The sequence below is a fragment of the Pinus tabuliformis genome, chromosome Q (genome assembly GCF_031772625.1).
Source record: "Pinus tabuliformis cultivar Carrire ecotype Pingquan chromosome Q, CPIR1, whole genome shotgun sequence".
Classification (NCBI taxonomy): Eukaryota; Viridiplantae; Streptophyta; class Pinopsida; order Pinales; family Pinaceae; genus Pinus; species Pinus tabuliformis.
In genome coordinates, this window is record NC_142296.1 from 477,214,439 (window position 1) to 477,358,617 (window position 144,179).

At 37.9% G+C, this 144,179-nt stretch overlaps 2 protein-coding genes across 11 annotated transcripts; both read left to right on the forward strand.

The window, feature by feature from the left end:
• The first annotated feature begins 22,766 nt into the window (after positions 1-22,766).
• On the forward strand, positions 22,767-24,323 carry LOC149220262 (uncharacterized). Its single transcript, XM_089382771.1, has 3 exons — positions 22,767-23,037; positions 24,020-24,102; positions 24,248-24,323. Exons 1-3 carry the CDS (start codon positions 22,802-22,804, stop codon positions 24,253-24,255), a joined length of 327 nt encoding a protein of 108 aa, XP_089238897.1. The 5' UTR covers positions 22,767-22,801; the 3' UTR covers positions 24,256-24,323.
• A 2,305-nt stretch (positions 24,324-26,628) lies between these two features.
• On the forward strand, positions 26,629-114,305 carry LOC149220263 (PH, RCC1 and FYVE domains-containing protein 1-like). 10 transcript variants are annotated; one of them, XR_016249273.1, is made up of 9 exons: positions 26,629-26,991; positions 27,470-27,769; positions 27,900-28,204; positions 40,103-40,166; positions 70,469-72,553; positions 72,685-72,831; positions 112,318-112,790; positions 113,006-113,234; positions 113,345-114,305. XR_016249273.1 is itself a non-coding variant. In XM_089384713.1 (8 exons), exons 5-8 carry the CDS (start codon positions 70,634-70,636, stop codon positions 113,169-113,171), a joined length of 2,706 nt encoding a protein of 901 aa, XP_089240839.1. In that variant the 5' UTR covers positions 26,629-26,991; positions 27,470-27,769; positions 27,900-28,204; positions 40,103-40,166; positions 70,469-70,633; the 3' UTR covers positions 113,172-114,305. The 10 variants fall into 10 exon arrangements, 7 of the variants coding, with proteins under 7 accessions (XP_089240839.1, XP_089240840.1, XP_089240841.1 ...); XR_016249274.1 differs by having other exon boundaries at positions 113,446-114,305; XR_016249275.1 differs by having other exon boundaries at positions 113,460-114,305.
• Positions 114,306-144,179: the final 29,874 nt, after the last annotated feature.

Consider the following 144,179-nt stretch of genomic DNA (forward strand, 5'->3'; position numbering starts at 1 on the left):
TGGGCCCTCTTCATCATTTCTTCTCAGATTTTATGGTGAATCATCAACTTCTGGATTTGGAGCTTGTTAAGCTCTCCCCCACATGGTCAAATGGGAACTATAGGGGCAGTGAAGTTTCTAAGAGACTAGATCACTTCCTAGTCTTTGAAGCTATATTAAATTGTGGGATTGCTTTTAGATCTTTAGCAGGGACCAGGGGTATCTTCAACCACTGGCCTGTTCTTCTACATTTTGTTATGCAAGATGGATCCAAGACGATCCCTTTAAAGTTCAACACTTATTAGCTTCATGAAGAAAAATACCACTCTCTGATAACGAGTCTTTAAAGACCACTTAGTTCCTCGAGTCATACATCTTATATGGATCACTTCACAATAAATCTGCTCCCCGTCAAGAGTGCATCAAGGGTATGGGCAAAGGAAAACTATGCCAAAAACAGGCTAGATTGTTGGAAGTGGAGACTCAGATTGAAGAATTATTTTCTCAGATGAATGTGAACTCTATCTCTCATGAATAAATGAGATATTTAAAATCCTTAGAATAAGAAAGACATGAAATGTTAGTGGAAGAGGAAGAGCGATGGAGATTGAAAACTTGGGCCTAATGGAGTTCACTTCTATCCTTGGTATGGAGCAGGGGCCAGTTACAGGCTATCAGATCCTCTTTTATAAGAGCTCAAAAGATTAAATATTGCTCATCTAGCTGATGTTAAAGTACATGAGCCTCAATCTAGAGAGAGTCGAGGTTGGAAGTCATCCAGGGACTTGGGGCTATTGAAAGATTTTACAGAGGAATGGGAAAGATATGTTGGACTATTAACAAAAAAATTGTGATGCTTAGGGACAACGTACCAGACGCCATCTACTGGGCCATGAACCCACATACAGGTACATTTACGGAAAAGCTTGGATACAATGCCTAGTTTGAAAATCACTTCACAGATTGTAGACTCTAGTGGTGGAAGTTTATATGCAAGATCAAAGCCCCACTGAAAGCCAAATTAACATCATGGTTGGCACTTAGTGACAAACTGCTCACTTGGAACAAGCTCACCAAGCAGGGTTGGATTGGGGTGAACTAGTGTCCATCATGCAAAAGGAAGGAAGAATATGACTCTCATTTATTCATGAGGTGCAATTACGTGAGACATGTATGTGTTATTTTATTGTGTGATTTGAAGCTAAATCGCAGTGGTTCGGGGCTTACCTCTATGATGCCTTCAGATTTTGGTGGTTTGATAAACAAGTTCCTCCTTATAAAGCCCCCGTGTGTATTTAACCGATTTCATTAGGCACTCTTGAAATGTATATTTTTTCAAAAACAAACTTACCACCCCAGAGGCATGTGCAACAAAGGTGGTTGCACTAATGCAAAAGTTCAGGTCTAGTGCACCTCCCAAGAAGCCAAGGATCCTGATCTTACCAGAAATTGACTTTAAATCTCCCTGGGGGTATTTAATGAGGATAGTTAGGGTCACCCCCCTCATTCTGGTGTTGGGGTGGTCCTTTATTTTAGCCACTTCCACTTCATATATTGTAGATACTCTCTAGGTAGGGGGTTAAATAATAAGGTTAAATTTGTAGACTTGTGGTTTCTATTGGAATTAAAAAGGAAGAAAGGCCTCTCAAGGTTATAGGTGATGAGAGATTCCAAATTGGTCATTGACAAAGCAAGCCGCATGGCAAAAGTCAACATGTTTGGGATGGATACACTTCTAGCAAGCATTCGGGATACTTTTGACTATATCATATATTGTCACATTCTTTGGGAACTCAATGTAGAAGTGGATGGCTTGTCAAAAGAGGCTCTTGCTCTTTCTATTGTGTCTATTAGGATGCATGAATGTGTGTGTGATGAGGAGATTGAATCAATGGTGACCAATCTCTCTTTCTAACTCTTTCCTTCTTTCAATTTTTGTAATTTTGTTGAAACATAGATACGGGGGTTTCCCTTTCCTATGAATTTTGGAAATAGTTGTTGGATAATACCTAGCACAGATGCTAAAAGATAAGATTTTTTTTATAGTTTTGATGTTGTAGTTGCAGCGTAACCTCTATTGAAAAATGATAGAGCTATGTATATATATATATATATTTTACAGAAACGGTTATGAGATTTTATTAGATACTTGGCATAAAGCCACGACTTAGTTTACAGATAATGGAGGTGATTTCTGAGCACCTCTCCAACAAGAGGATCAAGGAGCATACGCTTATGATTCGTCTCTTCTTACATTTTACAATGAGCTCTATTTCTGTTATTTGCCCGAGCTTGTGAATGCATACAAATTGCTTCAATAAAATGCAGTAAAACATGGAAGATTAAGGAATTGGGTCCCACGATGTTTCTTTGTCTCTGAGAATAGTCTCAGCAGGTAACTGGGCTGCCTTGTTTGCTTCAATATCTGCCTCTTTGTTATTTATTCTCAGCACATGGAAAAATTCCAATTTCAAGGGCTTTGCCATTGCTTTAGCTCTTATGATCATCCTTGCAAGGCGCAAATCTGCTGGAGTAGAGTTTGTCGCCATTGTTTTGATGATGACCTACGAATCACCAAAGACATTAACCTCACTGAGTCCCAACTCTTTAAGCTACTTGATCCCTTGGAAAAGAGCCAGCGCTTCAGCTTGCATGCTAGAGGAGTGACCCAGTCCCAAAGCATATCTATAGATAGGAGTTCCTTCTATATTTATTATGAGCCCTCCCACGCTAGTGATTCCTGGATTTCCCTTGGCTACCCCGTCAAAGAAGAGAGAGGGAATTGCTTGCTTGGAAATCTAGGACTGAAAGTCTTCTTCATTTTTTCTGATTTGCCATTCTTTGGGAGGAACGGGGATGGTAGTCGATTTTTGGAATTAGAGACTGAGTGCAGCACCCAACTCAATGTCTTGTTGGCATAGGTTTGAGTCATCCATTCTATCTCTCAGGCATTCATTTAGCTGACATTTTATTGTGGTTGCAACAAGACTGAAATCCTGCTCTTTGTTTCTAAATATCCTTCTATTCCTCTCTAACCAAATCTGCCAACTGATAATTTTAGGAAGAGCAGTCCAAGCTGCTATGATTAGATTGTTTTTTTGGGGTTGGACCTGGGTATCTGGCCAGCCATCCAGCAAACAGATCTAGGATAGTGCAGGGGACAATGAAGCTAGAATTCCGAGCTCCTAAGAGCTCTTGCTAGATTTGGACTGCAAATCTACACTCTAGCATGAGGTGAAGGGCGGATTCTGGCTTATCTTTACATAGCATGCATCTTGAAGGGCCAAATAATCCCCTCTTCTGCAACCTGTCATCCATTAAGATTTTTTTATGGCAGAGCAACCAACAGAAATGGTCAATTTTTGGGATGGAGGGGAATTTCCATATCCCAATCCAAGGAGCAGGGTATGGCTGAACGTATGGCCTTTCCAAGCTTTTAATGTACCCCTGTGCCACCGAGTAGCCTTCACACTACATACCCCAACCCCCGACATCTTTTCTCCGAGCGTGAATGGGAGCCAACCCGTGCAGAAGGTTGTAGAGCTCTGCGCAGTCACTTTGGAGAGCAGGAGGGACCGGGAGTTACTTCCAACCTGTCCAGTGATTACTGATCCAGCATGACATATCCCACAGCGAAATAATGTGAGCGTCCATCATCCACGTCCGCAGCGAATGCAAGGGGCGCGTTTCAGCCAGCGGGGGCCTGCTCATGATGCGATCTTCCCAAAGATTAATGTATTGGCCATTCCCAGGGATCCAATAAGCCTGTGCATTCACCAAAGGAGCTGCTCTGTTGCTAACAATGCTGAAGGGAGATCTGAGATGGGATTTGGGCTTATCCAAACAGTGAAGTCACCTTCCTTTGAAGTATTTTTTCCATAATGCTAAATGTGCCTAGCCTGGATTGGGAGCTATAATTCTCCAAATCAGTTTCGCTCCCATGGCTAAATTTTGAGCAGAGAGGTTTTTAAAGTCCAGTCCTCCTTCCTGAAGTGGCTTGGAAACAACTTCCCAGTTGACAAGTGGGATTTTATTTTCATTTTGCTTGCCTTCCTTCCAGAAAAACTTTCTAATAAGATCCTCCATCTTCTTAAGAATACCCACAGGTGCTAAGAGAACAAAAAATTGGAATAATGGAAGACTGCTGAGAACTGCTTTGATGAGCACTGCTTTGCCTGCAATGTTGAGCCAGGAGAAGCCCCAGGCCTGCATTTTTGTTTTTAATTTCTCTAGTTGAGGGTTCCAATCTTTGCTCAAGGCCCTCCTGAGGAAGATAGGAAGGATAAGGTATTTGAAAGAGGTCCAATTTGAAGAGGCTGCAAAGCCTAGACATCTAGCAATGGAGTTTAAGGAAGATGGAGATATATTACAGCAATAAATATGGCATTTCCCATTGTTTAATTTGCTGCCTGAGACTTCATAGAAATCGTCCAGCACTTCTTTAAATATGGCAGCTGAAAGCGAAGTTGCAGCCCCCAGCAACAAGGTGTCATCAGCAAAGAGGGCATGATTGATGTTTTTTACCCCTCTTGCTATGCTTCGCCTAGCTACCTCTTGGTCTTGTTGCTTCTTATCTAGATAAAAGCTGAGGACATAAGCTTGCAACACAAAGAGGAGGGGTGAGAGGGGGCACCCCTGCCTCAGCCCTCTAGAGGCTTTGAAGAAATCTGCAGCCCTACCATTTACCAAGGGAGCAATCCAGGGCTCCAAAATACAAGCCCGAATCCAGTTTATAAATCTTAGACCAAATCCCATCTTGTGTAGAACATCCATCAAAAAACTATGTCTAACTCGATCAAAAGCATTTGCTAGGTTGAGCTTGATCACCATACCTTTTTCTTTTCGATGAAAGCTGGAGTGGATCACCTCTTGAACCAAAATGAAATTATCCACTATTTGTCTGCCATGAATGAATCCTCCTTGGTTCTCCGGGATGATTTTGGGGAGAATGTTCCTCAATCTGTTCGCTATAACTTTGGTTATCACTTTGTATCCAATATTGCATAAGGAGATCGGACGGAATCTGTTGAAGGAGTTTGCTCCTTTTTCCTTGGGGATAAGGGCGAGGAATGCTGAATTTGTGTAGCCTCCAATTTTCTGGCAATCTTGGGATTTTAGGATCATTTTAAGGAATTCCTTCTCCACAATCTGCCAACAGGACTGTAGAAATCTGGCTGTGAATCCGTCCAGTCCCAGGGCTTTGTCGAGGTCCATATCAAAGAGGGCGTCCCTGACTTCATTTTTGTTGACTTTAGCTTCTAACAGATGGTTCATTCTAGCAGTGATAAGGTGGGGAACTACATCCAGGAGTTTAGAACTATGTCCAACCTCCATTCCCTCACTGTACAGATTCTTAAAATGGTCGGAAGCTACCTTTTTGATGTTGGTAATATCCTTTAGGGTGTAGTTCTCTTCTTTAATTTTAGAGATGGAGTTAGAGCATTTCCTGGCTTGGGCTTGCTTATGAAAAAAGGAGGAGTTTCTATCCCCTGCTTTGAGCCAAAGGCTCCTGGATTTAAGCCTACAAAATTCTTCCTCGGCCAAGCAAGCCTTGTGAAATTTCTGTTGAAGCTACATCTCCTTGTCCAAGTCTTCTTTTGTGATTTTAGTTTCTTCTAGATGAAGATGATGCAGTTCTAAGGAACTTTGGATTTTTTTCCTTTTAGTTGCAGGATTGGGCAAGGTCTTGGCCCAACTTTTCAGCATTGCTTTTACTCTTCTGAGTTTTTCTTCCCAAACAAAAAAGGGGGAACACTTGACTAGATCCTTCTAGCAATCCCTAACCTTTTGCATGAAATTTGCCTCTTTGATCCATAGGGGATTGAATCTGAAAGGGATAGGGCCCAGGTCCTTGGGAGCCAACAACTCAAGTCTAATGGGTTTGTGATCCGAAACACTGCTGTGGAGGATGTGCATTCTAGCCTCTAGACCGAGAAGAAGAAAGGAGCTTTGAACAAGAAATCTATCTAGTCTTGCAGCTATATGACCAGGACCGACTCTCTTATTTGACCAAGTGTACTTACCGGAAGAAGGTTTGATGTCTAGCAGGTCCTAGTCCTACATGAGATCCTCCGCCCATTCCCTTGCCGGATCCCTTACAATGCTGCCTCCTCTTTTTTCTGACGAGAGAAGGGTGAGATTGAGATCTCTAGCGATGATGATATTTTCCAAATTCTCTAGGTTTGCCAAATTTTTTATGGAGTCCCAGCAAACCTTTTTCTCCCCTACATTGTTAGGAACATACACAATGAATAGACATATGGTCTCTTTGGTAACAAGATGCTGCATCTTTAAGAAGATCCTGTGGGTGTTCAAAGTCTCAGAGATTATTGAGAACTTGTTGGCATTCCAGAGTGAGCCAAGCCCTCCCGAGGCTCCACGAGTAGAGATAGCTTGCGCTCTGCTTTTATTCCAAAATTTTTTACTTGCTTGGAGGAAAGTTGTATCCTCCATTTTGGTCTCCTGGATGAGGAGGATATCCGGGGCTTCCAATCTTGTTAAGCTTTTCATTGCTTCTTCCTTGGCTCTAGTGCCCATACCCCTACAGTTCCAAGAGATGATCTTCATCATTTATTTTTGTTATGGTGAGCTCCCTTGGAGCCCTGAGGTTGATTCCTCGTCGTCTTTGGGGTTTTTGCCAATAGCTTCTCAAGAGTTGGCTAGCTGCCCTGAAGCTTGTCTTTGTAGGTTTCTTGCTCTCTTTTTTCCCTGGCAAACTTACGTCCTCTTGTGGATCTTCTAGGAGAGGATTGAGAGTCTCCTATTTCTCCTTCTTCTTCTTATTCCTTAGATTCTTGGACTTCCTCCTCCTCTTCTGAGAGCTTTCCTTTGGATCTCTCTGCGGCACTTCCACCTTTGATCGAGACGGAGGGGGAAGCTTTGGTGGGAGAAATTTCCTTTGGGATCTCAACCTCTTGGGAGGTCACGGTTTCAAATCTTAGGATCTCGAATTTATTCCCTTGACCTTCTATGGTTGACTGCTGAGTAGGGCCCATCTGAGGGGCTTTAACATTTGCAGTTGCAGTCTTCTTGTGAGAGGTCTTGGTGCACTTGACCTGGTTCCAGCCTTCTTCTTTCCCTTTTTCTTCTGCTCCATTGGATGGACAACCTTTGGCAAAATGGCCGTAGACGTGGCATTTCTGGCATTTGAAGGGCAACTACTCATAGTCGAGTTTTTGCACATGAGTCCAGGGACCTACGATGATTTTGATGGCTTCCGAAAGCCCCACCTCTAGATCTACCTCCACGCAGATTCTGGCGCAGTCGTACTGGTCTTTATTATTAGCCCGATCTATAAATTTACCTAGGGTGTTGCCTATGTGCTTCAACGAATCCCAATTCCAACAATGCACTGGGAGGTTAGGGAGTCTCACCCACATCAGGACCGTTGTGGGAACATCCACTGCCGGATCGAAGTCTGGCATCCATTTATTCAGATACAATCCCTGAGGGCCCATGAAGTAAGGTCCATTTTGGAAAATCAGATCCTTGTCCTATTTTGCAGTGAACTCGAACAGAAAGAAGCCTCTCCCGAGAAAGTATGAGGTTACTCTATTTTTTATCAAGGGTGCCCAGTTCTTGGCGACCCAAATCTCTATGGATTTAGGGGAAGGCCAAAGCCTTGTGAATTAGCCGATGAGGGCACGATCTACTAGAGACAGAGCGACTTGGGTCGTTCCTTTTGGCGGGAGAGAAATATCGGGGATGTCATCCAGTTTCTTCACAAACTTTGCAGCTTCAACTTTCTTCTTCTTAGGCAAGGATGCAAGCAAAGAGCTGAATGCTTCAGAGGCAGAAGGCAGAGGAGGGGAGATGGGTGGCCCTTGAGGAGAACCCAACACCTCCATGGAGGCGGGTGACCTTGGGTAAGGCCCAGCTAAGGCGATCAACGACAGGCGGCCGCGACCTTCAGCGCAGACCAAACTCCTCAATGGAATGCACGCGCTGTTGCAGAGTCGAAAAAATAATAGAGCTATGTATATAGTACTCTCAATAATATACATGATTTTTTTTATTGAAAAAAAATATTCTTTTAACAAATAAATAAATATTAATAATTTAAAAAACAAAACCTTGTTCCATAGCAACTATTTCCTTTATTAATTTGAAAATAAACATAAAAATTTATTGAATATAAATATGGATGATTCTATTATAATAATAACTTTACTAGAATCACATCAAAAAGCTTAATGAAAATAATTATACGAATATCATAGTTATAATTTATTCATTAAGTTTAGAACTTTAATTACTTTTGTTTTATATATATAATGAGAATTCACTAAGAATTGGTAACTTCGATTAGATCAATCGTCATTATTACACCACAATTATTTCATAAATGTCACAAACGGACCAATTACAACATGTTTTCAAAAACTTGAATCCATGCAATTAGGGAAACAAATTGCTCAACAAATCATCTAAGCAAAAATCCTCTCACTAAAGTTATATAATTTTAATAATTAGTATTATTAAATAATATATATTATATTATATTATGATATGAAATAATAGTTTCTGAAATGTTAAGATTTTAAATTTAACATTATTATGAATAATATTAAAAATAAAATTGTCAATTGTTATTGGAGGTGTTCACCTTCTCACGTGAACCTTTTAAATGAAGATACTAACTTGGAATGTCAGAGGCCTTAATAATAGAGGTAAACAACTGTACTTGAAGGAGAGAATAACATGTATCCTCCTGAGATCTTAATGCTACAAGAAACAAAGATTTCAAGCGAAAATATCAGTGATATTGTTACTAAACAAGGAATCAAATATGATGTTATGGTGCAAACACCTTTCATGAAACTACTTTAGCTGAAGTTTGGAATGAATTGCACCACCTGGAGGAGATGGAAACTCAAGATAGACATTCCATGTCGGACTCAAAACTAGTGGAATAATCTAGACAGTTGGTGTTTGACCCTAGTCACACCAGGGGCTGAAGAAAGTAGTATAATCAAGCCCTTTTCTTATACTAGAAAATGAAATCTCTAATGGTGAGGATTCTGATGGAGAGGTAGGCTAATCAGTATAATATATTTGCCAGCCTGGTAGATGCAAAGAGGGAGCAATGGAATATGAGATTTTACATGGAACAAATGGATAGTTGGCTTGCCAAGATTGAGAGGCACATCTCTTGCATGGCATCTTCAGCACCTTCGGGGTCAAGTGCTTGAGGCCCAACACCTATGAACTCCTCTGATTCCTAGTTTTTACATATGCTTTATGTTGTAGACTCATGTTTGGTTTTAGATTCTTGGGTTGATGTCGATGTTATCTCTTTTGTGACACTTCATTTTTTGATGATGTTTAAATTCCATACTGGTTATTCAATGAACAAATGGCCAACATACTTGGTTTCCCACTGGATAGGTTGAGACCATATGTCATAAATGGGTTGGACATTGTAACATATTTTTGAAATAATGGAAGACACTGCCAATTAGCTTACAAAAAAATCTTATGAATCAATTTTAAATATAATATTGGTAAATTAAATATAAATTTGTGACTTTAAATTTATTTGATTTTAAAATATTTCTAAATCATGAAGTGATTTATTAAAAAGTTATTGCACTGAGAAGCACTTTCCAATCCAATATGGAAGAGATGTTGTAATGTCCTATCCTGTCATGTCTTGTTAAACATTTTGACTCAGTGAAATTACAAAAAAATAAAATAAAATAAAATAATAAAATTAATAATTATAGTTATAGTTATAATTATAATTAATAATTAAACTAACTTAGATCTATCTTAACTCCTCATCTACCAAGCATCGAGAAGGACCAAATTTCTTGAATAAAAACCTCTTTTAGAATAAAAAATGATTTGATCTTTCTTTGTACTTGGTAAATCCAAAATTAAAATAAATCTATACTAATTAATAATAATAATAATAAAACATTTTATGATTTTTTTTTTTATTATTAAAATTTAATTATACAAATTTATTGAAATTATAATTTTAAATTAATAATATTATTCTTTATAATATAAAATTAATTCAAAAACATTACTATTATTATAATGCAATGTTAATATATGATATCTAGTTATTTCATTAATTTAAAATAATTTTCACTTAATTTAAATTAAAAAAATGTTATTTTCCTCTCCCGTTATTTTAAGTGGTTGCACAAAGCTCATTTTGTAGCATATTCACACCATAATAATGAACTATTCCATCCATTCAAGGTAACTTTGAGTGGAATTAAAAAATGTTATTTTCCTCTCCCATTATTTTAAGTGGTTTCACAAAGCTCATTTTGTAGCATATTCACACCATAATAATTAACTATTCCATCCATTCAAGATAACTTTGAATGGATTTAGGGTAAAAAAATGTCAATTTTCTCTAGTTATTCCAAGAAGTGGCTCGAAAAAGATAATTTTGTCTAGTTTGAAATCATAATTTATTATCTAATTTAAAAGTAGAGTTTATTAAATGTTTTTTTATTTTTGGTAAGTGAGAAGTTTTCTGTTAAATTTAGGAAAGTTAGTTATATATTTAGTTTTGGTTTGTTATTTGGGAAAGCAATTTATTGGTAAAATATAAAAGCTTTTGTTTAAAATTCTAAAAAATAATCAACATGACCCTAGTGCATATATGATATAATTTAATTGGAAAAAGAAACAATTATATCTAAGGCATTGCTTACTATATATTGGAAAATACTAGAAAACCAAAAGTAAAAGTTATAATCAAACATTCATAAAATCAAAAAAATGATTAGACTTTAATGAGAACATCATTAGCAGGGTTATCAGGTAGTGATGGTCCATTCCCATGTAGAATGAGGCCTCAATTTGAGTCAACACTTATCCATCTCCTTGTGCTCAAGTTGTATTTCATCCAACTGCAACAAAATTTCATCCTTGGTGTCATTCCTTTCAAGGAGGACCTTGCCTAGAAGAGACTTTATTTGCCAATAAAGATCTATAGTATGTAAATATTGGTTTTGCCTCTTGCGTGTATGCCTCGTATCTGGCACCCAATCAATTATTGTGTCAAAGATTTATAAGTCAGAGTGACTTTCTTTGTTATTGACAATTTCATCCTCTGCATCTTTGACTTCCTCCTGAACCTTAAGAGGAGTCTATATGCGACAAAGACTTGTTGAGGATTGAGCTCTGGCTTCGGCATAGGAGCTTCCTTGCAAGCCTCTACCTCTACACCTTTGCGTGAACAAGCACGATGTCTACGCATTGGAATAAAATAAGAGAAGACCAAAACCCAAGACCAAACTTCCTTCCTAACCATATTAAATAAGACCGAGTAGCACCAATGAAAGTGTCAAACTTATGAATAGAAAGGGGACATAAGAACCAAAGATAGATTTAAAATCGAGAGAGAATACAAAACTAACATCCAACGCCAATATGCAAGGCCCATACTTTCTTTGAAGGCTATAGGCGAAACATCGAAACTGTGTAGGAATAACCAATAACAACCTTCCCTTAAATAATGACACCACCCGAAGATAAGCAATCCCCACAGGCAGAGTGACTAACTTAGAATAGAGGAAGGGGCGCGCAAAACCAGAAGTAGCAAAGACCACAAACCAAAATAGAGAAACAAACTCAAGGGCCTATGACATATATACCTCAAAAGAGTTAGAAGTTACAAGTGATCTTAGTTCGAGAGAACAACTTGAATGAAAATACCAGCCTGAAACTATAATTATAAGTGATACACCATGAACAGATCAATTCCTGAGAGTAGTTGTCAAACCTATCTTCACCGAAGACTCTCCATCGACCTCCCAAACAAAGAGAAAGGGAAGGATGCAAGCTGAGAGAAGGAAAAATCTACTGGAGAGAAAGGTGGGGGGAGACAAGCCAGGAGGAACTAGCCCTGCCCACCCAAGAAAATAGGATTTAACAAACCGACTGAAGAAAAATGCCAAAAGGTTAGAGGTGCAACTAGGCCAAAGATCACCAATCAAAAGTAGAGGAATAAAATCACACTAAGGAGGCAAATTCCATATTGAACAATACATCAATTGCACTCAATATCATCATAGCGCATCACCAGATTAAGTCGAGAACGTTCCTTACCACCAATCCCCATCACATTGAAGCCCTTGCAAGCTCAATCATTGTGAACTGTACTGAGGTTTACATCTCCCATGTCACTTTCATGAGAGAGGATGGTATCCACACCTCCCACATCTATTGCATGAGGGGGACGACAGGGTACCACCCCCACCTCCTAGTACATCCCTCCCCATCCCATTCAGGACATAATTATTTAAATGTGAAATTGATGTACAACACCTCTTTGTTCGTGGACCAAAGACTTCTTTTGTGTAACAATTTTATAGTTTAATTTATAAAAATATATATATTCAACCTCCGTTCAAATTCAAACAGATACAATATTAATTAAAAAATTCACATTTTTAAAAACCAATTATGAATTTATTATATAATTTGGATTCATTTTTTAATTAAATTTAAAAATAAATAATAATAATAAATAAATAAAATAAAATTATATATAAATCCAAATTATATAATAAGTGTAATATGCAACATCGTTGCTCAATAGCTGTCTTTATGCAAAAAAGTAGAGAACCCTTATAGGGTGAATGTGATCATATATCTTAGTTATATTAATTTAATTTTGTCCTTGAATTAAATTATAATTCCACATCTCATGACAACTTGTAATAGTTAACTAAGTTAATTTGACTTAGTTGGCTCAATTAATTCGAGTTGAAGGTCTAACTTGAGTCATGTGGAGTGTCTCCTACTTTTTAGGAGCCTGGTTGAGTTTATTTTGAGTTGCAATTATTTAATTTAGTTTAACTGAGTTAAATTCAGTTAAACTAGTTCCAACTAATGGAGGAATTAGTGGGAGATCCATTAGTGGGGTGTAACCTGCAGTAGTGGGGTGTAACCAATAGTGATCAACCACTAAAGTGAAGATTCACTCATAATTAACTCATGCATGTCAGATCAGAGAAAGACCTGGTTGAGATTGGAGTTCAAGGACAGTGTACTATCAGTTGTATAATCATCTGAATTGTACAGGTAGTGCATGCAATGAGAGGAAGGCCTATGAGGATTGCACAATTCATATTTGTGGAATTTCTCAATTAAATATGGGCTAATTTGCAAGGAAATAAGAGTTCGGCAGAGATCAAAATTGGTTAAGTATTGTCTTGAACTTGTCTGGGAAGTAGTGAGATAGATAAAGATAGTGCAGAGGTTGCTCGAGATTGAACAAAACATTGTAATCTTCTCATATTTTATTATTAATGCAATATATAGATAACATGGGTTTTTAGCTGTGGCTTTCCCCAAAAAATATTGTGTTATGTGTGATTGAATTCTTTCTCTTTTATGCATCATGATTTCATCGATTGTTTATTGTTTCCGCTGACAAGTAGAGTAGATTCAAGTCAATTGTTTTAGCATATTACAATCTACATTTTGAATCTACAAGGAATTTCTCCATGAAGTGCATGATTTAAGCACCATAACCTTGTTGGAGGGAGAATCAAATTGCTAATAATCTATTGGTACATGATAACATTGTTTTATAAAAATTGATGGACAACAATTAAATAATTAAACTATAAAAAGATATTATGTTTAATAAATATATTAATGGAAAAAAGTGACAAAAATATTTTTATTAGAAAAAAAATTTGTTATTAGAAAGAATACAACAATTAATAAAAATCAAGGAATGATTATAGGTTAATTAATATTTATGGTTAAAAATAATTATGATAATGAATTGAAAAAAATATTAATTATGGAAAAAATCATATATATAAAAATAACAAATATATTTTCACTCTGATATAAAAGTAATTTTTTTTAACAAGTAAGTAAAGAATAATAAAATCATGAATCATGCAGCGACTACTAACTAATGAGTTGGAGTTGGACGATGGACATTAAATTATGGAGTTGGTGTTGGACGATGTCGGATAGATATTAAAGTGGGTGACCAAGAAGGAGGCTCCTCTTTTAGCATAAAGCCTTAGGTCCCTAAAGTTCCCTTTTTAACTTCAAGCCTTAGGTTTCCCTATGGTGAGACAACTAAAGGCATATGCGAATAAGATATTCAAGATTACGTTGTTATCCATAATAAAATTAATAAATAATGATTCATGTTTTATAATTTATCAATTGTATATTAGATTTTAAAATCTATATATCTATCTATATATAAATACAAATAAATAAAGATGTTAAATGTAATAAGTTTATTTTTAAAATTTTTTAATTATAATATAAAAAGTTGAAATTTTAATTAAAAAATTTAAATATTATATTTATTTTTTTAAACTTATTTAAAAATTATAAGTATGGTATTTATTTTATTAAAGTCCTTTAAGATTGGTACAAATTGATTATGTGGTTTTAAATAAATGGTAATTAGGTGTATAACAAAAATACTCTTTAACACAATAAAATTAGTATTATTATTTTTAATTGGTGTATAATTAAAATATTTTAATATTTATTCAAATTCAAGTTTTGTGATCTATATTTTGATTATTTGAAAACATTTTCGAAAGAAATCATATTGGTAGATTTAGGCCGACGCGTTTCAAACTAACCTATATGGTTCATCATCATGATACTCTAATACTCTTTAATGTTACTATTATTGATTCAAAATTTATGGAGAAATTTGTATATATATCGAGAGATCACTAAAAACATAAGACAATAAGATCTTTAAAGTTTGATAGTATTGTCAATGATAAGTTCATGAATAATATTCCCAACTTATTGAATACATATATTTTTTTAATATGAAATATATATATATATATATATATATATAGTTTCTTTTTATTTTAATGTGGTAAGTACATTTTTCTTAAATCTTAGTTCGTTAGTTAGGTTTTTTTTTTTTTTTTTTGTTAATCTTTGCATCAAATTTTCAATTAATTACGTCATATTCACTAGATTCTCCTGGCTTGCCATTTGGAAAACCATACCAGAGGCAAAAGAGTATGGAGTCCAAAATAACATAAGTAAACTAAAAATGATGTGATATGTCTAGAGAGTTAGCAATGTATTTGTTGCCCCATAGTTGGGGAAACTAGCAACAAAATTCAAGCAAAAACATGACATTGTGACTCTGTAATGTCTAAGAACATGTGAAAAAAATTAAAATAATAACTAAGATATGGTGTGAACATTGCTAGAGAATAACATGATTAGAGGGGAACATGGGCCTTAGGAGGACAAGGAAGTGTCCAGATTGATGGGTTGTTCCTCGACCTTACATGTCAGAGGAATTGGAGACTCAAGTGGTGACCCAGCAACTTTGTCAATCTTCCTCCTACATCCAACATGAGGTTCTTCGGTTCGTCCAACTTGTGCATGAGATTAACTTAAGTCCACCGCCAATCTACTAGAACCTTGCCCAACAACAACTTGACATGCTAGTAGAAGTCCCTCGTATAGAGGTAGTGCTTCTGCCTTCCACGAGAATTGCATGTATTTAGAACCCATAGAGTGACTCCTGCCATGACATATGAATCCAATTTTTTCTGCCTTTCATGGAAAATTTCCTCCTCCACTAGTCAAATTTCTTCTTAGATGTCAGGAGGGGTGTGCTTATGGAAACTGTGTGTCGAGGACTCAACCGAAAACCTTACCCTGGAGCCACCCACTGTTCCTCTTCCCCCCTTTTCCCCTATGATACCCTACACACTAACGTGTCATAATAAGGAGAGGCGACAAGATGCAACTAATACTTAGCTGATGTAGGGTTGAGAGATATAAGAGACACTTGTGGAAGAAGGTAACTGAAAAATCATGCTAGGAGGGCCGGATTCCCATTGAAGGTTGAACAAGTCCCTCACCTTCGGAAAAATCCACCAAAGACAAAGGGAAGCTAGAGGAGATGAATAAGATCCCCACACCCAAGACATTGTGTTATGGCCAAAGGTCATGGTTGGTGATGGAAGCAGCATGAGGGCATAACAAAGGAGTAAGAGCAGAGCAAATAGGTTGCCGATGAGGAATAACATCACCAACTTCACAACTATGACTTAACTAAAAGCCTCTGCCACTTTCCTTGGGAGGTAGGGCCTCATTAACTTTGTTTACTTTGTGGTGCATGTGGGGGGTTGGGACAATGGGGATCCCTAACTTATCAATCCATGCCCCCATTAATGCCTCACTAACACCTTTATCTAGGTTAAATTGTATTAATTGCGCTGAGAGACACTCTCCAGCCCAATATGGTAGAGATGTTGTAACATAATTTTTAACATTTTAACTAAGTCAAATTACATAAAATAAATAAATAAAAAGATTAATGCAATTGTAATGTAAACCTTTTAAATCAACCAAAATAAAATATAAAAATAAAAATAAACATAATAATAATAATAATAATAATAATAAAATGAACCATGGTATTGAGAACCTATGGTATTCACATGGAATATAGTCTATTTAAAGGGGGAAATTAAACTTGCCTAGATCCATCTTAACTCCAAATCTACCCAGCATCAAAAGGGATCAAATATCTCGAGATGTAAACCTCTTTTAGAATAAAAAAAGGCTTGGTCTCTCTCGACACTTGATAAATTAAAATAAATTTAAACTAATTTTAATATAATAAATTTTTAATATTAAAATTAAAATTAAAAAATTATAAATATGACATTTTTTTCCAAATCATTTAAAAGTTTCAAACCAAAAACTTTTATGATTCATAATTTAAACAAAAATCTTCTTTAAAAATCACATTAATAACTTAAAATCGACACATTTCAAACCCATACTCTAATTCATCATAAAATTTCATCTACCATCATAATCACTACCACCACTTTTAATGAGTCTTCACACCATACACCTATTAATGAACATGATCATAGAAAACCCATTAACATTATCGTAAGACTTTAAAGGGTTCCACATATTTATTGGTAGTTGAGTATGGCATTCTAACAAGGCTTCGAAAGACTTCATTTTAAGTGAATCCTCCACATATCTCTTAAGAATCAAATGGTAGAACAAGATATTTGACATCAATGATGTTATCAATAATATACTAATGAGTAATAATTCATGCTTTATGACTTATTAATTATATATTATTTTTTAAGAATATATTAATGTCAAATATATATTTTTAGTTTATTTATTTTAGAGGGGTAAATATCAAATTTAGTTATAGAACATAGAACATAGTGAGTAATGAATTTGACATCAATGATATTATCAATAATATACTAATGAGTAATAATTCATGCTTTATGATTTATTAATTATATATTAATTTTTAGAAATATATTAATGTTAATATATATTTTTAGTTTATTTATTTTAGAGTGGTAAGGATCAAATTTACTATAGAACATAGAGAGTAGTGAATTTGCAATATATATTGATATTTTTTGTGAAATAAATTATACTTATGTTATTTATTTTTTAAAGTGATTTAAGGTTTACAAAAGATTTCATTCACAACTATAATTATAAGCATAGATATAAATAATTCACAAAGTACAAATATGTACTTAATGATTCTAATTTTAGTAACGACATAATTGATGCTTGATTTTCAATATTTGATTGTCAAGTCCTCATGAACGAATATGAAGATGGAAAACCTATTAACATTGATAAGGATTTGGAAAAAAAATATGTATTTATTGGTTAAGTTGTCGCATTCTACTAAGGCTCTGAGATTCTCCATTCTAAGTGAAACCTCCATGTATCTCTTTATTAGAATTAAATGTAGTGAGTTTGCAACAATCAATATATAATTTTTTCATCAAGAAATAATAAGTAGAATTATCTACTTAGTTAAAATTGTATTTTAACACTAACCACAATTATAATTATAAGCATAAACATTAACATTAAAAAAACAAGCATATCACTAAAAAAGAAGCTTAAACTTTAACAAATACATTATTGACATCCCACTTTCAACAACTAAACAAACTCTTATTCAAACTTTAAAAACCTTACATTACAATAAAGTCTATCTTTCAATTATTTTACTTAACTATAAATTTACCACATAATTAAATTAAACTTCATGATAAATTTATTGAATAATTTTTTATTTTTTTTTGTAAGGTGAAATTCTATTAACTGGAAAAAACTAATATATATAGTTAGAATTACATATTGGTCGGTCTCTCATACAGGAGACTTGACCATAACCAAAAAATGATTCTCCTCAGTGAAGGCATAGGTCGTTGGGAGCCCATAGATACAAAAAAGTCCAAGTTGTAACTAACACACATGGTTAATTGGCCATATACAAAGGACTCCTCACAGAAAAAAGACAACTAAAATAATTAACAACTCATCAAACCATAGGATTTGAGTCAGAGCCAACCACCAAGATGGGGTTCAACGGGCCTTCTACAGGGCATCTTGCATTTGGGGGAATGCCTAGGTGGCTCTCAACTCCTTCCATCCTCTGATAAAGAGAGCACATGTGAGTGTGCGGTGGTGCAATGAATGTACGATGTCCATCTGAGATACATGGCGATCCTAAATCATTATCCCAAGTAGAAACTTCATCTACTAATACATGTCCATTGTTTGCATGTATTGGTTAGCTCTCCCCTCGCGTATCCCATATATTGCAATTCATTATGTCCAATCCATCAATACCTCAGTATCAGAGATGAAGAATCTGTGGAAGAATCCTCTCCTTCCGGTTAGATGATTTCAACTTGAATTTGGTTTGGTATGAGTTCACAATAACGTGAAGTGAACCCAGTTATACGTTGATGTAGCTAGGAGTTACCACACAAGGCTCTCTCCTGATAATATGTGGTCCCATGTATGACACAAGCCCTTTGACATGGCATGATTTCCCAACCTACAACTGTTACAGTACTAAATAACACCTCCTCCAAAGAAAGGGCAGAGCTTACTTGTTGGTCAAGCCCCTTGCTCAAAAGGATTAACCCTTGGCACTGATGACCTCAATAGATAATAGTACCTAACAGAAATTGGGGAGATGCCCCACCAACTCAGACTTCCTCCCCACAAATCCCTTGCCCCTACACATTATTCTGACCCAATTCCAAAAGGATATCCCCAACAGTTTTTGTTGGTCATCTGCACTTGACAACCACCCTCCTTGGAAAGAGACACTATTAATGCCAACACGAATTATCCCTTGCCCCTACCACAATAGCTCTTCAACCCCAAGTGAGCTTACTCCACCAGAAAGCTTTTCAAGAGACACAACTTCACCACTAATGCATAAATTGCGAAGGGACGCTAAGAGAGGTTGACACAAGGGTGTCCCTTCGAAGAAGCTAATTAATACTACCCAAGCCCAACAAAAAAACACAAAGCCAAGCAATACAATATAGAAATAGAACCCACGCCTGATAAACCAACACAAAAAAAGCACTCACTTCATAACAATTCCCCCATAATTCAAGAGGGAAACAATAGATACCAAGGTTAACAAAACTTAGAAACAAAGGCTGACATCTCTCCACAAGAATCTCAAAATAGTACCAATTCCAAAATAAAATCTAGAGGAGAGGATGAAGAGCTACCATGCGCCAGTAAATGTGTTGCCAATTGTAATCCTGTTTAGTAACGTTCTTTGGAAACCCAAAATTTGTGTAATTCTACACAAGAAAGGCATAGGTCCTTCTTGTAATTTCAGCCAAATGCACCATCCACCAGAGTGCCAAATTGGCTTTTGCTACAACAATGACTATCAATTGCTTTGAGCCTACCACACTTCGATTTTCATTCCTTTGTGAGACTTGTAGTCTCCATCCTCTCTCCCATAGATACTCTCGCAACAGGATTACTACAATTTCTTGGCTAGCATAACTGCTCACTCTGTCATTCTTCAAACACCATGCACATGTGTTCTCCTTCCCAAGGGGACTTCCTATTAGCGGAGTCTGACCATCAATTCCTCCAACTGCCTTCTTTACAATGAGCCATGTACACAACATCATGCTTAAAACATATACCATATTTCTCATTGCACACTTAAATGTCTTGGCAATCCTGCTCATCTCCTCCCAACAACATTCCTTCTATACCATTTCCTACTTGGTGACTGTTAGATTGTGTGTCATTAAAACCTATCGGGGGGATACCATGTCCCCCAACCCATTCGCTAAGTGAAACTGTAGAATTTCCTATAGATTCACAAGCTCATGCAATTTACTAAAGCACATGACAAGAATCTACTTCTACTTTCACCAACGGAAGTCAATAGATCGATGAAAACAATATGAATAAGAAGAAGACAAATCAATGGCTCATAACACAATAAGTTTTCTTGGGGAAAGCCACAACTCCAAAACCCCGCTTATCTATATTGCATTAAATTGGAAATTTGAGTGTAGATACAAAGCTTGTTCTTACTAGAACAATTTTGCACAAGTGTGCTTAACTCTCTACCTTACAAGCCAGCTCTTAGCCAACACTTAGCTAATTTCCACTGCTTGCCAAGCCCCTAATATCTTGCACCCTTGGTCAAAGAATTTAGATGAATACAATATGCTCTGCTCACCCTCGAGCTTAACCTGCACAAGTGTTTCCTATCCTCTGCCTGATGACTTCCTTTGGCCAATACTTAGCCAAATTTCCAAGCCTCCAAGCTTCTAATTCTTTGCACAAGCCCTGGGAGAATTAGTCCGCATTTAAAGGGAAATTCCTCATCCATAACTGTGCAATCCAAAATTAGGTTCTTCTCTGATTGCATGCATGATATTTACAACTCAATAAATCATACAATTGATAGTACATTATCCTTGCACTCTAGTCTCAACTGGGTCTTTCTCAGAATCAACATGCATGAATTTCTGATGAGGGAATTTTCAGTTAACTAGAGTGGCACTTGTGGATGCTCTAGTGCACCCACTGATTGTTAACTCTCTATTAGCTCCATAAAACTGAAGATAACTCAGTAAACCGAGTTATCTAATTACAACTCACAATTAAACTCATCATGGACCCCTAAAACTTAGGGAGAACATATAAATGATTTCCAAAAGACTTCCAACTCGAAATTCCTAAGCTAATTAAGTTAATTCAACTTAATTAACTATTTACAAGTTGTTATGAGAAAAGAATTACAATTTTAATTCACAATTTAAGGACTAATTAAATTGGAATTCCTGGATTCTATTTTTAACATTTCTTGTTGCTATTTTCAACATAAACTTGAATAATTGATTTTCTATTATAATAGTAGTCGTTTTAAGTGACTTTTTGGAGTTGTCTACGGATTTTTGACCTGGACGATTTTTTTTTTTGGTCAAATCTGGATTTGTGTTGTTTAAAATGGTTTTTTGATTGCATATATGGATTCAACACCCTCAAAAACCGATGGGGCACTTCGATTGTAAAAACTTCACCCGTCAAACTTGTGATTTACAATAAATTTCCACCCAATCAAAAAATAAACCAAAAAACTTTTCAACAAATTATACATAAAAACTACTCTAATATAATATATCAAAATAAAAAAAAAATACTCCCTCCATATCATTATTTCAATATTTAACAATTTAATTAATTTTAAAGCAAATATCATTATTTCGATATTTAACAATTTAATTAAATATTAATTAACTTTAAAGCAAATATCATTGTCTCTAACATCAACCTCGATCTGATAATGTTGAAAAACGAAGGAGATGATGACAAAACTAATTTATATTTGGTAGTGGCCCAACGTTTTGTTGATGTGATTCAAAATGAAGACACATGTATGGAGGAATGCCAAGTAAAAAAATCAAAAGCTTACAATCTCTATTGTACTGCTCCAGAATAAGTCAAAAGAATGGCCCAAACAACTTCCAAAAATGTCAACAAAATGACCATACGACGGATAATCCAAGGATGGAAAATGGCATGAGTGGGAAATATCAAAATAAAATGCCGTGCAATATTTTATTTTTTACAGATATATATTTTAAAAATTATAAATTTGGACTTTATTATTATTAAATTTTTGTAGTTGGTATATTATAGAATATGTATTTAATAATATACCAACTACAAAAATTTAATAATAATAAAGTCCAAATTTATAATAAAAATAATATTATTATAAAATTAATAATAATAAAAATATTATGTATATAAAACTATGATTTCTCAATAAAATTCCATATATATTAATATATATTAGGCCGATAGGCCTTCCTATTGAAACAGACTTTCGTCGTCCTTTTCAATCTCAGGTTGACACCTGGCATGCATATTCGGCGGGCTTTTGTTTATTCTCAGTGCCGAAAACTTCCGGGTTTCCGTTCGTATCTGTCGTGATTTCTGTTTATTCGCGCACACGCCATGGCTATTCCGTGTTTCTCTTGCAGCAGCAACGCCGGTTAGTTAATCTGTGCATAATAATGCGGGCGGGGTTGCCGGTTAGGGTCGTTATTCTTCAAATTCTTGGTTAGACTGGTTTAAAATTTACAATCATGGTAGCGCACAGTAGATACCATGGAATACCATTACGCAGCTTCAAATATACAGCTCTCAACAGGGTTTTCTTTTCCTCCTCCCACTGCAGAAACGATGCCGACTGGTTTCCTTCCCGCAGCCGGCCCCATTTATGGAAACCCTCCCCGGACCAAAATTTGGGCAAAAATTACATATAGATACAACACCAAAGTCATTTTACAGACAAGAATTTGCCATTAACAGGGCTCGCCAGCAGGGATTCGATGGGAGCAATGGCTACAAACGTAGAAGGGTTGGGCCAGGATTAGGGTTTTCGCAATCAACGGGTGGATTACAGAGAAATAATAGCTGGTTCCGCCGACATTTTCCACTGGCAGCCATTCTGTCGTCTCCAATGCGGTCTATGAGAGACTGGTTGGACGCACGCAGACAGCAGATCAAGCCTCCAGCCGCTCAGAATTGGGCTTCACAGGCCGAAGAAAGCTATAGTTTCCAGGTGGCTCTTGCGCTTCGTTTGACAGCTGCAGCTTCATGGATGGATGACCTCCATGGCTTTCAAATACACAACTGTTGCAGCACCCCACTGTTCTCTTTTCGGAATACGTTAAAGCAACGGCATATCGCCTCTGGGTACTAGCTAGCCTCAACTAAAGCTTCACAGTATATTTTGTTTCCTCTTCACAGTCTATTTTGCTTCCTTCACAAATGCCTGCTATTTATTTTATTATGCCTTTGTCTAGATCACATCTGAACCAAAAATATCAAATCCCTTGAGATTGAGATACTAGGCTGATCACTGCAGATGTCCGTACCTCTTATTATCGAGATTCACCTTGCCCCTAATAAGTTGGATAGTTTTTATTTTTCAAGAGACCATGTTTGCCATATTCACAATTTCTGTGCGGGGTTTTCGGATAGATATGGTCTCTAATAACCATCTAGCTTTCCCCATTCATATGGTTTATAATAAGCTTTTTCTGTCCTTTACTCTTCTACGGCCAAATGCCAAGCCTACTTCTCTGTTTGATGCCCAAAAACTTGGCTCAAAATTCCTCCAATACGACCATGGTCATATCTAAGCACTGCGTCCGCCACTCCCCTTAGCTTGCTTGTGCAAGGGATGGCTTACCCTTGGATGTTCTCTTTTTCTGGTTGATTGTTACATTTGGTATCCAAAAACTTGACATCCTTGGAATGTGACCATGCTCATAAACGCTTCCCTGCCACTCCAAGGTCTGGGTTTCTTTTGGACTGTGACCATGCTCAGAAACACTCCCCTGCCCCTCCAAGGTCTGGGTTGCTCTTGCACTGCAGCCATGCTTATAAACAATCACCTGCCCCTCCAAGTTCTGGGTTTGCTCTTGGATGCTCCACTAAAAATTGAATGTTACTCGGATGACACTTTTTTTATAAAGTGGGTAATTTGATTATGGAAGATTCAAGGGGAATGAATTTATGAAATACTTGACCCAGTTGACATTTTAAAATGTTTTACAAAGTGGTTAATTCAATGCTGGGGATGTTTTGTTGGCTGGACTGTTCATAAAATTATCCATATAATGTTTTATTGATCAGAATTATTGTTTAAAATTCATTTCTTTTGTGGAATCAGGGATGGGTGCTACTTTGAATGTAGGCAAACCCAAGAAGGGTTCGACAGTAGCAATATTTGGCCTTGGGAGTGTTGGGCTTGCTGTAAGTGTTCTCACTTTATGTTCCTGTGTGTGATTCTTAGTATATACTGTAGTTCTACAATCTGCAAACTTTCCTTCTAAGGACCAATATTATCAGCGTACTGTTTAATCTCTGTTAATCTTCTGATCTGGATTTGACTACACAGGCTGCTGAAGGGGCAAGAATTGCAGGAGCTTCTCGAATAATTGGCATAGATTTAAGCAATGACAGATATGAACCAGGTTGCTTATTTTGCTCATTTCCATATCGGATAATCTGTGTATTTATATAATAAGAATATTAAAAATTCCTTATTTATTTGGTATTTTTTATATATATTAATATATATGGAATTTTATTGAGAAATCATAGTTTTATATACATAATAATTTTTTTATTATTAATTTTATAATAATATTATTTTTAAAATCTATATATATATATTTTATTATTTAATTGAAATACATAATTACAATTTATAATGAATGCATTTATGTTATTATTTTGTTTTTACATCCATGGCTTCATTTACTATTATGTTTTTTATGCAAGGTAATAATATTAATTATTTTAATTTTGAAAGGATTATTTTATGTTTTAGATTTAAGATTTTGGATTGAAATTGTTTCCTCAAAATTTTAAAAAGTGTTTAATTGAAATAATAATGAGGTTCTTTGTTATTGTTTTTTGTTGTGTTTGTGTTGCATGTTTTTGGGAGTTGTTTCTTAGGATCTTATTTAATAAAGATTCTAATTTTTGGATTTGTTGTCTTTTGTGTTGCATGTTTTTTGGGAGTTGCTTATTAGGATTTTAGCTAATAATGATCTTAATCTTTGGGTTTGTTGTTTTCTAGTTTTTTTTGGTGGGATAGACCTTCACCTAGCATGGGCTTTAGATCTTTTCATAATCCATTTCCTTAGATTGATTGAGAATCATTCCATGTTATCATCATCTTGTCCAATAAAGTGAGACTCGTATCAAGATCTTAATAGATTCAAATACATGTATTAATATCATTTTCAATTTGACTTATATTAGATTAAATAAATGCGTTCATAGTATTACATATTCTTAACTCATTAAATATTTTCTATTTATCATTTTAAGAATTTGTAAAATTTAACTAAATTTGTACACTTTAAAATAAGTATGTATCTTTAAAAACTTCTTTAAGAAAAATTCAACATTTTCACTAACTTAAAATTATGATGAATATTGTTATTAAAATGCAATTCAAAAATTATGATTTAACAAAAAAACGTTAACTCTTTCCCAAAAGTATAATTCCTTTTCCTAGACTTACAAAAATAAGAAAACCTTTAAAAGAAACACTTTCCTCACATTTGTTTTCAATTGAAATGAATTTATTTTAAAAGTAATGAAACTATGGACCACACTACCTTGAATCTATACACTAAGATCAAGTTAACATATTTCATTTTTTTCCAAGAAAACTTTTGTAAGAAAAATCCAAAAAGGAAAAAAAAAACTTTACTAAAAGAAATTTCAAAAAATATTTTTTTTTTTTTTCACATTTAAAAATAAGAGCCATAATAACTTCATCATTCATAATAAATTTATTAATATAAATTAATATTTCTTAAATAAAAAGATTTGAACCAAACTTCTATTAATAAAAATAGTCAAATGTCTAATCGCATCATTTTCATAATTCATAATAAAATTATTAAAATAAATTAACGAGTTTAATGGTTAATAACATGTTTTTATTTATAAGAGATTATTAGTTCAAATTTAAAAATAGAGTATATATGTTTTTATAAACTTTAATGCTCAAATTATTGAGAATATGGATCCCCTCTCAAAAAAATAAAAATATTTCATACACCAATTTCGTATTTAAATTAACAATAATCTTAAAATTAAATTATTATTATAATTTTTTTAAACCAAATTTATAATAAATTAAATTATTTTCTGAATTCAGCGTCTGTAATCCATAATGAATTAAGAAAAATCTTTCAGTAAAAACCACAAAAAAACAAAAAATTCTCTTATATATTTTTTTAACAATTTTTTTTTCTAAATTAAATTATTATTATAATTTTTTAAACCAAACTTCTATTAATATAAAATTAATTAAATATCTCATACATCCTCCATTATTCCTATTAAACTTATTAATATAAATTAATACCCCTTCCTAAAATATTTTAATTTTTTAACCAAACATCTATTACTATAAAATTTAAAATTGATCAAATTACCTCAATATAATACAATTACAGCTTTTTCGTTCTGTAAAAAAAAATCTAATAACATCCTCCATCAGTCCTAATAAACTTATTAATATAAATTAATACCCCTTTATAAAATATTTTAACCAACTTTTTAATACAAACTAATGTCTTTTATAGTTTTGTTTTAACGAAACTTCTATTAATACGAAAAAAAAAAGTAGTCAAATTATCAACGCCGACAAATTAAACTATTTCTTTAAATTAAAATTATATTCAACACATTGTAAAGATACACACCCTATAAAGGCGAAGCGTCCTCGGTCCTTGAAATTGCGTATTCCCGATGAAACGTTGGGAAAAAGATCAAAATTATTTCACCTCTCTGCATCCCGTCCCCACCCCCTAACTTCCCCTTTCAATTTTTAATTTTAATCAACCTTTTTTTTCGGATGTGAAAAGCAAATTAAACAGGGTTAAGGTTACGACGGCAATTTGCCACATTGTCTGAGTGATGGCCTGTTTTTGCCCTCTGTGCACGAGTCTTCCAGCGAAGTTATGGCAATCTTGGGCGTTCGAGTTGATAAATTATGCAGAGATACTCGCGTTTTCGACTCCCTGGACATCGTATTGAGCTCACAGTCTTTGGAGGCGGATCGTAAGCTTTCGAACGCATGCGATAATGGTCCAATTCTCTGCAGAATCGAAAGAGGTACGTTTACTTTACCTATTTCAGAGCCAATTCCCTTCTGTTTTTAGTTTTTTTGGGCAGAGAAAATGGGACGCAAATGTTGAGCATTAAAAGTATTTGATTTCGTCATTTAAGTCTCGCGGTCGTATTTGGTACTAATATGAAAGGAAAAAAAATAACCAAAAAATAAAAATGAAAACCTAAACAACGAACTGGTATTCAGAATCACTGCAATGTGAGGGTTTGATCAACTATACTTCATTGTGAAAGAATGTCGGTTGAGAGCAGTTTTGTGTTTTGAAGTTTAGTTCCTCCCCGAGATTGATCTCGCATAACCCTCTTCACACCGTAATTCCGAAAATTTGACCTCTATAGGCACAAATTAATAGTATTAAAAGAAAAGTCAACGCTATTGAGAAGGGAGATGGAGTCAAACACGGATATGCATCTTCGAATGACTATTTTTGTGGGTATTCTAATGTCTTGCAAATGCTAACAGATGCGCTGGAAAAGGGTTTTGGAGAATTGATCAATTAATTCTTCAGGCCGGCAAATTGTGCAACGTCTTGTAATTCACGTTATTTCTGGGTTTTCCACCATCATGTGGTTTTGCAGAAGTCATTGATTTCGATTTTCTGTGAAATGGATATGTATGTGATCCCAATATATTTCAGACTTACATAAGGAATCCTTGAGGATGGAAGGCCTCCGCTGGAACCCGTATTGAGCTATAGGTTTTCTCGGAAACTCCGGGGAACTGGTCTCGAGCTCTCGAATTTTTGAAACTAGGGGCAAAGAGGTCTGTCTAGTTAGAAAGATTCAAACTTATTACGCTTTCCAAACTTTCCACTGTAATTTACGGTGATTTTGTGGATTTAAAATCGTATTCTTAATGAAATTTTTATTCTGCAATTGATCAATTTCTGCAGACTGCAACTTGCATGTGGCTGAAGCTTCAGATTCTGATTACGCTAGTGTCGACTTCAGCAAAGTCTTGCAGTGTGGGATTTGGTATTCGTTTAGAAACATCAGAGTTGATAGAGAGAACGAAGGGATTTGATTGCATGATCAGTGTAGCGGATATCGAGAATCCGTAAAAATGCATACGTGCAGGTGTCTGATGCTGCGGCAGCATTGAGACAAAACTAGATGCCACCTCTTTAACTATTGCAAAACCTGTGCATTATCTGGAAAATCTCTTTGGCGATGGACAATTTGAATTGGAAATAAACAAGTAAGATCTGTTCTAATTTCTTTCTTTATGCGTTATTCATTTGCTATACTTTGTAGAAGAGCATGTGCACGTTCTACGTCTAGGTGGGATTCTGTCTAGCACCTCGGTGTTGCGAATCTTATATTCTTATCCCGAAATAGTGGCTATGTTTGGCTCCATGAACAACTAAAAACCTAATTTTTCATGTGACGTGTACTCAGTAATATGACTTTTAATCATAAAATTATAAAACAACACCATTGTGTTCCTCTAAGTTTGATTAACCATTGCAACACACTGTGATTCCCAGAGAAGTATCTTTTGCATGGAATTGTTATACAGTTTTCTTTTTCTCCACATCAACATTGTTCACCATATTAACCTGTCAAGTTCTGAACGTGAAACTTACTTAGTAATAGCTGTCAAGCATCCTGACTTGCCTCTGGCAGGAAAACATCTGAGCTAAGAAATATTTTGATGTACATATTCCGACCAATCATTGGTTTCATAGTGTTTGGGTGATCTTATATTAATTATTAACTATTACAGCTAAGTCTTCTGAGAAAGGGAATCAGCAAACATTTTTGAAGTAGGATGGTTTTGGAAATATTGAATTTTTAATTTGTTCTATAATCTGATTAATGTTTCTAGGTTGACCCTTTCTTATATTTATTATGCATCATAAAACAATTACACAGAACTACAACTGTAAAACATGAAGAGACAGCCACACAAGAAACTACCCTGGGAAAATCTACATGGGAAAAACCCAGCAACCCTTTGATGACCTCAAAGTCAATGAGAGAGACATCAAAGTCAAACACTAGGACTGACGTGGTCCATCCTCCTAGTCAAGTCAAACAGCTGGCCCAAAAAAACTTACAACTTGTACTTCAGTTCTTCATCACAGAGAGATAACTTTACTGGCCTCAGATTCTTTATCTTGCCTTAGATAAGCCTCTTTGATGACCTCAGAATCTGCGATTCTTCCCTTCGCTTGCCTCAGAAACTGCCCTTTGTTGGCTACCTCAGACATTCGTTCTAGCCTCGGATTGGGCTCTTCTTGCCTCAGATGCGAGCTTCATTAATGAACAGAACAGATCCAGAAATACCTTGGATGATGTGAGTTCTTGCTTGCCTTCTTCGCATGCCCAAACATAAAGTATGCCTCAGATCATAAACTCGTTTTTGCCTCAGAAGTCAAATTACTTGAACAGAATGAATTGTCTTGGAGGGAGGTTGAATGCTTCATTTATATAGCAATCTAGTCATCCGAATAGGTGTGTCTTACGCTAGGGCTGACTTGAATATTTGGAGGGGCTGACTTGACTAGGAGGAGGCCGACTAGGCTTCATTGGAGCCAAAACATTTAAATTTAAAAATTCAAAATTTCATCTTTTGAAATGAACATGAAGAACATGCTTAGAAATAAAATAAATATATAAATAAAAATTTACATTATGAAGACTGACCATAGTTACAAAATTCAACACTCCCTCTTAACTAGGGAGGTATTCATAATGACTTATCACGATGTTCTCAAGTTGAAAGATTCTACAAGGAAGGATCAAGATTAAGATAAACATCATTATCAATATTATAATCACTAGCATCACTATCGGCTAGGTCAACCCTTTTGACATATAACAATCATGGCATCCACTCACTACCTATGGTACAACATCAATATCAATGAGTCACCATGATCTGGTTGGCGCTTCAACCTCATGGTATCTAGACTAGTCCTCGTTCACCATCACATGACTAGTGCATATAGTTAAGGTGAAAATCCAAACGACCTCAACCTAGGCTGTATGCCAAAACATTTTCTATCTAAACAAAAATTTGAGCAACTCTCTCAGAGATCTGAGCAGCTCTCTCAGAGATCTGAGCAACTCTCTCAGAGATTCGAGCAACTCTCTTAGAGATCCAAGCAACTCTCTTAGAGATTCGAGCAGGATGCTGGGAGGCACCAACTAACTGGTCCTCACTAGACCATTCTCCTTAATTTTGGTCACAGTACTTGACACATCGATACCTTCTCTTATTCTGGTCACAGTGCTTGGCATCGGGAGAATGTCTGTCCACTAGATCATTCTTCCTAATTTCAGTCAACGTACTTGATACAGGGATAACATCCCTAATTTTGATTATAGTACATGACACAAGAAGAATGTTTGTCCATGATGCTATCTATCAAACCATTCTCTCTAATTCCGGTCAATGTACATGACACAGGAAGAAACGATATCCATGATGCAATATCATCCGTGCTCCCTCTCAACCAGGGAGGCAATCTCCACAAGCCCAAGCTTGTCTCAAAGGTGCACAAACTTCCCTCTAGAAAGAGGTTTTGATGGAATATTGACTATTGGCTTGTCAGTGGAGATATACTCGAGCTTCACTGCACCTTCCATCACCATGTTTGTCAACATACAATCCTGCAAGTAGCCACTGAAGCCATATTGCTTCTCAACTTGTGAATCCAGCTGCAATATACTCGACCTCTACCATATAGGGTGACTTGCTTATTCAGGCCCAAATTGAGGCAATAAACTCAAACTAAATCTAGGAATCCTTGTAGCTTCACAGGATCCATCATCACAGATGCTTTCAAGCCACCTTGACTAAGTACTCCCTCTTACACTGATAGTCCATCATCCAAGAACCTGAGGTCAACTTTCTCTGAGGTCATAACGGGGCTTTCTGATTGCTCCCTTTGACACATGAGTCCTTCTGCTTCCGTCAAGACTATGTTCCACGGGGACGCGTCTCCCAGGGTTGGGTGCGCGCACCCCTCGCACCCCACGCACTCGGGATGGGGGGACGTCTGGGGGAACGTTTCCCCATGTCCCCCTTTCGGGGAGACGCGGGGAGACGCAGGGGGGGACGTTTCCCCAGTGTGGGGGACGCGACTTCCCAAAAGGGGGATTCCTGGGCGTCTCCCCTCAATATGGGCTATGTGTCCCCTGTTAAATTTGCTTTTAAACAATGATTTATGACAGGGAAAACCTAGTATTTGACCATATTTCCCTACTAATGCTATGCAATTCATGGTAATGTTAAATTCTTAAAGTAAAAGTGACATTCTTTTTACTTAAATTTTTAACATTACCATGAAATGACTCAGGATGTTTGAGAGTGGTTCCGACCTCATTGGATTTCATATGGAGAAAGTAGAATTTTAGATCTCACTCAAAATCTAGCAGACTTAACAGTTTTTCAGGAATTCAGGATTCGATGGATTGCAATGTTTCCATTGCATTTTGTCATGTACAAGGGTATGGAATTAGTATTTAATCAAGAGCACCAAGCCCTCTTTGTAATTTAGAGTGACTTTTAGACTCATCACTCCACTGTACAAGGGTATGGAATTAGTATTTAATCAAGAGCACCAAGCCCTCTTTGTAATTTAGAGTGACTTTTAGACTCATCACTCCACTGTTTTTGAGTTTTAGTTATATCAATTTACTATTCCAGTATCTATTATAGTCTATTTTGCTTAGTACTAATTAGAATGATGAATGATGAATTCTAATTTTAAATCAATTTAGAATCTAGAATGATGAATGATGAATTTAGTTTTTAAATCAATGCAGATTCTAGAATGGTGAATAATGAATAATGAATATGGATTGGAGTATTTCATTATTGAATCTTGTGATCTATAGATGAATCATGTATGTATTAGTAAGGATGATGAGTATGGATCATTGTATTTCATTATTTAATTCAATTATGTATGTATCATTGTATTTATGCTTTCATTATTGAATATGAATTTGATATATATATATATCTATATATATATATATATATATATATATATATATAATACCCCGACGTCCCCCCGTCCCCCCTAAATTTCCCTAAAATTTGAGGGTACTCCCACACGTCCCCCTTGTGCGTCTTCCCGCACCCACGTCTCCCCGTCCCGGAGTCTTGGTGGAACCTCAAAGATAATTCACACAGGATCATCCTTGATCCATTCAACCAAGCCCAAAGTACAAAGTCTTCTTTAATCATGAGGCTTCTTTTCATGCTCTTCAAAAACTCGAGGCAACTCTTACAACTGAGGCAAATGTCTTGACATGATCCTCTCCCTCTTTCTGGGAGAACCTTCTCAAATCTTGTTGCCATGCTACCATCTGCTACATGCTAGATATTGAATTCTCTTTGGCACAATCAAGGCATACTTCAAACAGCCCACTCCCTCTAAACTTGGGTCTTATCTGGTGCAATATGCTTCAAGTAGAAATTCTGGAAAATCCTCTTGCTTTGCTTCGTTCTTCCACTCTTCCACCTGCTGCCAAAGTCTAGGCAATCCTTGCCATTGATCTGTAGTCCTCACTAGGAGGCCATTGAAGAACAATTACTACCAAGCAAAAGGATATAAAGACTAATCGTATAGTGAAGACAATAACAATAGTAATAATCAATGTTGTTATAATCGTTATCGGGATAATATCGGCGCGAGGAAAAAATCGGAATTATTGGGAAATTATCGGAAAATAATCGTTTGGTACAAAAAAATTCATTTTTTTTCAATTTTTTTAATATCTAAACCATCTACAACATAAAATAAATACATTGACACATAAATATGATAAAAGAACTAATATATAAGATGTTTAATATCATTTCTAGTGCTAAAATCACGCATAACATTGAAACATGTCCTGAATAGTAAGTCCTGACTCCTGAGTCCCAACTCAGCCTCAAAATATCAACAAAAAATATGATAATGTATCTCATCATGTCATAATGTCATATACAATAAAATGAAGAAAATAACTAAAGTCTAATCCTATTGATTTCCTCTGTCCCTCTTGCGAGAAAATGCCACAGCTTTCCCTTTCCCTCTAGATGTAGATGCTGGTGCTGGTGGAGTTGGCAGTGGAGTCTGCTATGCTCTAGAAGCTGAAGAACTAGAAGTAGGAGCTATAGGAGGTAGACCACGTCCTCTACTGGTGGCAGGGGTAGCCCAGGTAGGTGGTGTCACCTGGAAACATTACAATCTCCCAATCCCGAAATCCTGAAAAATTGATAAGTTTGCTGGATTTTGAATGAAATCTAAAATTCTACTTTCTCCATATGAAATCCAATGAGGCTGGAACCACTCTCAAACATCCTGAGTCATTTCATGGTAATGTTAAAAATTTAAGTAAAAGGATGAAAATGAAGATGTCACTTTTACTTTAAGAATTTAACATTACCATGAATAGCATATGAATACTAGGGCCTAGACTTGATCATTAAGCTGCCCCACTCAAAAATTATTTGTTTCTTTCAAAAAAATTTGCATTTCAAACATTTAGCATCCCTTAAAAAACAAAAAAAAACATTATAAAACCTCGTTGTCGGAGACCCCCACAATAATTTCGATTGTTATCGCGATAAATTCGAATTTATCGCGATAATTTCAAATTATCGTGATAATTTCATAAAAATCGGCTAAAAAAATATTTCTGGTGATAATTTTGTATAGTTATTGCAATTTTATCGGGACAGCGAAAAAATCGCGATTATTTCATTTTATCGCGATTTTCACAACACTGGTAATAATCAAAGAGGAGAGATATAGAATACTTATCTTTTGAGAATTATAGGAGAATATCAGCTCCCTCTTAATCTTAGCCTTGCATTCATCTTGCAACTTCATCGTCCTCTTCTTGAGCATGTTGTCATACCTTCCTTGCATAGACTAGGGTTTATTCTTTCAACGGAAATGATCACTCCTAGGGTTTTGTCCACAAACCCTAGAGCTTTCTGGTTCAAACGCTTGCTGGGGTTTACAAGCCCTAAGCTATGTCACAGGGTTCAGCGAACCTGAAAATTTGAAATTCGTTTAGGTTCGCCGAACTTGAAATTCGAACCTCAAGTCGAACTTGAACGAACTCGAACCTAAACGAACCTCAACGAACCTGAAGGCAAATTTTAACGAATTTTTTAAGGTTCGATTTTTTTAATGATGCACTGAGAACTTCATTATGACAGCCATGATAGCTGTTTTATCCTACCTTCATCATTGTACTCTAGACCATCATGTTGACTGTGATCAAGGGAGAGTGTATTCCATGACTGCAGGATCATTGTGATCTTTCTTACACCGAGACAGTGAGATCATGTAAAGATAGTGAGGGATTTGAAGATCTTTCCATTACATATATATATACATTGACTGTTAAGAAATAGATCCACCGAGATGAGATACTATTCCTCACTATACTGAGGTCCTTACTGTCTCATTTATTCCGAGACTGTAATGGTTACTGTGGCTCTTTGTTATGCAGGGATTGTATCCTCCGAGAATGATCATTTCTGCGGCTTTGTTATTGTGCCACAATTGTAGTATATATATATATATATATATATGTGATTGAGACAACGTCTAACATCAATCTTATTAGGCCGAGAGAGAGGTTCTATCACTGCTGTTCTTTGTCTAGAGTCTAGACTTCTACAGGAGTATCACCGAGGCCTTGATGCCAAGACTGTTATGCGAGATCCATTGACACTGTGCCTTTGTCCTAGATCTTTGCTACTCCATTTAGCTGAGATCCTCACAGGTATGTCAAGATCACTAGCTGTGCAATTGTGATATGTCTAGGTAAATTTGTATGCTAAAACAAATATGCCGAGAATGTCTAATCCTTCAATCTTTGCAACGTCCATTATATAAGGTTATTCCTGCTCCATTAGACCGAGGTCATATATATATATATATATATATATATATATATATATATTGAAAAATATGTATAGTCGAACCTCATTTGAACCTGATCGGAAAATTCGAATTCGAATTGAACTTAATCGGTCGAACTCGAATTTGAACTCGAACCATGTGACATAGATCATCACCATATGAGCAATAGCAAAATCCAATATAATTTGGCCAGGGCTATGAGAAGGCAGCGATCCTTTTGGCAGCAGGTTAGTTTTCATTATCATTGATTTAAGTACGGGTATAGAACTATCTACTAGATCTGATATGTTGAGATTATTGTTGTTGATCTTTGGAATTATCAAGTGTGGTTTATGATCGAGAAGATTAATCACATAATATGGTTTATTATCAATTTATCCAGAAAATCCAGAAAATCAATCACACTTGATGGTTCGAATCTATGTCACATGGTTCGAGTTCGAATTCGAGTTCGACAACGATTAAGTTTGATTCGAATTCGAATTTTCCGATCAGGTTCGAATGAGGTTCGACTATACATATTTTTCAATATATATATCTATATATGACCTCGGTCTAATGGAGCAGGAATAACCTTGTATAATGGACGTTGCAAAGATTGAAGGATTAGACATTCTCGGCATATTTGTTTTAGCAAACAAATATACCTAGACATATCACAATTGCACAGCTAGTGATCTCGACATACCTGTGAGGATCTCAGCTGAATGGAGTAGCAAAGATCTAAGACAAAGGCACAGTGTCAATGGATCTTGCATAACAGTCTTGGCATCAAGGCCTCGGTGATACTCCTGTAGAAGTCTAGACTCTAGACAAAGAACAACAGTGATAGAACCTCTCTCTCGGCCTAATAAGATTGATGTTAGATGTTGTCTCAATCACACACACACACACACACACACACACATATATATATATATACTACAATTGTGGCACAATAACAAAGCCGCAGAAATGATCATTCTCGGAGGATACAATCCCTGCATAACAAAGAGCCACAGTAACCATTACAGTCTCGGAATAAATGAGACAGTAAGGACCTCAGTATAGTGAGGAATAGTATCTCATCTCGGTGGATCTATTTCTTAACAGTCAATGTATATATATATGTAATGGAAAGATCTTCGAATCCCTCACTATCTTTACATGATCTCACTGTCTCGGTGTAAGAAAGATCACAATGATCCTGCAGTCATGGAATACACTCTCGCTTGATCACAGTCAACATGATGGTCTAGAGTACAATGATGAAGGTAGGATAAAACAGCTATCATGGCTGTCATAATGAAGTTCTCAGTGCATCATTAAAAAAATCGAACCTTAAAAAATTCGTTAAAATTCGCCTTCAGGTTCGTTGAGGTTCGTTTAGGTTCGAGTTCGTTCAAGTTCGACTTGAGGTTCGAATTTCAGGTTCGGCGAACCTGAACGAATTTCAATTTTTTTTCAGCTTCGCCGAATTTCGAACCTGAACCTTCAGGTTCGCCGAACCCTGTGACATAGGCCCTAGGTATTTCAATATTTAAAACCAAAGAGTCTGGCCAAGACTTGCAGTCCAGAATCCAAACCCTAGATTTTCTTGCAAGTTCAACAATCTTCAAACGCCATCAAGTCTCAGTCTCTTAGCAAGAGATCTTCCAATTAAAATGTCTTCATCAAGCATTCTGCTAGTCATGATATGATCAAGTTGCGTACTTTAGTCTTTAGTCTTGAATAGGAGCTTGGCCTCATATTCTTATGCAATAACAAGTTTGTTATTGCCTGCCTCTTGTAGCATCTTCAAATGTTTAGCATTGTGTGAGCAACAATATACAGTCATTGCTTCACATCAGGCATCGAGTAGGCTTTCTCTTCTGAAAACAGGCTTCTTCAATTCAACAATTTAGGTAGTCTTATGATTGTACTGAGCTCCCTCTTTTTCCAATACATCATTATGATTCTTAAGAGACAACTTGGCATCTTCTGCATATGATACTTCTACATAGGTGATGGAGACATTAGAGTACAAGAAGGATTCCGAAACGTTCTCGGCACAAGAAGTTTCTATATCTCACACAGATGTTCAATCTTTGGCAAAGACTTCAGTGAACTAGATGAGGGATTTCGTCTTTTCAGACTTTATTGCAATTAGGATCTGACTTCCTGATTCACATACATGTTTTGACCATTAACATAATCTTGATTGTAGACAGAGATCCTTGTCTGGTTGCTTCCTTTGAAAGACATCATCTCAGTTCTGGAAATGCATTATGGCTTTGTGATTGCAGGCTTCTGGCTTTGCTGGTTTCTTACTTCAATCCTTTTTACATTAGCCCAAATTCTTCTTGTACATTGCCTTCTGGAACTCAAAACATCTTTTGAATTTTCTTCAAGTTGCGAATTTAATGGACTGTAGCCTTGTCACTTAGGGTGTCGGTCCTCCTCTTGACATTAGATCAATTCTTTTCAATGAGTACGAATCATCAATCTTGCAGAACTTTAAGAGGAACAGAACAAACAACCTCGGCAATTTTTATTTGAATTTGACTGAACAAGAGATTGGTCTTTCCTATTGTGTTTTGATATTGACCTTATAACACAGTGGAGACCTTTCATTTAAAGGGGTATTCCATGGCACAAGAGTGCATCCAGCGTTCATAATGACACCTAAGGTCTCCTGTTGCAGATTCTTGGTCACCTTCTCAGATTTACCATAGTATCTGAACAGATCATATCAACTTCTAAAGTATTAGGCTTCAAGACATTAATATCTTGGCTCCTTAAGACCTTGCTAGCTGGGGCGTCTTGACTCGGTCTGAGATTGAATAAATTCGACTTTCTGAGTTTGACCTGAGCACTACTCGGCCAGATGAAATGTCACTTTGGTATTGAGGCTTTTTGGCCTATGAGGATTGATACAGAGGATTAGACAAGACCCTAGAATTTAGGCTTCGATCCTTCTAAAGGACTCAGACGTATAAGCTCGGTCTTTGGTTCAACAATGATAAAATTACCAGAGATTGATCATGTCAGATATATTCGACCTTCATAGGTTCAGTGGATTCATCCTTGAGAAAAAATTGGACTTCTGATGTCTTTGGCTACTCTGCAACATTACAACTGAAACTTGGTCCTGAGGCCAATCTAAAAACAAACAGAAGTTTTCAATCATGTTCAACTTGTTAGGGCTACATGATTTCTGAGGTTGTCGGATCTGAGATCTCCTGCAACTTTACTTCTGAGATTTTGGGCCTATTGGAACAGAGGCTTATTTGATTGTGAGGAATTTGGCCTACTGAGGTAGGGCTTTAATCTCCAGCTAGGGCTTTGGCCTTGATCTGTTTTCTCAGCATTTATGATTTCTTTGATCCAGGTCCAGCAATTTAAACTGATGTAGTGGATTAGATCCTTCTTTAGGGCTGCTCTTTCATGCCCTAGCTCTGATACCATGTTGAATTTTTAAGTACTCTAATCTGATAATTGTTTCTTATGATTATCCTTTTAGGTTGATCCTTTCTTATATTTATTATGCATCATAAAACAATTACACAGAGAACTACAACAGTGAAACATGAAGAGACAGCCACACAAGAAATTTACCCTGGGAAAACCCAGATGGGAAAAACCCAGCAACCCTTTCCTTATAGAATCAAGTCAACGAGAGAGACATCAAAGTCAAACACTAGGACTGACCTGGTCCATCCTCCTAGTCAAGTCAAACAGCTGACCCAAAAAACTTACGGCTTGTACTTGAGTTCTTCATCACAGAGCGATAACTTTGCTGACCTCATATTCATTCTATCATGCCTCAGGTAAGACTCTTTGATGACCTCATAATCTGCCCTTCACTTGCCTCAGAATCTGCCCTTTGCTGGCTATCTAGGACCTTTGTTCTAGCCTTGGACTAGGCTCTTCTTCCCTCAGATGCGAGCTTCATTCATGAACAGAACAGATCGAGAAATGCCTCAGATTATGCGAGTTCTTTCTTGCCTTCTTCGCATGCCCAAACATAAAGTATGCCTCATATCATAAGCTTGTTCTTGCCTCAGAAGTCGAACTACATGAACAGAACGAATTGGCTTGGAGGGAGGTTGAATGCTTCATTATATAGCAATCCAGTCATCCAAATAGGTGCGTCTTCCACGAGTTCCGACAAAACATTTAAATTTAAAACTTTAAATTTTCATCTTTTGAAATGAGCATGAAGAACATGCTTAGAAATAAAATAAATCTATAAATAAAAATTTACATTATGAAGACCGACCATAGTTACAAAATTCAACAGGAAATGAACCTTCTTTCTAGCCTCGGACTAGGCTCTTCTTGCCTCATATGCGAGCTTCATTCATGAACAGAACAGATCCAGAAATGCCTCAGATGATGCGAGTTCTTTTTTGCCTTCTTCGCATGCCCAAACATAAAGTATGCCTCATATCATAAGCTCGTTCTTGCCTCAAAAATTGAACTACTTGAACAGAATGAATTGGCTTGGAGGGAGGTCGAATGCTTCATTTATATAGCAATCCAGTCATCCGAATAGGTGCGTCTTACACTAGGGCTGACTTGACTAGGAGGCCGACTGGGCTTCAATGGAGTCAAAACATTTAAATTTAAAAATTTAAATTTTCATCTTTTGAAATGAGCATGAAGAACATGCTTAGAACTAAAATAAATATATAAATAAAAATTTACATTATGAAGACCGACCACAGGTACAAAATTCAACAGGAAATTAGCCTTCCCAAGACTTAAGAAACAAGAAAATGGCATGTATATATGCATTTTCTTGTGGATTTGATTACCTAGGTTTGCATGTGCTTGTTATTTCTTAACTATTATAGCTAAGTCTTCGAAGAAAGGGGATTGGCAAATGTTTTCGAAGTAGGATGGTTTTGAAAATGAGCCTCCTCAAGATTTTAAGAAACAGGAAAATGTCAAGTATGTGGGTGGTTCTAATGCATTTTCTTGTAGATATGATTACCTAGTCTTTTGTGTGCTTGTGCTTGTAACTTTTATGCTTATTTCAATAAGAGTTGCTGTATATTTACAGTCAACCATGTAAAATCTCAGTAGTATCTCCAATGCATAATTATTCTGGTACATAAAGATGCTGTACCTTTTTTGCCATATCTCCAGTTATAAACAATAACTCAGTTGTAAATTTGTATCATTTAAAAGGCTTAACGCTTCTCAACTTTTAACAAGCATTTTGTGTTATTCCCTACAATGATCAGGTCATCCAGATTCAACACATAATACAATCACTGTGTTAGCCAGACATGGGATTTTCACATAAAGGTTTGGATTTAATTGGCTTCTTCCAAAATTATATTGCTTTCAAGTGATTTTAAATTCTTGCATACCAGATTGAAGGATCCTGCCTGAGACTATATACGGTGTTTTTCAGCTTGCTTGTTTTCTTTTAAATCTTACAAATGCTATATGTACACTTCCTTTTTTAAAGCACCATTCAGAAAGGCACTTGGAAGTTTGGACATGCATCTGGTGAATATCCAGCTTAACCAAGTTGCCAACACCAAATGAATTGTATTCATCTTAGTTATGGGTGTAATAGTTTCTTTAAGGTCAAACGCCTATTCTGTGTAAAACTGTTAGTGACTAATCTTCCCTTATATTTGTCAATACAACCATTTTCTTTATATTTCATCCTTAGAGCCATTTGCAACCTATAGCATGTTGAACTTTAGTTAATTCAACAAGTTTCTAAGTCAACTTTCTTTTAGTCACAATATCTTTCTCATGTGTTGCTCTTTCTCACTCTTGCTTTCTATGTGCTTCTTTAAATACAGCATACTCATGCAAGACTAAAATTGTATCCCTGAAAGTAAGTAGTGAAAATTAATTGTTGCAGTCTTCCTATGGTCTGAGTTTGTTTTTGTCACTTTGAATCCCTCTTTTACTGCGTTGGGATTATCTTAAACTTTGATGATGAATTATTGTTGTTTGCCTTGCTGGCACAAGCCTTCCTGTTTCACTGAATGTTGGAATGGTCTGATCTGCAGGTTTTAGACTACCTTAATTTTCTTCCACATCTTCTTGAGAGTCATTTGTGTCTTTTTCATGCCATGGTACAACACTAACAGTCTGATTTGCTTTTAATTGTTTACGATCTTCATTATATAACACCCCTGTTGATTACTGTTATGTTTTTTTTTTTAAATTAAAGAGCATCCCTTGAGTTTACCCAACAAAGATGCACTTGTTACTTTTGGCACATGTGCATACACAACATCCAATCATTTTTAATAGGATTCAGTTGTGGATTCTTACCCATCCATTCCTCTTTGACTGTGATATTTCTCATGGTGTTAATAGGGATTTTGTTAAGTAGGTACATTGTTGCATAAACTAATTCAGCCTTAAGTTGTTTGAGAGATTATTGCCTTTAAACATGCTCCTGGCCTTCTGCAGAAGTCATATTTCTCTTCTACACAACATTTTGCTTTAACTTGTGGAGTATATAAAGAAGTTGCCTGCAAATATTGTAAGCTTTGGAACACTTGTAAAAAATATTAGATCTGTTTTCTTCCCCGCTGGTTATTTTATCTTTTCTTCTCAATCATGACATTGAACTCCCTTGACTTGTACTTGAGAAAGTATACCCATTTTTTAGTTGTCAACACATACCATTAAGTACTTTGTGTCTGTGGTTGATGGGGTTTTTATGTGACCACAAAGGTCATTGTGCTTCTTTCCAACTACATGCTTTCTCTTCACACAACTTTGGCAGTTTATCCCTATTTGCTTCCCTAATCTGCAAGCTTCAGAAGCACCTTTATCTTGCTGAATTAAATGTAAGCCATGGACCATGCTTTTTTTAAAAGAACATGACTTTGGTAGATAGGATGTAAATACTTTTGGTTCCTATGTTAAATTGTTTTGGAGTTCTCAGCCACCAATGCTTGTTTCTTTTGCTGTTCTAGCAGTGAATCCATACTTACCATTTCTTGCAACACCTTCTGTGAGTAGAGTATAATGTTAAAGATTAGACCATGAAAATATGCTTTAGTGTAACATGGTTATTCTATTAGTGACATGTGACCAGTGTAATATTATGATGTTAGGTCACAGGTTAGGTGATTAAACCACGATAGTCAAGTTAGTGTGCTATATAATATATATAGATGTATTAAGAGATGATTAGATGAGAGTAGTATATGTATTGTGCATAGCCTTACCTTGGTTCCTGTAGACGCACTTGCTGCAGCACCATTAATATTTGTAACATTTATTTTCTCTCCAGTCATGTTTGTCTGTTATTGTGTTATGTATGCACCCATATGAAATGCTACATGGTATTCGAGTTGATGCCCTTCTCAGACCCCAAGAAGATCAAGTCCAAATTTTGTGCTGTAGACCATGTTGGATTGGAGGCCAGAAGGAGACTGAATCCATATGGGCACTGAGGATCCTTGACAAAGGAAAGAAATTGTGTAAGGCTGCGAGAACTTAGAAGATTGAAAAAAGCTGTGAAGGATTTCAGAAGAGAGAGCAAATGGAAACATGGAAAGTAAAAAAATGGCAAATTGGACTTTTTGTTTTAAAGTGAGTCCAAAATTATTAAAGGTTCCTAAGGCAAAACTTTAGGAAAATAAAAAGGTCTATAAAATAAAATAAAAGGGGAAGAGTCCAGGGTTCATGTAGTTTGAAAAAGGGAAAAAAATCTTGAATTCGAGGTGACACATGGGAGACCAGTCTTTGAATGACAAGGCGACTGTTCAATAGGAGAAACATGTGACACCAACCCAAGCAGACTTTGAGATTGTAGACTGACACCAACAGATGAGACAAGAAACCGATTTGCTGACAATCATGTTTGGTTGTTTGCAAGAGAAAAGAAATGAACATTTGTAGAAAGTAAACAAAGACAAACTCTCGAAGTGAGCATGAGAACGCTGACCAGTATGAGAATAACACAATCAACAATTTTTAAAATGCAACTGGAGGCTGCTGATAGGAGAAATTATCCCAGTTGATATGGTATATTGTGATGGGGCAGAAATTTTAGGCATGGGCAGATGTGGAGGGTAGAGTAGCCCATATGTCTGGTGTAATTGTTTGAAAACCACAGGCATGGCTGTAATTTGGTGTCCAACGAAGTATGCATAAAAATGTTTTGACTCTTTTTGTTTAATTTTTTTTGAAATAAAGTAAAAAAAAATGTTTTGTTTGTTAACGCAGGAGTGTTGATATTAAATGGGCATATATGGTTAATTGGAAAATTATGTGATGAAGGTGGAAGTTTATACTTGGAAATGGCCAAGGCATAGATGGCCTTTTTGGGATAAAGTATGGCAATTAAATTTGGAGAATTTATGTAAAGCAGTGTTACATATATTGTTGATATATCGCACGGTTTACCTCAAGCCAATATTATTGGGACAAAATATCGTGATTCATTCGATATATCGAAGAAATTATTGTGATACATTTGGTATATCATGATATTTAGGGTATATGTTGTGAGTGGAAGGAAAATATTGCCCCACTGATGCCAATTACACTTTATAACCTGATTTTTGGTCTTTCTACCCGCTGTCTGAAAAAGAGAGAGCAGATTAAGCTCTAAGGAGTTTGTCACCATAGTAATCACTAACAATATTAAATTTCTAATGAAATTAAATTCTTAAAGTACAAGATGGCATTCACCTTTATCTTTTCTCTTTTTTTATTTATTTAAGTTTCTAACATTATCATTAATTGTTTCAGGGTGTTTGAGAGTGATTCCGACCTCATCAGACTTTATATGTAGGAAGTAGAATTTCATTACAGAATTCAGCAGGCAAAACAGTTTTCAGGATTTTCGGATTGGCAAGATTATATCATGTCCAGTAGATTCTATCATTTACGAGTGTATAGGATTGACATTTGATCGGGAGCACCAAGCCCTCTATGTACCTCAGTTTTGGTGGTACTAATTGTTGAACTCCTCTGTCATGGCCATACTAAATAATAAAAATGTACGTTTCACTCAAGCAAAATCATTGATTAGGTATGCTAAGCTTTTTCTACCTTATTCTAACACTTGGAATAGGGGGGATCATCAAAATTGGAGGGTGTTGACAGATGTCCTTGACGGATTGAGGTAGAGGCAAAGGCTAGGGGAGGAAAAGGGTGCTACTAATGATGTGGATCCTAATATAGGTGACGATTTTGATTGTGTAATTATTTGTTGTAGCATGATGTTTTTTGGACTCTAGAGGTCATTTAGGCCCTCAATGTCTATGTAGTGTGATTCGCACTTTGTGTCTCGGCTATGTAGTGTGATTCACACTCAGTGCTATTTTGTTATGTTTATAATTCACCCTTAGTACTTACATGCTATGTATATGATCAAACCTTACATATTTGTTGTCTAAAGGTTTGGATTTACATTGATGTGTGTATGTATTATTAAATCTTTCATATTTTATGTATTTTTTTAGTAGACCAGTGCATAAATCAGTTCATAAGCTGGTTCCAATCCTGGTTTCAGTTCCAATAACTTTGCTAATGATTATAAATCATGAAACATGTTTATTATTTTTTTGATGTGATTTTGTGTCGGCCTTTCAATGCTTAGTTCTTGGGAGTCGGTACAGGATTCAGAATTTAGTATTCATCTGTGATGTATCACTTGACGACATCTTATACAACTTATATATCAATTTTATTTTTATTTATATGCAGCAATGTATTTGTTTGATCTTGTTCTTACTTTAGATTTAAAAAAAAAACATGGAAAAATGAATATTTTTGTATTTATTTTAAGTTTGCTGATGTTTTCCCTTATGGCAATGATAAGTTATATTTCAGACCCTTGGCAATGTATTTGCCAACATGATAAATGTAACATTGATGTAAACTTTTGGTTGCAGGAAATGTTGGAAGTGTTGTTCGGCTGAAAAATATCAGTAAATGATATGTTGGGCTGGTATTGACTCAATAATGAAGGTTGTCCAAGATGGGACTAGCCATTCCTGCATATGGCAAACTAGTATTTTGGTATGAGTTTGAAAGATTAAATCCAAAGAGAGAGAGACGATGCCCCCAAAGAGTATTATAACTTATAAGCAGAAGCTTAGTATTACGGGGGTCTCTATATAGATGAAGCATTTATAGGATGGATGCTTAGTTTGGTGTTTGTCTAATGAACAAGAGGAATATTCTACCTTCAACACGGGGCTGATGGAAATCCACTGAATTATTGTTAATCATGAGAGTAGTGTTCTATCTTTGGCATGAGAGTGAGATGGCAATATGAGTGTTTGGAGTAGTAGTTGTTGTTGCAGACACTCCACGTACCTAAGTGGTTCTTATAGAAAACTGAAGGGCGTTGCAGTGATGAAGTTAAAAAAGAACCATCAAGATCAAAATTAAGTAAATATTTACACATAAGCCTATGAACAAATCCATAACACAAAGAATGGCAGGTGGCGTTGTAAATGCATAAGATAATGCTTCACACGATGTGTTATAAATGTGGCAAGAGATAGGTGTTAGGTTGAGCTTCATTGCCACCAACCCCTAAGATGTCAGGGTAGGGTGACGCACTAGTGACTAATGTGTGGTCCATGGGTGACCAGAAGGACCACAAGTCAAGATTACATTAATTACACATAGTGGTACATTAATTACATCAACATACCCCCTTGAGCTTGACATGGCTAATGCGAATGCACATTATAGTTATTCCCCCTTAATGATAATTTCCTTCATCCCATGATTATTATGCTTGACTTGGCTAACATGAAGGCACATTATTATTATTCCCCCTTAATGACAATTTCCTTCATCCCAACTAGAATATGAAATTTGACAAATTTGACTTTTGTCAAAGATCTAGTGAAAATGTCAATCACTTGGTCCTTAGTGTGACAATACTCCATTTGTGTAATTTGATCGTGGGTCAATTGGCTATAAAATGTTGATGGACCTTAATGTGTTTGGTTTGCATTAGTGTTGCAATACTCTTTGCATAATTTGATCATGGGTCAATTGGTTATATAATGTTGATGGACCTTAATGTGTTTGGTCTTTTAAAGCAAATATTGGATGTCAAGCATTTTGAATAGCAACTTGATTATCACAACAAAGGAATATTTGTTGCTGTTGACAAAGTCCAATCTTATTCAATAGTGTTTGAACCCATATAGCTTCTCGCTCAACTGTGACAACGACTCTATATTTCACCTTGGTGGAAGAGTGGAAGATAGTAAATTGTCTTTTGTACTTGACCATGCAACAAGACTTGAGTCAATATAATAGCCATAGCTAGTAGAAAACTTTTTTTCATCTAGATATCTAGCCTACTTTGGATCGATGTATCCAACGAACATTGCTTTACTCCCATAAGAGCATTGGATATTCTTAAGATAATTCAGAATTTGTTTTGTTGGAAACTGATGGCTTTCCTTCCACTGCTATATGTATCTAGAAACGAGATGTGTGTTGAAATTCTAGTCTAGCTAGAACTAAAATAGTTTTTCACAATTGGTAACTACTTTAATTGATGCAATCAATTCCTTCATTATACTTCAATCAACAAGTAGCTATACATGAAAAACTTCAACCATACAATTCTTCAATAAGAGCAGTAAACAAAGATCACTATGAGTAATGAATAATAAACCATAAGCAAGAGACAAGAGACACCAGGATTAGGCTCATAGCCAGGGCAAAACCCTCAAGGGGAGAACCCAAAATTATTTCCTTATGTGAGAGAGATTATGTCCATCAAAGTTACATCAAAATGTTCCAACAAATCCAAATTGCCTTCAATGAAATATTAGTCAAAGTCTGTCAATATATCAGCTCCAAATTCACTGCTTAATAAGGTCGAAATTAGGGTTTGTAATCATTGTTATTAGAAGCCAAAAGTAGTGCTGAGCTTTCCATAGAAGCTTGGCCCAAAAAACATAGTAAAACTTCGGTCAACCCAGATCAATATGAGAGTGAAATCACAGTCCAAGAATCAACGAACTTTTCTAGAGATATTCGGCCTTCAAAGAGATTAGGTCTGCAGTAGAATGAATGCAAATAAGCCCAAGCCAAACTTCAGTCAATGTAGTTACCAAAAAGAGAGTCAACACAATTGTAATGGTCTTCTTTTCATCCTTTGAACATGTGGTGTGTCTCCTCTAATTGCAGATCAAAATGCTTGATGAATTTGTTGGTGGAAATGAGTGCCAATGAGCTCTGATATATAGGCGTCATGTGAGGGCTAATTAGCCCTAATGGGGCTAACATGAAGATCCCTTTGGAGACGACTTGTAGGTCTGTTTTGGCTGACTTGTAGATGACCAATTCGTAGGTCTCAAGGCCCACAACCTAAGGAAGAGAACACAATCCAAGATTCTCTCTCTCAAACTCAACATAAGGAAAGATATATAGATCCATCTCAAAGCATCTCGTTGACCAGGAGGTCTCATGGCACACAACCTAAGGGAGGAACCAACAAAGCATCTCTTGGACCACAAGTCTCACGACACACAACCTACAGGGGGAATCATCAATACATCGCCTAGACAACAATGTCTCATGACACAACCTATAGGAGGAATCAATCAACAATACATCTCTCAGACAACAATGTCTCACGACGCACAACCTACAGGGGGAATACATCGCCTAGACCACAAGGTCTCATGGCACACAACCTACAGGAAGAATACATCTCTCGGACCACAAGGACTGACGACACACAACCTACAGGAGGAATCAACAATACATCTCTTGGACAACAATGTCTCACGACACATAACCTACAGGGGGAATACATATCGTGGACCACAAGGTCTCAAGGCACAACCTACAGGAGGAATACATCTCGTGGACCACAAGGTCTCACAGCACAACCTATAGGAGGAATACATCTCCTGAACCATAAGGTCTCATGACACAACCTACAGGGGGAATTAACAATACATCTCCCAGACAATAGTGTCTCACAACTAACAACCTATAGGAGGAATGGTCCATAATATGATGCTATGTAATCAATGCTCTCATCAAGGGGATTCTCAGTCATTCCAACAACCAATTCATCATCAAAGATTTAGCCATGGTGGATCTTAAGTATTACAACAAACATTTAGTTTTTCATCCAACTTCAGCTGGGGCTTCTCTCAGGAGCAAACATCATCAACCATCAACAGACGATAATACATTTTAGCAGTGGCTTCTTGTTAAGTTTTGGTATGTTCTATGCTAGAGCAATTTATTTAAATTTTCACAGTTAGCAATCACATCAGCATTATGATAAACTGCAGATAGAACATAAATATAAAACGCAGAAGACAAGCCAAGACAAGAGGACACAAGATATGGCGCGAGCCAGGGACAAACCCCACAATGTGTGGGGAAACCCTTTGATCAAATCTTCTTATATTCTTCAATAGTTCAGCAGAGAGAGAGATAGTACAAATATACAAATCTGAGATTTTACGACAGCAGCAGTAAGTCCATCATTCTGCTAATGATGACTGATCTAAGATGCAGTCCTGAAAACATTCAATAAGAGTGCTGTTGCATATCCCTTTTGGTAGATCATCAATCTACTGCAACATTACTCTGATTGCCTGCTCCTGCAATTTTGGTTAAGGCACAAAGTGCAGCCCTAAGTAGCCCTTGCTATGGTGCTATGGCCTGTGGCCTAGCACATAGCAACTCCTGTAGCAAATGTCCTCAAAACATCATCAATCAAATGCTTAAAGCATCTCTTAAAAGTGCTGTAGACTTCTTGTTGCATTGCTGCAATTCTGGGACTGGTTAGGGCACCAATCACAGTCCCTAACAGCTCATCAAACTGGCCCAGAATTGCTTTCCCTTGCTGCGGCTGTCCTCCAATAAGATGCTGCCCTACATGCTGCTCCTTTAGAGCAGATTCAAGCCCAACGTAAGGACTGTCCACGCTACAGCAAGTCCTCCTAACCTTGGCCTCCAAGATCAGGGCCTCGGCCTTACAATCAGCAACTCGGACCCTTGAAACAGTCCTCAAATGACCTTGCTGATTAGGCCTCTCCTTGCTGCAGCAACAGCTTCCTCTTGCTGTAGCTAACCCTTCATTTTACTGCGGTTTCAGGTCTCTATATCACTGCAGATTTAGGTTGTCTTAACAGTGAATATATATTGCATTTCCTGAGTGTGAAAGCTGTTCGTTGATGACTCAATATATATACATACGCAATTGCCTACGTGACTGTATCATTGCATATACAAATGTTGCTGCGTTGTATTGTCTGCCCTGCGTATATATATCCTTATGACTGCGGCTCTTCCACAATGGCAATGTGAATAGAACGTTTCCTTTGGCTGCATATGTGACCTCTTTTATAGCGGCCAGATTTCTGCGGCTAGGGTTTACTGCGGCCAGATCTCTGCGGCTAGGGTTTACTGCGGCCAGATCTCTGCGGCTAGGGCAATGTACAGCAGCTAGGGCATTTCTTGAAGACCAACGTATCACACATGGTGTCTCTCTCCTTCACCAAAAACCCAGACGTGGAGAGGAGGAGACTACACATGAAGAGGTGTCTAAATGACATAAAATCCTCATCTATTTATACCAAAACGAAGATGACGAATAGACACGTCGGTTGGGCTTCTAGAGCCTACATAAGAGCTGGTCAGCTTGACTATAATTACATAAACAAAATAAATTCATATCTCCATAAATACTTATCGGAATCGGATGATCTTTGGATCAATCCTACACCTCTCGACGAGAGGGATGCAATAAAAATATCAGCTGCCATAAATAAGCCGACCCACATGGAGTTTGGCCCTAGTTGCCAATTTAACACTCCCTCTCAACTAGGGAGAACTCCATCCGCTGATCCATATGTACAACTGTGCTATCTCTGCCATCAGTGCCCTGCACTGCTCTGCCCATCTTTGCTTAGCTCTGCTGGCTCTGCTAGCTCTGCTCTGCTCAGCTCTGCTGGCTCTGCTAGCTCTGCTCTGCTCAGCTCTGCTGGCTCTGCTAGCTCTGCTTTGCTGGCTCTGCTCAGCTGGCTCTGCTCAACTCTGCTCATCTCCGCTGAACTATGAAGAAGAAGAATTGATCGAGAATGTCTCATACCATTCTCCACTGACCCGAAGTCAGACTCAGAGTGCGTACCACTAGTCCCAGACCAGTCTCAGCTGACCCGAAGTCAGCTTCATAGTAAGTACCACTCCTACCACTGGTCCCAGACCAGTATCGCAGTCTCAGAGAGTGTACCAATGGTCCCAGACCAGTCTCAACCGACCCGAAGTCAGTGTCATAGAATGTACCACTCTCACTGGTCCCAGACCAGTACTGCATTGACAAGAAGTCAGTCTCGGAGTATGTACCACTGGTCCCAGACCAGTCTCAGCCGACCCGAAGTCAGCGTCATAGCATGTACAACTCCTACCACTGGTCCCAGACCAGTATCATTGATCCCAGATCAATGGAGGACATCCTAGCGTAGGGAGTACGGTAGATACAACGATGCGTCCATCGGTACTACTATGGTCCCTAACTTCATTTCCCTGCTCATTGATCAGATGAGAGGTACTTCCCATGAGTCCCAGACTGCATGGGTAGGAAGCCTCGACAGGAGAACTTAATCAATCCTGTCCTCACAGGAGAACACATCAATCCTGCTACAATCGCCATGGAGAACACATCAATCCAGGCTGCCATGGAGAACACATCAATCCAGGCCTCACAGGAGAACACATCAATCCTGCTACAATCGCCATGGAGAACAAATCAATCCAGGCCTCACAGGAGAACACATCAATCCTGCTACAATCGCCATGGAGAACAAATCAATCCAGGCCTCACAGGAGAACTAATCATCCTGCTACACAAGAGAGCGAATCATCTTGTCCCACAAGAGAGCGAATCATCTTGTCCCACAAGAGAGCAAATCATCTTGTTTCAGTGCGCACCACCAGGGGAGGGTGAGTCACCCTGTGGTCGTATGTTGCTCCAATAGAACTGCAAGCCCCCCAAAGCTCCTAGAGCTCAATGTATGCAGCATGCAGGACCCTTTTACAAAGGTCTCTCGACGACTCCAAGTCGTTCGGGAAAATCACAAATTTGATCTTTCCTCAGGGCTCTGTCCTGTACATCATCTCAGTGTGATGGAGCCTCCTTGATCATCGACTTACCATATCCCAGATAAGGCAGTAATTGATGTCTATCTGCTGGAGCAATTGTCAAATACGGGATTCCTCAATAATCGAATCCCATCTCTGGTTGTCACAGAGATTCACAGTGGTATTCATCATGTGTACAAACAGCTCACTGAAGAGCTTCAGCAACCAGACTGCCTCACAGAAGGCCATACTATTAGCAATGTATTCCGACTTCTGCTTCCTACATCGAAGCAGAATCCAAAGAGAACCAACACTGAAAAGTGCTCTAGTGATCCTCCACACTGCCTGCCCACTCATCATTCGAATAATCATGTGGTTTCATATTTTCGGCAGTGTATCTCAATCCATGAGAGATTGTGCCCTGAAGATATCTTAGAAGATTCTTGGCACCAATCTAGTGAGGCTCAACCAAATATGAGCTCACCATGCTAACTGCAACACATATGTTCGAACGGAGGTTCTCCAAGAACATCAACACGAATGAGTTTATGAAACTCAGAGGCATTTCCCAAATCTGGTCTAACATCATTACCATATAACTTCTGAAAGTTAAGATCCTCGAGGCAGTCACAAGCTTGCATCTTATCTTCCCACATTCAGAATCCAACTCCCTCTGTCTCCTATAAATGAGAGGGTCTGCACCTGTCAGACATAGGTGCCGGTACGAGAGGTTTATCATCCACAACCTTCGAGTAATGGTTTGGATCGGTTTCACTCCTAGTGAATCTCAGCTGCATTAGACAGCTATCAATCCTCTCATATTATGCATGAGGTGTTTTTCTTCAAGCCATAGAGGGCTTTCTTCCACCTGTATACATGAGATTCCTTGATCATGATTCTCAAACTCCTCGGGTTGTTCCAAACCTGTGAACCTACTGCATGAGGGGAATGGTCCCCTTATAATATTTTCCTTCAGTACATTTCAGACATGTACCTTCATGCTTCCTTTTGAATTCAGGCATTCTAGTCACCATCTGACTCATAGACCTCCGGTGCTGAGTCAATGGACATGGTCCCCAGTGGACTTCCTGCAACTTGATACAACCCTGAACTCAAAAACATCTTTAAAAGATCTATTTTCAAACACGTACCTTTCCATCGATAAGTGCCACCCTGCAACCTTTGACTTCCATTTCCGAGATGGACATCAGGTTCTTCTGGCGATCAGGTACATAAAAGAGATTCAGGGGTTCCTTGCTTTCGTGGAAGAGTCGACCATTTCCTTGATGACCTGCATTACCAGTCATTCTTTTGATCATAGAAGATGTCCTAGGAATGATTGTTATCTTCATCAAGAGATGTGCCTTTGCCATTCGGACACTCCTTTGCATAACGACCGAACTTATTTCAACAAGGCATCCGCCTTTCCATCCACCCTTAGATCCGAACTTCCCAATGAAGTGATCTTAAGATGGACCATCAGAATCTTTCGCAGCGCCATTCTGATAACATTCTCTGCTTTGACTTCACCCTAGGTGAATTATGAGGAACCCATTGATCCTTCTATCTTGTCCCAACTGTCTTCGGTGATTGCTATTTCACTCTTGCTTGGGCATTGTCTTAACCTGGCTCTGATACCATGTTAAGTTTTGGTATGTTCTATGCTAGAGCAATTTATTTAAATTTTCACAGTTAGCAATCACATCAGCATTATGATAAACTGCAGATAGAACATAAATATAAAACGCAGAAGACAAGCCAAGACAAGAGGACACAAGATATGGCGCGAGCCAGGGACAAACCCCACAATGTGTGGGGAAACCCTTTGATCAAATCTTCTTATATTCTTCAATAGTTCAGCAGAGAGAGAGATAGTACAAATATACAAATCTGAGATTTTACGACAGCAGCAGTAAGTCCATCATTCTGCTAATGATGACTGAGCTAAGATGCAGTCCTGAAAACATTCAATAAGAGTGCTGTTGCATATCCCTTTTGGTAGATCATCAATCTACTGCAACATTACTCTGATTGCCTGCTCCTGCAATTTTGGTTAAGGCACAAAGTGCAGCCCTAAGTAGCCCTTGCTATGGTGCTATGGCCTGTGGCCTAGCACATAGCAACTCCTGTAGCAAATGTCCTCAAAACATCATCAATCAAATGCTTAAAGCATCTCTTAAAAGTGCTGTAGACTTCTTGTTGCACTGCTGCAATTCTGGGACTGGTTAGGGCACCAATCACAGTCCCTAACAGCTCATCAAACTGGCCCAGAATTGCTTTCCCTTGCTGCGGCTGTCCTCCAATAAGATGCTGCCCTACATGCTGCTCCTTTAGAGCAGATTCAAGCCCAACGTAAGGACTGTCCACGCTACAGCAAGTCCTCCTAACCTTGGCCTCCAAGATCAGGGCCTCGGCCTTACAATCAGCAACTCGGACCCTTGAAACAGTCCTCAAATGACCTTGCTGATTAGGCCTCTCCTTGCTGCAGCAACAGCTTCCTCTTGCTGTAGCTAACCCTTCATTTTACTGCGGTTTCAGGTCTCTATATCACTGCAGATTTAGGTTGTCTTAACAGTGAATATATATTGCATTTCCTGAGTGTGAAAGCTGTTCGTTGATGACTCAATATATATACATACGCAATTGCCTACGTGACTGTATCATTGCATATACAAATGTTGCTGCGTTGTATTGTCTGCCCTGCGTATATATATCCTTATGACTGCGGCTCTTCCACAATGGCAATGTGAATAGAACGTTTCCTTTGGCTGCATATGTGACCTCTTTTATAGCGGCCAGATTTCTGCGGCTAGGGTTTACTGCGGCCAGATCTCTGCGGCTAGGGTTTACTGCGGCCAGATCTCTGCGGCTAGGGCAATGTACAGCAGCTAGGGCATTTCTTGAAGACCAACGTATCACACATGGTGTCTCTCTCCTTCACCAAAAACCCAGACGTGGAGAGGAGGAGACTGCACATGAAGAGGTGTCTAAATGACATAAAATCCTCATCTATTTATACCAAAACGAAGATGACGAATAGACACGTCGGTTGGGCTTCTAGAGCCTACATAAGAGCTGGTCAGCTTGACTATAATTACATAAACAAAATAAATTCATATCTCCATAAATACTTATCGGAATCGGATGATCTTTGGATCAATCCTACACCTCTCGACGAGAGGGATGCAATAAAAATATCAGCTGCCATAAATAAGCCGACCCACATGGAGTTTGGCCCTAGTTGCCAATTTAACACTTCTCACAAAAGCAATCATTGGTAACCACAAAAGTGAGTATTCATAGTCGGATCCAGTAGATAATGAATGGCTTCCCTCAGAAGCAAACACTAGCAGACCATATTCGAATCTAGCAAGTGGCCTCTCATAGAAGCAAACACCAACAACCATAGTAGAATCCAACAGATCATAATCGAATCCAATAGATAATAGTAGACTTTAGTAGAACAAGCATCATCAGATAGATCAACGAACCAATCAGAGAATCAAGTCAATATCAAAGTCTAGCAGGTTCTTTAAATCATTCATCAGGGAGATGTCAATGGACCTGCAGTTCATTGTGCCAAGGATATCACCATGCTCATACATTTACAGAAGCAACTCCCACTTACATAGAAATCCTCTTCGTTCTTCAATCATAATGATCTTGTCTGTTCCCTTTGAGTACAGGGCCTATCACAAGTCTTCTTGTCATACTGCTCTTCTGACATTTTTAACAATTGCCACATCTTGACAATCTCCATTATGTACCTGCACACCTCACTAAGAGGCTATGGAAGAACAAGAACAACCAAGCAAGCCAAGAGACTCATAATGAAATAATTAATAGAAACAATCAAGATAATACTTATCTTTTGAGAGTGTATCAACTCCCTTTTGATCTTAGCCTTCTCAGATCGAGTCAATCACATCATCGAGAAGTCATGTTATCAAGGAATCTACATCATCATCAAGAAGTTTTCATCATCAACAAAGAGTTCACAAAATCCAAATCATCAAGGAGTACATCATCATCATCATCATCATCAAGGAGTCTATGTTATAATTGAGTCCATATCTTCATCATCATCAAGTAATCTAATGCAATTCATCACCAACGAGTTCATGTTATCAACAAGTTCATGTTATCAACGAGTCCACATTATCATCATCATCAAGAATCGAGTCCAATGAGACCATGTTATCAAGCAGTCCACATCATCGAGTCATTATCAACAAGAAATTTAGTCTAATTCATCATCAATGTGTCCATGTTATCAACGAGTCCACGTCATCAACGAGTCATTATCATCAAGAAATCTAGTCCAATTCATCATCAACGAGTCCACATCATCATCATCATCATCATCAAGAAATCATTTCAATTCATCATCAATGAATCCATGTTATCAATGAGTCTGTATTATCAACGAGTCCACATTATCATCATCAAGAAATTTGGTCCAATTCATCATCAACGAGTCCATGTTATCAATGAATCCATATCATCAACAAGTCCACATTATCATCATCATCAATGAGTATCAACAAGGAGTACTTATTATCAACAACAAAAAATACACATCATCAACATCATAAAGTACACATCATTCATCATTAAGGAGTCCATATCAACAATATCATCATCAATGAGTCCTCATCACCTTTATCATCATCAAGAGTTCCACATCATTAGTAACTTATCTTTTCTTTTTAGATCATGATAGCTCCTTCTAAGGTCAACAATCCTTTGCATGATTTGCAACAAGGTTTTGTTTCATCTTTCAATCATCAATATGTTTCTGGAATGAATTTATCGGTGGGAAACTTCAATACAAGGTCCTTACAATTTATACTTTCCATCATGCTTATCATCATCTTGCTTTTTTCATTGTGTATCTACAATTTTTATTGATAAGCACAACCAAGCAAAGTTATACAAAAGAAAGAGCATGATGTCAATTGTGTCAATCTAGGGTTTTTCATTATTTCCGAAAAGTGTTCTTCTAGGATTTTGGTTACAAACTGTAGATATCAAATGACGCAACCCTTATTAGGGGTTGGGGTTCTAGTTTTAGTGGAAACATCTAGCCCTAGGGATTTGACTTTCAATCCCTAGGTTTCATTTTTTACTTCAATCCTTGCTAGGGTTATACCACATACCCTAGATTCATTTTGCAAACCCTAGAGATCATGAGCTAGACCTTCATAAGAGGGAACAAGATAGATAGAATTAGGGTTTCTGTTTTTCTAGGGTTTTTCCAATCCAAGTTCCATCTAGGGTTTACGAACCCTAGATACCAAAAACTTAAAAAAATGTGAAGTCTACAAACCCTAGATTCTTGCCATGTATAGTACGTTGTAAAATCCTAGTGCATTTCATCTCATGATCTAATATGCATCATGCCATTATTATCTCTAGTAATTATGCGGATCCTTTATTCATTACAAGCTGGACATACATATAACAATCATACATACCTCATAGACAAAGACCACGTACCTCTGTCTTCCATGGCTAACAGAAGCTACTTCGTTTGAACTATATTTTGTTTCAAAACATTCTATCCTTCATTTCTAATCATGGCTTTATGGCACAATATGCCTTCTTCATGCTTCAGAGGGATTACAATCACTGTTGAACTTAGAGAGCTATTGCTTGATATACTTCACATTTTCCAAAAGAAATCATTGCTACTTCTGTCAGATCGACAACTTCCTTTTTCTTTAGACTTTGCTATGCATATGAAACTTGAACTATAGTCAAATATATGATGCACCACAAGGTTTACTATCGAACCACTATCGCAACCATAAGTCACCTTGGAGACAGAGCCTCAATATAATAGCAAGATTATTGAAAATTCCAATGTGCGAGACATCCACTGAATGCAAGATAACTTGAGATTACGTATCACAAATGCAAGACCATTTATTCCATATCGTAGTCACATTGTAATATATACAGGCCAACACACTGTAATTCGAGACACCAATTCATGAAGCAATTTAAAATGTGTATATATCGAGTCCACCATCATAATGTCTCTTATTTTATGAGCCAAGTTCGAGCTTATCATATTTCCCATTGAACTGTGAGTGAGCTACAAGTTTATGTTCATGGCACTTAACGAGTGATACGATCCTCAATCCATATATATTACAACTAGGCTTCTCCGTTTTAGTGATTCCAAGACACTTTTATATAAATCACAATTCATTCGTTTAGATTGATATATCATTCTTGTTACATGCCATAATATTGATGTCATAGAAGGATTATATTAGATGCCACAAAATTAAGTTGAAATGCTTGTCAGGATTTAATTTGAGTCATTGAATATGTAGGCCACTATGCGAGTAGTGTGATTCATAGATGTAACAATTATAACAAAAAATTGTAGATGTATAGTGTGTGTTGTTAGAAAATTAAAAGGCAGAAAATATTTTCTTATTTTGATAAAAACTTGTGATAATTTTATTTTATATTATCTTCTTTTGTCTTCTCTTCATCAAGCAACTATCAAATAAAAAAGAACATGAAGATCATAAGAATAATTGAACACAGTATGTAGACTCTTAGCTAGGGCAAAACCCCTCTCCTAGGGGAAAACCCAATCAAACTCTTCTTCTTCAAATAGAACCAAATCAAAATGAGACAACCAGTACAAGACCAGGACTTCCACCAAACACCAAGTTCGTGCTTTAAATTGTCTTCTTCAAAGAGTCAAAGTCTTCCTTCAAAGTATCTTCTTCAAGGAATCAAAGTCAACAAGAGTCAAAGTCCTCCCAATCTACAATAGTCAAGATTTCGGCTTCTTACATTAGGTCTACAATTCGGCCTGCAATCTTTGGCTCTGCAACTTGCACGAATCCCAAAAATTTCGCACGTGTGGGCTAGTTTAGGTCAAAATTTAGACATGTTCTTCTTTGCTTTGGATTCTTCCTTTATCCCTTGCCTTCACACTTGATTTGCTTCTATTTATGGGTGTAGATCGAACTTGATTGGATGATCATACTTTAGGTCGTATTCACCTCCAATATATACTCATTTGGTGAGGTCGAATAGGTCTCTTCTAGGCCGACTTCACTTGGCAGGGCTGACATGGTGTTGGGACTCTGGGAGTTCAAATATGACATTTTAAAGTCAAATTTAATATTTTTTTTCTTGATATAATGTGCCCATAAGGGTCTTATACATATGATAAGGACTATAGAAACCCTAGAGCATGAAGAACATGCTTTGACCTAATTGACAAAATGAAATAGAGCATGAAACCCATGCTTTTATAATTATATTTTTCTATTTCTTTTGCTTTTACATTTAATGATGTGAGAATAATAGCAATTATGAAGACCGAGCATAGTTAAGTTTCTCAACATGTTTTAGAAAGTGAACCATTGATCCATTGTGAGTCATTCTTCAGGATGTCCAATGAACCAAATTGAACCTTATGCGAGTTTATGTATAATAACAATTATGAAGACCGAGCATAGTTACATTTCTCAACATGTTTCAGAAAGTGAACCATTGATCCACTGTGTGTTGTTGTTCAGGGTGTCTGACAAACCAAATCGAGCCTTATGTGAGTTTATGTATGTGGACATGTCATCGTGCCATTCTAAAGAAAATATAATCACTGTAACAGTGCAACTATGGCATCGAGCTTCATCGTGATGCGAAACATTTGACATGAATGATCGAGCCCCAAACTGGGATTTATATCAAGATCGAGCCATTGTTTATTGATTCGAGCCTAAACAAAAAATGCACCAGACGTTGATTCAAAAGCCAATTGATTGTTTTTTAGGCTTTCTTTTTCCAAACCTTCGCTCTGATACCATGTTGAAATACTAGTGTAGCTAGAACTAAAATAGTTTTTCACAGTTGATAACTACTTCAATTGATGCAATCAATTCCTTCTTTATACTTCAATCAATAAATAACTATACATGAAAAACTTCAACCATATAAGTCTTCAATAAGAGCAGTTAACATAGATCACAATGTGCAATGAACAATGAATAATAAACCATAAGCAAGAGACACTAGGATTAGGCTCACAACCAGGGCAAAACCCACAATGGAAAACCCAAAATTCTGTCCTTTTGTGAGAGAGATTTTGTCCATCAATGTTACATCAAAATTTTCTAACAAATCCAAACTGCCTTCAATGAAATATTAGTCAAAGTCAGTGAATATATGAACTCCAAATTCACTGCTTAATAAGGCTGAAATTAGGGCCTGTAATCGCTGTTATTGGAGGCCGAAAATAATGTTGAGCTTTCCTCAGAAGCTTGGCCCAAAAAACACAGTAAAACTTCAGTCAACCCTGATCAATATGAGAGTGAAATCATAGTCCAAGAATCAACAAACTTTTCCTGGGATATTTGGCCTTCAAAGAGATTAGGTCTGCAGTAGAATGAATGCAAATAAGGCCAAACCAAACTTCAGTCAATGTAGTTACCAAAAAAGAGAGTCAACACGTGAGGGCTAATTAGCCCTAATGGGGCCGACATATAGATCCCTTTGTAGCCAACTTGTAGATCTGTTTGGGCCGACCTGTAGATGACTAAAATTATCTTCTTTCTTATGTTTTTGCAATGAAAAATGCAGGCAATAGCTACATTATTTTTCAAAAATATGCAACAAAGGTTATATACGACTTGTTACGAATCAAGTATAAGATAGCATCAACAAGCTATGTATATAAAGTGGCATCAACCTTTTGTTGAAATTGTGGATGTGATCTTCACATTTGGCCATGGCCCATGATATTGTATCCTTTATATTATATTTCTAGGCTTTGCTAAGGTTGGCCTTGTCAACCCAATGTAGGCTCATAACCCCTACTTCGGAAAAGCACCCTGCCTCACTTATGCATGTATACAAAAATCTCATGTGTAATTTAATATGTAATCATTCATTCCTTTTTACTTTTTTTCTTTAAATAAGGAGGATGGGTAGACTTGCTGCCTATCATCGAGAAGGCACATGTCGAGTCAGTGGGATTTCCCCTATACTCCTTAGCCTAATGCACCGCCCATAAGCCACACTTGGTAGGTTAACTGAGTTTTGAACGTGGGCGTGGCCCCAATATTAGTCAACAAATGCTTTTTGATGTAGGAACTCCATTATTCAACTTAGCCCAATACATTCGCATATAATTAATTTAGCCCAACGACATCGTAAAACATTTCACTCTCTTGCTCTTAGATTAATCTTTTTCTTTTCTAATTTTTTGCATAATGAATTTCTCGAGGAAATCCATTAGGCACTTCCCCTCATTTAAAGGGTTGGTACCTAGGGTAAACTGGATTTTGTGGAAGCTCGATAGTTTGAGAATAAGACTTGGGTGGGAAGGATAGCATGCCATCTAGTTTAATCTATCTTGTGCATTGTTTATTCTTCTCTTTTTGAACTCGTGCTAGGGCATATTTCTCTCTTCAGGGCTGTGCCTATCTTGGGTAACCCCCCTCTCCCCAACACTTTGCTTTTGAAGTGAGTGTTTTTTGGGAGCACAACCTTTTCCAAAAAAGAAAAAAGCGTTCCTTGCCCATTCAAGTAGCATTAGTGAGTGTACTCTTAGGACACTCTCAGGAGCTAAAATAACACTTCCTCAACGCTCTCGCTTGAGAGAATGAAATTACCTTCTTTTTTGCTTGGAACCAAGACTAGGTTCCAAAAGCTTGGTTTAGGCATTGCTAGGTTCCTTTGTTGATTAAAACACTCACTCCATTTTTTTCTCATTCTATTTCTGATTCACTCGTTTCACTTATCTTTACTGGGGTTTTGAGTGGGTTGTTTGTTCGTTGAGGAGTAGATTTGTGAGAACTTGGGAGGGAGATTGAAGGTTTCCATAGTTATGTTCAACCACCATGGGAGAGCTAAAGTTGTAGGTTCTAACAAGCCTGTTGGGAGTAGGTAGAGGGAGTGGGAAGCACTTTTTGCACAAAGCTTCTAAGATCGGTTTTTATATAATACATATTTTAATATATTTTGATGTATACATTTTAGAAAACATGTAAAATGTCGAATCAACTACAAAAAATATGAAAGCATAGATTTAAATATTGGAATAATGATGATTATTAAAGTATCAACCATTTGGTACACATAACATCATTCATCTAGTAGTTATAACTTATAACATTGTCATTGGAGCGGGAGGGGTTATCCTATGCCCTGAAGAACAAATAGAGACTCAATACGCGTGGGAATTGGGTATGGCAACCAATAACCAAGTTGAATACCTAGTGCTTTGGTAGGGCTTGGAAATCACAATGGCAAAGAGAATTACCAAAATAACAATGTTTGGGGATTCTATGATTATGATATGACAAATGTGGAAAGTCAAAGGATCGCAAAACTCAACTTTTCCTTCTATCCTATAGAGGATCATTTTGCGAACAATGCAATTTGAGCAAATTGAATTCTTCCATGTGTATGGACAGTTGAATACAATGGCAAATTCACTGGCCAATAAAGGAGATACACTGGAGCAAGAGAAATTAGAATTGGATTATGGGTTGACCTATAACTCACCCTTTCCATGACTGTTGAAACAAATCATTATGGCTTTATATACAATTTAATGGCCTTCCCAGCAGGATAATTGAACGAATCCCCATGGTGGAGTTCGTCAAGCACATGGATCACAGATGTAAGCTGGCGCATGCATGTAAGGATCGATGGCATACATTAATTTCCTGGCCATGCAGATTCAAGGAATGAAACCCCTGTCTAAATCATATTAACAACTGGCGAATTTAGGTAGTGAAACGTGAGAACAAGTGGCATAAGGTGTTAATGCTCCAAGACACAAGTGAGGGGAGTCTCGGCCGTGGTAGAGCAGTCAGTCCACTGCATACTGACGTTAATATTCCTATCTCATCGTATCATACGATTGACATTCCAAGGAGCTCAGCGAGATTCAAGCATGGATTTGGTAACCCCACATTTCAATGATTTGGGAGGTGGTTTATTGGAAGGCATGGTTATATATGCATTGTGTGGTTCTTTAGCCCCGCACTGTGCTGCTACTGAGTGTTCACAGCTGTGAACGGAGGTGGCCATCTTCCTTTGAAGCCCGAAGTGCGGAGCATCATACTTCCGTAATGCAAACTTGGGAGATTAGACTTAGGAGGATGAGCAAATTAAAACCAACAGGTCGCTTGCAATGTTATTATAATCCGTCGAAGGGTTGTTGAATACCCTCAATTAGTAGAACTCTACAAAGGAGCAGGAGCACAGGTTGTACCAACTGCTCATGAACACGAATTATGAGTTATTGCATCGTAAAATGGAGCAGTTCCAAGTTGGAATTCAGAATGAGCTGATAGCCTTGGACGTTAGTTTGGTTGAGCTAGAGGAAAGCTCCAATAATGGTGCTTTGTTCAACGTGGGAAAGGCCGGGATCAGTAATGAACTTGAAAAGAAACAGGCTAGGCACACTTGGGAGGCAGGAACAATAGGAATAGCAGGATAGGGACAAGGACTCATTCGGCATGGCGAGATGACAAACTGGGATTGTCCTCCGACATATAATTTTGCAGTTTTTGAAATTTTTTGATGTTATGCAAATATATATTGATATTAGGAGTTTTTTGCCAAGACTATAGTTGACATCTATCTATAATAGTAGGTAAAAGCTGTCATAAGAATAGATTTTCTATCTTCTGGACCCTTGAATGTAATGCTTTTCTGGAACATGAAGAAATATGCCAGGGTCCTTGCCCAAAATCTAGTTTTTCTTTCTAATATAAAACACTACCCATTTCCTTGAAAAAAAGAACTTGTAACATTGTTGTCAAATGATCAACCACCAACCACAACATCAACCTTCAAGTTTTAACATATAAAATTTGTCATCAACTAATTGTAATAGATGATATTGACCATGAAATGAAACATAGCATCATATTCATTACTAAAGAGTTGTAAAATTTAGTATTTATTAAGCTTTACTCTTGCTATGATAAACTTCTAGTTTCTCCTTTCCTGATCTATGAAGAAGTAGGAGTAGGTGGAAGTGTTTGTGGAACATGACGAACAACTAGATCACCCCCACGTATGTTGGATGTTGTGAAGCTAAAGGCAAAGCTCTTGCATTTGGAAACTTGCTAGTGGATGGGGGTGGCATGTTTGCTCCATGAATATGATCACCCAAAAGTTAAGCTTTCAAGCACTTTAAAACTATATCTCCATCCTCCAAATTAGCCTCCTTTGGATTGTTATATGGAGCCACACATGATCTATCATTCTTCCTTGTCTCACTATAATGGGAGAACAACCTCGAGTTGTAGTGCACCTAAACCAAGCTTTCTTCTCGGTTTATATTTAGGTTGTTTCTCTTCACGCTATGGATGAAGCTGTAGGTACTTCAACACCATGCAAAAGAAGTGTTCACAACTTGTGAAGGCACCCTCACCACTAATTTATGTAGATGTTTGGTAGAGGAGCCATATATGTTTCTCCATTTGATAGGGTTCAACCTATGTTGTCAGTTGTACGAATCATGCCCCCCCCGTAATAGTTCCGTTTTCATATTGAAATGCTGAAATGTGACTAAAAACATGCTTGAAACATGTTTTCTATAGGACGAAACACGTTTCAGATTTCATGGAGTCTGTTTCCAATTTTATTTTTTTGATTTTTCCTTCATTTGATTGTTGGGACCCAAATTTTTGTTTTATAATGCTTAATCGGAGGTTAATTATGAATTAACGAGGCTTCCAAAAGCCTCAAGACCGAATATTTTTCTTAAAAACCAAGGTTTCATTATCAATTTGCACCGAGAATGCTAGCAATTAATGGTAATGTTAAAATCTTAAAGTAAAAGGATGGAAAATCTTTCCTTTTTTATCATTTTACTTAAAATTTTTAATATTACCATTAATTGTGAAAGGATGTTTGAGAGTGGTTCCAACCTCATTGGATTTCATATGGTGAAAGTAGAATTTCATATCCCATTTTAATTGAACAAAATTAACAATGTACAGGATTGGTAGGATTGCAACATTTTCATCAGATTCTATCACGTATGAGTGTGTGGGATTAGCATTTAATCAAGATCACGAAACCCTTTATGTACCTTGATGTTGGTGATATTGATTGTTGGACCGCTCTGTCGTGACCTTAGCAAAAATGTACCGTCTCACTCAAGCGAAAATTATTGATTATGCATGTTAAGTTTTTTCTACCATATTTTAAAGCTTGGATTGTTAATTTTCTTGAAACTTTGTAACTACTTAGATGAATTCACTTAAAGATCAAGGCAACTGAAAATTGAAACCAAGGTTAAATTTCACCACGATACAAAATTTCTTAACATTCAACATGCGACAGAAAATACTTGAGATAAAAACACATGCACACACATAAATTTGACACCAATGTTTTAGCCAGGGAACCTAAATGGGCAAACTTGCGTTCTTTGTTGTGGGATTTTTAAAGAAGAATATGATTCTGATGATGACAATAGAGGTATCCTATTTTTAACCACAAATGTGGAATCCAACATACACATATTAGAGGAGAAAAAAGAAAAAGCAGAGGGAGAAAGTGTTGAAGGCATAGTGGATCTTGAAGTAGAACTTATCAATGCATTAGAAGAAATTGATAACCTCAAGAAGAAGAACAAGAGACTATCCAAGGAAATCATCTTCATCAAGATTGAAAGAGAGGAAGCAAAAAGAGTGGAAGAAGTGTTGAACAATCAACTAAAAGAAAAGGAAGAAAATTGTGAAAAGCTTGAAGTAGAAATTGTCTCATTAAGGAAAGAGCTAGATAAGCTCAACAAAACATGAAAATCTCTCAAACCCTGGATGCTATTCTCAGTAGTCAAAGATCACCTTATGACAAGACCGGTCTTGGTTATATGGGTGATACTTCATACAAAGAAGATGCAAACACCAAGTCACTAAGTAAGGAAGTTGAAGAAAAACTTGAAAGCTCCAATCTCAGCAAGAGCAAGGACAAGAGACAAGAGGAGTTTGGAAACATTGCTACACCAAAAAGCTATGTTGATGCTCTCAAGAAGTTCATTCACAATGTAGGTAGCAATCCAATAAGGGACAATGACCAAAAATCTTCTCCCAAGCATATCAACTCTAGAAGAATCCCTTCATTATGAAAATTATACATCATAGCCAGGTTTCAAACTATTTTTCTTGGTCATTGTTTCTTATGCAAAAATTTTGGACATCAAGCAAGAGAGTGTAAAGCTTATAATGATTATGACAAAGGTTCTCACCAAACCTCTAAGAATAAGCTTGTAAACAATAGAATTAAAGATACCGATGGCTTCAATAATAGAAATCATAATTCATTTGCTCCATTATGAAAGTATAGTATAGAGTGTTAGAAATGCAACAAATTTGGACATATGGCACGAGACCATCCTACAAAGTCAAGCAAAGGGTTTTGGAAGAAAAAGTAGGAAGAATCATGAATAGAAAAATGCGGATTGGTTATGTATGCTCGAAACAATTAAAGTCAGTGGTACGTTGATAGCGGGTGTTCTAAACACATGATTGAAGATCAAAAGAATTTTATTACTATAAAAGAAGAAAATGGAGGAAATGTGTCTTTTGGAGAAAATGGATCTGCAAGAATTGCTGGAAGAGGTACCGTAAGCCTTGACAATCGTAGGACTAAGCACAAAATGTTTTGTACGTTGAAGGACTCAAACATAATGATTTAAGTTTCAGCCATATGTGCGATCAAGGTTATGATCCCACTTTTCATGCTAAAAATTGTGAAGTAAGGAAGACTAATTCGAGAAGATTAGTGGGAAGAGTGATAAGACCTCCGGGTAGTGTATATATTCTTGATGAAATTCAACGAGAAAAATGCTACATTGGATAGACACTTGAGGGTTGATTGGTTATGGCATAAAATGCTCAGACATTTTAGTTTTGGTAGTTTGGTAAAAATCAATAGAACACAAGCAATGAGAGATATGCCCAAAATATCAAAACCAACAAATGCCATTTACAAATCTTGCCAACATGGGAAACACATATTAGTGAGCTTCAAGTCAAAGGAGTGCTTGACATCAAGACCACAAGAGCTTGTTCACATGGATCTATGTGGACCAACAAGAACACCAACCCTGCAAGGTGAAAGGTACTTTATGCTGTTTATTGATGATTATACTAGAATGGTTTGGGTTTCATTTCTTAGAGCAAAATCAAAAGCACTAGATACTTTCAAATCATTTAAAGCCTTAGTTGAAAATGAAATTGATATAAGAATCAAATGTCTAAGATCAGATAGAGGAGGTGAATTTACCTAAAATGATTTTAATGAATTTTGTGAGAGGTTTGGAATCAAGAGACAACTTTTAGTTGCAAGAACTCCACAACATAATGGAGTCATAGAAAGAAAGAATAAATCAGAGCAGGAAATAACAAGAACCATGTTGGTAGAGGCCGAATTACTACCTCAAAAATAGAGGCCGAATCTTGAATCTTCGGCACCTTCGGGGTCAAGTGCTTGAGGCCCAACACCTATGAACTCCTTTGGTTCCTAGTTTTTACATATGCTTTATGTTGTAGACTCGTGTTTGGTTTTAGATTCTTGGGTTGATGTCGATGTTATCTCTTTTGCGACACTTCATTTTTTGATGATGTTTAAATTCCATACTGGTTATTCAATGAACAGATGGCCAACATACTTGGTTTCCCACTGGGCAGGTTGAGACCATATGTCATAAATGGGTTGGATATTGTCCTGGAATCGGGACATGATTGTGTCCCATCAGGACATGCTCAGACATGATCCGGAGGACACGTGTCCCACCGAATTGTGTCCGATTCACCCGATTCGGGACACGTGAGGGCTAATGAATGAATCCGGTTTCATAGGAAATAAGGCAAGACTTGTTTGTCATAGCTATGCACAAATCGAAGGAATTGACTTTGAAGAAACTTTTTCTCCAGTTGCTAGATTAGAAGCAATAAGAATGTTCTGCTAGATTAGAAGCAATAAGAATGTTCTTGGCATTTGCATATTCGAAAGGCTTCAAAGTTTATCGGATGGATGTTAAATCAACTTTTCTAAATGGAGATTTTAGGGAAGAGGTATATATTGAACAACCAGAAGGCCTTGACTTGTCTGAAAATAACGAATATGGTGCAAATTGAAGAAATCTGTTTATGGATTAAAACAAGCTCCAAGAGCTTGGTATGCCAAGCTGGATCACTATCTTCAATAACAAGGCTTCAAAATAGGGGTAGTTGACAACAATCTCTACATCAAGATGGAAAAGGACAACTTACTAATTACACTTGTATATGTGGATGATCTCATTTTTGGAAGTAATAACGATGATATGAGTCATGGATTTGCTCAAGAAACATCAAAGGAATTTGAAATTTCCATGGTTGGAGAATCATCCTTCTTCCTTGGACTATAGGTCAAGTCTTAGTTCTTGAAGGCCAAGTTCAGGCCTGATTTGAAGTCCATGTTCTGGTGTATTGAAGGCTGAGTTCAGGTTGGAACTTGTAATTACTGTTAGTTGGTGCTTACTTAGGATTGGTGTCCTCATCTTCTTGAGAGGTTGGAGCTTGGTATTTTTGTAAGCTGGTGCTTACTGAAGATTGGTGTCCTCATCTTCCTGACATGTTGGAGCTTGGAATTTTTGTAAGTTGGTGCTTACAAAGGATTGGTGTCCTCGCAAGAGATTGTAATAAATTAGAAATTGTTTTCAAGTATTTCTTTTTCAAATTTTGATTTGCATTTTAATCTCTGTGTTCATATATTGTGGATGATTGATTATGTGAAGTGAATTTAATTTCAAGATTAACTAAGTGAAAAATTGTAAAAAATAATGAAATACTAATTCACCCACTCTCTCAGTGTTTCCGAGAATGGTGATAAGAGAGAATCTTTTTCAATGCGTTGAAGATCCTGACCTTTATTTTACCTAGGTTGACCATCAATTGACAAAGATCATAGAAAAGAGCCAGGGCATCCAACTGTCACTACAATCCGTCGGGGATGAGGCTAGAAGGACCACATCATCTGCAAACAAGAGGATAGAAATCAAGACACGATGTTGAAGGCAACCATCACCATCCTAGATGTGTTTAGTTCAGGACTCCAACTCTTTAATGTAGATTCAAAATAATGTGGACCTTGCTACTCAAGAACAACTATAAGTGGATGGTTCCATAGCCCATCATTTAGGTAGAGTTTGATGTCAACCCTTTTTGTCTTGAGATCATTTTTTGCTTGGTCTCTTTCCTTCATAGAGTCTGATTTCGTAGAGACTTTGCCATCGAGAGAAGAGACAAAAAGGTTAGTGACAAGGTTCTTGGGAGGATACTAGGGTCAAGGGTCTTTGTCATGGTCTTGGTACTCATCAATTGAAGATTTAGAAGAAGAATTTTGATCGGGTTTTCCTCTCAAGAGGTGAGAGGTTTTGGCCCTGGCTGACAAGCCTACATAGTGTCTCACTTGTCTTTTATTGTGCATATTGGTAATTGTCTTGATGAAAAGAACACAATAATAACATAGCGAAGGAAAAACTATAAGCTAAGAAGTAAAACTATATCACAAGCAATTATCAAGCAAAGAAATCTTTTAACTATTTATGCCCTAGATTTCTCAACACGTACTATTGCTATGCAATTCATATTATTGTGATTTTCTCTTTTATCTTTCATTTTCATCATTTTACATAAATTTTTAACATTACTATGAAATGACTCAAGATGTTTGAGAGTGGTTCTGACATTATTGGATTTCATATGGAGAAAGTAGAATTTTAAATCTCACTCAAAATCCAGTAGACTTAACAGCTTTTCAGGATTTCAAGATTGGAGGGATTGCAATGTTTACATTGGGTTTTGTTATGTATCAGGGTATATAACTAGCATTTAATCAAGAGCACCAATCCCTCTATGTACTTTGATGTTAGTGACATTGTTTGTTGAACTCCTCTATCAATATCCTACTAAAAATGTACCCATCACTCAAACAAAATCTTGAATTGACATGCTAAGTGTCTTTTATCTTATTTTAATGCTTATTAGAGGGTGATATTGATGATGGAGATCCCAATATAGGCTAAGATTTTGATGATATGTAGGTATTTGTTGTAGCATGACTTTTTTGGATGCTAGAGGCCATGTAGTTCTTGTTTTTTGATGTATTTTTGGTTCAAATATGGATTGCACTCGGTGTTATTTTGGTTATGTGCACCCTTAAATGCTCTATAAATGAGAACTTTTGCATATTTGTGTATAAATGGTTTGGATTCATATGGATGCACATGAATAAATGTGGTTTTCTTTAAAATTTGAATATTTTTGTGTGTTTTTGGTTGACCGGTTTTTTTGGTCCAGTATTTTTACTGGTTTCCGTCCATTTCAGACCGGTTCCTGGTCTAGGGGTCTACCGGTTCAATGACCGGTCCAGTTCTGATAACTTTGGGCCCAGGTCCTGATCCTCCAAGTAAAACAGACACCAAAGATAGGGTGTACCTCTACTTATGTTGTATTCTTTGAGGGACCTCCTGTCCTGAAGGATTTTGCTTCCTGAGATGAGCTTTTGGGCAGCTGTTGGAATTCCCTCCCGCTGCTGTATCTTGTGTTTGACATTCTCCACTAAATCCTCGTCATTGACCCAGATTAAAATAGATCTACCAGCCAATGATTTTAACTTTTTATGAAAATCTACAACGTCCTCTCCTCTTTCGAACTTAAACCCTGCTCCTGATCTATCAGATCTGGTCGATTCAGGGGATCAGAGAGTGTAGAAAAAGAACGATCTGAGCATGGAACATTGGTTCTGCGATCATGGGCTCTCTGGGATTGAACCGATACTTCAGACCCCTCCACCCATTCCAGCGATCGGGGAAAAACCTTATTTTGGACAGATCGGTTCCGATCTGAAGGCTGTGTCTCTTAGCCAGACCTGAGGGGATTTGACTCAGATCTACCGCAATAAACTGGGATTTCGACATATGCAGATTCAAGAAATCAATGCTCTGCATATACTTTACCTCAATGAGAGTGGCCCGCGGGATGTTTTCCATCCCCTGCCAACCCTTCGCAAAACTCCAATCCCTCTCCATTTAATCATTCAGACCACTCAAGATAAACTTTAATTGTGTTTTTTTTGTTTTTTTGTTTCTTCGTTATATATAACAATATAAATCGATACTTATTTTATTTTGTTTTGTGAAGTCTTTGATGCTTTTATGAAAGTTCTGAAGAAGTATTTCTGTAGGTGTTTAATATTTGAACATGAAGTTTTAGTTTCAGTCATCTCATGTCGTACGGAATGTCTTTGATGTTACATTTTTGTTAGCAGCTTTATTCTTCTCTGCCCATTTTCACATCCACATTTTATTTCCTCGAGTCTTAAGGGTGGGAGTAAAACTGCTGGTATAATCCTTTGTATAGACATCACTCAGATTGTTTATCATGTTCACAGGCGGGTGTTTTAGTGAACACTATGATGTAATATTGCGTTATTACCTTGATTTGCCTTTGTTACTGACAGTGTTTATGTTTACTGGTTAGGAAAACGGAGATTCTAAGATCCATAGACCAAGTGGGAGCTCTTGTTGTTACTTGAGCAGAATTTATTTAAACAAGTCAGTTAGTCTGGGTATGAGGAACAGATCTCCTCTCATCAACGTATTTTAACATTCAACAAGCTGAGATGCGGTTTAAGATTGTATAAAGATGCAAGCGAAAGGCATTTCTTCAGAAGCTTTCAGAGTTAGTGTTTCAAGTGCCCCTAGTTCTTCAAGTCAAGGTTCTGGTCAAGATGATTATGATGCCCTGGGGGATGTTTATGTTTGGGGTGAGGGAACCTGGGATGGTGTTTTGGGAGGTGCTGTTGAAAAAGACACCAATTTTCCAGTTCCAAACACAGATGCACTTCTACCAAAGCCATTAGAGTCTGCATTGGTTTTAGATGTCCATCATATTGCTTGTGGAGTTAGACATGCTGCTCTTGTTACAAGACAAGGGGAAGTTTTTACCTGGGGAGAGGAGTGTGGAGGCCGTCTTGGTCATGGAATGTGCTCAGATGCTTGGCAACCACAGCTTGTTGAAACTTTAGCTAACAATGCTGTTGATTTTGTTGCCTGTGGTGAATATCACACATGTGCAGTTACCATGACTGGTGAGTTGTACACATGGGGCGATGGTAGCCGTCACCTTGGTCTCCTAGGACATGGGAATGATGTGAGTCATTGGATACCAAAGAAGATATCTGGTCCTCTAGATGGAATCCAAGTTTCTTCCATTGCTTGTGGACCTTGGCACACTGCATTAGTAAGTTCGACTGGGCAGCTGTTTACATTTGGGGATGGAACCTTTGGAGTATTGGGGCATGGAGATTGTAAAAGTGTGTCATACCCCAAGGAAGTAGAGTCTCTGAAGGGTTTAAGAGCTGTTGGTGTTGCTTGTGGTGTGTGGCATACAGCTGCGATTGTGGAAGTCATGGTAGCACATTCTAGTGCTGGTTGTTGCTCAGGAAAATTGTTCACATGGGGTGATGGAGATAAAGGTCGGCTTGGACATGGAGACAGAGAGACAAAGCTTGTACCAACTTGTGTGCCAACACTCATAGATTATAACTTCTGGCAAATTGCATGTGGGCATAGTCTTACTGTAGGCTTGACGACAGCAGGTCAGGTTTTTACCATGGGTAGTATTGTTTATGGTCAGCTTGGAAACCCCAAATCTGATGGCAAGCAGCCTTGTCTGGTGGAAGGAAAGCTGGCAAATGAAACTGTCGAACAGATAGCTTGTGGAGCATATCATGTAGCGGCTCTGACATCTAAAAATGAGGTTTATACTTGGGGAAAAGGAGCCAATGGAAGATTGGGTCATGGAGATGTGGAAGATCGTAAGACACCTACACTGGTTGAGGCGTTGAAAGACAAGCATGTTAAGGACATTGCATGTGGCTCCACTTTTACGACAGCTATATGTCTTCACAAGTGGGTATCAGGTGCAGATCAATCAGTATGTTCAGGATGCAGGCAGTCATTTGGATTCACCAGAAAGCGTCACAACTGCTATAATTGTGGATTGGTACACTGCCATTCATGTAGTTCTAAAAAGGCTTTGAGAGCTGCACTTGCTCCCAATCCAAATAAACCATATCGTGTATGTGATTCTTGTTTTATCAAATTGAAGAAAGCATTGGAACTAGCTATGGTATCAAATAACAATAAAAGAAATATGATACCAAGGCGTCCAAATGACAACATAGATAGATCAGATAGGCCAGAAACAAAAAATTCAAAAACACAGGGGCTTCCTCCAGAAGCAAAATCTCAAACTAAGAGTGGTAAGAAGTCTGATACATCAGCTTCAAATCGAGCTTCCCTTGGCACTGCTTTGCCAAATTTAAAGGATATTAAGTTTTTGGTTTCAGTTGATCCACAACTATCAAAAACACTTCTTTCCCTTCCACAGTCTAGAAACACTTCACGAGCTGTCTCTCCATTCTCAAGGAGACCCAGTCCACCTCGTTCTGCAACACCTACTCCTTCTATGGCAGGCCTTGCTTCTTCCAAAACTCTTGTTGATGGCCTTACGAAGACAAATACACTTATGACTCAGGAGATTATGAATTTGCGGGACCAGGTAGCTCATTAACTTTATAAGCTGCTTATGGAAGTAAATTTCATTCTCAACTTGTACGCTTTCAAAATCTGGGTCTGTATACCATGTGAACAGTGAGATAAATTGATAATTTTTGTATTTGGCCTGTCTAGGTTGGGAACTTGACACAGAGATGCAGACAACAAGAAGCAGAGTTACAACAGACAGCAAAGCAAGCACAAGAGGCTATGTCTTTGGCTGCTGCAGAATCTCGCAAATGTAAAGCTGCAAAGGAGGCAATCAAATCCCTTAGTGCCCAGGTTATTTTATGCAGAATTCAAGCTTGAATATATTTGTGAAAAATGGACTTTGTCTTTCAAAGTCTTTTTTTAAAGCAAAATGTTGGACATTCTATTCTGCATTTGCTTTTTTGTTGGTTTGACTTCAATCTCACTGTCCTTTTCTTAGTAGAATTTATGCTAGAGATGTGTTTCCTGATTTCTATTTTCTTGAGATCTTGTGATATTGATTTTATCTACAATTGTGGTATAAGATCTTTGTTAGGAACATGATTACAATTTAGAGGACATTCATAGCATAGAGTGTTGTCAGTTGTAAGGTTACAATTTTTCATTTATAGTATGTGTAGCATTTAATGCAGGCCAGATATTTTGTTTTAGGTTCTTGTATTAATAATCCTGTTTCTGACAAATTATTGAAGCTATTTCTGCTGAACACAATAAATTACCACCTTGTTTTTCTCCTGTGTTTTTCTATATATTCAATGGTATGCATGCTATGTGTTGTTAGAAGGTAAGTGGGGTTTCTCTAAAAGGTATGCAGATCCGCAGGTATTTTGAGGCTCCTGTTTGATGATTTTTTCCCAAGGAAAAATCGTAATTTTATTAGTGAAAACAAAATTACATGTTGCAGATGCTTGAAAGCATTCCATCATCTAGTCAAAGACTGATGATCATGAGTTCATACAAAAAAATCAACATGAAGAGAAAATGTTAAACTTTTCTCCATTTCTTCTTTTCAACCTTTCGCCATTCTCCTTGAGATGGCGTGGAGGATACAATGGCGAGCTGATTTCCTTCTTCTATTCTTGAAGTTTCCTTGTCTGAATCAGAATTTTCAGATGCATGAGGACATTTGAATCCACTAGTATCCTTTGCTTCAGGTATCCTTGCTAGTTGTGTTGAAGTGACCTGTAGATCAGATTGTTCTTGTATTGTTTCATCCTTTCCTTCTTTTTCTTGAGTATTCTGAGTGGGAATGGGAGCCTTTTCATCATCCTCTTCCTCATCTGACTCATTTGGGGGAAATTGCCATCCTTTGGGCTGCTTTCCTGGCTTCTTCTTTCTTCGTGATTCTTTCTTGGCATCAGGGCACATGTTTTGTAGATGTCCTGTTTGTCGGCATGTTCTGCATCTAAAGGTTGTGTTCTCGAAATCTAGGAACTGAGTCCAGTTCTGCTTGTTGTGTATCAATTGTATGCGATCTGGCATGCATTTACTAAGGTCCACTTCTATGCATATTTGAGCAAAAGTATAGATTCGTTCCTCCACTCTTTGTGTGCCTGTCTTTATGTATTGTCTCCACTTTTTTCTGTTTTGAAGGGGAATTCTATGTGCAGACTTGCGGAGTTGCCATGGGCTCCCCCTTGTCCTCGGTTGTCGCTAATCTTTTTATGGGAGACTTTGAGTCCAAAGCTTTGGCCTCAGCCTGTCTCCCGCCTAAGCTATGGAAGAGATTTGTGGACGACACTGGTGTTTTTTGGTCTCATGGCCAAGAAGAGTCAGATCTATTTTTCCAGCATCTCAACAATCAATCCTCCTCCATAAAGTTTACTATGGAGCAAGAAATTGATGGGTGCCTGCCTTTCCTTGGTGTTATCATTTCGAAGAATGATGACGGTTCTTTCTCCCACCAAGTGTTTTGGAAGAAAACTCATACTGAGCAGTATTTTCATGCCAACTCTCATCATTTCCCTGCTCAAAAGTTGGGTGTTCTCAACACGCTAGCTACTCGTGCGTTGAGAATCTCTGATAAAAAGAATCTTGATAAAGAGAAAGCCCATCTCCTTAATGTTTTTGTTAATAATGTTTATAGTAGGCATTAAGGTTTGAAAGCTTTCCTTAAAGCTAGCAGAGGACCCAAGATTAAGAAAGAACCTAAAGATCGAATCTCAGGGGTTCATCTCCCTTTCATCTAGGGGACCATTGACAAGATTGCGAGGATCCTTAGGAAGCATAATGTTCCCTCAACCTTTAGACCCCTTAACACCATTCATAGCTCCCTAAGATCTGTAAAAGACCCAGTTGACCCCAAGGACATGAAAGGTGTTTATGTTATTCCATGTTCCTATGGGGACCCCCTATGTTGGTGAAACTGGGCCCTCTATTAATCAGAGGATCCATGAGCACTCAACCGACATCAAACATGGAAGGACCCGGTCTTCAGCGCTGGCAGATCACGCGGAGAAGACTAAGCATCATATTTGTATTGAGGAGGCCCGAGTAATTGCCAAAATTGCGCCTTTTCATCACCGGAAGTTTAGGGAGGCCATAGAAATTGAAAGGAGGACGAGCAATCTCAACAAGGATGATGAATGGAAGATTAGCAGCTGTTGGATCCTTGCCCTTTCCTCCTAGCCCGCATCCCCTGTTTCTCTCTTTTTATTGATTTCTTCTTTGGTTTTTCCCTCATCTTATGGATTGTTGTTTTCCCCTTTGCTTCTGATATATATATTATTTTTTTGTTTTCAGTATTTTAGTAATATTATTAATATTTTATTCAAATTAGTTATCTTATATTTTATTGAAAATAAGTTGTTTTTTGTTATTAGGTTATAATTCTTAATTTAAGTTTTAAATTAATTTACACCTTAAATTTATTGAACATGATATATAAATAAATAATATTTTATACTTAAACATAATTGAAATAATTATAAACATATAAACTAATTATTTGATTGATTACTAAACAATTAGGTTTAATCCCTATTTTTCCCATTATTAGATTAAAATATATAAATTTCATAATCGAATTATCTAATTAATTATAAATATTTACATTCTTCATATAATAGAATTAACATAATTTTATTTTATTTTTATTTAGCTTTTAGTTAGAAGAAAATACTACATATTTAGTTACATATATAGTTAAATAAATAAACTTATTTAATTAGTCAACTATTTAACTAAGTTATCTAATTAATAATCATTTATATATCCTATAATAATTCCTATAGTTTATATAGTTTTAAAATAATATAGAGTATATTAATTTATTAGGTTTTAATCTTAGTTTAAGTTCAAGGAAATAAATAGATCTAACAAACTAATTAATTAATTAATTAACCAATTAATTTTCCTTTCCCTATCTCTTGGTCAAGTCAAATATAGTTGTTGCCTAGTCTATTGTAGCCATTTCCTTGGTCAATAATAGATGTTTTTCCTAGCCATTGAATGATCTGTTCTCTCTATTTAACTTGTAGCCATGATCTAGTTCTTCATCTTGTCTTGACGATGAATCACACTTGTTGGTTCGAAACGCGTCGACAAATGAATTTTGATGTGATTTTCACTGAAAACACTTCTCAATATTCCCAATGCCTTCCAACACTTGTTCATGGCAAAAGTGTAGGGGAAGGTTATGAAGCCTAACCCACACCGACATTTTTGATACAAGCATGGTATTTGCAGCAAAATTTGGGAACCATGGGGTTATAAAAAGTCCTGTTGATCCCTAGAACCATGGGCATTCCTGAAGTACAATTTCTCGATCCTCTGATGATGCAAACTTTACGATGAAAAATCCTTTGGAACAAAGATGAATTTCATAGTTTGTTGTCCAATTTGTGAATATCCAATGGACAAGATCCATTGGTTTTGGCCAGAAGCTGTTAAATCTGCAGATGATGGCTTGGGTTGCAAAGGCTATGTAAAGATCATTTGTTTTTGGAATCTCTATGACCAATTCTGGGACATAATTCACTTGTTCTACTATGTAGGGATTGGGAGTGTTGAGTGTTTGTTCTGTCTTTGCTGTAGTTGTTGGTTCCCCTTGTAGAATGTTTTTGTAGGAGAGACCACCCTTGATATGTTCTTGGTTTGGTTCTGTACCTTTGGGTAAACTAGATCCGACAATCCCACCTACTGTCTTTGTCTTACTTGATCCTGCTGCATGTGGAAATTTCTAAATCTAATACATCAAAAATCCCTACTGGTATTTTTGGTTTATTATCTCCTACTTGTTTTTTACATTAACAAGTTATTTAATCATATAAACATCAAAATAAACACAATAGCAACCTTCACAAATATACAGATCAACAATTGAAATAAGCTGAGACAACACAAGGGACACCGTTATTTTTGGACAATCGTCCCCGGAAAAACCCAATGCGGGAAAACCGGTGCAGCAGATATGAGGGTTTTATTATTATGCAGTTTTTTGAATACAACTAGGGTGCCAAAAATGGCTCACCCTTCAAAGATTTTCCTTGGTAGAAGTACCTTGCTTCGGAGACAAATATTCCGGTTGATCAGCAACTGGATGATGAGCCCCACAGTGACTTCGACTGTTCCTTAGCTGGACAGCAAAAACTGCTCCAAGCTTCCTTTTGGACCCGTGTCACCCTCCAGGGATTGCGTCACTCTCTACGACTTTGCATCTGCCCCCCAACTCTTAGTCTGCCCCATGAAAACACCACAGTGTAGCCTCTTCAGCGCAGTGTCAGCTATGCAGCCCTCTGCGTTGCCTGCGTTAGCCTCTTGGCCCTCTGCGTACTTTGCACTGGCCTACTCAGCCTCTGCGTCAACCTTCCAAGGCTCTGTGCTTTCTCTCCGACACTCTCTCTGCCTCTCTGCTATGTATTCTCGGCCTTTTGCCGAACTGCCCGATTTCTCAGCAAACACTGCCCCAAAAAATCGAATTCTTGATCAACTTGGTGTGCCTCCAACTGACCCTCAAGCCTCTTATACTTTTCCTGTTGACGATTCAACGACTGAGATTAAGTCCCTAATCAACGACTAAGATTAGATTTGGCTTGATCCTCGTTATTTAGAACTTTCTCACCCATATTATATTAATACACATTAATATTTTAATTTTCCTAAGTTTAGACTTAGGAACCCATTAAAAATATTAATTATTTTAATATCTCTCCATCTGGGTGGAATTTCCCCAAACGATTTATGGGTCTTGGAGATCTCATGTGCCTTAGCCTCTCCACCAATTTTCATGGCTAGAGCACATTTGGTGCTACCAAAAATCAACACTGCACCGCCCCTCAGTCGCAGATTTAAGATGATGGTGACTGCCAAATGAATGTTGTATTCTTCAAGATTCCGATCATCCTGCAGAGATTTGCCATCATAGATCAAGTTTTGTAGATGCGATGGGTAGCCCAAACTGTTCTTGATTTACCAGCAAGGGTTTTTATGAAAATTTGTACGATGTTCTATTCTTCCAGTGCTTCTTGATCTAGGGGAGCAGAAGGTGGCGTCTCTGAAACCTGCAGTGAAGTCTGCTTTGTGGGCCTAACGAAAGAGGGCCGAGCCACAGAGAGGGCCGAGCTTGATGCAGCATGTCTGCTTTGCTGGTGGTGCCTGGGCGAAAAGGCCAAAGACTACGTCAAATAGATAAATCCCATTTAAATGAGATCACCAGGCTAGTGTGGTCGTGGGTGCATATATCCAAAACAATGCAATGCAAAGGGGAGTTCCTAGTGTGCATTGACGCGGCTCTGCGGGTGAATATCTATGCCAGTACAATAAATTGATTATAAAATAAAAATTCCCCTCTTTCGCGAATGGTAAAGAAATCGCCTTCGCAGACAATGAAGATAGCGGATCTGATGTCCATAAGAATTTGGGGGGAGATCCCGATTACCATGGTGTCCGAATCCATCCGGCACAGAACCAAAGTTTCGGATCTGTTCTTCAGTGATCTGGACTAGGGACACAGACCCAATGTCGTCAATCTTCTTGGCTGCGGAGAGCTGCAAAACCCTAACTTTCTCCATTCCTTGTATACGAACAGAGATCTGATTCACATCGTATTGGAGGAGTGAGTTGCTGACCCTCACTCCCTTCGCAGATCCTCTATCGCAAATCCTCGCCATCGTCTTACGCCCTTCATCGCCCCAGATCACCGACGTCTCAGATCCTTTGATGCTGCAGATCTTCACCATACCTTTCAGACTCGATGGATCTTTAATTGCAATCCCAAAAAAATCGCTCCTGTTTGATGATATTACTGTTGTTTTGACTCTAAAAGTTTGTCCTGACTCCTCATCAATTGAAAATATTTTTTGTGAAAGATTTTTAATGCATTTATTCTCTCCATGAGTTTTGTCCCTCAGGTTATATTAGTTATTGTCTTTGTGAAACTGTGGATATTTAGTATCCCGCTCACTGGAGCCCAGTATAATTGATCGTAATAGCTTGTTATTAGGGAACTGGCTATATATCATCCTTTCTGATTCCTTTTATCCTTGCCACTATAGATGCTTTTCAAATTAAGTTGTATATATATATATATATATATATATATGGGGATGGATGTGGTGATTATAATTCTTTAAAATGATTTGGGATACGATGAAGCTATATAGTATAAAGCTATAATATTATGATAACGTTATTAGTATCTTATTAAAATATTCTTTCTTGAGGTATATTGCTTCTTTTTATTACAAAATAACATGTACAATCAGGAAATAATATATACAATCAATGAGGCAGCTACGTTATTGCAGTCAAGGTTGCAATAAAGTCTGAATATGCAGTTAAAGGTACACTTTTAGCATCTCTAATGAGCTGAAAGCCTTTGGCCTTAACTGAGGACATGCCTCATCTGGCCACAGCTTTTGAAATAAGGAAAACAGTACTAATAGAACCATTAAAATACACTTACAATGCATTTCAAAAGAGAGAACATAGCTGCAATCTGAATACAATGTCATATGTAAGCCAAAAGTGAGGGGGTGAGCCAGTTGGAATCAGCTAACAGAATTGCTTAATAATGAATAGTGCCCTGAAACATATATGAGAATTTCTGCAACTTTTTAAGTTTTTTCTAATACTATCAAGCAAACTGGCACTCCCATGAAATATATTTGAGTGACTCAACTTTGAAGCAAATAGGGCATTTCTTATCTGTGAAGCTGCTGTTGGCAAACCTAATCTTAGTTGGATGTCCCTGATAAATCACTAGGACTGTTGTGCATTCAGTGAAGGGGCCAGGGGTGTCTGATGCAAAAGAAGGCATAACTTCTTGTTGCTATGATCATAAATAGGTTTGATGTATGCCCACTGCTAGTCTCACCAAATTGGCCCTTGCATATTGCTCATTTTAGTAAAGCTCCTTTGGTGGTAGAAGTCTCTGTAAACAATTAGTCCAAGCCAAGAGAGAATTTGATAGGGTTAAGAGGAACCTTGGAAAAATTAAAGGCTACCTAAGTCTGTAAACAATTAATTTCTCATGAATCAACTTTTGAAAAATTTCCGTTTATATAGATTCTTTCTCATGGAACTGTTGCTAAAGATCTGGAATTGCTTCACACTAGAGAATCCTTACGGACCTTGTGGACTCTCGTTCAAGGAAAAGACTACAAATAGATCTTATGGCTAGGTAAATGACAATTGTGGCTTCAGAACCTCACGACCAAGCCTGAAATGAGAATCTCACAGCTCACCAAAAAAGACTGCGACTTTCTCTAGCAAAATAGTCATGAAGGACTATCATCCAATGGTCAGTTCCTTTCCAAAGTTTTAATGGAGAAATCCTTAAAATTAATTGATTTTCTCTTAGAAACCCTTGCGGCTTTGATTTTTTTGTTTTGTTTTTGTTTTTATGAAAATCCTTTTTAAATTAAATGAAGGAAAGGGTTTCAAGGGCACGTTTTCTCTAACGAATTTATGCCTCTGTTCCTGCAAAAAACGTAATGTCAGACCCCATCGAAAACATCAGAAGAATTTGCAAAAAAATTATAAATATCTCCCTTTGAAGAGAACTCATTTTTTTTTTGATCCACAAATTTGTTTCAAAACCATTTTGTAAATCTTCGAATAAAATTTGCAAAAGGTTTGAAATAGAATTCCTTTAAAAAAGATTTGGTTTTAACTTTTAAAGGAAGAGATGGGTTAGAAACCCTTTCGCTTTGAAGCAACAGTGAATGGACCCCCCAAAAAATATATGTTATTTTCAAACCTTGGCCGCTTATGTAGAGGAGGGAAATGGCTTAAAAAATTTTGATTTCCTTATCAAGTTTTGAATGGGTCCGCCTTCAAACAAATAGATCTAATGATGGAAATCGAACCCTTTGCCTTCTCCTTTAAGATCTGCAAGCAAAATATAAAGAAACCCAAGACAAACATATATACAAAATATAAAATATATACAAGGGCTAAAAAAAGATTTACAAAATTAAAATTTACAAGATATATTTACAAATTTACAAAAATAAGCTCTTTAATAGCGGATCTATTAATGAAAGTTCTTTAATTTAGACAAGTAAATAAAGTAAATGATTTTCCTTAAGCCTAAATCTAGAAAACATGCAATAAAAATCAGTTAGATAAATCTGTAAGGAAAATAGAGTGGGTTCTTCCACTTCAATGCTCAAGAGTGGGATGGCTTAGCCGAAAACGTCCCCTCATGCTTGAGATCTATTTCAATCAAATATTTTCTACACAATTTAAAAGAATTTCATTAGATCTATATGAGATAAGAAAAATACAATGGAAGGAAGTCGTAGTAGTTTAACCGAAAATGACTAGCCACATCCAATCCTAAAGCATTCTTTAGATCCAATCAATAGTGCAAGATAGCTATACACTGATGATTCTATAAAAGCATATAAACATAATGAATATAAGCACAAGTAGAAATTAAAAGCTCAATGAAACAATATTACCATGTCCATGGAAGAAAAACACCACAGTAGTAACCCCAAATACTTTTTGCTTTATTACCAAAATAGAGAGCTTCAAGAGTTGATAGCCAGAGTATAGTGATCTGAAGATCAAAGAGGTCACAATGAGGAGCCTCGGCTCAATTTATAGAAAAGTTGAGAGTTCTAGATCCCCCTCTAAGTGGAAAGCGACTAGGTTCAAGAAGTTGCACAATTTTGACTTGATCTTGGAGAATAATGACTAATTGTTGCTTGATCCATGCCAAAATCAAATCCCGTCCTTTGACTTTGATGAAGAAACTCAAATTCCATAATAATTCCCTTTTTCCTGGTCCAAAGAATATTAATTTGACATTTTTTCCTCAAAAATTCACTTTTGACTTAATCACCGTGGTCCATAAGCTTAATTTTTGATAAAAATTTGTTTTTTTCCTTGATGAAGGACTCTGAAAATTTGACTTCTTTTGAACCCACGAAGTTTCCTTAACTAATTGGACCCAAAAGGAATTTCTTGTAATTTTTTGCTTTTGAATTGGGTTTGTCAATTTAATTCTTCCTTGGGAATGACCATTTTCTCCAAAATTCGTTTTTCCACTTAGAGAGTAAGATATCTTGGATGAGTAGGAAACAAAAGTTCGTTGTCCTTAGCATGACCGAGGCAGAGCACATTGTTGCGAGCATGGTTAGGTGTGAGGCAGTATGGTTGAGAAAGCTCTTTGGAGAGTTGTTTGAGTAGGTATTGAATACAACAATGATATATTGTGACAACAAGAGTGGGATCCGATTGACAGAGAATCTTGTGTTCCACGACAAGTCCAAGCATATTGAGATCGGGGATCACTATATTCGAGACATGGTGCAAAGAGGAGCTGTAAGAACCCATCACATTTCGATTGACGAGTAGATAGTTGACATACTTACCAAGGCTTTGCCGAAAGGGAAGATCTTGGTCTTTCGAGAGCAACTTGGTCTGATGGATGTGACCCTCTCGGGAAAGGGTCTTGGTTGAATGAGGACATTGAGCTATGCTCTTCCCCCCGTTTGAGCTCATAGGGAGATGAATTGAGCTTGGGAGCTCCTGGGGTTGAGCGATCTCTGGACAGTAATATGGTTGTGATCCTTACTCGTTGCGGTAAGTAGTATTTCGCTTATTGTCACCATAGGGTGTGTGTGATCCTTTCCATTTATGGCAAGTTGGGTATCTCGCCCTATCATGTTTGGACTAGATAGAGTATACCCTAATATGCATCCTAACCACAAGCCGGGCTTGTTGGGATTGTTGAAAATTTCGCAGCGTAGAGATGAATTTTTAAAAATAGAAAGTCTCAAGTATGACTTTCCAAAAATGGTAAATCAACTTGCATCAACCAATAATCAAGTATTGTTGATGGAAAATCCCTTCTGATCATCAATCAATCCTAATAGTTCAATTTCGACTTAATCATCAATATTATCATTAATATTATATTATTATTCTTATGATAATATTATATCAATATTAAAAAGAAATTCAAGTCACTCAATCATGGCTCTCAATAATGTTCTCTTACACTCATTATTGGCATGGAATATTCCTCTTACACTCTCATTAATGCTCTTACACTCTCTTACGTTGTCATTAAAGCATGTCATAAAAGATTCCTCTTACGCACTCTTAAATGCATATGTTACCAACTCTTTTAAAAGTATAAGTTAGAAAGACATGTGTACCTCCTTAATGGCATGAGTGAAATTTTCTAAATGGGCATGTCACTCTTCCTCTTGGCATGTGAGTTACTTCTCTTTTATGGCATGGATTCGTTGCTCCTCCTATATATATATGTGCCTCATTCTTTCTCCCCTCACTAGTGTATTGTGAAAGAAGAATTTGAACTTGAGAGAGAGTTGGAGAGAGTTGAAGAAGATTGTGAGAGAGAGACTTGGAGAGTAAGAGCAGAACTTGGCGAGCCAACGTTGATTCATTGTATTAGTGTTGATTCAATTGAGGGGAAGGTTGATTCAGTGTGTGCATCTACTGCTGTTACCAATGATCTTCACGCTACAACTTGTTCAAATTTGGGTGAACTTACTCATTCTCTTGATCTCTCATTGTACTCTGTATCTTCACTGAACATTTGATTTTTAATAGAAGAAGAATATGGTTGGGTTTTTCCCTGGTCATTGGACCTAAATTCTCTGTGTCTACTTGTGTTTTTGGTTGTCTTCTATTTTGCATATGGTTTATATGGTGTATGTTCTATCTACAATTGCTTAATTAATATTGCAAAAGAAATAAGTTTTGGAATAAGTAATTGTCGCAACATAGAACATCAAAATTTCAACATTGATTGCCACCCATCTGGCCAATGGGTGAGGATAGTTGAGATGGTTGTGATCCTTGCCTCTCATGGCAAGTGGTATCTCGCTCAAGTGTTGGGATGCAGGTGTTCTACCACTTGACTCTTGAGGGTCAAGATGGGAAGATCGACAGATAATGGGATGGATGTGATCCTTATCTCTCATAGTAAGTTGTATCTTGCCCATTGTCATTAGACGATAGGATGGATGTGATCCTTGCTTGGTAAGTTGTATCTTGCCTATTGTCATTGGATATAGGGTGGTAGCTTGAGCTCCCTTATGATGATTTTTCTTCTTTAGATTCCAGAATGTTCAGCAAATGAGTAGCGATGAGCAGAGACGAGATATGACTTGGTCTAGTGATGACGATGACGAGATTTTTGAGATGAGATTCATGATGCAGTGAAAAATTTTTCCCTAGCTGAGAGGGTGTTGATTTGGGGTAGCATCAGATGTGCTCTAGCCACAAAAATTGGTGGAGAGGCTAAGGCACATGAGATCTCCAATACCCAGAAAGGGTTTGGGCAGATTCTAAACAGTTGGGGAGATATTAAAATAATTAATATTTTTAATGGAGTCCCTAAGTCTAAACTTAGGGAAAATAAATTGTGAATTAATACAATACCCAGAAAGGGTTTGGGCAGATTCTAAACAGTTGGGGAGATATTAAAATAATTAATATTTTTAATGGAGTGCCTAAGTCTAAACTTAGGGAAAATAAACTATTAATGTGAATTAATATAAAACTGTGTTAGAATGGTCCAAAAGTCATGGATCAAGCTAGATTAATCTTAGCTGTTGGTTAGGGACTTAATCTCGGCCGTTGATTTGTCAACGAGAAAAGTATAAGAGGAGGCTTGAGGGTCACTTGGAGAATACACCAAGAGATCAAGATTTCAACTTTCTAGGGTTGGGTTTGCTGAGAAAGTTGAGAGAGATTAGAATTGCAGTTGAGGGGCAGTGAATATAGAAGCAGAGAGGCAGAGATAGCACCAGAGGATCAGCGCAGTAGCCGGAGAGAGGGACGCAGAAGCAACCAAGGGTTCACGCAGAGCCAGCCAGGGCTCATGCAGAGGCAGCCAGGAGCTGCGCAGTGCCTTAGAGGGCCAGCGTGGGTGACGCAAAGGGCCAGAGGGCTGACGTAGTGCCTTCAGACGCTGACACAGGCCAAGCTGGAGTGACGCTGGGCTAACACTGGGCCAGAGAGAGGCTGACGTTGCGGTTTCGTGGGGCAGATTGGAGCTGTGGAGTCGCCGAAGTGTTTATTCGGGGTTTCAGTCGAAATATTTGCTTCCGAGTAGAGAGGTACTATTGCCGAGATTTTTCTCTGTTGGGTGAGCCGGATTTGGCATCCAGATTGTATTCTGAAACTGCTTAATAAATCAAACCCTCAGATAGCTGCACCGGTTTTCCCGCATTGGGTTTTTTCGGGGACATTAGTCCAAAAACAACGATGTCACTTGTGTGCTTGTTTCTATTTCCTTTAGTTGATGATCTGTAATGTGTTGAGCATGCATTAGTATTTATTTCCAGTATTTACATGGTAAATAACTTGTTAATTAACAGAATAAGTAGGTAGGAATAAATCAGTAAAGTGCATGAAGGATTTCTAACGTGTCAGACTTAAAAATTCCAACATAGTATTGGAGCGACATTGCAGATCACAGGAGAACTGAGGACATCAGCCAAACAGAGCAACAACAATAGAAAACAATTGTCCCGAGTGACAGAAGCTGTTCTTAGCAGAGTAGCAGCAAGGAAGGGGTGACGCAGTGCCTGCGTCATCAAGACTGAGCCAGTAAGAGGTAGCGCAGAGGCTGAGGGAAGCAAAGGCAGGCTCACGCAGAGGCCAGGAGGGCTGACGTAGTTGGTTGAGGAGGCTGATTTGCTGGTGCCGGGATTATGCAGAGTCTTGGAGCTCTAACCTTCAGTTTGCTGGGGTTTAGGAGGCTATGGGTAAGTTGCAGAGTGGAGTTGGTGGGGTACTGTATTCAAAACTGTACCTAATAGGGCAAGACCAAGGTAGAGGGAGTTGCTGCCGAGGTGGATTTCTAGCCAAGGAATCCAGATCAGTGTTGCAGTTGCATAGACGATTGGAGAGGGGCATCTTGACATTGGCAGTAGGGTTTCCAGGAGGGAAATCTAGGCTTAGAGGAGTCATACCAAAAACTTCCAGGAGAGAAGTAGAGGAGCAACGAAATGGCATTACACGGAGTAAGAGACCAGGACAGACTGGACGGAGCCTCAAACTTCGTAGTTTGGAAGGCCAAAATCTTATCCGTACTAGACAGGAATCGTGTCAAGCACTTCGCCTTGAGGACTATAGCTATCCCAGTTGACCCGGCTGATAACGACAAGTACAAGGATGCAATGGCAAGGGCTAAGAGTATCATCCTTGACGGGGTCAAGGATCATATAGTACAACATATTGCCGAGAAGCACGACACAGGAGATGTGGGAGGCCCTGACCAAGTTGTATCAGCATACTTCCGTGCAGAGGAAGGTGCTACTAGAAAATCAGCTGTGATCATACCAAATGAAGAAGGGAGAACAGATCGACCCATTCCTCGGTCGATTGAAGGAGATCCAGGATCAACTGACTTCCATAAGGGCAACGCCGGTTCCAGAATTGATGGTGAGAACAACCCTAAACACAATCTCAAAAGAGTGGGAGGTGTTTGTCCAGAGTATACTAGGCAGGGTGACCCTTCCAGATTGGGAGGAAATGTAGGCTGCTCTTCGCCAAGAAGAGATCAGGAGGCTGAGCAAGGCGGGAAGCAGCGACAAGGGGATCAGAATCAAGGAGGAGGAGGAGGAAGATGTTGCCCTAGCGTCTGAGGGAAAGTAGGAGAAACGAAAGAAGAAGGACCTCTCCAAGGTCAAATGCTTCCACTGTGGGGAACTGGGTCATTATGCGACCCAGTGTCCAAGGAAGAAGAGTAAGGGAGACGCTTCCGAGACCAAGGCAGCGCCAGCAAGGGCAGAGAAGGAAGTGGAGATAGACGATGATTGTGCCATGAGTGCTCATGTGCCACTTCAGAAGAAGTTGGTAGACATCGAGTTGTAGTCAGGAGGACTACAGGCGATGAGGGGCAGGATCCTCGAGGTACCTAACCTTTTGGATTAGACCTTGCTACGGGAGCCCCGAAGAGGAGTAGCAGTACTGGCGATGTCAGTAGAGACGGATGCAGATGGAGCGACAGAGGGAGCTACAATGCAAGATTTCCAGGACAACGCGAGGCTAGTAGGCTGTAACAGTGCGAGAGGCAAGAGAGTGTTGCACTAGTGTAGGATGGCACAAAGAGGTGTGCCACGGTGCGAGATGCATGGAGTTGTTGCAGCAACGCAAAGGTCATAGAGGGAGCACTTGTCAGTGACAGAGATGGAGATGTCAGAGTTGGGAGATCAGTTACTTACTTCTGAGGAACTGAGTTGTAGTGTAGCAGTTAACAGTGGTAGTGCTATGGGCAGCATGATGCAACATGATGAGAGGGGTTGAAGTGCAGCCGCAACAGTGGCAGTGGCAGTGCCTCTCCGTCAGAGTTGGGAGATCAGTTACTTACTTCTCAGTAACTGAGTTGCAGTGCAACAGTTAGTAGTGGTAGTGCTATGGGCAACATGATGAGAGGGGTTGCAGTGCAGACGCAACAGTGGTAGTGGCAGGGCCATGGGTAGCAGTATAGGATGCAATAGTGCAGAGAATGTTGGGCAACAGGCCTAGCATCAACACAAGGACCGATGCCAGATGATCAAAGTGATGCTTAGTGAGGAGTATTACTAGAGCACAGTCCTCACTAAGAGGGAGTGTTGATTTGGGGTAGCATCAAATGTGCTCTAGCCACGAAAATTGGTGGAGAGGCTAAGGCACATGAGATCTCCAATTCCCAGAAAGGGTTTGGGCAGATTCTAAACAGTTGGGTAGATATTAAAATAATTAATATTTTTAATGGAGTCCCTAAGTCTAAACTTAGGGAAAATAAAATATTAATGTGAATTAATATAAAACTGTGTTAGAATGGTCCAAAAGTCATGGATCAAGCTGGATTAATCTTAGCTGTTGATTAGGTACTTAATCTCCGTTGTTGATTTGTCAATGAGAAAAATATAAGAGGAGGCTTGAGGGTCACTTGGAGAATACACCAAGAGATCAAGATTTCGACATTCTGGGGTTGGGTTTGCTAAGAAAGTTGAGAGAATGATCAAAGTTGCAGTTGAGGGGTAGTGAATACAAAAGCAGAGAGGCAGAGATAGCACCGGAGGATCAGCATGTAACCGGAGAGAGGGACGCAAAAGCAGCCAAGGGTTCATGCAGAGCCAGCCAGGGCTCACGCAGAGGCAACCAGGAGCTGCACAATGCCTCAGAGGGCAAGCGTGGGTGATGCAGAGGGCCAGAGGGCTGACGCAGTGCCTCCAGAGGTTGACACAGGCCAAGCCGGAGTGACGCTGGGCAAATGCTGGGCTAGAGAGAGGCTGGCGCAGTCCCTAGAGGCTGATGCTGGGGTTTTGTGGGGCAGATTGGAGCTGTGGAGTTGCCGGAGTGTTTATCCAGGGTTTCAACTGGAATATTTGCTTCCGAGTAGAGAGGTACTATTGCCGAGATTTTTCTTTGTTGGGTGAGCCAGATTTGGCACCTAGATTGTATTATGAAACTGCTTAATAAATCAAACCCTTAGATAGCTGCACCAATTTTCTCGCATTGGGTTTTTTCGGGGACATTAGTCCAAAAACAACGGTGTCACTTTTGTGCTTGTTTCTATTTCCTTCAGTTGATGATTTGTAATGTGTTGAGCATGTGTTTGTATTTATTTCCAGTATTTACGTGGTAAATAACTTGTTAATTAACAGAACAAGTAGATAGGAATAAATCAGTAAAGTGCATGAAGGGTTTCTAACGTGTCAGACTTAGAAATTCCAACAGAGGGAGTGTTAATTTGGCAACTCAGGGACAAATTCCCTCCTTTGGACAACCTTCCTAATCAAGAAAGACCCCCCCAGCCCTTGGAAGAATTTAATTTAGGCAAGGAAAAATTTAATTTTTAAGATGTAACCCACATGTGCACAAAAGTACTAGTCGACCCCCTGAGAAACATATAAATATAGCACAACCACTTCACTTTGGAGCATCATCATCACATTCATTTCTTCTCTTTTATGGTTCCTATAGCTCTGGAATTGCAGGTTCTTTTCACAAGTGCGAAGGAGAGAGTCTTTTTTGATTGGCCGAATTCATCTTATGTTTTGGGACTTTCACCAACCTTTGACCAACATTGACTTGGTTTGACTAGATTTGGATCTATTTTGGAAGGTTGAAATCAAAGGTATTTTGACCAAATTTTTTTGGGCTGTTTGACCAGCATTGACGGTAGACCTACAACTAGGGTTTTTGTAGGTCAAAATTTGACTTTGACTGAATATGTGAGGGCATAATTTTGGCTGTTTTGACTAAAGTTTGACCAATAAGGAAGGCGACATTTATTGGCAAGTTGACCAAACCTTTTGGAGCAGTTTTGACTGTTGAATTTTGGACTAGTTAGGACATCCTTCACTGCTGTTGACTTTGACAAATTTGCAGATTTGACTTGTTGACCAGATTTGATTTTTGGCTCGTCTCTTGGATATTGGATAGTTGATTGTTGGATAAGTCAAAGATTTTTGACTTTGACTCTTTGTTGATGAATTGGAATATTGTATCTCTTTGTTGAACATTTGATGACAATCTAATAGAAGAAGAATTTTGAAGGTGTTTTCCCCCTTGTGGGGTTTTTCCCTGGTCTTTGACCAAATCTTGTGTCTCTTGTTATTGTTCTTCGTTGTCTTCTATTGTGCATTGGATTTATTGTTCTATCTACAAGTGCTTATTGCGTTTGGAAGATTAAATTTATTTGGAAATTGATTTCTAATTGAAGAAGAATTGGAATAAGTGATTGTGCTAAGCATAGGACTCTGGAAAATTAGCAATTTGTCCTTCTATTTTGCCACAAATTCGTCCTCTTTAGGCTCCCACATGTGAACAGAGCCAATAGAAGATGGTGATCCAAAATTATACCAAGAGGAGGTCAAATGGCCTTTAAATAGTGATCTTAATGTGTCCGAATGGGTGTCACTCCATGTTGGCCGACTTGATCATTTAGAGCTGACCTTACATTTTGGAGGCAAAATTCATAATTCATAATTCAAAATTCAAATTTTCCTTCTTTTGAAGCCGACTTGAAGTGAACATTTCTATTTATCATGAAGACTGGCCATAGCTACAAAAATTCAACAGTAACTAGATTGAAACAAACTAGGGAAAAAAAACTTACTTACCCTAGGGTCTCTAGTTTTCCATATGATTAAGGGGAAGAAAAATAGTCTCATATAGGACACATATGTGAGTAAAAGTGCTTCCTTGAGTGACATCATCATCAAAAGGCATGTTTCTCCATGAAAGGGTGGAATGAATGGCTTAAGAGGTGTATCATATCTCATCGCATAAGACATGTCTCACCATGTCTCATCACCAAAATAGCCCTTTCAAGCCCTATTTCAACTTGCCAATGCTCATGTCATCATCAAATAGAATGATAGTGTGATGTCATCAAGCTAAGGCATGATGTCATCGAGGTAGAAGGTGCAATTTCCCCTCCGAGGGGGTCTGAAGTCATCACCATCATCAATCACCATCAATCTCCATCAAGAGAATATTAACATCCATCACGAAGGTACAATGCCAACTTGTGGGCATCTTGTCTTCTTATTGGTGCACCTGTTCCTAAGGCAACATCTTAGTGTAGAAAGCCAATGTCCAAGGTCTTGAAGTTGGAACAATTGCTAGGTCATCAACAAGGTCAACACTCTTAAAAATTGCCGCACTCTATGTCATCAAGGAAGGTGGTGGAACATCCTCTATGAAGTGTTGGCAAAGCATGACACCATCCCTAAAAGGATCCTGTCATCATTTAATACATACTCAAGGAATCAAGTAAGATAACATCATGGGTACAAGAACCATAAGAGCATCAATGTGGACCATATTTAATGCCAAAGCCATCAAATAACTCCACACAATTATCATCTTCAAATGTTTCACTAGCCTATTACTGTGTTCAAGTTGCTACATTTAGGCATGGAAGGGTTATCACATGACCCTATTAGGTGCTGCCAATTTTAAGAGGAGGAACAGTTCCTAGGCTGAACCTTTCAATTGATAGGTGTGAGTGATATGTGTTATGGTTTGGGGTTTACTTAAAAAAAGATGTTATAATCCTTTACTAAGTTGTGTAATGGCATCAACCATGAGTGCCTCTGTAGAGGGAGTGCTTAGTTGCTTGAGTTACCTTCCCTTGCCTTTGTTTTTCCAAACCCCTGATTTGCTTTTTTCTGTGCTTTAATTGGCTTGTTTAACAAGATTCATTGATTATCATGTAAAGATGATATAACCCCCTTTAATGATGGGCAGTTTATCACTTCATTTTGGGTGAGATGTTCTTTGAGAGTTCCTTTTACTTTGATTGCTTTGAAATATGCATGGATGCTCTAGGGGCGAGTGGCTATAGAAGAGGAGGTAGAGCTCAAGCTATAATTGGATTTTGATTGCTTTGCATCCCTTGCCATTATTTTACATTATGACATTTGACTTAGGCTTTTTGCTTTTCTTTATTGTTGCATCAACCTTGGGCATTTTCAGCCCCTTCTTTTCATAGGATGAGGTCTAAAATGAACCAACACAAGCAACTAACAACAGCCAATCAAAAGATGGGATGATGGAAAAAAGGAATGGTGACAATTGTTAAGTATGGATGGCATGGACATGCTATTGCAATCAAAGTCTCCTATTTGTGCCCCTTTTAGACAATGAAAGAAAGACCATAAGGAAGGTTGCACTGGATCAAGAGAGAAAGATAACCACCAAGGTGAAGTAAGGAAAAGAGTATACAACCCAAGTATCATGGGCTATAATCCAATTTCAAACCATGATCCTTACTAGAATGCGAAAAACATTAAATGAAAGGATTTGCATGCAAAAATGGTTAATGTACTTTATAATAGGTTACCGCATCTTCATTGGATGAATATGCTAGATAAATGAATTTATTGACCGAAGAACGGGTGAGAGGCATTTGGGGATGCCCATTTGGGATCATGGTAGGGGTTGCTGTTTGGCAAGTTGCATCATAGGAGATTTTTTTTCTTGGGATTACTCATGTATGTGTATGCGTAATAGGCACAGACCCCAAGAGAACCCATTTAATGCGATGGGTACTAGCTCTTCACCCTTGATCTCCTATCTAATTGCTCCATGCTGATAACAGAGTCTAGTGATGGTCATAAAGTAGGAAACTGCAGTATCTGATTGATGTTCTCACTTTGATAGAGAGTGACTAGAGCATCAAACATGTCCCTTTTTGTGGTCATCCTAACAATGCAAGGGATTGAATGATCCTTTACAAAGTCAAGGATGATTCGTTTGACCTTGGCCATCTTTTTTTAATGATCTGCCAACATGGGATTGATAGTATCTACAATTAGTTTTTCAACATAGGCATATAAATTCTGCTCCCCCTACAACATCTTTCCTGAACGTTTCCATTGGATGATGTTAGAAGGACCTTCCAATCTGTTTTTATATCTGAGATTGAATGTATTCATACTGTTGCATTTGAATATTCTACTGAATGAACAGAAGAGCATCATCTCTATCATAGGTCCATTGTGCTTTTCCTAAGTATGGTTCACATGCATCTTAACCCTGAGACCCCTCGACATATCCATTTCACAGGTAGCAGCCTTACTATCCATTCAAGGACTACTAGAAGGTTTTTGGAAAATAAATTGATATCATGATAAATTTTTAACACCTTGTGAAATCTACTGAATAAACATCTGAATAAAAATCTGCCACAAGAAAATTTGCTCGACATAATTTTTTGTGCAACAAATAAAACTAAAACTCTTTAATTTAGATCTGTGCCTTAACTGTTTCTCTTATAGAACTAAAAGGGGATGTCTAGAGTTTACAAAAATAGACCCAGTGCTGCCCATGGGGCGTAGAATAGATGGTGATGCGGTGTACTGTTTAGGCACTCCGTGAAGTGAAGGTCACCCCGTGGGCAAACATCCTGCCATGTTAAGGGCTGTTGTGGCCCAGGCTGGGTGCGATTCCCGGGTGATTTTAACGGCTTAGATGCCCCTGGGTCGCGGTTTATCAAGCCAAAGGTTAAGCGTGCAGTCATCTCAGGACTTACACAACTTAACAAACAAAAATAAATAGACCTAGTGCTGAGATCTTGGGACTTGCATGCAAGAGAATGCAGGCCAAGGAGGATTTGTGCCCTATATAATTGATTAAAAAAACAAATTTATAAAGTTGCTAAAAATAAAATAGAGTTGCTTCATCTAACTTTAGTGCCTTATTCATAAATTGAAGACTAAGGATAAACTCATCTTATTCCCTATAGATCGTGCATGCATAATTGTGCTCTCATTAATAGAACTAACCTTAGTGATGCACCCTCACTGTCTATTGATTGCTGTGTCCTCATTTACAGATCATTATGGTGTATGAATTTAATGTTGTATCGGTTTGTGTAAAGTTGTCGTAGAAAGGACCAGGATCTACCATATGTGCTCCAACCAATAGAAGATCATTTGAGGTACACTATCTAACAAAAAATAGGCCACTATGACTAGAAGATACATCCACTGTGAATACATTGTGGAAATGTGAAAGAAACTCCTATATAATGTTGAAAGCAAAAAGAAAGCGAAAAAATTGCAGCATAAATAAGTGTCTATGTAAGCGAAAAGAGTGCAGCATAAATAAGTGTCTATGTAAGCTAAAAGAGTGCATTATAAGTAAAGTGATACAACAGAAAGGTACGAGATAGGAGACCTTGGTGTTGAGTCAGAGAGATGGAGATTATATCAATGCCTCCCAATGCTTATGACTAAGGGTAAAGTGGGGGCGGAGGGGCATCATGGTTCTAGTTCACTATCATATTTGTCGATCACTATGAGTGGATTTGGTTCCATGATCTTGGGAATATTAGAGCAAGGAAGATTTGCTCTCCTACTGTACAGGGTCATAGAAAAGAATGTCTGGATAGAACCTTGGCTACTCCTTTAAATTTAGGAGATGGAGTGGACTAGTTTAGAGGAGTTGACTTTTCACTTTGATGATGAGTTGTTTGTGGCTTGGAACAACAACTCGACATAGGCAATGAAGATGTTGATTAGCCACCATATGGGGGAGGTCAAGAGGTGACCTTAGGTCTCACTATTACTTGATATGTATGATCTTATCTGTATGATCTAAAGTATCTTGATGATGTAAGTCACTTGTTGCTTTAGTATGATGGGGCGTCCTGGAAGTCACAATGCTCAGGAAGGCATGTAGGCACTGGGTTCTATGGTTGAGAATCTCTCTCATGAACAGAGTTAGGCATCTTCAGTTGTGATACTGGAAGAAAGTGGAAAGGAAAATTCTTGAGGCTTTATACAAGTAATAGTAGCATTCTCTTATCACATAGCATCTCTTCTAACATCCAAGGCTAAGTATTACCAGTGCATGAAGATTCATCTCTGAGAATTTTTTGCTGTGGTTGAAGCATCTCATGAAGGAGTTGGGCAATAGATCCCTGGTTCTCATATTTTTGTGAAAATCCTCAAGGAGCCATGGGTATGTAGACAAGTAGTAATTATGATGGTAAGTATTATATTAGTTATGATGTTTGAAGTTGAAATTGTCCTTTGACCTAGGTTCCTGCATACAAATTTACAGATGCAAGCCCCCCTTTGCCAATTATGATCTATCTACATGTATAGCTGATTGGAACAAATTGAAAATTGGTGTGGAGGGACACTCAAGTTACATAGTAACAACAATTTAGTTATATATCACAAAATGTAGATGTGGTCATCCTTGAAGTGCATGTAGGTGTGAAAGTAATGATTTACTTTGAGGTTGGGGTCTATTTTGTCTCTCATTCCATTGGCTCTGTAGATATGTGTAATAATGATGCTGTTAATGCCACTCTTAGTGAACTAGGGGGCATTAGTGAAGAACTCCAAGGGTCTATGTGGCTAAGCTTCTTGATATCTACATTCATTTGTTGTAGGAGAGGAGAAGCTCTGGTATACCAACTATTTTCAACATTTCGGTTAACAAGTCACATATGATTGAAGCACTAGTTAAGGATATTTATAATGACTTGAATGGGAGTTTGCTATGCTTCAAATCTTTGTGCAATATAGACAGTTCCATGGAAAGCCATGGAAGTGAGGAGAAGGTAAGCATCCAAGTTAGTTAAATTGATTCGTGTGAAAGTATTTTCTTTTCATGCATATGTTTTGAGTGCATGTTAATGAATACCTCTTAATGCATTTCCAACTTGCTTTCCCTAGTTATGGGCCGTAGCTGTCATAACTGTAAAGTAGAGTGTCACTAGGATCTGAAACATGCAGTTTTGAGGTCAGATGTCTTGAAACTTAAGCTGGAAACACTGCCTCTCCATGGTTTTAATGTTGCATGTTCTCTACTCAACATTGATTTTGCTGCTAGGACCAAGCTAAAAGATAGACCAGAGAATACCATTCTATTGATGATATTTTTCATATGATCGTACTTCTGGATCCTCACTAGTTGATGGGAGAGCTAGTGACAGACAATAGGTTTTACTCTACCCTATCAAACAAGCAAGATACCAAAATAGAGTTGAGATATAGAAAGAAAGAGGAGTACCTGTAATCCTGTGCTCCTTGTTGGATCTGCAAAGGTTGAATGGATGAATGAGAACATGTCTTAGCATCAATATTTCTATGCACGAGACAAACAAAGCAACCTTCCTACTTTACAAGTTGTAGAACTAGATCGAACTTGTCTAACAAAGTAAAAATTCTTCTACCTTGCCAGATTCAATGAAATTAAAAGCATTGCATTCAAGCTATAACATCAACTTAAAACAACTAAGTGGGGAAAGGAAGGAGATTTTATTAATTAAGAAACAATAGGCCCATACATATGTAGTAAAGTCTCTTGTGTTCAATGGTCTTCAAGTCTTCAACAACCCCTCTTTCAACAATCTCATGAGCAAAGTGGGCCAGTGGAAAGAAGGGTGCAAAGTGGGCAACACCTTGGCTGGAAAGAAGAGAATCACATTAACAACTATCCAAAACAAATATCTAGGATCCAAAGGTCACAATATCATAAGATATGCATATTTTTTATTGGAGTAGAGAAGGGTTCCACTTGGCTAGGTACCAAGGCTAGCAAAGAGAACCATAAGACAACCACTTAGCAAAATATTAATTTAATTAACTATTTCCTAAAGTTAGACTTAGGAAAAATTTAAAAATCCTAAGTTAACTTATGATTTAGTCTCATCCCTTGATCACGATTAAATCTCAACTGTTGAAAGTGAAGGAGGGGCTTAGGTCAAAATTATAAGAGGAGATAGAATAAGTGGCCTATTCAAAGAGCACAAGCAGTGTGTGTCATCTCAACAAAGGTAGAGACTAGGGTTTCAACAGATTGCAGAGTTTCAACGACCAAGTGGGAGAGATCCACTGAGGGCCAAGTTGCTCTAACTTAAACAACATTAGCACAACCCTTTCTCTTGCATGAGTGCGAAGAGAGAGAGCGCTGCACATCCATACATGGTGTAGATAGGCCAATTTTTGTAGCCATTTGCCAGAGCGAGTGTGCAAAAGGGAGATCAATATATCTTAGATGTTGATCAGTTGTTTTCTTGTGGTGAAAGGAAAGTTTTCCCTTGCTATACATTTTCGAAAGATTTCCTTTTGCTAAAGATAATAAAAGACACACAAAGTTTGCAGGGTTTCCCCAGAGCTGGGGTTTCTTGGGTATATCTTGTGTTCTGTATATTGAATATGTTTGTCTTCTAATTTATTTCCGGTGCGCATGCTATGTTAGAAAGAACAATGTATTTGTAATTTAAGTTTCTAGAATAGTTGTTGTTTGTATTTCTGGTTTTACACTTTAGAAAATTGCAAATAAGTTACTGGGTTTTAAGGAAATCTAACATGGTATTAGAGTGAGGTTCTAATTGAAGACCAAACACAGTTTTTATCTTCAGCAACAAGGTCTGCGATTCAGAGGGAATGAGTTTACCAAGTCGATTTGGCCGCAAGGGTTTATGGGCAGTGCGATTTGGCAGTACGACGTATCAGGGTCTCAAATTTGAGGTCATATTGGACGGTGCGTCCAACTTTTGTTCATGGCGTGAGAGGATAGTAGTGGTGTTGAAGGAACAAGGGGTGTGGGAGTTTGTTGATAATTTCCCAGTTGCACCCACTGACTTTAAGCAGTTGGCTTAACATAACAAGAAGGATTCTAAGGCAAGAAGAATCATCTTGGAGGGAGTCAAAGACCACATTATTCCTCACTTGACTGGGAAGAAGACAACCAAAGCCATGTGGAATGCCATTATTGGCCTCTATCAGGGTTCGAGCAAGGCTAGGAAGCTAGTGTTAAAGGATAAACTAAGGACTATTAAAATGTTGAAGCCTGATTTAGTTGTGTTGTACCTCACCAAGTTTATCTGAGGGAGGGAACAATTGGTAGGCGTGGGCAAGGCTATTCCAAATAGAGATTTGGTGAATTTTGCCCTATTGGGTTTCACTAAATATTGGAAAGCCTTCATGGATAGGATTTGTGCTAGAGAAAAGCTTCCAGATTGGGAGCGATTATGGGGTGATTGTGTCCAAGAAGAGATCTGCAGACAAGCTCAATCTGGGTCTCATGTTAAGATTTTCGTGCTTTTCATGTCACCAGTTTGGGCATTATGCTACTAAATTCCCTAATGGGAAGAAAGGGTCCAAGAAGGAGCAAGTGGCAGCCTCCGCAGAGATAGACGAGTTCTCCTCATTTTGAGGAGTTTTCACTCATTGCTTGCATGGCAGCTCAGTGGCTACTAGTTTATGTATGTGGATTGCAATGCATCCTGTCATATGATGGGAAATAAGAATTATTTCAGCAAACTGTCATAAAGGGACATGCAGTTCAACATTGAGATGGGAGATGATGGGAAGTACTGGGTCGAGGGTACTGGTGCAATTTTATCTTAGAGGGAGTTTGGAAACCCTTTGGATCTTAGAGATGTCCTTTACGTACTTGGGCTTAAAAAGAACTTTGTTTCAGTTTCAACATTTGAGGATAAGGTGTATGAGGTGACCTTCAGACATGGTAGGGTTTTTATAAAACCCTACTCCAAAGTGGTTAAGTAGATTGCGGTTAGGCATAAGAGCCTATATAGATTACAGTTTCAGACAACCGCAACATTGACTAGTAGAGGGATCCGTGACTCAAAGGAGCTTGATGAGTTGTGGCATATGCACATGGTGCATCTGCACCATAATGCACTAAAGATTCTCATGGAGATAACGACAGGGTTGCCATAGTGCAACGTGGACCAACATGAGTTGTGTAAGGGTTGCACACTTGGCAAGTATGCCAAAACCTCCTTTCCTAGTAGAGATAATAGGGCCAAGGGTATCTTGGATCTTGTCCATTCAAATGTTTTTGGTCCCTTCTCTGCAACATCCTTAATGGGAGTGTTATGTCACCTTCATAGATGATCATTTGAGGAAGACTTGGATATTTTTCATGAAAAGAAGGATGAGGTCTTCTCGAAGTTTCTGGAGTACAAGGTCTTGGTTGAGAAACAAACTGGCAAGAAAATCAAGGCACTTACGTTTGATAATGGTGGGGAGTACACTGTAAATGCATTCAAGGAGTTGTGTGCCAAGGGGGGCATTATGAGGGAGTTGATCACACCATATAATCCTCAACATAGCGGGTTGGAAGAGCGCAAGAATAGGGCTATAGTTGGAGCGGACAAATCCATGTTGCATGACTAGGGGCTGCCCAAGTTTCTTTGGGCTAGGGCATGCCAAACAATAATTTTCTTATAGAACCGAAGCCCACATAGAGTGTTGGGGTGAGTTACACCAGAGGAGGCTTTTATAAGAAAGAAACCAGATGTGTCAAATTTTCAGATATTTGGTCGTTTGGTGTACTGCCATGTACTAGGGAGAAAAGGAAGAAGTTAGATCCCACAACAGAGAAGGGCATCTTCGTGGGCTACAACGAGACAACCAAGGCTTACGGGATATATTTACCAACACTTAGGAAAACAATCATCAGGATATATGTGATGTTTGAGGAGGATAGGGCCTTCAAGAAGTCCTTAGAGCGTGAGCAAACTACTGTATAGGAGGAGCAACAGGCTCCCAAGCACGAGGATCAACTGCGATTGAACATGTTGATGGGTAGGTCGTATAGAACAAGGACGCCTCGGACACGTAGTTGGAGGAGAGAGTGGAGCCCACTCAAGCCACGACTCTCAACACACGGAGAAGGAGAGTGAGATGGGCAAAGCAGTTGATCCTGTTGAAGAATGTAACTAGGTTTGGCCTTCATAAATGTATTTGAGTCATTATGTAATGTACTTGTAAAAGTATGATTTATTATTATTATTACAATGACCTATTAAAGCATGGGTCCCATGCTTGGGTCATCTTTTATTAGTCAAAGTTCCCATTGTGGACTCCCCTTCTTGGGCTTTTGAATATGTAAAAAGATTTATTATTGAGTCAAAATAGTTATTTGACACCTCCACACAAAGTTGGCCTCAAGTAGATCACGTCGGCCTCAAACAGGGCAATTCGACCTCACCTAAAGCCTATATATACAAGCAGTTTGAATTCATTTGGAGGCATCTCTCTCACATGTTCGATATCCAAGAGGAGGCATAAAAGTGCAAAATTCCAAAAAGAGAAGAAGTGCTGGAGGGATCAAGGTCGAAGTTTTTGGGTATCTCTTTCTCTCTCTCATGCGAAGTTACTGGGCCAATTGCTGGATCGAAGTTTTATTGCTGGAAGGGTCGAAATTCTGAAAGTGTTGGGTCAAAGATTCTGCTATTGGAAGGCCGAAATTCTGGATTTGCTGAGTCGAAGCGCTGCTGCTTCAAGGTCGAAGTTCTAGGTCAAAATTGCTGGAAGAGGAGGCTGACTTGGTGGTTGGAGGAGGTCTATGTCTAGGTTGAAGAGTCTCAGGAAAACTATTGAAGGAAGATATTTTTGATTGGGTTTTTCCCTAGATAGGTGTTTTGCTTTTCCCTAGATAGGGGTTTTGCCTTTGGCAGAGTGCCTACATCTTGTGTCTTGTGTTTTTTATGATCTTCATACACATAATTTGGTAATTTCCCGATGAAAGATAATATAGCAAAGAAGTAGTGTCGGCTAGATGCCTAGGAGGACATCTGGCCGACACTATGTGTTGATGGTTGGATCCCGAAGTAGGGAGGGTGGCGTTGGTCATGGAGCCTTGACCTCGGATACGTGCCTAGATCCCTGGGTTGGTGGTTAGCAAGTAAGCCTAATGGTACCTAGAGACGCTGAAAGCTTTAGTCCATCTTAGTCCCACCTGAATAGATTGCCCTGGTCAGGAATCTAGTCCATGGCATTGCCGTGCCTAAGCTCTTCATAATTCATATGTTTTGAGATCTTCCTTGTACTTCTATATGTTGTTATGAATACCTCCTTAGTTAAGAGGGAGTGTTGAAGAATGTAACTAGGTTCGGTCTTCATAAATGTATTTGAGTCATTATGTAATGTACTTGTTAAAATAATGAAAAAGATTTTTTTTGTAATTATTACAATGACTTATTAAAGTATGTGTTTCATGCTTTGGTAATCTTTGATTAGTCAAAGTCCCCATCGTGGACTCCTAGGATTTATATTGAGTCATTAGAGTCATTGTACATTTTATGAGACCCTTCTTGGGCTTTTAAATCATGTAAAAAGATTTATTAATAAATCAAATTAGGTATTTGACACCTCCACACCAAGTCGGCCTCATGTAGATCAAGTTGGCCTCAAAAAGGGCAATTCGACCTCACCTAAAGCATATATATACAAGCAATTCGAATTCATTTGGAGGCATCTCTCTCACAAGTTCGATATCCAAGAGGAGGCAAAAGAGTGGAAAATTCGAAGAAGAGAAGAAGTGCTGGAGGGATCAAGGTCGAAGTTTTTGGGTATCTCTTTCTTTCTCTCATGCGAAGTTACTAGGCCATTTGTTGGATCGAAGTTTTACTATTGGAAGGGTTGAAATTTTGAAAGTGCTGGATCGAAGATTCTGCTACTGGAAGGCCGAAATTATGGATATGTTGGGTCGAAGTGTTGTTGCTTCAAGGTCGAAGTTGCTGGAAGAGGAGGCTGACTTGGTGGTTGGAGGAGGTCTGTGTCTAGGTTGAAGAGTTAAGAAAACTATTGAAGGAAGATATTTTTGACTGGGTTTTCCCCTAGATAAGGTTTTTTCCTTGACAGAGTGCCTACATCTTGTGTCTTGTGTTTTTTGTGGTCTTCATACACATAATTTGGTAATTGCTTGATGAAAGATAATATAACAAAGAAGTAAAAGAAGCAACATAATTCACAAGTAATTATCAAGAAAGAGAAATCTAACCCTAGCTCTACTAGCATTGATTTCTCAACAGATCCAGGAGGCGCAAAAGTGAGTTGGTGCTCCTAGCACATTAGTTCCACAAAGCAGACAACCACAAAGATACATAAGATGTATGGCACTTATGACGTTGTTGTTGGATGTTGAGCATTCCAGTTACCAGGAGGTTGCCATTCAATAGTTATGGAGAGATGCCATGGTGGAGGAGTATGCCTCCATCATGAAGAATGATGTTTGGGAAGTGGTGCTGAGGCTAGAGGGAAAATTTGTGGTGGTTTCTCGCTGGGTCTACAAGATCAAGCATGGCGCTGATGGGAGCATCGAAAAATATAAGGCAATATTTGTGGCAAAGGGGTTCTTGCAGGTAGAAGGTATGGACTATGATGAAACCTTTGCCCTAGTGGCCAAATATTCGTCTTTTAGGACTATTATAGCGATTGTAGCTTAGATGGGGTGGAAGATCCACAAGATGCATGTTAAAACAACATTCCTCAATGGTGTTGTTAGGAGGAGATTTATATTGAGTAGCCAGAGGGATTTGAGGTATGCGATAGAGAGACACATGTATGCAGAGTAAAGAGGGCCTTGTATGGGCTCAAACAAGCTCCACGAGCATGGTCTGCTCGGATAGACAGTTACCCATAGGGATTGGGCTTTGTTAAACACACACATGGCAGCAACAACATAGGAAAGATAAACAGGGGAGTACTTTTATTATTAACAAATGATATACATTTATAGTACATTCATATGACCTTTGGTTTTGTATTCCAAGGTCTCTTGGACTTCTTTAATATATTCGGCTTCCACACTAACCCATAGAGGATTAGGTGTCCAACATTCCCCCCCTTAATCTGAAGGGTTATGTATGAATCCAAGAAGAGAGCTGTAATAGAAAACGTGCAAAAATGCATGGCAACACTAGGTTGAATGTGCTCTCTAAAATGTTGGTATAAAGGGCGGTGGTTTAAGGATGACCACCAACACTGGAACGCTTAGTGTAGTTCCCAAAACTCTTCCAAGTCTGGCATGAAGCTCAAGTCTTCTGCTAGAGGAAGTGCTTCTGATGTTTTGGAGAGGGAAACCTTCAACCATGAAAGGGAGGTCTCACCCCGCATAAAAGGGAGAATCTCAACCTGAAAAGGGAGGTCTCAACCTATGATGGTTTAAGGATTACCAACAACTCTGGAATGCTTAATGCAATTCTTGGAACTCTTCCAAAATTGGCAAGAAGCTGAAGTCTTTTGCTAGAGGAAGTGTCCCCAATTCTTTGAAGAGGTGTCACAAACTGAAGGCATGCTCAGGGGCATCTCTGTCTCTGGCTACAACTCTAAATCCAGTGTGGCAGGTTGTGGCTCAGGCTCGCTTGATGTGGCTTTGAAGCTTGTAGATGACCATCATTCCCCCCCCTGTTAGATACAAGGTGAGATGATGGAGAAAACTCAACTGCAAGACTGTTCAATACTCTAGAACAAGTTCTGACATGTGACTGGAATATCTTCTTTGCTGTTGATGCCCATTGCCAAGAAGCGATCCATCCAAGATGAATCTTTGTTCTTGCGGGAGGTTTGTTTCTGAAGCATCTGTTTGAAGAATGAGTGGTTTTATGACAATGCTTACATGGATGAAGATCAAAATAGTGGTCTTTCAGATGGCCATCTCGGTCGTAGTGTTGGCATTTCACAATCTGTTGTTGTTGCTGTTGCTGTGGAAGAGGGGTAGAATCTGGAACAGTTGGAGTTGAACTGTCATGAAGGAATCCAACTACTCTGAAACTGAATGGGCTTTGAGTAATCTGGAATATGAAAGGACACGTCGTTGTCATATCCAAGACCTGTTCTGTGCTTGTTATGGACAAGCTCTTCCCAAGGTCTGATGACCGACTTGGGAAGTGCAGACTAAATTTCTGCATCTGCATGTAACTCTGCTGCTTTATTGGGCACTAGATCTGAATCAACTTGCGGCTTATGGGAGTCTGTTTCAATTTTCCGAACAAAAACAGGTTCAGAATGATGACTCTGTTTTAATTCTTCTTGCTGAAGCTGAGATTCAAGCTCCAAAAATTCTACCTTTTCTTGTGTATATTGCAGATAGGTTTTAATATCACAGAGAGTGTTCTTGCTGATTTTCACTGTATCATGATTAGTAGAATGCATCAAAGTTTTCAAGAATTCTAATACTTCAGTAATTTGAGCCATATTCTCCATTGTCAAAATTACACCTTTTAAAAACTGATCACAACTATGACCCAATGCAGAAAAGTAACACCCACTCACAGTACAAAGACACAACAATATCCTCTATAAATGTGCACCAATTGACCAGTGTGCAACCAGCAAGCACCAATTACTGTAATGCATTCACAATCCATTACATAAGAATAAGAGTTCACTCATGACCAACATATAGAATGCAATATGTTCTGACAATACAAACGACTAAACTTTCCTCCACAAAAGACTACTTTTAATTGCCAAAACAATCATTGCCTTCATACAACCCACCAAACTCTTATGCAGCAGTCAAAGTAACAAGGAATCAATGCATATATATGTAGATTGTGTTTGTATCCCTTCGACCTCCAAATTTACACGTTGCTTGTATTTCACATGACACACAAGCGCCACAAAATTATGTTAATTGAAAAACACTGCAAGTATACAAACTTTAAGCCTTTTGCAATGTCTGGCACAGGGATATAAAAGTTGGAAATGTATTGGTAATGTCACCCTTGACTGTCAAGATTTGTGACTTCAATATTTCGCGCCCAGTCCAAGAGGTAACCAGCGATGTGAACATTCAAAGATGTTATTCAATATCTATTATGACACCTACTTATCATCCTCCAGAATTTATCATGTCACCTGGAAACTACGGCTCAGTAATAGACATATGGGGAGCAGGCTGCATTTTTTGGAAATTGTTGAAGTTTTCTTCTCCTGGAAAACTTCAAATAAAGCATATCTTCCATCAAAATCACACCATGGATAAATATCTTCAAGCTCAGGAGAAATTACTTGATTCTGAATTGGAGTGACTTCAAACAATATGTGATATATTCAGTGTAATTGGAACACCATGTTGGAATGATATTGATACTTGTGTACCAAATCCAAAATGGTGACACTACTTAAAGAAGACTCGATTGTGGGAGAAGAGCCACATATCAATGCAGTCCGGATGGAAAGCGTGGCTGCACTTGGGCAGCAAGCGGAGCTGCTCGTCGTCTCCGAATTCGCTGAGACACACCGCGCACTCGATGATTACTTTGGTCTGCGTCTTGAGGCCCTTCACAAGATCGTAGCTGAACACCGGAAAGCTTTCAATGACGGTCCTGTCGAGACCACGGTTGTCCCCGTTCTACCTCTGGGCCTGTGCATTGGCCCCTCTCGTCCCTCGTCTCAAACTTTCGTCTCCAATGCCCACACACGCTGCCAATAACTAGCGGAACGTCAATTCAGAACACAGGGTTCATTTCACCGGGACTTGTGTTCTATTCGAAGATGGCGAAGCTGGCAGGGCCTTATCCTGAAACACACAGAGTTGTTCTCTTTCAATATAGAGAGTCCCTTGACTGTTTGCATCAATTAGAACCAAGCTCTAAAGAGTGGTATGGTCATGAATAATTTGAGTAAGTAATGTCATGCCAAAGTCGTAATCAACGAGGTTTCAACCAAATGCACATAGGTCCAACTCACATATCTCAATCAAATCCAGATTTCACCTTCACGTCGGGTTCACCACATGTGTACACAAGCTCGCAGGGGTTTTGACCACAAATCAATTTTGGACCTGCGCTCACTGAAGATGTTCAACGCTGCTCCAAGGCTCCAAATTCATGGTAGGACATTAATTGAATGGAGCAAATAGATCCTTCGACTTCGACCTCTGACAGAGCATTCACAGATCCAGAAATGTTAGCGCATCATTCATGGAGGAGAATGTTCATGCCATCAAAAGATCATCAAGAGGAGGCATACAACGTAACTGTTATGACAACGAACAGTGGACAGCGTAATTGTTATGTTGTGCCTAATGCAACAACATATTTGCATGTAGTGTTATGGAAGGCGTTATACATAGTAGGATATTTCTATAAATAGGGAGATGGCAGACAAATTCTGGAAAATCTGAAAATGCCCAGGCCTAAACTTGTCTCACAGTAATTATGCAGGGTAGGAATACACCTGTTGCTCTGATACCATGTTAAACACACACATGGCAGCAACAACATAGGAAAGATAAACAGGAGAGTACTTTTATTATTAACAAATGATATACATTTATAGTACATTCATATGACCTTTGGTTTCGTATTCCAAGTCTCTTGGACTTCCTTAGTCTATTTGGCTTCCACACTAACCCATAGAGGATTAGGTGTCCAATAGGCTTCACTAAGAGTGAAGTGGACCCCAACCTCTACTACATTGTTGTTGGAGGTGAGACGCTTATTCTTGTGTTATATGTGGATGATTTGATTTTGACAGGTGTCAATAAGCTCATTCAGGAGTGTAAGATAGATCTTGCAGACAAGTTTGAGATGAAGGATATGGGGCCGATGCACTATTTCCTGGGGTTGGAGGTTTGGCAGGGAGATGGGGAGACCTTCTTGGGGCAAGGCAAGTATGCCCTGAAGGTTATGAGGAGATTTCACATAGGCTGATGGCCACGCCTCTAGTCACAAATTGGAGAAGGTTGATACATCTAAGATGGAGCTAGTAGACCCCACACTTTACATATGGTTGATAGGGTCGCTTATGAATTTGGTAAACACGCGACCAAGTGTTTTGCAATTAACTCTTTAAGCCAATTTATGGTCGAACCTACCAGAGCGCATTGGGTTGCTGCCAAGCACGTATTGAGATATCTCAGGGGGATAGTAGAGTGCGAATTGTTGTATAGACAGGTTGATGGGGTGAAGCTTGAGGGCTTCACTGATGCAGATTGGGTGCAGAGTTCCATAAACAGGAAGAGCACATCAGGGTGCACATTCAGTGTTGGATCAACAACTGTTTCATGGTTCAACCTACAATAGAGATCTTTTACATTGAGCTCAGCTAAGGCCAAGTACATGGCTGCTAGTCTGGTAGGGTGCGAAGCTATCTGGTGAAGGAAGCTGCTCATGGGCTTGTTTGGAGAGGAGTTAGAGGCCACTGTGACAATTAGAGTTGCATCAAAATATCCGTGAATACAATGTTTCATAATCTCGCAAAGCACATCGACATACGTTATCACCACATTAGGGGCATTGTTGTTCAGAGAGACATAATTACACTTTAGTACATACCAATGAAGGAGCAAACAACAAACATTTTGATCAAGGCCTGGCCAGGGTGCAAATTTGTTTACCTCAGAGAGAAGTTGGTGTAGTGTTGAACACCTTTCTCTCTAAGCGGAAGTGTTGATTGGAGTAGAGAAGTAAGGGTTCTGCTTGCCTAGGTGCCAAGGCTAGCAGAGAGATCTGCAAGACAACCACTTAGCAGAATATCAATTTATTTAACTATTTCCTAAAGTTAGACGTAGGGAAAATTAAAAATCCTAAGTTAACTTATGTTTTAATCTCATCCCTTCATCAAGATATAATCTCGGCTGTTGAGAGTGAAGGAAGGGCTTAGGTCGAAATTATAAGAGGAGATAGAGTGAATTAGTGGTATAGTTTGAAGAGCACAAGCAGTGTGTGCTAGCTCAGTGAAGGGAGAGACTAGGGTTTTAGCAGATCACAGGGTTTCAACAACCAAGAGGGAGAGATTGAGTGAGGTCCGAGCATGTGCACAGAGAGAGAGTTGCACGTCTGTACAAGGCGTAGATATGCCGATTTGTGCAACCATTTGGTAGAGCGAGTGCACAAAAGGGAGATCAATTTATCTTGGAAGCTGATCAATTGTTTTCTTCTGGTGAAAGGGAAGTTTTCCCTTGCTGTAAAGATTTTGAAGATTGCCTTTTGCTGAAGATAATAAAAGGCACACTAAGTTTGCAAGGTTTCCTCGGAGTTGGGGTTTCCTTGGTATATCTTGTGTTTTATGTATTGAATGTTTTTGTCTTCTAATTTATTTCCGCTGTGCATGATATGTTAAAAAACTCAATGTATTTGTAATTTAAGTTTCTAGAACAATTGTTTTTGTATTTTTGGTTTTACACTTAGAACATTGCGAATCAATTAATTGCGAGTCAATTATTGGGCTTTAAGGAAATCTAACAATATGACCAAAAGATGGATAACTGATATGAAAGAGACTTTTAAAATAGAGTGGGAGTCTTCTTAGGGTTTTCTATCATTAATGTGGTCAATTTCTTGAAGAATCCCAAGGCATGTGCACTCTAGTGATCAAGTGATGAAATCTCCATATGAAAGTGTGCTTGTATAAATAAAGCACATTGGGCTTTGCACAAGTGATCAAGGTTGGCCCAATCAACATAGGAGAGTACAATAGTGATATTTTTTTTGCATACGACATCCCTTTTAGTGGAGCCTGCTCACCTTATTTTGAGCAAATGGTTTGTGCCATTAATGTTGGACCAACATGGTATAAACCACACTTGGTTATGGGGAGCTATGAACCGGTTTGGGTAGTTCTTGGGTGTTCTTGGTTTAAGACTCTAGGGATATTATTGAGAATGATCAAGTTTTTTTGAGCATTGTTCAACGTTGAATGTCAATTGATGAATGCTTGAATGATTTGAGTTTAAATCATTGCTTATTCACATAAATCTTCAAGAATGTTTTTTACGTATTTTTTATATTATTCACATAAATAGAACTTTTATGTGCACCCTTGACATACCATCATTCCTTGTGTCAATGAGTGCCATACCCTTACCCATACCCGTGCAACTAGACAACATAGGTTCCAAGCTTAACAACTGTAAAGAAGAGGGTGTCAACAAGATATCAAAGAGATGGATCTTAGTCTGGATGTCCTAAAATTGACGCTGGTAACCTTTTTCTCCAAGTATGTTTGTTGGGCATTGGATAATTCTTGCGCTGTCCGTGTGTTTGGCGACATGTGCTTAATTGCCTCTTGAGGATCCGTTAACTATGGCGATGCATCCGTTTACTAACACCTTTGGGTTTTGGTGTCGCAATAATCATGATTCCATCATGTTGTATAAGAACCAAAGTTCTCAAGTTCGAAACACCCCTAGCTCGCGCTGGGGGGAAGATTGTTGGCCATTGGATAATCCAATGCTTCCCGTGTGTTTCGCGACATGTGCTTAATCGCCTCTCGAGGATCTGTTAACTTTTGCGATGCATTTGTTTACTAGCACCTTCGGATTTTGGTATAACGATAGTCATGATTTCATCAATGTTAATACTTCATGCCTCTATTTAGTCTTCATTTTGTTGCTAGGATTAGGCTAAAAGATTGACCAAAGAATATTACTCCAAGTTAAGAGTAGGATGACACATTTGATTACCTCTTGTCATGTAGACGTGACAACAAAGTATAAATAATTAGATGCCTCTTTATTAGATAAGTTAAAGGCCATAATCTATAGTTGCAAAGTTGAGTTGAAGACCATGGTTATTACACATGAGCTCAAAGTGTTGAAATATTTTTGGAGTCTGAGAACTTTGTGGGATAGGACAATGTTAAGTAGAAAAATGGCAGTTGTGATCCCTTAGAGATGGCAAATGCATATTTGAAATGAGATCTTCTAGTTCCTCTATTAAAGTCGAAACGGAGTGGGCAAAGAGTGGATAACCTTGCTAGACTCCCATGTAGCTGTGTTCGTCAATTAAAGTCAAAACAAAGTGGGCAAATAGTGGATACCCTTGCTTGACCCCCATGAGGCTATGCTTCTCGATTAAAGTCGAAATAGAGTGGAGTCTGGACAAATAGTGGATACCCTTGCTTGACCCCCATGAGGCTATGTAGTGGTGTGCCATATGTGTTGCCAATCTGGTATAGGCCCCACCAATAATCATTTGAGAGTTATACATGTCTCAGTGACTTGTCTTGCATTATCTGAAAATAAGAATGCCTATATTTGGATATTGTTCTGAAAAATGAGGAAGAGAGTTTAGGGCAGACCTTTATAATTTAAATTGAGATGATTATGCTTTAATTGAAAGGAGATAGGTTTGTGTAGTATATTACATATCATGATATATTTATTCTTTTAGATGAAACAGGATCCACCCAAGGCAGAATTTTAGATTCAATAGATTATGTGAGGTGACACTAGTATAGGTAAAATGATATTTTGAGAAACTATAAATCCAAATATTTTGTGATATTGGCTGATGGAATTATTCTGCCTTTTGTCCATGAGTCTTCTTATGAATCCTTGTTGAATTTTGCATAAGTTGTATTTTCATACTCGTTTGCGATGTTTTTGTTTGGTAGGCAAGCAGGAAACATTATATTAGCAAAAAATTGTACAGAGAATACATGCAGAGAATCATTGAGGGTCCAGGCTATAGGACCCCGCCATTTGCCCCTGAAGGGGAAACCAAATAGGTTGCTAAGTAGAATAAAAGTCTGGTGCTGAGTCATGGTATATGCAAAAAACAAAAACTCAAACAATTTACAGCAAATTTTGTGCCAAAATGTCTGCGTTTGTAGCTGAAAGTGCATTCGTCTTTTTTTTAAGAGCAGAGGGAGATAAGAGCAACTGGAGCGAGGTCGATGACTTGGTTATGCTGGTTGCTTGCCTTTGGGATCTGAAGAAGCTGGCTGGGCGTGAGTGAGGTCGACTTCGTCGCTTCCCTTGTTGACTGGTTGATCCACGTCCGAAGTTTTCTCCATGATGAAACATCCATAGGAGCTGTGGCTGTGGGAGGAAGGCTGCTTGTCAATGAGATGAGCGTCAATGATTGGAGGCCTCATAGAACTGCCTTCCCTGACAATAGACTGCTCCTGGCCTCTATCTCGACCATGTCCTGCCAAGATGATGGAGGGAGAAGGAGAGCAAATTTGATGGGAGAGCAAATCTTCTGGATGTTGCGTTGAAGACTTGTCCGAAGGATGAAGTTGAGGACCCCACCTTTGGAGGAAAATCTATGACGATGGTTCGAGAAATGTGGCGAAGCGCAGTTCTGATGCAACTGAAATAGGCATTGGATTCGACCACTCAACGTTCAGTGCCAGCACAAGCAAGCTCTAGGTCCCAGAGATGCATCACCAATGAGTTGCAAACAGCCCAGTGCCCGTCACCAAGTCTTCGCCTTTTGGCAACTTCCAAGGTAGCCACTTTGCTTCTGATATGCTCAGGGATATCAGGGTTGAAGAGAAACATATGGTCGCCGAGCTATGGAATGCTGGGAGGGCGTCCCCTCCCCCTGTCGCTGTGACGAGCACAACCTCGTTCCCTTACCATGGTGGCGTGTTGGAATACAAAATTGCTTGAGATGTGGGCTTGGGTGACAATGGTTGTGGGAGCTGGAGAATTCCGACTTCTCTTGGCTTCAAATCACTGCAAGGAAGAATAAGGGGAATGGTTGCAGAGTGGTGTAATTAATATGGCTGCATGCTTAAATCTCGAGTGAGGCCGGACAGGAGAAGTAACTGTATGAGGGTGCAAATGAGATGGGTGGGACTGATCATTTTAACTCAAGATCTGTTCGCATGGTTGAAACTTGAAAACAAGTGATACAGTGTCGCATGGCTGCCAATTGTTGGTAATAGTCATATTGACATTAAATGGAGTAATGTGGCACAGTTGGCAAGGGAGCACCTGGATCCGGGTGCACTTGATTGCTATGTTATTTGTTTTATCTTTATTATTTTAATTTTACCTTTCTAGCTTCTGACACATGTATTGAATCCTTTTTTTGGTGCCCAAGAGAAGCTTTTTAATGACTGCCATAAGATCGGTCATCAAAGTGGTCGACCCCAAAAATCTGAACAGGACTGAAACTGGGAAAAAAGGGGGAAGAAACTGGAGACAACACTAATCGATGAAAATATATATAAAATATTAAATTTTTTAGAAAGAATATATATATGCATATGCATCCATATGAATTCAAATCATTTTACTACACAAATATGCAAAGTTCTCAAGTATATGGCAAGTAAGGGTGCATATAACCGAAATAGCACCGATAGCATTGCATTTGTGAACCAAAATACATCAACAAAGAGGCTCTAAATAGCCTCTAGAATCCAAAAGAAATAATGATACAACAAATAACTACGTATCATCAAAATCATTGCTTATTCTGGGATCCTAATCATCGGTATCATCCTCTTAAGTATTAAAATAAGTTCGAAGAAGCTTAACATGCCTAATCAATGAATTTACCCTAGTGAAGCGTACATTTTCACTAGGGTCACGACAGTGGAGTTCACCAATCAATGCCACCAAGGTCAAGGTACATAGAGGGCTTGGTTGTTTTTATTAAATATGAGTTGCATACTCTCATACGTGATAGAATCCAGTGGAAATGTTGCAATGCTGCCAATCCTGAAATCTTGAAAACTATCAAGTCCACTGAATTTTGAATGGGATCTAAAATTATACTTTGCCCCTATGAAGTCCAATGAGGTTGGATCCTGAAACAATCAATGGTAAGATGAAAAATTTAAGTAAAAGTTGACATTCTTCGTCTTTCCTTTTCTATCTTTCTTTATCTTTCCTTGACATTCTCCTTTATCTTTCCTTTTCTTTCCTTTTACTTTAAGAATTTAATATTGTCATTAATAACTAGGGTTCGGTTTTGTGTTTGATTTTTTTTTTTTTTTAAAATTTGAGTTTTGGTGGTCCCTAGCCATGCTATAGAGAACTGGCCTGTTCGGCGCTTTCAGGCTGGTTCCATACAGAACTGGCTGGTTGTGTACAGAACTGTCCATTTCTAGTCCAAAACCCTGAACCAGACTGGTTGGACCAGCCAGTTTTGCTGGTTCTGGTCCGGTTCTGATAACAATGGTTACTGCAACTTGGATTATTAAGAAAGAGTTGATAAAGCTTGTTTGCTTCTTTCTATCTGCAAGTAGATTATTTGATCTGGTTTGATGTTTAATGTGCAGAAAATCATTCTTGTTATTTGTAAGGAAAGATGCGGAATTTTACGTTTTTAAATTTGAAACTGACATTTGTTGTTCTTCTTTTGCACTTTATTTTATTCAGCTGAACTATATGGCTGAGAGATTACCCGCAGGAGTGTATGAAAATGATAGGCAAAGGCCAGCTTATCCTCGTGCTCCAAATGGTATTCAGTGTCCAATTGTTTCAAATACGGACCAGACAGTTGGGAAGGAAAGTGAACTGCCAAATACAGCAGAGCATTTACCTGCTATTTCTGTTTCATATGCAACTGGTGATGGTGAGACAGGCAGTGTCGTTGAATCACATCCTTGGCAAGATAGTAAATTTGCTACATCTGAAGGTCCTATGGAAGTGCAAGGTATAAGGTCTTCTAGTGGTGAAGAAAGCGTGTCTTTGACCCCCCAGGATATGGAGAATTTCAATAATATGTCAATTGCAGTGGGAAATGGGCATGAAGTAGAAACAGAGTGGGTTGAGCAAGATGAACCTGGTGTTTACATAACCCTATTGTCACTTTCGGATGGTACTAAGGAACTGAAACGTGTGAGGTTCAGGTATTAGCCAATTCCTTGTTCTGTCCTAGAATTTTCATTAGTCTGTTCCCTTTGATGTTTATAATGTTAAGTTGACAACCATATAATGTGTAATGTCAAGGGAGTTGTTCCGTTCTTAACTCTCCATTATAGTAAAAAGTGGTTAAGTGTACATTATGACGTCAGTACTTTGTGATGTTCTTGTTTTTAATGCAATGCCTGTGTCTTATGTGCAGTCGTAGAAGATTTAGTGAGCGGCAAGCTGAAAATTGGTGGTCAGAAAATCGTGCAAGGGTGTTTGAGCAATACAATGTTCGAGGGTTTGACAGGCCAATGAATGAAGGCACAGTGCAGTCAATGCCTATAAATGAAGAGAAAGTTGCTTTGCCTCACCTACTCTAATTCAACAAAGACTCCCAAGTTTTGATTGTGGGTCAGCTTCATCTCTGGCATCTGGAACTGCAGGTCAGTAAACAGGTGACTGCAAATTTTGATTCTGAGAATATCTAATGCTTTTTAATGGATCACACCAGCCATGATGTTTGAGAAATGGCATGACATTTCAATTTATGCAGCACAGTAATTGTGGAAGAATTAGACATTAAGTCCGGAGATAGGAACAAGTGCATTAATTTTTGAACTGGTTGAGCCTGAGTTGGATGACTTGTTTGAGCAGTATGCTGTGAACAGATTTTATTGAATTCAACAGTTGCTGCTTTGCATCAAAAGTTGGCCCCAATTGTTGTGCATCTTGTTTGCAAGTTCCATTACCCAGGAAGTATTACGAACATGGCATCTGGTGTATTACTATGTGGGCTGAATGAAAGCAGGTAATGGCCGCACTGTGATATATTTAATGATGATATTGCAATTACAGTTATTCAGATGCTTCTGAAGAAAGCAAGATCCTGGATTGTGATGGGAGGCATTCTTGTATAATATATATTTTATTGAAGTTGTAGACCTTATTCATTCTGAATCATTCAATCACCCTTTGTGGTGACTGTAAATTGTAATCTAGGGCTGTGAAGGTCTGCTACACTGCCCTGCTGTACACTCAATGTAACCAAATGCTGCTGTTTTGCAGCTTTTCCTGGCTCTTTGATGTGCATTCATTTTTTTTTTAAATTCTTTCACACTCTTCATTGAAGTGTAACTGATCATAATTACATGATTGAAGGCAGCGAGCGTGTCCTGTGGGATAGTTTGGCTTCATTTCCGAAGGATGATTGTTTTGTCATCACAAAAGCCTAGACAACACAAGGACATGAACAGAATTTCGGTTTTTCCTTCTGAGATAAAAGCAAGTTCTTCAATTTCTGTCAAAAGACTTAGTAGGGAAAAGCATCGGTATAACATTGCATCTGGAATAGAAACAATCAATGACAAGTCCCCTATTTCCTAGAACATAATTCCTAGGAGAAAATGAACAAGAGCAGTGTGCTGCATTGGTCTGTCAAGGGTTCGACCCAACTCGCACTGGAAGGATCTGAATGTTGTTCTAGCTTTGCAGCAATCACATTACTCTTTTACATCTTTATTGTTTTGTGGTGATTGCATGGCAAATAACAACTGATATAGATGCCTATTTATGTCTCAAAGTAATTGTAGGGTTTAGAAAACACAGTCAATACTGATTTATTGCACCTAGAGTCAAGTTGGGGAAAAGTTTTCCTATTACCACCAGCATAAACACAGTTGGAGTCTGATGAATGCAAGGGTTTATTTGTGAGATGCACTATAAAATTAATACCCAAGTAGGAACGTTTAGGGAAGGTTTTAATTGCTCTTATGGTGAGGAAAATTGCCTACGTAGGGAGTAACATGAATCTGAGAGTTACTATATGAGATTGTGAGTTACTGCAGCGTTCATTTTGTTGTGGGATAAGACATTATAATTTTTCTCCTTTTAACTGGATCTCGTAATTTATTCAGTATTTTGTTTTGATGTTTGCAACCATTATGCTCTGTGATGGCAGAGATGCCATTTTAAGTCTCTTTAATTATCTGACATAATGTCATGCTCTGGTTAGTCTTAAATTTTTCCCATTGCGACAAATCGGAAAATCGATTTAATTGCGGTAATACATCCGGATGGTGACTGGGTTCAGTTGTTATACTTCAGTAGAAGATTCACTCCCCTTGTGATGTCAAATGCAATATGCATGGTGTTTTATGAAGTGAAGGGGGTATGTTTCAACACAATGCAATCCTAATTTATACGTTTAAAGCCTTTATTTGACTGGTAGCTCTAGGAATAAGTGTCCAACTATCTGAAGAATGACCCTGAAATTTACAGTGCTATGCATCTTTTCTCGCATCTTGGTGCCATAACGATTTACTTGGATGTTTGAAGCTGGATTGATATTTTGACAGCTGTGTCTCTATCGGCGTTAATATTGTTTCTCTCTTTTCTTCTCTCCATTTTTTCTGAGAGTTTTGAGGTCAGTCAATTGGCAGACCCTATGGCTTGAGATTGGCCGTGGCAACATCCTTTTACCTATCAAAATGTTATATTTTCCAAGCGATAAAACATATATGCACAGTAAACACTTTTTAATGCAACAAACTTTTGCCATGATAGAACCCCTTACTAGTGAATCGAAATGGTATGTTTTCTAAGCAATAAAACACTTCTGCACAGTTGAATGCTTTAAACATGTAATATTTTGTCCATGATAGAACCCATTACTATTGTATCAAAATGGTATATTTTCTAAGCAATAAAACACATTTGCATTTGAGAGATATTGAATGTTACAAACTATAATGATGTGCGTTTGAATGGGTAGATTGAAATTCCCCCTAAATTCCAAGGGACAGTAAAAGGGTCGATGACGAAAACATCTTACTTTTTGTGAAATTTCTTAAAAGACACATGATTTAGTCAATATACACCATTTGTGTTTGCACGGATAATAATATAAAAATAAATATTTAAAATGATAATATTTTTAATAAAAATGAACCAAGTACAATCTAAATTGGAAAAATGCCAAAAACAACTTATTTTTCAGAGCATCTTAATGCCCTGAGAATTGCACTTTAGGGATATAAACTACATTCAAATGAATGTTACATAGTAAATTCTCCCCACCATTTGGGGATGCATTCCCTACATTTTCTTGTATATAGGACCTATCCCTTGTATAGGGAAGTCCCTACTTGGAAGGGGATGCCTTAGAGATTGTGGAGGAAAATTTTCCAGATATTTGTTGTCCAAAATTAGGTTGGTCTAGGAGATGTTTCTTGATGGTTTTAGGGATGTTTGGATGCCCTCTCTATTAAAAACACGTGTAGCTTTGGCACTCCAAGAAAAATAAGAAAAATACCTATTAGTTAACTCAGAGATTGACAAATATAATTTATGCAATCCGTGTTAGAAATTGTGTAATATATTTTTGTAATGGGGGATGAAAGCTTATTGTCTAAAAGAGACAAATACAAAAAAACATCTAGGAATACAACTTACATCTAAATCAATGTTGCATGAGAACTTGTACCTATCGATGTGCACTCTATGTTTCCCCATCTCTTGGGACTTGGGTACTATAGAGGGAAGTAGTTTGGAAGGAATGTCCCTTAGACATTTTTGAAAAACATAGTGAGATGTGGGAGATGCCACTTGATGGTTTCAAGGATGTTTGCATGCTCCTTATCAAATTAGTGTGCTTGTGGCATAAATACTATTTGATCCTCGATAGATATTATCTATGCATTTTGTACTATAGTATCGATGCATATTTTATAATGGGGATTGATTAAAACAATTTTTACTTTTAGTTTTAGCAATTTCTTGTACCTCACATCTACTTTACAAAAACAAGGCTTTGCTAATTGTTATTCAAGAATTGTTACATTTATTGAGATCTATTATAGTCCCATATATATATATATATATATATATATATATATATTTTAATTTTTATCCTCTTGTGCATGTGTAACAAAAACTTGGGTATACTTTAACACTGTGCTCAAAACTTGTTTTCCATCCCCTTAGTTCCCATCTCTCCATAGACCATTCTCTTTTATCCCTTCCTCTCTTGCCTTGGTAATCAAACCCATGTGTAACATGTTTTAAATCCTTGGTTTTAATATTTTACTTAAATAAATAGGTTGTCCACTTCAATCTCCATTTTAGAGCTTTGCTTCTCTAACACATCTGTAACAAAAGCTTGGAAAGGATGTTATGGATGCGTCAAAGACCAAATACTAATTGTAGATTATTCATTGGTTTGTATGTTTATTGGAACAATTAATATTCAAAAGCCAAAACACAAAATTGTTCTCTTTTGTTGGAAGAAGTTTATATTGACTTGTGAGGGTATTGTTGCCATTTTTTTTGGTATTATCAAATCATTTGCAAAGGTTTACAAGGGAGTGCCAAAATATGCATTTGATGGTACTTATTGAAACCTTATAGGTAGAGGGATGACCAATTGCCTTCGGACATCCTCAATTTTGGTAGGGGATTCCCTGGGAACATCCCCAACATCTCTGACACTATACAAAACCAGTGATTGGTGATCCTTACCCACTCGTCCCTTAAGAATTGGGAACTCAAATGATGGGTACCTAATGTGGGGATGCCTCTTTGTGCTATGGCCATTAGCTATTTAATAGGTATGAGATGTTATGTTTTGTTTTAGAATTAATGTATAGTGACTTGTGAATAACTTTTCAGACAAGTATCCTTACCCATTCCAAAGTCCCTCAGGAATTGGGAACTCAAATGATGGGTACCTAGTATGGGGATGCCTCTTTGTGCAATTATGGTCTTTAGCTATTTAATTAGTACACTATGTTATATTTTGTTTTAGAATTAATGCGTAATATTTGTGACTTGCGAATTAGCTTTCAAGATAAGTAACACAATTTAGATTTATAGTGCTTAATTTATATTACTTAAACATGTTTACTAGAAAACTTTAAGACAACTACTTACATCTACTTTTTATTTACATAATGTACAAAACTCTAAAACGATGTTGTGTGATATCATCATTGACATCTTTTTGAATTAATCATTGTAACAATTATGCAAGTTAAACTTTTAGACCAACTCATCCTCTTGATGCTTCCCATTTGTCTTCTTCATGCATCACTTGGTCGTCCACACTATGATTTTATAGCTTGGTTAGTGTTGCCTATCGTCCTCACATGAGACATGTTTTCATAATGATTGCGATTTGCAGGTCTCCTTAGTTTATTGTAACCTATTTTTTGTCCTTCCAAATTGTTGCAATGTCTCAACTTTTTCCATCACATGATTGCACTTCTCATAGTCTCCACAACATTTTACCTAATGATGAGTCTCACTCATGAACTTCATATCTTTTCTGGCAATGATTATTTTGTTGTCTGAGCTTCACATACATTTATGCAAATTCAACCTTATAAATATGTACTCAAGTCCTCTTGCATTTGAGGTTGACGATCTAACATGAAATTTTTTATTCATCATGGAGTCAAGTATACGTTTGGTTAAATATGTTTGTTCTTCAATTCTTCTTTAAACTTTATCTTACCTTGTTTGGTGGATTTGGTTTTCAACTATAATCATCAATTCTATAACAAAATTGTATTTTGACTAGGTGTTAATCCCTTATTGACAGATATTCCTGGTGAGGAAATGATCAACTTTGAAGAAAGTACTCAAAAATTCCATATCTATATTTTTATAGAGGTGGCCCTTCCCTTTCTCAAATAACAATTCTTTATTGATTTTATTGAATAGGGTGGAAAAATGCAAAAAGCTCCATGTAATATTTTATTTTCAAGAAGATATAAAGATTTCTTACAATTACATGTATTCATTTAAACAATGCATTGCTTGAGATGTTGAGAAATCTAGGGCATTAGCATTAGGTGATTTCTCCTCTATTAGTGACTACTTGTGAATGCTTTTTGGTTCTTTAGATTATGATCTTCTTCATCAAACAATAACCAATGCATGAACATAAATAGATAAGAGACAGAATGTAGGTTATGAGCTAGGGCCAAAACCCCTCACTCTTTGAGAGGAAAACCCGCACAAATTCTTCTTATAGAGATTCCAATTGACGAATACCAAGATCAAGACCCTTGACTTAGTAGCCTCCCCAAGACCAAGATACAAGTCCTCTTGACAATTAGCCTTCTTCTTCGATTCTCTTCCACTTCGATCTTCTTTGTATCTAGGCCTTCCCCATGTTATAATACCGAGACCTTGTTACATGCTAGTGATCACCTTCCTGAGTTAGCACTGAATCCTTTTTGCTGTAGGACAGAGATTATACAGAGATCATCACTATGGTATCTTTACCCTTGACCAACTTGTGATCTTCTATTGAGGCATCGAAACTCTCCTTTCGAATTACTGTCCCTATGTTTGGCCCTTAATCTTCTTCGCTATTCCTTCATTCCTTATTCGAATTGATCTATGCATTTTTGACACTGAAATCAAATAGATCCGAATTCCTTTTGACAAAGATACGAACTTCATCTTGATTTACCCATTTGAAATCACAGAGATATGCGAAAATTTGATTGTGGAAATACGAAGTGTGTTCATGCCTATATATAGTGGTTTCCTTCTATAAATAAGCCGACTTGAGCTTGTTGAATAGGTGTGTCTATTTGAGGTGAGCCGACATGAGTCATTACTTCATCTTGTAGGCCGAAATGAAGAGAGGAGTTGTGCTTGTCATTGGAGGATTTGATAGATTTCTATACATTTGAGACATGCTCAAGAAGAGCTCTTCATACATGACATTGACCCTTTGACTTTCAAGACAAATCCTAGGGTTCTTAATGGGAGCCATCTATATAAAATTTTTGCTCATGAAACAAAACTTCTGCTCATGAAACCCATGAAGCAAGGCATTACAAAAATAATTTTATTTACTTCTTTTCATCATTTACAAAGATAATAATTACATGTCATTATGATGACTGAACCTAGTTACATTTTACAATACTCCCTCTTAACTAGGGAGGTATTCATAATGGTACTTGGTCATTTTTAATCTGAAGAATTTCTCATAGGAAGATTCAGATTGGTAACCCATATGTTTAACATCATATCAACCAACATTGTCACATAGCAATGCCTTGACTAATAACTCCATCCACATGATTAGAGCACAACGCTGGTGAGACCAATGATTTATAGACACTCCCATCATTGTCTCTCTCTGAACATACCCTACTCGGGTACTTAGGATATGTCCCATGAGGACTATTCTTATCTTGGACTCCCCAGCCCCTAAAGAATATCGATCCTCCACGACTACTTTTCTATTGGCTGCCCCATCTCATCCTCAAAGACTATCGAATGCCAAATGATTACCCAATCTTCTCATTCTTTCTTCCCAGGTGAAGACCTGAATGCTGTGTCTATCTCTACCTCTCAATTAGGGAGGACATATCTATTCCACAAAGGAATTTACTCATCCCTACACAAGGAATGTACCTAAGCTCCCTCTTCGCTTAGGGATTTCTAAGTTTCTTCCAAGTAAGAAAATTTCCAGGCTCCCTTCAAAATAGGAACCTTCAGCAGCGTTTTAGGTGGAGATGATGGGGCAACCAGCGGCTTGAAAAAATCCTTTCTTTGATGTCATGAATTTCTTCTTTGTTGCAAAGTCTTCATCTTTTGGGGACTTCTTCATAGGGCACAAACTATCCATCACTTTCATCCATCAATTATGTCATCATTCATTTCATCGGAAAGTGATCCATCAATCTTCATTTGACATTGCTTCATGTTCTGCTAACTTCATTAGGCTTTCTTTTCCGGAAGGTTCTTGCATCCTTCTACAAGATTCTTCATGGAAGATATTCATAATTCTCCCCTTCGGTAGTCCTGCATAAGCCCATCTAGATACTAGTTTATAAATAATGAATACTTAAATCATAATTACCTTTGTGATGGTCTTTCATCATGACATCTTCCAATGTGTATCAACATCCTGCATACATGTTGACATATCTTCCAAAGATATCCATTGTCAAGGGTCTCCATCTTTTTAAGACTTCCATCAGAGTCTTCATATCTTTCCGGGAGATTTCCTAGTCAAATATTCTTGGTCTTTCGGATGTTGATTGCCTTTACCATGGTTGCATATGTCACGACCTCTTCCTTCATTTCTTCACACATGATATTCCCAGGAGCTTCCGTTCAAAGTTCCTAAATCGCAGTCATCCACCTCATACTCCATATGAGGACATATTATGTTGATTTCATCTAGTGTGACCCATGCCTTTCGACATTCTTTTATAGGAGGAGATTCCTTTCTTTTGATCATGCTTCTCAAAATAGAGTAGTGATCCAAGTTACCTGCAACCATACAACATGACTATAAAATCAAATACAAGCATACCAACAACTTCCTTGATTGAAAAGATCTTCAACCCCTTGATCTGCTTCATCTCTTATGTCATCATACCATCATACCAGAATTCCACAAGTTGGAGTTCTTGATGAAACACTTGCTTCGACTCTAGATTGGTGAATCCTCCAATAAGGACTCCATCAGAGAATCTTGAGGATCTTGCATATCCCTATCCAATAAATGTTTCCTTTTGTATGACGAGACTTGTCTTGGATGACTTCTTTCCTCCCTTTGGTTCTTAATGAGGTTCCCAAGAGCTATAACCTTCACAGTTGACTGCCATAGACTTTGTACCATCTTTCCTTCATGTTTTCCCCACGAGTTATTGCTTCTAATGATTTTCCTCTTCCTTGGACTTCCTTCTTTCAACTTCCTCCACTTCTTCGGTGAAATGGATTTCTTCTCATCTTTCTTGTAATTTCCCTACTTGAGGTTAGGAAAATCTTTCCTATAATTTTCATAGCATCGAATCTTAGCTATGTTCTTCTATCCTTTCGACAAATGTCTGAATACTTTTGCCCTCAACTTGTCTTCTTCTATCTTGCATAGAAACCACAAGTTGTTGAATGGGATAGCCTTCTTATCCTCATAGACATTGTTACCTTGTTCATCAGTTAGTGCATTTAGAACAATGAGGATTATCTCTCCTAGATCTTGCAATTGAGATCTTATGAAGATAACCCTTTCTCCTTTGATTCCTTCAATTTGAGTAGATAAGATCTAAGTGACGTGACCTTCTTTATCACATCTTCAGAGAATAGCTCTACCAACCTATCATATATATCTCTTTGATGTCTCCAACACTGTTATATGAGAGGACCTTTCATAAGGACCCCTTTCCATGTATTCAGAGGAGACCTTTCCATTTCAATGACTTCACTTTCTTCGAGGACTATACCTATCCTCCTTTTCCATGCAAGGAGTTTTGATGACCCAACAAGCTTATAGATCTCCTTGCAAAACAAAGTTATTTTATCAAATTTGATTATAGAATGAAAGATACTTACTTGACAAGTGAAGATGAAATCTTCAACTTGATCACTTTGATGGTGGTTGAAGAAGATGTATTAGTGCTCCTTTTGGATGATCTTCTTCCAAATGAAGAGTCCTTTTTCAATAAAGGAGATTTCTCCTTTTATGATGTCAATGCCTTTAGATCTAGCTTCCTTTGTTGATGGTGATTGATGAGGATGTTTTGATGCTTCCTCAGATGATATTATTCGAGGATAAGGATGAGATCCTTGCTGCAATGATAGGGAGCTTGCCTTATAGCTTTTGAAGATGATAATGCCTTCTTGCCTTCGAGATACTTCGACTTCTTTGGTAGTGAATGAATGCAGACCAGAAATGCTTCTCGGGTTTCGACATTCTCTAAGATGATGTGGTCTTAGTCCTTGAAGTCCATTTCTTGGATGTCTATACTTTGGGCTACCTTGCATTGTAGATCTCTTTGACTTGATGAGGGTCTTTGTGGTCTTTTAATGATGACTTAGAGGATCCAAAAATTTTGCTGGTGTACACTGCTTCTTCAATCTAGGGTTTGATTCTTCAATTTAGATCTTGAAATTTCGCTTTGATACCCTTCAGCTTGCTTTGATGACTTTCTTAAAAACTCGATCCTTGAGTGTCTCTATGATTGCATGCCCTTTTCTTGACTTTAACACCTTAGCTTCGATACCATGTTGAGAAATCTAGGGCATTAGCATTAGGTGATTTCTCTTCTATTAGTGTCTGCTTGTGAATGCTTTTTAGTTCTTTAGATTAGGGTCTTCTTCTCGTTAGATTATTAGTGTTCTTCTTCATCAAATAGTAACCAATGCATGAACATAAATAGACAAGATACACAGAATGTAAGCTATGAGCCAGGGTCAAAACCTCTCACTCTTTGAGAGGAAAACCTGCACAAATTCTTCTTATAGAGATTCCAATTGACAAATACCAAGACCAAGACCCTTGACCTAGTAGCTTCTCCAAGACTAAGACACAAGTCCTCTTAACAATCAACCTTCTTCTTCAATTCTCTTCCACTTCGATCTTCTTCGTATCTAGGCCTTCCCCATGCGATAATACCGAGACCTTGTCACATGCTAGTGATCACCTTCCTGAGTTAGCACCGAATCCTCTTTGTTGTAGGACAAATATTATATCGAGATAATCACTCTGGTATCTATACCCTTGACCAACCTGTGATCTTCTATTGAGGCATCAAAACTCTCCTTTCAAATTACTATCCTTGTGTTTGGTCCTTAATCTTCTTTGCTATTCCTTCATTCCTTATTCGAACTGATATTTCCATTTTGACACTGAAATCAAATAGATCCCAACTCCTTTTGGCATAGATCTGAACTTCATTATGATATTACCCATCCGAAATCACAGAGATATGCATCCAAACTTCTTTTTGCTCTTACTCATCCGAAATCAAAGAGATATGCGAAAATCTGATTGTGAAAATGCGAAGTGCGTTCACACCTATATATAGTGGTTTCCTTCTATAAATAAGCCGAATTGAGCTTGTTGAATAGGTGTGTCTATTTGAGGTGAGCCCACATGAGTCATTACTTCATCTTGCAGGCCGACTTGAAGAGAGAGGGACTTGTGCTTGTCATTGGAGGGTTTTATAGACTTCTATACATTTGACACATTGTTGTTGGGAAAAGTATCCATTCAGAATGCCCCTATCCCACTCTAAGGTGTGATAGTGCCTTAGCAACAAACAAGGAAAACTACTTGAGTATTCTTCTTTATGAAATGTAAATGAAGAGGAAGGATGTAACTAACCTATGTCTTTCGCTAGTTTGTTGATCCAATCGCTCCTCTCTTCACTAGCTCCCAGCTCCCTGCTCCCTTACCGGCCCAGCTTCACCGAATTCCTGCAAGATCACAGAAGAGAGAAACTACACGAAGATATAGATTTACATTCATAAAAAGCTTAGGATCAGATTAAGCTAAACATGCAAATATAACAAAACATCATTGATACACAGCATGTAGGAGAAACTCAAATAATTTTATTGATATGATAAGAAAGTCCAAGAGGAGATACAACCAAGTGAGTCCCGATCCAGCATCTACCTCCCAGCAAAGGAATCCCTTCCTCTCCTCCAACAAAGCATAAATCACCCAATACACTAATCTCAATCTCAAACCAACAACAATTCTCTGCAAAGTACAAAATTCCAGCCTCTGGATCTCTTGGATGAGGGATCCATATATAGATGTAAGCAGAGAGGATGAGTCAGCTTATGTTTTGACTTGTGGCTTCTCTCTGTCAGTTCTTGCTTCCACTTGGAGGCTGAGAGCCTCTTACTCATCACTGGTCGAATTCATTGAGGCAAGTGTCATTGAGGAAGATTCTGGAAGCTTCCAGTGTCTGTACACCTCGCGGAATGACACTGCCATTTGGCATTTCTCACTCAGCGCACCCTGGTAGTGCATTTAGGTGCGTTGCAACGCACCTAGCTAGTGTACTGGGGTGCATTGCAACGCAGGCAGCTAGTAGAGCATCTGAATTGATCCTGATTTGACTAGTTCTGAGTGGTTTTTGGTGGAGAACTTCTGGGAGACGCTGTCATTGGTTGACCTTGTTCCTTTAGGGGCAAGAACAACACTTTTAGGGACTTTGGATCCCTTGGATTATGGACATTTCATGCTCAATGCTGTAAGGCAAAAAAATGTCTATAACATTTGCCCCCTAAAGTATGAGGCCGTTTATCGGGTGAAATGCTTTATTAGGAGGATCCGAAGTTCTTTCAATGCTGGGAGGAGACCTATAATAAGATACAATACAATACATTATTTTTCATACTGTTTTCATGATCTAGCTGAGGCGGGCATTCCCATGCTCAGCTTTATAAATTCATTTTTGTGTACATAGGACAGACAATCGTCTGATGGTAGACTGATGATCTTGATGAAATCATCATCCTTTTGGTAGGATGATTATCTGTTCTGTAATGCTGTACATTTCCATGTCTTTATTTTTCCTGAATATATATCGCAGCCCGGATGGATGAAATTAGATCCGGGGTCTTCAATCTCGTCTGATCTTCACTCTAAGTACAAGTCGATCCATGTGAGAAATGTTTTGAAGTCGAACATGGAAAGACATCGCTTGATTACCAGTCAATGATGTGAACTGTTAACAAGCGCGAGAGGAATCACCGATAATGATAATGACCCTCAAGGTACTGCAGGGCAATTCACGTGGTGTGAATAAAGGACTTGGCGTCGAACACCACGCAAAATCTTTCGGTCGAAGGTCATTGATGTATACCTGTCGCCGGAAGTGAGAAACTTGCCATTGAGGCATGCAAGCTTCAAAGTACTGAAGGGGGTGTTCCTAGATCAACTTCTTGGATAATGAGTTGATGTCGACAAGAAGCGATCCGTCAAAGGAGGGCCTTAATGTATCCCACATCAGTGACACGGAACGGAGCAAATGATTTTGATGGAGGTGAAAACGATCTGATGATATATGGTTCAGGGTGGCGGTCATGAAAGAATGAAGTATAATGTATGGTAGTGGATGGGACACGGTTTGACTTCTCTGGATGACTTCTCTTGAACATATCGGCGACACTTGTATGATGGATTGGTAGCATTTACCCCAAATATGGATGGTATGGCGAGACCATGGTGATGTGACCGGTGAATGAAACAACCCAACCCGACTCAGGCACGGAGTGGAAGTGTCATGTTCAAGAGCGACTTGCTACCAATAAAGGTTCTTTGAGTTTCTTCCCAATTTTTCCCCAGTCATTGCTGACCAGTACCTCTTTATTTTTGTCAAGCTTGAGGAGGATAACATATGCTTGTTCTATAATTTGCCCTTCGGGCAAACCTATCGCTATGTTTTAACGAGCCTAGCGATAGTGAAACTCGTTCTCGTCTAAAGACAAGTTTGTCGCTATTAATCTTTTTAACGAGTCTAACGACAAAGATAACTCGGTCCTTTTCATCTTTAGAGAGTCTAAAAAGGTACGTAAAGATAACTCCGGAAGTCCTTTTTCGTCATCTAATCCCTTAAGTCCGAAAAAGTATAAAACAATACAGAAGGGATGAATTTTCGATAGTTTTAACGAGCCGAACAAAACAAGTGCTCGATCTTTTTGTGCAATAATCCCTCAGGTCCCAAAAGATTAAAATCTAGAGGAGGGATGGCACTTCCGGTCGCTTTAACGAGCTGGAAGGCCAAAACTCGGCAATCTTTTCATATTTTACGAGTCAGATGAAAAGAGCTTAAAGAAGACTCGTCTTTTGAGGAACGAGTGATAATAAGGGTAGCAGCTGATTCCAGGTAAGGGTTGGAATTTTCCAATCACGACAGTGTCACAAGGATGGCTAGTGAAATCACTCTTCGCAGCTGTTCCTCAAAATGGGTAAACAATCAAATGGAGGTGAATGATCAGCCAATGGAAAAGTGGAGGTGACGGTGCAAACACGACCAAGGCTTTAATGGCTGATAATGTTACATTCACGGTGGTTATTTACCGGAGGATAGTTCATTTTTTAACGAGCTTAAACGCGGATTGAAACACTTGCTCGGTCTTATGTTCATTTTTTAACGAGCATGAACTATGTGCTAAAATTGCTCGATGCGGGTTTATTTTTTAACGAGCTTGAACTATGTGCTAAAACTGCTCGATGCGGGTTTATTTTTTAACGAGCTTGAACCCTGCAGTAACACTGCTCGTAATAAGTTTGCATGCCCCCAGCATAATAATGCAAATCGAGGTGCATGCCCCCCAAGCTTCATTGCATTCAACTCAGTGGTTGGAATGAAGGTTTACCATTGAGACTTGGAAAGGGGATTTGTTTCATTTTTTTAATGAGGTTGACACAGTAAAAGAACTATCCTCATGACTCCTTGTTTCATTTTTTAACGAGGTTGACACGAGATAAGAACCGTCCTCGGAATCCAAATCCATTAGATATAGAAGGCTTCATATTCTACTGAGGCCACTTCCGCCAGATTACTCGGAGGCGGTAGGGCAAAAGTACCCATTAAGGTAGGGTTTTTTAGGAGACCTACTCCGATGTTTTGGAGCGAATGATTGCTTCCATGGATCATTGGAATGCTTCTAGTAACTTGAGAACCGTTGGGGAGGAAATTTTGTTGGTCGACGATTGTAATCCCTCCTTGAAAGGGAAATGCAATCTTTCTAAAATAGGTCGATACAACAGCTGCCATGGCATATATCCATGGTCTTCCTAGTAGGATGTTGTAATCAAGATTCCCATCGATGACTTCAACATCTATTTATACCGTTTTCCCTCCTAGTTCAACTTTCAAGTTATTTAGGATACCATATGGGGTATATGTCCGTCCATCAAATGCTTTTAATGTCGTCGAAGATCGCGACAAGGTTGGAGATCCTAAAGTTTTCCAGCAATTCATCGACATAATGCATGTAGATGCCCCCTCATCAATAACTGTTCGATGAACAGTTTTGTTGAGGGCTTTCACTTGGATAAGGAAAGCTAGTTGAGCTGGTAACTGAGGATCGTATCCTTTATGATCGAAGGATACAAGATTGGAATCCTTTGGGTCAATCCCACCAATGGTTGATAATAACGCCTGCCTTTGGGATGGGCAATTTTGTAGTACTTCAAGAGTCGACATAGCGGATGGCGATTGGGCCAAATCTTCCACTATGTTATAATTTTGTGCCGCTCTAGCGCGGGGATTAAATGTCGACTTGTGTACTACTCCCTTTGGCGGTTTTATCGCTAATTCAGGGATGGTGGGTGGTACAACTTCTGCCGAAGTTGTTGTCGAACTACTTGGTTGATCTTTATCCTTGTTGTTTGACAGTCGCGGATTCCCGTAATCTTTGTTCCTTGTCGAAATCAAAGCATCATTCTGCTGTTTTGAAATCGACAACATCAGCACTTGAGACGGGGAAACATTTCCACTTTCAACCAGATTTGTTCCTAGATTTGGAAACGGATCAGTTAACATTGCTGAGGTTTTTGAATTCTTAAAGAATTTCTTAAGCTCAGCTCTGTGTGAACAATCTAAAGTCCGATGATCCTCATCGCATATCATGCCTGGATATTTTTGTTTCCTATTTCCAGGAGGGTTTGAAGAAGATTTTTCAGGAGATGATTCATCCTGTTTCTTCTTCTTCCCTTTGCCTTGTTTCTTCTTGCTTCCTGGTTGTTTGGTTTCTTTGCCCTTATCTGTCGATACGGCATTTACTTCCGAAGTAAGAAGTTCGTCTTTTGCATTTTGATCTGAAATCTTACGGGCCTTCTTAGATGTAGCCTTTGTCGATTTCGTGTCTGTTTTGCCAATCACGCCATCGCCGTCGTGAGAGTCATTGTTCGATTTAGGAGGAGGAGGAATTGAGAATTCCGGTCTAGGGGCATCAGGTATTTTGTCGTAGAGCGTGCCAGACTGAGTATAGACCAAGTCTAGATATTGCGCACGAGCGATAACTTGCTTTTCCGTTACGACTCCCCCCTTTGCCACATCTTCCATGATGGCAGGAAGTAAAGACTTGATAAACCATTCAGCTAATAGCTGATCGGGAACGTACGTTTTTACCATCCTGCGACGTCGTCGCCACTCATGTATATGATCAGATATGTGAGTGGCTGTTGTCTGTTTGAAGTTGGTAAGCAGTTCCGTTCCCGTTTCATACCTTATCGGTAATTGAAAATGGGTTAAGAAGGTTGTGGCTAAGGTACTGAAGTTGTCGAACGAAGCTCTAGGCAATTCAATATACCATTTTTCCGCTGGACCCGTTAACGTCCTCTGAAAGAGGCGAAGTCTTATCGAATCGTCATTTAGGGTGTTTGATGAACACCATAGATGAAATGTCATCACGTGATTCGATGGATCTTCACCCGGATTTCCATTAAATTTAGGAATATCTGATGGAAGTTTATGCGGAATCGCTGGCCACCAAGGGGCGTAAGCAATTGGATCGTTTGTTAACCGGTGTAAATCAGGTAACTCTAAAGTTGCCACGAACGGTAACTGTTGATTCAGGTTAGGTGAAGCATACCCAGGATACGATGGAATTGCCTGAGCAGTTGGTCTTTGCATGCCAGCATAATGCATTTGATGCTGGTATGACTGGTAAGGTTGGTGGACATGGCCATTGTAAAATGGTTGATTTTGACCGTTTTGAATGTACGGCTGTCCACTGTTTGCAAAGATCTGCTTCTCAGAACCTTGGTATACTTGTTGGAATTGTGGTTGTTGGTATTGCACCAGCCACGGTTGTGAAGCCATGTTTTGTTGCGCTATACTAACCGTTGGACCAAGGTGTGGGTAATTGTACCCGTTTGGACCTGTGTCGCCCCACCAGTTGGCGATTGTGGTTGAGTCACAGGGTCAAGGGGCTGTTGCATTACAACCTGAGAAATTTGAGGTTGACATACAACAGGCAGCGTTTGAACTTGCGACACTGTCACAATAGCCGGTGTAGTAGGTATATTCAACACAGGTACACATTGTTGCATCGAATATACAACCCTTGGTTGTTGGGGTAGTATAGGTACCCAACCACTTGATGTAACTCCAGTATAACCTGAATACTGTTGTGAACTCTCGTATGGATATCCTCTTGGAGGGGGTAATGAAAGGGCATACTGCGCCCCATACGGTGGTAATCCAGAACTCAAGGGGATTGTCTGCCCTTGGGGACTGGATTGCCCAAATTGACCTCCAAATGGATCAATTTGTCGAGTTTCAACATAAGAGTTGCCGGATATTATTCCGGAAGAACAAACAGGAACGGACCATACTGTCGAAATAGCCCCTGGATGGACTCCTTCTAGCGGTTGTGAGCTAGTCGGGAAAGATGGTACGCCGGCAAACATTGTCGGAGTGACGACAGGGAGTTCTGCTGTCGCTGTGTCAGTCGACACAGTCCTAGATGTTGACGGTTGTTCAAACATTTTGAGTCTATCCAAAAGATTACCTAGCGATTCTACAGGAACTTCCGCTGGTGGTGGACCAACTTCTGATGCCGAAGGAAATAAAGTGACCCCGACTCCAAAATGTGTTGGAGTACTTGCTTGCGGATCTTCTACAATTTCTTCGATCGCAATCAAACCAGGTGGAAGGGGAAGACCGTCAGGTCCGTAAAATATTTCTGGTGCCGAAGAAGGGGTTGAATCGACAGTGACAGATGTTTGAGGAGCAAGACTCTCCGAACCGGTTGCAGATGGAACTGGTTCAGTAACACAAGTGTTTGCTCTCAGACTAGGATCAGTATCACCGTCCCTCTGTGGCTGTTGAACTTCTTCTGTAGAGGCAGGGTTTCCAGAAATGTTTGGAGTAACCGGAATCTCGGATGTTGTTGGAACACTTGTTCTAACTTTAATAGGAGATTTCGAACCGGTTAAACGAGTTCGCTTTGTTCGTACTGTTTTCGATTCCGGAGACAAAGACGGTTGACTCGTAAGCCTCCGCGAACGATGGGGTTTCAATTGACTTCCTTCCACGATTGCGGATTACTCGATCAACTAAAATACAAAAAGGGGAAAGTGTGTTTCCGAATTAAATGAATTTTTAGACGCTTTAGACACAACTTGTTTTTTCAATTTTAAAGAGTCGAGAAAAAACAAAAGATGACTCTAGTCTCCTTCGATTTTTAATGAGCCTGAAGTGACAAGTGCTCAGATGGACTTTTTCCGTTATAGAGTCTGAAAAAGGCCAAAAGGAACTGCTCTGGAGATCTAGGTAGAGGGTGTGCCAAACCAATCGCAAAACCGCAGAATACTTTTTAGGGTACGGGCGGTCAATCTTCCCGAATGCTATGTTCAGTGCATTGCGATCAGTAGGGCGGCCGACACGGCTTCCTATGGATAAAGGTTTTATGCCTATAGGGGTCTCCCAATATATACTCGACGGTACGTGGGAGCACAATCCGTACTGGCATTTATCGTCTCTCAAGAGGAATCACCCATCCATCAGTGAGGCCAACAGTTACCAGGTTTTACGACGCCGGAACACGTCTCTAGCCTAGACCTCTATGTTGTGCGTTAAGTTACAAAGCGTTGTTAAGTTCATTCAATTTATTTTAGGTTGATCTTTCTTAGAAGTTTGCCTTTTTGGATCACCACGAGATGTAGCTACAATTCCTAAATGCAGTCTAAAGATGATAAGCAAGCTTTTATCTCTTTTCAACAATGAAAATCCTAGCTACAAGGGGAAAAGAAAGACACAATCTTTTCTCAAAGAGCATAGAGCACACTGTAAATGCACTTTTCCTAAATCAAATCATGCAAACTGTCAAAATGCAAATGCACATATGCATGTATTTGTTTTCACTTTCTTAATATTGATGCCTAAAAAGAAAGTTGTTGTACAAATTTGAATTCGATTTCAAGTGAAAAACATAAACAAGCTTCTTTTTCGAAATCAACAAAGTAGGGATGATTACGACACTTTATGATTTTGAAATAAACACTTGTTTCGACACTAGAAATTCATAAATTCAAACCAAAAGACAAAAGTAAAAGCGTAATCAACTGTCAACAGCAAACAAACTCACTCCTAAGATCAAAACGACACTTACGACAGGTCTAGATCTAAGGGCGACAGTATGACTAGTTTGCTTTTGTAATGGGAAACTGAAAATGATGTAACAAATACACAAAAACAAATACAGTTTCTTTTATACAACTGAGGCGGAATTAAGGCAAAGAAAAGGGGTTTTCAGATAGGTACACACACTGATAACAGGCTGCAAAAATCAGAGATAAAACTGAACAAAATGAAGCAAAGAACCACAGCTGCACAGGGCAAAGGCTGATCAGCGCACCTGTTGCACAGAGAAACTGAATTGCAGCGCAGGTAGCCCTCTCGGGACCTGCGTTGAAATGCAGAGTCTCTTCACAGAGCCTGCGCTGAAGCAGAAACGAGAATTGTCTCCGGGTTCTGGGTCACGGTTTGCAGTTTGATCTAAGGTTTTTGGCCGGGTAAAAGCTATCAACAAGGTACAATTAGAGGGATGATTTAAAGGAGGATTAAGAGCTATCACAAAGGGTCATTAGAGCATTTGTGGATCAGCTGTTCAGATCATAAACAGGCCCAGTGAATGGACTAGAGTAGCAGATCTCTACTTTGCATTTGTAAATAGCAAATGCAGTTCGATTCGGCACTCCTAAGTTTATGAGAAGAACAACAATAGAAACACAAATAAACTAACTAGATACGATCCCCAGTGGAGTCGCCAATTTGTTGTTGGGAAAAGTATCCATTCATAATGCCCCTATCCTACTCTAAGGTGTGATAGTGCCTTAGCAACAAACAAGGAAAACTACTTGAGTATTCTTCTTTATGAAATGTAAATGAAGAGGAAGGATGTAACTAACCTGTGTCTTTCGCTAGTTTGTTGATCCAATCGCTCCTCTCTTCACTAGCTCCCAGTTCCCTGCTCCCTTACCGGCCCAGCTTCACCGAATTCCTGCAAGATCACAGAAGAGAGAAACTACACGAAGATATAGATTTACATTCATAAAAATCTTAGGATCAGATTAAGCTAAACATGCAAATATAACAAAACATCATTGATACACAGCATGTAGGAGAAACTCAAATAATTTTATTGATATGATAAGAAAGTCCAAGAGGAGATACAACCAAGTGAGTCCCGATCCAGCATCTACCTCCCAGCAAAGGAATCCCTTCCTCTCCTCCAACAAAGCATAAATCACCCAATACACTAATCTCAATCTCAAACCAACAACAATTCTCTGCAAAGTACAAAATTCCAGCCTCTGGATCTCTTGGATGAGGGATCCATATATAGATGTAAGCAGAGAGGATGAGTCAGCTTATGTTTTGACTTGTGGCTTCTCTCTGTCAGTTCTTGCTTCCACTTGGAGGCTGAGAGCCTCTTACTCATCACTGGTCGAATTCATTGAGGCAAGTGTCATTGAGGAAGATTCTGGAAGCTTCCAGTGTCTGTACACCTCGCGGAATGACACTGCCATTTGGCATTTCTCGCTCAGCGCACCCTGGTAGTGCATTTAGGTGCGTTGCAATGCACCTAGCTAGTGTACTGGGGTGCATTGCAACGCAGGTAGCTAGTAGAGCATCTGAATTGATCCTGATTTGACTAGTTCTGAGTGGTTTTTGGTGGAGAACTTCTGGGAGAAGCTGTCATTGGTTGACCTTGTTCCTTTAGGGGCAGGAACAACACTTTTAGGGACTTTGGATCCCTTGGATTATGGACATTTCATGCTCAATGCTGTAAGGCACAAAAATGTCTATAACACACATGCTCAAGAAGATCTCTTCATACACGACATTGACTCTTTGACTTTCAAGATAAATCCTAAGGCTCTCAATGGAAGCCATCTATATAAAACTCTTGCTCATGAAACCCATGAAGCAAGGCATTACAAAAATAATTTTATTTACTTCTTTTCATCATTTACAAAGATCATAATTACATGTCATTATGAAGACCGAACCTAGTTACATTTTACAACATGAGATAGGACTAGACACTTTAAATCATAGACAAAATGTCAACAAAAATTCATAAATAAATGTATAAAGATTTTATAATGAATAGATTTGCATGAAGCACAATTTTGCCTCTTTTCACATGATACAAGCATGGTAGACAACCATTTATTTACAGGATGAAAGTAACAATAAAAATATGGCTAAGGCTATTAGAGAACTTTGAAACACTGCGTCGTTATGAGTTAATTGAGTTTGCAAAAGATCCACTAGCTTGGATTCAATTGTTTTAGACCAAGATAAAAATTATAAAAGCCTAAAATGGCCCTCAAACTATGGAACTCAATTTGAACAACAATGTTTCAAATATGGAATATCCGAGATAGTAAAAAATAAGAGAGCTTGATAGTTTTAATAAAACTCCCATGATCAATATTCAAATGAGACTATCAAGCATTTTCTCTTGAGCATTGACATGGGATCATATAGACCCAAGATAATAGGCAAATCTTGGAGATATGAAAAACACAAAAGTTGGCCTAATCCCGATCTTCACAATGCATACGTATGCAAACCAAATGGTAAAACCCAACCAAAGAAATGAATAAGGGGGAAGTCATCGGTGTTTAACTTAAAACGAGAAGATGCAAAATGTTGGGAGATGAGCTCTTCTTTCTCCATGAAAATTTCTTAAATATAATTTGATGATGTCATGAGTGCTTCTCAATTCCTAAGTACCATAAATAATTCAAATTATCCCCTAGCCCTTTCCTAGAATCCACTGGCTTGAAAAGTACTTTTCTCATCCATTCGTCCAATACCTCACATGTTGCTATTATGGAATGGAGAATATCAATCCAACTATCTCAACCTATCTTGATTTGTTTCAATGACTTGTTATTCGAGGGGACATACTCTTTTTGTCTATTGTGTTAATTCATATCAATTAATTTTCCAATAAAACATTTCTACATAGTTCTCATTAAAACTCACATATTTTTGAAGTTCCAATTTTGAAGGATTCCTTCGTGAAAGGAATATGTCTAGTGAGATTAGACATATTAACTAATTTTATAATTCAAATGGTAAAGAAATCATTTTCAATATTACTTGCCATCATATTCCGTACTCATTGTGTCAAATCTTAGGTTGCTTTTTCTTTAGTGGATGTTTCAGAAGTCTCTTCTTGATGCTTTATAGTCACTAGAATAGCCAATGGTCATGTAAATAAAGCCTAGGGACTTTGTGCAACTTCCAAGTCAACTACTCTCTTTTTCAACATGTGATTCTCCTCTACTTGTTCAAGTGGGATGCATACTCAAAGGGCCAACAACACCTAATTCTTTAGCTTTAAGCATAATGCCATTATCTTCTAACAACCTTTTCCCTTTGATCTTCACATTGGGAATCTAGAGTTTTTTGGCATTGGGGTCAAAACAAACATGATGCAAATTAACTAAATTGTCTTCAAATGTAGACAATTGTAGTTGCATGATCTCTTTTTCCACTATGTTGTTATTATGTAATTCCATTATTGCCCAATCAACAAACATGCTAAGAGTCATCATCTGTCTCCATGTTATTTGTATTTTCATCATTGGAACTAGCATGCTCCCTCCGAGTAGAGTTATTGGACCTCTTCCTTTTGGACACAATAGAAGTAGTGTGCCCCTCTTCTAAGATCCTTCCCATTGCCATCATGTCCTACCGCTCTAGTCAAATTATTTTGAATTTGACTAGTAGATGTGATAGAGGCCCACTTTTTAGTGGATGCAGAAATTTTTTAAGTAGAACGTGCAATAGAGCCACCTCATCCATTGAATTTGGATCTTCCTCTTGTCTTCCATGAGTGACACCATTATCAGAAATGAAATGAATTTCTTTGCTAAAAAGGGCCTTCTTCTTGGAACTTGTATTCAATTTCACTGAAGGTTAGACATCATCCGTTTGTCATCCAAGATTTTCCAAGAGAACCAAAAATAGGGTTATGTGCTTCATCTATTTTTTCAACATCCATGCCCAAGTCATTATCTCTACACCCTTTAGTGTGTTCCTTTGGTTGAAGAAAAAATGAGCCATATTTATTTACACCATGTGAGTCTTAAAGGCCTTGTGGGGATCAAAACCTTGAACTTTAATAGTCTCTTAAATCCAAAGAATTGAAATCCACACTATTTCAACCAACAAGGTGATGCTTTTTACAACAAAACTTGCACTCTTGAAAGGCATTGAAATGTACTATTTCATCTTCTTCTTATTGAAGAAAATGGTCTATTTCTTGTATTGACAACAAAATCCAACGACAGAATGTCTATCACATACGAACTTGGATAAAAGATAGAGTTGGACTTCACAATCATACAACTTGATACTAGTTATTCTGTGTCTGAATGTACCAACGAAAGCATGTTGAATTTTGTGAAAATGCAATGTGGCCTTTTGCCTCAGTATAGATGGATACCGACATTGAATGGGTTCTATCTTAAAGTTGACATTTTCCTTTTGAAATCGCTGATACTAATGCATAAATCAGAGACGAGGACATTAAAAAACTATTATTCTTTTAAAAGTAAGGTAATTGGTGGGTGATCTTGTTGGAAATAAGCTCCCCCAATAATTTATCCTTGTGCAAATTATGGTAGACAATGTACAAAACATACCTAGGCACTTGAGCTATGGTGTTTCCTTTCCAACTACCTTAGCAAATAACCACACCAATTGTTGGTATAGTTTGGACAACTTTATTATTTCTATATGATATTCTCTAAACTCTCGAGAGTTGGGTGTGCAAGCCATTGCATTTGGATTTTAAAAGTCATGAGGTGTAATCCACAATGTAGTTTTGCTTATCCTTCTTGTACTTGGTCACCATGTTTAATTATTGTACAAACCACACAAAGTGTGCACTCTTTTGAAAATTTGTTTGGGTTTGCAAAAACTGAATTAGTTTATGATAAAAGTGAACAATTATTTCATTTTTCAAGCATTTATCATTTCCAAGGCTTCATTGCTTAGATAATTTCGTACCACTCTATTATATGGTGGGTTATTTTTTTTACTAGCATATATTTTTGAATGATACAAAATGGGTTTCCCTTATACAAACAATGCACCCATGGAATGAATCGATTCCAAAAGACAACAAAAGGTCGGAGACAAATAATTTAAATATTTGGAATATCCTTTGCTTTCCACTTCAAACTTTTCCTTTCATCAATGCATTCAAAGAAATAACCACTTTTGGTAAACGCTCAACAAATGTCCTGCTAGGTCCCTATACTACTAATGTAGCCCCTTATTGTTATTAGTGCAACCCCCTTTTTGTATTGTTGTGCCCATGTAGTCCCCATATTGTTATTATTGTGCCCCATATAAGCCCCCTATTGTTATTGTTGTTCCCTTACAATATTATTGTTATGTCGGCTCTAATTATATTATGACCCCTTAGACTCCTATATATAGAAAGGAGGTCTTGCCATTTGAATCATCCAAGAATTGTTCATTTGTGTAATGTAAAGGAGGTTGCCCCTCTCGAAGAGGCTAATTTCTAATTCGTTGATCTATCTATTTGTGATCTAGTTGCATAACATGTTCCAACTTTCTTCTTTGCTTGGCTAGGTTCCTTGAACTATGCCATTCCAATATGACTAACATTTTCTTCACAAACTTGCAATTTGTCAAGTTGGCCTACAATTGATGCGTAACCCAAGTTTTGTAAAAAAACCATGGCCTTATCAATGGTACACATGGATAAATGAATTAATAAATTTTATTGTTAATCTTATTTATCTAGTTTCATATATAAGGTTGGATCATTACATTATATGAATGGTGTTGTAAACCCATTGGAAAGGGATTTGATAAAATGCCTTAGGATCTCATTCATCAAGTTTCACAAATGTGGTTAGCGAATTACATAGCATGAGTGGTATTGCAAACCATTCATACAAACCTTTCCAAGTTTTGAAGGTTGTATTTCATTTATGTAGTTCACCTTGTATCCAAATTTGATGATGTTTTGATTTCAAATCAAATTTGTGTGGCACTTGGATTCTTGGAGCTTATCAAGTGGATAATTGGTTCTCAACAACACGAATTGATTATTTTTAGTGATTTTTTTCAATGTTCAAAACCAACTCATTTTCGATAGCACCCTTAATGATTGACATGGTGATACACTTTGGATATATTACGTCAACTCAGTGAGCTCCTATATTCACACTTTAATCTCCTCACTCTCTTAGTGAAGTGAACCAAATGATACTGTGTATGTGCATCGACATGGTGAAAATATGGTGATAGTGGTAATGTATGTGGATGACTTAATATTTTATGGGAATAATTAAGATAATATTTTGTAGATGAAATAAGAATTACAGGTTACATTCAAGATGGAAGATATGGGATTACTTCACTACTATCTTGGAGTTGAAGTATTCCAACATTCAAAGAGAATTTTCCTTAGTCAATGCAAATATGCCTTTGAACTATTGAAAATATTTGGCAAGACAGATTGCAAGTCCCTTATCACCCCAACGGAGCAACATTTAAAACTTTCAAAGTTTGAACGAGGGGAATTGGTAAACTACACTTATTATAGGCAATTGATTGGCAACTTGAATTAGTTGACAACCAATCATCTAGATTTGTCATATATAGTTAGTATTTTAACAATATTTATACAAGAAACAAGGGAAATCCATTGGGATGCAAAAAAAATATGTTCTTAGGTATATCCAAGGTAAAAAAGATTATGGCCTACTATACAAAAAAAAATTAGGTTTTTTTACTTTTTTGGATATTCAGATGAAAATTTTGCTGGGAATGTTGATGATAGGGCATCAACATCAGGATATTTGATGAATATGGGATCAACAATGATTTCTTGGAGTTGTAAAAATAAAACTATAGTGGAAAATTCTTCAACCTAGGAATAATATGTCTCAACATGGGAAACAACATGTGGGATTGTCTGGCTATGGAGAGTTTTATAGGATTTGTGAATTCATCAACAAGAAGCCACTTCATTATTGATTGAAAGTGAAACAACCATTAAGCTTGCAAAAAATCTAGTATTCCATTCCAAAAAAGCATATCGACACCAAATATCATTACATCAAGACTCTCATTGCAAAGCTTGTCATCAAACCAAAGTACTATCCTTCAAAAGGTCACATCATCGACAGATTCACAAAACCAAATTCACCAAGTCTATAGAAGAAATTGGTATTTATTCTAATGCTCTTTTGGATCAAAGGGGGGAATGTTAGATATTATGATACAAAAATACTTTAGTTTAGAATTATATTTTAGTATAGTTAGGATTTTATAGATTATTAGTAGATCTTCTATACTATTATTATATCTACAAAAGAATTCATTACTTAGTATTAAAATTAGGCAAATTGTTAGTATTGCATTTAATGTAAGTGTACACTTGTAATTTGTGATAAGTTATCCATAACAAATTTATTTTAGGACTTAATCTTATTTAAAGATTACTTTTCTCCTTGTGCAAGGGTATTGAGATATTGATGTAAACTTTTGCATCTATTATGTAATTTTCTTTTCCTTTGATTAATAAAATTTATGTCTAAGGAAAGTTCTGTTATCATTGTTGAGGCAACTTTTGTTATCAATATGTTTTTCTGTGAAGGAATTATTTCATCGTTGGGTTTTGGTTTAGTGAGTCATGGGCTTGGAATATGTAACTGACTGAGGCATGGTTATTCAGTTAATCATGCCATAGAAGACGCATCCCAGTGTGAGCCTTGGTGGCTCTGTTTTATGGCTTGGACAACCATGGAGTTCTAGTGGAACTCGGTTCTTGGTGATCAGTTGGTCAGTCTTGTGCTTGGGCTTTGTAACTAACTGGGACACTACTACATATAAGACTAAATTCCAACGACATAGTCTAACAGTATGGCCCATATTGTTGCAAAGGTCAAGAAAAATGTAATTTTTAAAAATTTATTTGTGTAAAGTTCCCATGTTCGTGAGAATTCCAATGACCTATTTATAGTTTTTTGGAATTCTGATGGCCTATTTCTAGGTCATCAACATTTAGATGGCCTAGAAATAGTCCGCCAAAATTCCAACGAAAAGAATTGTATGGGATTGATTGACATTGTTGGTTCTTAAATTTTTCCAGTGACCAAGAAGCTTGCCTTCATCGCTTGATCGAATTTTGGGTGGTGGAGGATTTGCTATCATCAGTGTAAGTTTGCGCTCGAAAATTTTAAGGGCCATTAGATCAAAGGTATGATAACCTTCCGATCATTTTGGGAACAAAGATGCCATCTAGGTCGTTAGAATTATGATGGCCTATTTATAGGTTGTCAACATTTAGACAACCTAGAAATAGGCCGTCAAAATTCCAATGAAAAAAAAATCACATGGGATTGATTGACGCTGTTGGTTCTTAAACTGTTCCAATGACCATGAAGCTTTCCATCACCGCTAAATCAAATTTTGGGTGGTGGAGGATTTATTATTGTTGACGCAAGTCTGCACCTAAAATTTTTAAGGGCCATTCGATCAAAGGTATGATAACCATATGATAATTTTGGATGCGAAGGTCCTATCTAAACTATAAGGTACTTTCCACCCGAAATGACAAGAACCGTTGGATGCAAGTTCTATGATCCATTGATCATTTTTAGGTACACAATTCTACTGACTGATTTCTAGAGACTGAATTTTTCTTCTGATAGTTATATGAATGTTCTATATCATTCGATGAAAAGTCTATAGCTAGTCGGAATTCCAACGACAATTTGACCGTAAACTATCACAATGAGTACATTGTCATAATATTCATCTTCCTTCCTACGAAGTTTTCAATAACATAAGCTCTTAGAACATGATACATAGTGAATCTTATGTGTAATCCCCTTGATCAAATGAACATTTCATGGTTACTTTTGAACTTATTACAATGCATTATGTACCTCATAAGATTGTGAAGAAGAATAATTCATTAGAGTTAATTGTAGAAGGATAAGAGGATCATAAGGACGTTGTTTATATACATGATAAAAATTTCATAATAAATATTAATGAAATTTAAGTTCAAGTGATCATACTCAACCTCCTGGTAAATAAGTGTGGGACAAACATTCAGATTTCACTATTTATATAATTTCCTACTACCTCATGTTATAATTGCACCTTTCATGGAATCCACTTCAATGGCATTCCTTCATTTGTTGTTATGGATTAGGCATAAGTTCCAATGCACCCCATTTAAAGCTATAAACAATCTACCTCTTGTTAATATATGTATAGATTATTTTCCGCAATTTGTGGATATATATATATATATATATATATATATATATGTCTTAGATTTTCGCTTGGCACATAATTCATCTTCGCGCCAATTCATCTTCCTTTGAGTTTCGAACTCAACTCCAATGAGACTCGAATAGTGACGAATTTCGATCCCCTCCAATCATGAGATTCAATGCTCATATAAAGAGGTCTTCGATTTTTCCTTGGCACATAATTAATCTTCGCGCCAATTCATCTTCCTTTGAGTTTCGAACTCAACTCCATTGAGACTCGAATAGTGACAAATTTCGATGCCCTACAATCATGAGATTATCTAGCTTCTCGGTAGAAAAAAAAAACACGAAGGAAAAAATCATCTGTATCAAAAGAGTTTTGAAACTCCGAGGTCCCTAGCACGCACAACTGGAAAAACCCTATTCTCCAGGGAATCACCAGGTTGCAGCCTAACTAAACTAACACCTCGTATTTTGGTTTAGCAAAACCGGTCACCAAATACAGAGCAGGGAAGTCATGAGCCTTTACCTAGAGATATAAAGAGGCCCTTTCTACGCATTTGATCCCCTGCAATCGTGAGACAAAAAGGATGCATTGCACCTGCCCATTCGAGTGCCGCGTCAGAAGAGACAACGAAAGGATGAGAGTAAAATGTTAATGATACCCTAGAATTTATGTGAGTATTTTGATACTAATTTTGTTTAATTGAAATTCGATTGTTATTACAGTCTCTGGTAAAATAACCCTTATGCTTTTACCATACACGTTTTATGCCTTTTCCTTTTGATTGTGATTACAATCTCTGGTAAAAGAACCCTTTATGATTTTACCATTCTCTTGTAGCTCTGGGTACTAATTCCCTGTGCTCAAATATTCCAGAGCCCAGACATATTCAGATCACCCCATTTGGGGACCAAGAGCGAGCAACACAAGCGTGCTATATTTTCATCGTGCCTGAAGGAGATTGCTAATATCCCTAGGTTTAATACTGACAAGTAGTCTCACTATCTGCGTATTCACACGAGAAGAAATATGAGATACAACACTACCTAAGATTTTATGGTTGATTTGATAATCATAATACCCTACTTCCCTAGTTGCTGGGTAGGTAATCACAGATAACAAAATTCAAGCATAAGTTTTACGAGTTTATAACAATGGAAAATAAAGTATTTAATTTCTTTGTAACAGGGTCCTATTCTGTGCCGTGGAAGTCAAAGTCTGGTTCAATATGTCAATCTATAATTTCTCCTTGTAGGTAAAATCAAAGAACAAAGATTAAGACTATTATTGAAATCAAATTCTTGGAACTGTCACATCGACTGCTCACTAATACTATATGATATACTCACTTCAACTAGATACTGATTTTTAGGAAATTATTAGAAATTTAGAACTAGATTCATAGACATTATCAACAAACATGCAATAAAATATTATAGACTTGTGTTTAAAAGAATAGGCTCAAGATTGGAAAGCAAACAAGAGTAGTGCAATTGAAAAAATTGGATCCTATGAGGCTACACAATTCACATAGGTTGCATGTCGAACAACCTTAACCAACTTGAATGGTAAGTGCAACACTAAAGGTAATAGGAAGTTAGGAATAATAATCCTACCAATGGACCAAGGCACAATTTGATAGTGCCTCTAAAGAAAATCCCGAATGTGTGGGATTTGGAGGGGTTTTCAAGGACCCCATGCCCAAATTGTCTTCTTATATGTGATTTGTTTTATTTTTGTGAATTTTATGGAAAAGTATAGAAGGATATTTATGTTCCTTGTATCCTTCACTTGAAAAGAGATAAGATGTGTGTAGGATGATATTCAAATGAGAGAACTTATTGCTCTTCAACTTAGAGAAGGCTTCAATCTGGACTTAGAGAATGCTCATATGCGACAAATACTTGTCATTCATTGGAATTGTTTATCTTAGACAATGAATTCAAGACTTAAAGATTTTATAGACCTTTGTTCTCCTTGCATGCTTCAATCCGTCCTTCGATGATAACTTAGATAGTGACTTTTCTGCAATTCCAAAACTTCTTGTAACTTCAAGACTGCCTTCATAAGTTTGTCCATAGGATGCCTTCTGATTGTCCTCAAACCAACCTTAGATCATAGAAAACATAGTGCCACAGTAGCTTGCATACCCACAAAGAGAAGACAATATAGGAGGCCCGTATTCCACATAAAGTATACTGCCACAAAAACTCACATATCGCAGAAGATTGTAGCCTCACAAATTCGTCTTCCACATAAATATATAGCCTCAGGCATCTCTTAATTTACTCATCACAAAAGAGTCACAATTTGCTTATCAAATGGAGGAGTAATAGCGCCAATATATAGTGGTTGCCTCGTCCAAAAGGGTGTCTCTAAGGGCTAAGCTAACCTGTCTTTTGGAGGGTTGACTTGGTAAACTTGGGGACACAAATATACTTTTAAAAATTCAAATTTCTTTCTTTTAAAATTTCCAAATGGGACATGACAAAATAAATTTTATTTTGATTTAAAAATGAATTCTTTTGACTCTTAGCATTTAAAAATATGGTTTACAAATTCATTAATGGCTCAAGCATGCATTATGAAAATTGACCATAGCTACAAAAATCAACACATAAAGATGTCTAGAAAACAAAATTGAAAATGTCCATCAAAATGGTTGTTTATAAGTCACCTCATTCATATTATATGAATTCAAAATATATAATTTAATATTCATAAAATATCTAATTTACTGCAATTCATATATACAATTACTGTGATTAATACCTAATGTTAGTAGACAATGGTATGGTCAAACTTTGGTTGATAAACACCAATAGCCTTGATAGTAATCACATAATCCATACCAATTTCTTCGTGTTCTCTTTTTCATCTTATTCTCCCTAGAATTATCTACTAGCACATCCTACTTCAAGGAGCTAGTGAAGCACATTCATAAATAGGATAACATACCAATGCTGTTTAACATAAATTTGGAAATATTTTATTTCCTTGATGCATATTCACTTACAATGAACCAATTTTCAAAATGGGGAGACTCTAAAGAAAAATTAACTTACAACTTTTCAACTTTTAATGGATTTAATATTAAACATTCATATTTTTTTTTTGTGTATATGAAGCTTGGCTTTGTATTACTGAATAAAATCATTACATAAGATGGCTAAAATTACAAGTTTTTCACTTAATAAACTTGTCATATAAAAAGAAAGAGTGGCCAGATCCCAAGTTGCTTTGCAAGGAGATACAAAAATGACGGTTTTGTTCTACAAAACCATATATACAATGACAAAACTAAAAGAG

Bases quoted from the DNA above. Each gene is read 5' to 3' on its own strand.
- LOC149220262 (XM_089382771.1), top strand. From the start codon at position 22,802: ATGCGGTCTATGAGAGACTGGTTGGACGCACGCAGACAGCAGATCAAG. The intron at 23,038-24,019 runs GTACTAGCTAGC...TTGTGGAATCAG, and splicing joins CAACGGCATATCGCCTCTGG to GGATGGGTGCTACTTTGAAT.
- LOC149220263 (XM_089384713.1), top strand. From the start codon at position 70,634: ATGCAAGCGAAAGGCATTTCTTCAGAAGCTTTCAGAGTTAGTGTTTCA. The intron at 72,554-72,684 runs GTAGCTCATTAA...TGGCCTGTCTAG, and splicing joins TTATGAATTTGCGGGACCAG to GTTGGGAACTTGACACAGAG. The intron at 72,832-112,317 runs GTTATTTTATGC...TATTTTATTCAG, and splicing joins TCAAATCCCTTAGTGCCCAG to CTGAACTATATGGCTGAGAG.